The sequence below is a fragment of the Clytia hemisphaerica genome, unplaced genomic scaffold, assembly GCF_902728285.1.
Source record: "Clytia hemisphaerica strain Z4C2 unplaced genomic scaffold, Clytia hemisphaerica genome assembly, whole genome shotgun sequence".
In the NCBI taxonomy this organism is placed as follows: domain Eukaryota; kingdom Metazoa; phylum Cnidaria; class Hydrozoa; order Leptothecata; family Clytiidae; genus Clytia; species Clytia hemisphaerica.
In genome coordinates, this window is record NW_027104500.1 from 164,868 (window position 1) to 309,046 (window position 144,179).

The 144,179-nt window shown below is 35.0% G+C and overlaps 9 protein-coding genes and 2 long non-coding RNA genes across 16 annotated transcripts in view; 9 read left to right on the plus strand and 2 right to left on the minus strand.

Annotated features, from left to right (window-relative positions):
• The first annotated feature begins 4,970 nt into the window (after positions 1-4,970).
• Positions 4,971-16,998, plus strand: LOC136821767 (uncharacterized). The gene is made up of 3 exons (XM_067077982.1): positions 4,971-5,098; positions 15,505-15,632; positions 16,834-16,998. Exons 1-3 carry the CDS (start codon positions 5,017-5,019, stop codon positions 16,996-16,998), a joined length of 375 nt encoding a protein of 124 aa, XP_066934083.1. The 5' UTR covers positions 4,971-5,016.
• A 23-nt stretch (positions 16,999-17,021) lies between these two features.
• LOC136821726 (uncharacterized) lies at positions 17,022-17,866 on the plus strand. The gene is made up of 3 exons (XR_010848797.1): positions 17,022-17,108; positions 17,234-17,318; positions 17,756-17,866. It is a non-coding gene; the product is annotated as an uncharacterized lncRNA (long non-coding RNA).
• Positions 17,867-18,904: 1,038 nt separating this feature from the next.
• On the plus strand, positions 18,905-19,857 carry LOC136821790 (uncharacterized). The gene is made up of 3 exons (XR_010848802.1): positions 18,905-18,925; positions 19,102-19,238; positions 19,748-19,857. It is a non-coding gene; the product is annotated as an uncharacterized lncRNA (long non-coding RNA).
• A 726-nt stretch (positions 19,858-20,583) lies between these two features.
• On the plus strand, positions 20,584-31,864 carry LOC136821793 (DNA excision repair protein ERCC-5-like). Its single transcript, XM_067078010.1, has 7 exons — positions 20,584-20,673; positions 21,419-21,487; positions 22,199-22,277; positions 22,583-22,643; positions 28,616-28,740; positions 30,759-30,846; positions 31,092-31,864. Exons 2-7 carry the CDS (start codon positions 21,454-21,456, stop codon positions 31,770-31,772), a joined length of 1,068 nt encoding a protein of 355 aa, XP_066934111.1. The 5' UTR covers positions 20,584-20,673; positions 21,419-21,453; the 3' UTR covers positions 31,773-31,864.
• LOC136821792 (cytochrome P450 3A6-like) lies at positions 29,027-48,823 on the plus strand. Of its 6 annotated transcripts, XM_067078003.1 has the most exons (8): positions 29,027-29,757; positions 32,404-32,443; positions 41,393-41,810; positions 42,420-42,625; positions 44,088-44,358; positions 45,007-45,295; positions 45,883-46,033; positions 47,839-48,823. In XM_067078003.1, the coding sequence occupies exons 3-8, from the start codon at positions 41,394-41,396 to the stop codon at positions 48,068-48,070; spliced, it is 1,566 nt and encodes a 521-aa protein (XP_066934104.1). In that variant the 5' UTR covers positions 29,027-29,757; positions 32,404-32,443; position 41,393; the 3' UTR covers positions 48,071-48,823. The 6 variants fall into 6 exon arrangements, with proteins under 6 accessions (XP_066934104.1, XP_066934105.1, XP_066934109.1 ...); XM_067078004.1 differs by lacking the exon at positions 29,027-29,757 and having other exon boundaries at positions 32,061-32,443; XM_067078008.1 differs by lacking the exons at positions 29,027-29,757; positions 32,404-32,443 and adding an exon at positions 33,418-33,499.
• Positions 48,824-49,490: 667 nt separating this feature from the next.
• LOC136821746 (beta-secretase 1-like) lies at positions 49,491-56,634 on the plus strand. Its single transcript, XM_067077957.1, has 9 exons — positions 49,491-49,954; positions 50,354-50,442; positions 51,251-51,467; positions 51,838-51,969; positions 53,340-53,457; positions 53,772-53,890; positions 54,336-54,485; positions 56,093-56,267; positions 56,516-56,634. The coding sequence occupies exons 1-9, from the start codon at positions 49,736-49,738 to the stop codon at positions 56,617-56,619; spliced, it is 1,323 nt and encodes a 440-aa protein (XP_066934058.1). The 5' UTR covers positions 49,491-49,735; the 3' UTR covers positions 56,620-56,634.
• A 4,428-nt stretch (positions 56,635-61,062) lies between these two features.
• Positions 61,063-91,395, plus strand: LOC136821768 (endosome-associated-trafficking regulator 1-like). The gene is made up of 9 exons (XM_067077983.1): positions 61,063-61,099; positions 61,525-61,652; positions 62,868-63,146; positions 63,272-63,357; positions 63,798-63,909; positions 64,921-64,983; positions 65,164-65,300; positions 65,813-65,933; positions 91,236-91,395. Exons 1-8 carry the CDS (start codon positions 61,063-61,065, stop codon positions 65,916-65,918), a joined length of 948 nt encoding a protein of 315 aa, XP_066934084.1. The 3' UTR covers positions 65,919-65,933; positions 91,236-91,395.
• On the minus strand, positions 81,411-82,352 carry LOC136821769 (uncharacterized). Its single transcript, XM_067077984.1, has one exon. It carries the CDS (start codon positions 82,350-82,352, stop codon positions 81,411-81,413), a length of 942 nt encoding a protein of 313 aa, XP_066934085.1.
• A 20,470-nt stretch (positions 91,396-111,865) lies between the features above and the next one.
• On the minus strand, positions 111,866-141,259 carry LOC136821747 (kinesin-like protein KIF28P). Its single transcript, XM_067077958.1, has 27 exons — positions 141,087-141,259; positions 140,022-140,060; positions 137,557-137,633; positions 137,301-137,317; positions 137,100-137,122; positions 136,750-136,871; positions 136,437-136,515; positions 136,171-136,234; positions 135,509-135,598; positions 135,058-135,154; positions 134,041-134,193; positions 133,477-133,741; positions 132,880-133,088; positions 131,898-131,986; positions 131,502-131,622; positions 131,192-131,249; positions 129,990-130,132; positions 129,198-129,344; positions 128,502-128,589; positions 127,968-128,033; positions 127,524-127,611; positions 118,156-118,326; positions 117,283-117,405; positions 116,013-116,282; positions 115,436-115,594; positions 113,295-113,423; positions 111,866-112,959 (listed from the first exon to the last, which is right to left on the minus strand). The coding sequence occupies exons 1-27, from the start codon at positions 141,095-141,097 to the stop codon at positions 112,858-112,860; spliced, it is 3,000 nt and encodes a 999-aa protein (XP_066934059.1). The 5' UTR covers positions 141,098-141,259; the 3' UTR covers positions 111,866-112,857.
• On the plus strand, positions 120,962-123,569 carry LOC136821748 (carboxylesterase 1C-like). The gene is made up of 2 exons (XM_067077959.1): positions 120,962-121,137; positions 121,731-123,569. Exons 1-2 carry the CDS (start codon positions 121,125-121,127, stop codon positions 123,431-123,433), a joined length of 1,716 nt encoding a protein of 571 aa, XP_066934060.1. The 5' UTR covers positions 120,962-121,124; the 3' UTR covers positions 123,434-123,569.
• Positions 141,260-141,441: 182 nt separating the features above from the next.
• The window catches only part of LOC136821749 (inositol monophosphatase 1-like), a 13,463-nt gene continuing 10,725 nt past the window's right edge, over positions 141,442-144,179 (plus strand). Inside the window, exon 1 of the mRNA XM_067077960.1 lies at positions 141,442-141,695. Coding sequence (XP_066934061.1) covers positions 141,582-141,695 — 114 coding nt within the window. The 5' untranslated portion in view covers positions 141,442-141,581. The remainder of the gene's footprint in view (positions 141,696-144,179) is intronic.

A 144,179-nucleotide genomic window follows, 5' to 3' on the forward strand; every position in this document is an offset into this window, starting at 1 on the left:
GGAAATAATTGCTAGTTTGATTATTCTTCAATGAGTTTGACTAATCGAAGATTAATCGCTTTGATTAGTTTCGAACTAAATTTGATGATTTCGAATTTTTGCGAAGCGAATTTATGAGCGAAGCAGTTTTGCTACATTGTGTGCACATACCTTTAACTTCTATTTCAAGCGAAAAATTTGCTATATAAATCACATCTTCAAACCGATGATTTTGTCAAAATGACCTTGAAGGGTTTGGCTTAAAGCCACGAAAATCTTCTTGGTTTGGTAGCTAGGACTGCGAAAAATGCCGTTTTAAAATGGTGTACCCTAGTAATTAGTAGCAAAAAAATTACCGGAAGCCAAAAAACGAACTTAAAATCTGAAGTTGATCAAATTGCCGCGCGGCCGGCACGCATATAAGCAATCTAAGCAGTGGCTCTTCGATTTTAAATGTTTATTTTGCTGTTAAATGGAGAAAAAAAATTATAGTTTGAAAGGTGACAGAAAGGATCTTCATCATTCATTGACTTTTAAAAATAACTATCAAGTATCAAATAAGGTCAATAAATGAGAAGTTTTTGCAGGTCGCGCTGGCGGGAGGAGTGCTCTTTTAAGCGAACTAACTTACTTTGCAAAACCAAGTGGATATTCAATGATAAAAGAGGTACGGAGGTAATCAAATTTGTCGAATTTGTCAAGAAAACAAATCAAAACTGGCCAAGAACCAACAACAAGCCATCTTTGTAGATTTTTACTTTTGTTTACTTTTGATGATTTCGACAGACGATTGGAATAAAAATGTTTGAACGTTCGACGAATATCGATTGATTTTTTAAGGCACCATTTACATTAGAAGAACTAGAATGAATGAAACAAAGATCGTTGTGCGGGGGCGGCGGGTGTTGTGTGCCACCGTGGTTTGTGTGGTGTGTTTGGGGTATTATAAGGATTAAGACCCTGTTTCTTTTGGCATTTTATCAGAGTGGCTCTTATTTTGCTAGCAACTTGCGAATTGAGGTGGAGCCATAGAGACGGGGGTCACTATACCATTAAACTTCCCTTACAATGGAGCAGATATAGATACACAAAAGATAATTGCACAGCATGAAAGAGGAAGGGCTAAGCTCTCTGCTGTTACCTTTCGCAACATAAAAATTCAACGGATTCTTCGAAAAATTTTGGATTTAATTCTTTGATTTACATTTGCTGGAAGACAATGCACGACCCCACAGAACGAACGGTTTCAAAAGAAAGCTTGATCTACCATCTTTCAAACACAAAAAACCATTTGTTACGGGACCGATGTGCTCCTTCGTGATCTTAAAAAAAAGTAACCATGGTTTTTCAATAATTCACGGTGCCGTAATCTTGTTCACAACAAATAATAGGGCAACCGAAGCTCTGAAAATCGAAGATTACATATGAATGAAGAACGTTAAAGACTTCTGGTTTTTTAAATCATGCAGTTATCTTTCTTTATCATTTAGATATTTAATTCTGAATTTTATTTTTATCCTTTTTTTGTTGCCGCGTCTTTTTTTTTTCACGCGGGAAAATACGCGACTTCCGACCGCCCTAGTTTTGGACAAGTATTTTTTGGAGTGGGAGTTGAAGCGTTTTTTCTTTTACGAAGCTTTTTTGTCCACAGGTAGCCATTTTTTATTTTTTTCGAAAAATCGGGCTTTTTCCGTGTGCTTCCGTGCAAAGTTGGATCTTTCGGATTCTACTCTTTTTTTTTTAGAATTTTTTCTACACAGTACGGGAAATAGGTCAAGGCAGATTACTACCAAAAGAAATTCTCCAGAGGTTTGTTTTTGTACAACTTTTCTGGATTCAAAGACGTTCGGTCGCCAACTAGACCGGTCGCCAACTGGACAGGGGACTCTATTGCCACCAGAATAGTTTCAATTTGATTGACGACCCTGGAATGGCTACCCTTATCCAGACGTCCGCACTCGATAGGATCGATCATCAGAACGGCTCGATGACGGATCGATATGTGATCGATGGATTACTTAACGATCCGGATGGGAGATCGATGGAAGATTCAAGCCATTGAAAAGTCTTGAGTATCGATCCTTTGTTGATCCATTATCGAGCTAGTATTTCAATCGAGTATACCGATTCGTCATCGATCGTTAATCGATTCGTCATCGGACTGTCCGGTGTATTTGCCCGGTGGCAATAAGTATCCTTGCGCTACACCGGACGCAATAAGTCCGGTGTCAGTCCGGTGTTGCATACAGGGAATTTTGGACGCCGGACATTTATGAAACAAAAAATTTAGAAACACCGGGGGCGGCGCACCGGACTGGTCATGTCTGGTGTTTTGATTGTCCGGTGGGAAAAATATCCTTCTCCGACACCGGACTTCCGACTTCCTTAAGTCCGGTGTGATCATGTTCAAAAATAGTGTGACATTTAGTGAACTCAAAAATATAGTATTTCTTGAATAACTTGAAAAATATTTCAAATATAACGTTGAAATTTTATATGATGATCGGTATTTACACAAAGAACATATTTTGATGAAAAAAATGGTAAAATGAGTAAAATGTGTGGTTCCAGGTCCAAATATGTCCAAATATGTATTTTGTCAGCCACCTCAAAGGAGGAAATGGTTTGTTTGAAAATGACACTTGAATCGGTAACTAGAGGTATCATATTATCTCAAAACAGATAAAAGTGCAACATTTTGAAACTGGTTGGTTTCAAAAAGCCACCAGTGTCAGCCACATAAACGACTCATAGCTTATCTTGAAATATCTTGTAACCTAGTAAGCCACTTAATTTCGCTCCAAAACAATTGGAAAGGTTAATCATTCTACTTATCCTTGGTGAAAAAATAAACGGTTAGCCACCAAAAATACTCATTTTATTAACATAATTGTCATTTAGCTAAAACTGATTGTACCATCAGATAGAGCTTGAAGAGTAGATTTCCAAAATGGGGTCATTTGTCTCATTTAGCGGACTTAGTCCCCCGGAATTGGCTGATACGTCTTCAAAAATGCAATATTTTATGCTGACGTCAGCATTTTTGAGAGGATTTCCAGCGAAAGATACCACTTTTAACAGATGCGTCTTGAAGTGTACTATCGATTAGAGGGTTCATTTATAGGGTTTCCTAGGCTAGATCATGAGATATTAGAGTTTGAAATTTTGCTGACTCAGCAGGAAAGGGCCAAAAACGTTGAAAAACGCTGAGTCAGCAAAATTTCAAACTCAAATATCTCATGATCTAGCCTAGGAAACCCTATAAATGACCCCTCTAATCGATAGTACACTTCGAGACGCATCTGTTAAAAGTGGTATCTTTCGCTGGAAATTCTCTCAAAAATGCTGACGTCAGCATAAAATATTGCATTTTTGAAGACGTATCAGCCAATTCCGGGGGACTAAGTCCGCTAAATGAGACAAATGACCCCATTCTGGAGATCTACTCTTCAAGCTCTATCTGATGGCTCAATCAGTTTTAGCTAAATAACAACTTCAAAAATCGACTTTCTAAGGACCCCCAGGCTAAAATGACCCTACCCCCTTCAAGCCCCCATAAAAAAATTTCCCCGGCTTTGTCAGCTTGGCAAAAACTGGTTTTGGGGTCCCAAGGGACCATATGATGGGAAAATAAAATAAAAACCCATATTTACTAATTGTAAGGCTGATCCTGGATCGCCGCCGGACTACAGCCAACTTTGAAAATGTCACAAAACAGGCCTTTATTTTTGAACACGATCGTGTAGAAATTGTCCGGTGGTAAAAAAATTCTCATTTCACACCAAACTTTCGCGTGTCCGGTGTTTGTTAAGTCCGGTGCGTCGGCAGGGTCCTATCGTAAGGGGACCCGTCCATATTCATTTGACAACGCAAAACGTCAAATTGACGTTATCCTCTGAACCCCCCACCCCCCACAGATAACGTCAAGCGATGTACTGATGTATACCAAAAGTTGTAGCCATTTTTCATCAAAGTTTACCCGTTCCGTCGCAAAGTCCGTACTTGGTTGTATCCGTGCGTGTATGTGTTCTTTTAACTAATGACCTTTATTTAAAAAGAAATTAAAAGCTCCACTTTGCGCTAGGTCGGTGCCGTGCTTTAGGCGTACCACCTTCTTTGCCCACTTGTGCGATGTGGTTCGCTCGATCGCGCAAACAATGAAAATATGATGTAATGATATCATAGCGCAAACCAATGGGATTATGCGAGCAGCAAATTTTCATGTACTTCATACACGAATATGTTTTCGAAAATTTATAAAGTATAGTGTGGTTGGTGGTTACAAATATCCGCGATTTTCACAAAAAGGTATACCTTTGATTTCTTATAACGTCAAACCTAACTTTTGAAAACCCCCCACCCCCTCATAACGTCAATTTGACGTCTTGCGTTGTCAAATGAATATGGACGGCTCCCCTAAATCGAGTATGAGTCGATAGGGTCGATAAGATCGATAAATAATCGAAAACTAATCATAAGCTTAAAAAAATCTTGAGTATCGATCCTCTATCGATCTCCTATCCGGATCGTTAAGTAATCCATCGATCACATATCGATCCGTCATCGAGCCGTTCCGATGATCGATCCTATCGAGCGCGGACGCCTGGCCTTATACAATACGGCTAGTAGTTATGCCTGGGCTTTTAGCAAGGTATGGTAAACAGATTACCAATACTAAATCTTGAAACTGGAAAACACACCATGACTGTGGACAACTATGACAGTATGAAAACGCTAATCAAGAAATAAAAACAGTTGTAGAATGTAGAAAAACCTTGTGAACGTTTGAAGTCACAGCAAGCGCCGCCATCTTGAACAGTATGGTTTGTGAAAAGCTTGGTACCTGATATTGATGTACTAGGGAGCTAAAAGGTAGAGAAATCTTAGTATAGGATTATCCCCATCATATGCAATCTTTTTCGGAACTTAGAATCGGGGATAATTCGGAATCTTTTTGTTCCGAAAACAGTCACGTGGAGACCACGTGAATTTAGAATTCGAATTTCTTCAACAAACGTTCCATTTCTCCCATGAGGCATGGCTGGAAGAAACGAAGAATCCAATCCTTTCTCTTTTTCAAACTTTGTCCATAAGCCAGATGAAACTAACACTGACGAAAGTGAGTATTCGAATTTCTGATTGTCGTTTAGATTAAGTTTTGTATAAATATTATACTAGCTATTTTTTATAATAAGAACAATTAAATTTTGAATGATGTTACAAGTTCCTAAAGAGATTGTGTATGTTCTTATCTTTGATGATTTTCAAGCTCGGTTGTTCTTAATATTTTACTATTTTCACTTAACCAAACAGGGGCTTGAAATCTGCATTTTCTTCTTTTTCGCTGGTTTGAAACTCCTTACTACTCCAATATACCAGTCCTTTTGCCAGTCAGGGATAACACACAGGCAAAAATATTTTTTTAATAAAGACAAACTCTCTTCTTGCATGAATTTTTACAGCCGATGTTTGTTTATCTTTGTCGACCAGCACTATATGTAGCCGTTATAAGCCTTTGTAGGCTAATCACAAATGAAAACTACTGCAATTGCAGTATACCGCAATTGAGGACAGTTTGCTAATCCAGAGTCCAGACCTGCCAACTTGAGATGTTCATAGGGGGTAGGGGCGTACAGGGTTTGCTATTTTCGAAATACGGAATAATTTTGCTAAAATTTCTGAGATTCCATAAAAAAATACTTGCAATTCTGATACCAATTTTTTGGGTATTTTTCCTCGTTTTGACAATATAATTTTTCATCAAATTTGATTTTTCACGTATGAATTCCGAAAAAGGAGGATAAAAGCTTTATATATAATATCGAAATTCCCAAACAAAAATTCATGGATTTCCGATACTGAAACTATTTCAGCATTCCGAAATACTGAAGGAATTTTGCCTGATTTCCGAAATTCCTTAGAAAAAAGGGTTGATTTCCGCAATTCCGAAATCGACAGGTACATAATGCATAAAACATAATGCATATTGCATAATGCATAATAGTATTGTGTAATTTAGAGAATCATTTTATATTTTCTAAAACTCTCCTTTGTAGAGGCTAAAACCGCGAAAACCTCTTTAAAGAGTTTCTTAAGTAAACATTGCAATCAGAGGGATTTCCCCAGACATGATATTTACTTTTCGAATCCGAACAAAAGAGAAAACATTCGAATCATAACAACAAAGGGTTTTCCGTCAGCATAAATAATAAAAAAATGCAACAGATTAGATTTATCAGAAAGGTTTCCTCCTTCTTCTTTCTAAAACAAAAGTAAACACACTAAACACATAAACATTGTCATTCGAATGTAAAAAGATTCAAAGTTTATTTTCTTTGATCTAGCTTTTGCATGAAGCTCTTTAATTTATATTGGCTTATTCTAACAAAAAGCATTCACATGGTTAATGCTTTGTAAGAGGGAAAACCTGTTGAACTTTATTAGCAATTTTTCGAAAAGATCTCTGAGAAAACCCAGAATAAAGATCTTGCTATAAAATTAACGTTTTCGAGTAAAGTAATATACGGAGGAGATATTTTTGTGTTTTTTTCTACACTATACTACGTTCTGTAAAATACAACTATAACGTAGTGGTCTAAAGAAACGGCTATTCTTTTTTAGAATCAACCTTACAATCTAGTTTTTATATTTATAAAAACTAGATTGTGGACGTGTGGAAAGGAATGTCGGCGTGACTGATCCTTTTGTTTCGATAATAACATCAAAGCGGGACCTAATTTTCTTCTCGTTTCTTTCTTTCCTTTTTCTTTCTCATAACTTCAAGCTTTCCCTCATACTCTCCCAAGCGTGGTTAGCTCAAGTGGTTAGAGCGTTTGTAATCATGGGTTTCCGAGTTCGATCCCTCTGGGTGTTAAACTTTTCAATTCTTCAAATTTCTTATTTTAATTCTCTTTCTATTAAAATGAAGGTCTATCAAACAAGTAAGTAGCATATATTACCTCCGCTCTCTGTGTAAGGTTTAGATAAGCTATGATAGCATCACTTAATAAGAACTTTTTTAAGTTTTTTTTTCTTCAATCTTTTTTTTACCACAAGCGATTATTCAAGGCTGAGATATAGAAGAACAGGTATAGGCATTTGCGCCTGCGTTTGGTGACTGACAGTTTCAGTTTCACTACTTTCACTTTCACTTTCAGCCAGCAAGTGAGCGAGCGTGATAATTGATTTCCGGGTCAAAATGTTTGACACTTGATCCAATCGTTTGCTTATCTTTCTTGCGTGGTCGTCATTTGAATTTCAGTATTCAATGCTTATAAAATACGGTTGTTATAACAGGGTATCAAACTCCTCACTAAGAGTAGGGACCGCGAAAGACGGGGGTAAAATGGTTGGAATCGACCAAAATGTTGTTTTTAGGTTTTAGACCACCTATAACCATGGGATAAGTTTTAGAAACATTCTTATCATTAAATAAATGTCCTGTAAAAGTTTGGTGGCCATAACTTTATTTTTTATGAAAATATGAGCAATTTTGTAAAATTTTGAATGGCAGACGACCTACCAACAGAAAATTGGATTTAGACAGGTGAGCGCGTCCTCAAACCCCCATGATGTTATACATTTTTGGAACTGGAAGAGATCAGCGCTGTTTGTTTTTTTTGTCTCATTGACCCAATCAAATCCTACAAAAAATTATTCAGTTTTTTGTGGGAAAAAGCCACTTTTGAGGGCTTTAGCTGTCCTCCCCGGTATTAAGACAAAGATAATATGAAATTTCAACCTTTTTTACATATTGTTTGTTAATAAAAATTAACATTTTCAACCGCGCTCTGCTGTCTTTTTTGGCTCAAAGTTTATTGGTATTCGAGAAATTCTACAAAATTGTCGAGCGCGTGTTTGTTTACAATTCGAAAGTTCAAAGTCCACGGAGAGTGACAATCTGCCAACTCTCCGACATACAGGATATTTTCGATTCATTCGTACGGCAAACGAAAAATTTGAAAAAAAAAATTGATAAAAAATTAAAACTTTGTCTTGAGAACCTTCGTGCCAAGTTTCAATGCTATAGCATTAATAGAAGTAAAGTTATTGTAAAAAATGTATTTTTTGACATAACCCCCGGATTTTCACTTTTAAACCTATTTAACCATGATTTTTACAAAAATCCTCGAAAATCGTTCCATAAAAAGGGTCATTTTCAGGAGATAGAAAATTTCATATCTCGAGAACGGCTTGGCCGATTTTGATGAATGACCCCTCATTTTTTTTCTTTTTTCATGCTCTTTCCAATGAGCATGGTTTCAATGCGCTAAAAACAATTTGAAAAAATCATTGCGGTCCCTACTAAGAGGGAACAGATCATAGATTCGAATTGAACGCGTAATTACTAATAGCAATTAACATTACATAATGCGTCGATATCTCTTCACTCCCATGAAATGTGGTTCAAAATTAAAGTGATGAGCACGAAAACAAAATCAAGAATTGAAAAGTTTGACACCCAGAGGGATCGAACTCGGAAACCCATGATTATGAGGCAAACGTTCTAACCACTTGAGCTAACCACGCTTGGGAGAGTATGAGGGAAAGCTTGAACTTATGAGAAAGAAAAAGGAAAGAAAGAAACGAGAAGAAAATTAGTTCCCGCTTTGATGTTATTATCGAAACAAAAGGATCAGTCACGCCGACATTCCTTTCCACACGTCAGCAATCTAGTTTTTATAAATATAAAAACTAGATTGTAAGGTTGATTCTAAAAAAGAATAGCCGTTTCTTTAGACCACTACGTTCTATGAAAATCAAAATGGATCATGGATTTTCTTCATCATCCAAAATTCAAATTTACAGCTTTCTACCTTTGATTTTCTGGTAGAAAAACGACCCACGGCATGGCCCGAACAGTTTGGGCCTGTTCGGACCATGCTCGGGCCACAAAAAAGTATTATTGAATCGGCCCGAACATTTTGTTCGGACCATGTTCAGGCCATGTATTTACAATTAATACGGATTTGCTTGGGCCATGTTCGAGCCATATATAACGGCAACTTTGATCCCTCGATTTCACTTCCCTATCCGCCAGATTTACCGTTTAGTGAAGTAGTTTTTAACATTAGAACGAATAAAGTGCGACTGTTAAATCTTTTTTATAAAAACATAAGCTATACGAACAAAAGGCTTTGGTAACCAAAGTGACAAAAAAGCAGGTTAAGGACGTTCCCGTAAAGTTCTACTCTAAAACCCTCAAACAATTTGTGTTTTTTGTAAATATAATAAGTCTTATCACGATATCGCGCAAATTGTTTTCTTTAATTGCGATTGTCCGGGCCATGCCGTGGGTCGTGTAGAAAATGGTATATTTGTTTTGTTGAAAGTATTATCTTTCAAATTCTCCTTATTATAGCCTCTAAAATTGACATTTTCAAATATTATGCATTATGCAATATGCATTATGTATTATGCATTTTGTACTCGTCGATTCCGAAATACCGTACGCCCTCCACTTCATCTTGCGTGAGATTTTCAGAAATCAGAAATTGGGAAATTTTTTCAAAAAATCAGAAATCACGGAAAAAGATTTCTGAAAATCAAGAAATTGGGGCAACTTTTTTCCTAAAAACAGAAATCTTTCAAAGATTGCATGAGATGTTAACATTGTTATTGTGAGTGACAACCAATTTACATGAGGCAATGTGGAAATGCGTGAGTCTAAGGGATATTTTTCTCAAAAATCAAAAATGCGTGACAAATCGTAAATCTTTCAAAAATTGCATGAGGTGTTAACATTGTTCTTGTGAGTAACAACCAATTTACAGGAGGCAATGTGGAAATGTGGAAATGTGTGAGTCCAATGAGTGAGAGTTGGCACCTCTGCTTTAATCTGCATGCCAGAGAAGAAAATGTGTGAATTTCCAAGGCAATTGAATTAAAAACGGCATAAAGGAGTGGAATCCCCAACGCATTCTGTGTTTATGAGTTTGCTAAATGACGCGCCCGACGCGCCTTGAAAATTTGACGCGTCCTATGATTTCGATGCGCCTTGAAAATTTGACGCGCCTTAGGGTTTTGATGTGCCTTAAGTTTTCGACGGTTTTGACGGACGGAATAATGGGACCAGTCTAATCATACATGGTTGGTATATAAAAGAATGCCGGTGTTAGCAAAATGATCATTTCTTAAGAGATTAAAGTCGACCCGTTCCATTTATCGGCTGTACACTTTATGTACGCTTTATTAGTCTTATTTCATAGAATTTGTGCATGCTACACAGGGGGGGGGGCAAGCAGTTAGTACAGAACACTATGTGTACTAACTGATTCTTGGCAAAATCTTTAACCCACCACCACCCCCTGTCACTTAGTACACCGTGTACTAACTGTTTTTGACCTTGCTCAATATATATACCACCCCCAAAAATAAGAATACGTCTCTCTACGGTGCATTCCAGGTGAATTTCACACTCCAGAGAGGTTTTATGAGGTGTGTTTTTACCTGTTTTTACCACTAACTACTTTCAAACAAATGAAAATAATAACAAATTATGGAGGTCAATGATGAGAGTGACTACGAATTTACAAGGACTAGCTGGGACTAGGAAATTTTAGAGTATCTTTTTTATCCTTTTTCATGGTTCCGACTGGGGTTCTAGCCCCCCCCCCCCGCCAAATTTAGGTCCCCCTGAAAGCAAAGTCCCCCCAACATGATAAAAGTCCTAGGTCCCAGAATAGAATTTGATGAATAATTTTTTTTTCTAAGTGAATATTTACCAGTTTGTCAATGAAAACTGATGAAAACACTAGTAAATAAAAAATTAGTAGTAACACTAGGAGAAATAATACTTAGCAAAATTATACGACTTATGGACCCTTGCTGACCCTTGAGTTCTTAATTGCCCTCTGAAATAGTGCCAAGAGGCTTAACTTTTTCCAGGAAGCTTTTGCAAAGGACTAAGTTATGTGTAATACAATTTCAAGTACAAGCTGTTAAAAGGTATTCCTGACTGTCCTAGAAATAAGATCCATAAAAAAGATAGAATCATAAAAAAGATAGAATCGTAAACCTGTCATAAACTGATAACAGTAAAAATCTGAGAAATCTAGTTTAAAATTCTCAGTTATTACACCTTTTTACTTCCAAAATTCTGTATATACCACCCCTTATGGCAGTTAGTACAAAGGTGTACTAACTGTATTTGCAAATTTGCAAATATAAACCACCCCTTTTGGCAGTTAGTACACAGGTGTACTAATTGCATTTCGCAAATTTGAAAAATGGACCCACCACGGTACTAAGTGTCATAGGTGTCGTGTACTAACTGCTTGCCCCCCCCCTGTGCTACACGTTATTTCTATTCAATTTACAGGGGAAAATGCAGAAATTTGTCCCTTCACAGAAAACCCAACTTTTTGTAATCATCTTTGACTTGGGAATTTTTGAAAAGTTTTCCATTGTCGCTGTCTTTGTTAAATGTACATCTCAATTTGGAAAAGAGTGATTTAAAATAATAATTTGATTACTGCAGTGACATAGAAAAAAATCATGTACTGAAAACACGAATTATGGCTTGGTAATAAAATACTCGGGAAAAAGTTTTGTATCCTCAATCGCTCATAGAACGACACTGGGATAAGAACAACATTCTTTATGAGACATGGAGAAAACTCTGATCTTCAAATTACTGATCTCCATTACTAAGTAACTGAACTTAGGTAGTGTCAAATTATCAGGGCACGTCAAATTATCAGGGCGCGTCGATTTTTTAGGGCGCGTCAAATTATCAGGGCGCGTCGATATTTTAAGGCGCGTCAAATTACCAGGGCGCATTTTTAGGGCGCATTTTTAGGGCGCGTAGGCGCTTGGGCGCGTAACATTTTAGGGCGCATAACATTTTAGGGCGCATAGGCGCGAAGGCGCGTTAAAAATTTGAGGGCGCGTTAAAAATATGAGGGCGCGTGGGCGCGTAAGGCACGTCATTTAGCAGACTCCTGTGTATATACATGGATTTTCATCGGAATTTCCAACCACCACTGAAAAAAAACAATATTTGTGATATCATAATATTTTTGAGGCTGGAAAAATTTTTAAAATGTACGTCATCCGACAGGGGTAACGCAAGTTTTCTGGAATCGTCTATTAAAACAATGACACATTTTACGTTGTATTCAATTTAACTTGAGTCCTGTCAGTTTAGACTTAAACTCCTATATATTTCAGGATTAGAAACTAGACTAGTCTTACCTCTTTTATCTTTTCCTTTTCAACAATATATACAATGCTGACAAGTTGACACAACACGTTGACAAGTAATCCCTACGAGATGTTTATATCAAAATAGGGGGGGGGGTCCAAAATTACACTTTTTGAGTTTGACCATCTTTTTTAAATAAATTTTTCATGCTGATTCCGAATTTGAAATCCGTTTTTCCATATCTTTTACCCCTGAGCGGCTACCGGAGACCCTTTTTTCGGAAAACCGCCCAAAACCGCTAAAAGTCAATTTTTTTGAAATTTTCCATTTTGAATAGCTTTCTAGTGATGTGATATTTTTTTTAAATCAGTTTTTCATGCTGATTCCGAATCTTAAATTCATTTTGTCATAGCTCTCACCCTCGGCCTGGTATAGGAGGCTGTTTTTTTTACTAAAATCTTCGAATCAAAGGAAAATTGATAATTTGAAAATGTTTGAATTTGAATGAACTTCGAATGAAAAATTTAATGATAACAACTTGTTTTAGATCAGATTTTCATGCTGATTCCGAATTTCAAATCAGTTTTTTTGCATATCTCATACCCATGGCCTGCTACGGGGCCGGCTACATGAGGTTCCTTATTCAGAAAATATCGCAAAAATGTACTGAAATGAAAATTTTCTTAAGGAGATTCTTGTACTAGGATTCCATTTATCAAAACATCTGGTTATACATTCCTTGTTACAAAGAGTTTTGAGTACTTTATGCAATAATGCAACGATGCAACCCTATGAACTGAGCTGCTTTTAATTTATCTGCTTAGAATATAATCAAAGATGTAAAAATCAAATTGGTAAAAATATCTTGAGCTAGTACACTTCTTCCAAATGCAATGATTGACCGCATTGGACATTCAAAAGTTGATATTGGCTTTACCAAGCCGCGTATCATTGTTTGAAAGGTTAAGTTACAATGAAAGTCATAGGGATGTATAGACATTATACCGAATAGACAGAATCTAAAAATTCTACATTCGAATAGTTGTTTATTGAACCAATCAAAAGGCGCTATTTTTTTATCCATCACTTAAAATACTTGCTTGAATAGATTTGAAGAACTAAAACTTTTTTAAAATAAATCAGACCTTAAGCTGTTGATTTAATTACAATATCATTGGTGTCCATTATTAAGGACTTCCACAAATATGACTATCTGTTCAAACAAGGGTTCTTTGAAAAGTTAATTAGAAAAAAGTTTTGAGAAATTAAATTATCTTGTGAACTTCTAAGTAGTAAAACGTCCCTCCTTTCCAGGGAGACAACCATGTAAATGCTTTCATATTGGTCCATTTATTTGGAAGTTACTTTTTAGGAATAGGTTATATTTCTTAAACATTGGTATCTTTCAATAGATTCACTATAAACCTGTTCTTATATGCCTTGTTTGAATTAAAATTATTTGAAAAATTCCATATATTAGCTATCTGTATAGCCTAGTGATTTTAATTGATTTAACTAATTTAAGTGATTTAACTTACCCCTTAAATGCCCTTAAATTATTAAGGCTTTAACAATTATCAACTTTTCAATGTTCAATTAATTTAGGGAATCATTGTATTTGAAAGGAGTTCACTAGCTCAAGATAGTTTAAACGAGATTCTAAGCAGGATGAATTTTGCCTCATGACTAGTTGAGCAGATAAATTAATAGCAGCAATACAAAGGGTTAGCTCATTGGATAAAGATAAAGTACTCAAGACACCCTATGACGATGAATGTATAACATTAGCCAAGTGTCAAAACGCCACAGACAAACTAAAAGCTTAGAAATATCCTTTCAATAATATCGATTTTTGCACATTTTTTGCAATATTTTCTGAATAAGGAACCTCATGTAGCCGGCCCCATAGTAGGTCAGTGGCCGGAGATATGCAGAAACTAATTTTGAATTTGAAATCAGCATGAAAACTTGATCTAAAACAAGTAGTTATCATTAAATTTTTCATTCATAGTTCATTCAAAGTGAAACATTTTCAAATTATCAATTTTCCTTAGTTTCGAAGATTTTAGTAAAAAAAACAGCCTCCTATACCAGGCCGAGGGTGAGAGCTATGACAAAAAGAATTTCCGATTCGGAATCAGCATGAAAAACTGATTTAAAAAAGATATCACATCACTAGAAAGCTATTCATAATGGAAAATTTCAAAAAAATTGACTTTCAGCGGTTTTGGGCGGTTTTCCAAAAAAAGGGTCTGCGGTAGCCGCCCAGGAGTAAGAGATATGGAAAAATGGATTTCAAATTCGGAATCAGCATGAAAAATTAATTTAAAAAAGATGGTTAAACATCAAAATTTCCAAAAAAAGTCATTTTTGGACCCCCCCTAATCAAAATCTGCAACAAAAACAAAAGTGGTCTCTTTTACTGATTGCTTCCTCACACCTTTTGGGGGACTGTTTATTAAATTTCCATCAATGAGATTGCCACATTTCAAAAAACCCTTCTTTTTAGCACCTTTGGCCTCTCAGTGCCTTTCACAATGGGCGGCTGTAAAATCTTACCGTTCACAATATTTGTTTCAATCCGTTATCCTATAAGGCTTAGGCTTTTTTGCATCTTCCATTTTCTGAAGAAAGCGGGAATTTGATGCAAGAGTTAGATTGTCAATAAAGCTGAACAATGCCGTAAAAAGTTTAATGAAACAACTTGCAAAAAAGTGATACATGGGAAAGTTTCACTTTTAATTTGTTTTATTGAAATAGGGGATTTAGTCTTAACTCAAGGCTAAATGGAATCAAGTTTTAAAAAAGCCTGGCATTGAAAATCTCAATTGTGATACTGTGAACAACTTTTTGCACCGTTAGCACCAATTAAAACATGTCAATTTATGCCTGAAAAGAATTCTGCTTACATGTAGATTATGGCTGTTTTTCATTCAAAGAAGATTAAGGAAAACTGTAAGTTTTCTAATGTCAACATTGCTCATCTGATTCCGACACCCTTCTTGGGAGCTGGGAATAATCAGAAAACACAGGCACGCAAACAAAACTCCAGCTCAGTCAAAATAATCAGTTCAATTCAAGCTGTACCAGCCCCCAAAGATATACAAAATCGCCAAGTGTCTCGGAAGCTTAGCCCCGTACAACCCCCACCAGGGCCCCAGACCCTCCACTGTCCTTCTCACAACTTCAGCCTAATTGGCTACACTAGCAAAAAATGTGTCTTGTCTTTCAGCGTGAACACTACTAGCCAAATCTGGCCAAATCCATACTGGCCAACTTTGCTATTTGAAATCTTCAAATTTTTTGGTTTGGGATAATAAATTAGGCTGTTTGCCTGAGAACAAGACATGTTTTTCTTAAAAAAATATTTTTTTGACTAGGTCTTGTCGTTGTAACACAAGAGGGAGACAGCTGTGACGAAAATCCATTTAGATTCAAAAACTTTCAAAAGAAGACTGATAGTTTGGCATCAAACCACTCAAAGAATGGAAAAAGCAAGAAATTGCAGGTATTTTGAAAAGCTTTGTTAATTTTCTGTTACTTTATTTATTCTTATGTATAACTTAATTAAAACTACCAAGAAAAATAGGCTTCCAGAAATCCACCAGGTGAACTTTTGAGAGTCAGCTGGCTGCAAAACTTTTTTTATATATTGAAGGATAATCAAGGAAATAAGGAAATCTTAAAGTAAATATGACAAATTTTCCAGTTGGTAACTAATTTTATTTTGTACTTAACTTACTAAGCTCTTGTTAAGAACTCATGTTTGATTAGACAAACCAGCCTTCACAAGTATCAAACTGAACAAACTGGTCAAATATACATTATGGTTTGTAAAATACTAATCAGACAGTACCAAAATTTTTCTCAACTTCAGTTGAGCTATAATCTGAGAATGTCTGTATGTCTGTCTGTCTGTATGTATGTCTGTATGTCCGTCCGAAAACTTTAGGGCAGGCTGGACACTTCAAAAAAGGTCGGATTTGGCTGAAATTTGGCACACTTGTTCCTTGGGTGAATATCTGGGGTGTTTTTTTCATTTTTTGAAAATTTTGATTTTTGGGGCCTAGGGACGAGTTTTTCGCCAAAAACGAGGCTAAAACTTTGGGGCAGCCTGGACACTTCAAAAAAGGTCGGATTTGGCTGAAATTTGGCACACTTGTTCCTTGGGTGAATATCTGGGGTGTTTTTTTTCATTTTTTGAAAATTTTGATTTTTGGGGCCTGGGGACGAGTTTTTCACCAAAACGAGCTGGCAGCCTGGACACTTCAAAAAAGGTCGGATTTGGCTGAAATTTGGCACACATGTTCCTTGGGTGAATATCTGGGGGTTTTTTTCATTTTTGAAAATTTTGATTTTTGGGCCTGGGGGCGAGTTTCAGCCAAAACGGACAAAGTATATTTGCTACCTAATACTAAATATTTGAAAGTTACAATTGGGCCTCTAATAACGGGAAAATCTGAAGTTGAGCCCAGTGCGGTGCGCCCGTTCGACTATGCAAATCATATCCAATTATCCAGATCTACCATTGGTCAGAATTTTAAATTCTTAGTGCTTGTCAATTTTAAGATTTTAAGGGGCTCCCCCCAAGATGTTTCTAGCATAGGAAGATGCTTGAAGGGCTAAGACCCTACAATGTTTTGGACAAATTTCCTTTTTTTTAAATAGAAGCGAAAAAATGCTTTAACCATTTTTTTTTTTTTTTCAAGATTGTTGAAGATTTGGATAGTGTCACAGACATATTTGCCGACCTACCATCCCCTTCCGTTGATGACAAAAGCCTGAAAATTAAAGTCAAAGAGGAAGATGAAGATATTTTTGCAGAGGATGCAAATTTGGAAGGAATTACATTCACAAGTAAATTACGATGGTGACAACTTTCTGATGCCTCTGATGACTCCAGCTCTTCTCCTTTGACAGATTCATATTTGCTGTCTGATCCTGCACAAAACCGAACAAGAAAATTTTAGAAGAGCTAGACCAGGTGTGTAATTTCAATGTAATCTGCGACTGACTGTCTCTGTCCTTTATGTTAGCTGGTGACTTCAAAAAAGTGCTATCATTATTTGACATTTAAATAAAATATTTTATTGCTTATTGCTTATTCAGTTGAAACTTCAAAATGCAGAACTTATCCGAGAACTTGAAATGGTTAAGAAGAAACACAGAAAGAGAACCAAGCATCAAATCAAAAGTATGTTTCAAGAAAAACAATCCTTGTTCAAATAGCCTACATTGTTCCAAAAAAGTGTGTAACAGAATCAGTGTGAATAAAAACCCTCACAATTTATCGGTGTTGCTTAACTTACACAGAAATCCGCCCGCGGAGATACAAATACATTGTTTCTTTCCTATTAAAATTTGTTTACTTTACATCCCTAGTATTCTTGTATTGAAATCTCATTATCTCATTCATTTCATTCATTTCACTAAGACTGCTCAAAGTATTTATTTTCAGCCTTGAAATTGAAGCAGACTTCAAAAACAATGAGTCTCTGTTGGTTTTAGTGGTTTTAATTGCATAAAGGTCTGTGTGCACTGAATAATATCAAACTGGGCTTACAGGTTAACCTTGATCCTGTTAATCAAGTCTTGTGCAAAAATTAGATGTCGTTCATTTGTTATTTCAAGAATTTCTAATCTGGAGAAAGATTTAAAGAAAGCACGAAAAAAAGAAGCCGAAGATACGAAAGCCCTCGAGGATGCTGTCAAGATGGTAGAAGAAAACCTTAGAAAAACAACGGTAAGATGAAGAAAATGCAGATGACTTTAAATGTTTTCAAAATACCCAAACACACTAACAGGTGACTACTTGTAGATGTGATCCTGAAGTGTTACACCCTAACCAGGCTAAACATCTTCCACACACATCCAAAAAAATCACTGAAGAGTGGGATCAATCGCCTACTCTCCCAGTATGTAGCTCCCAAAAGGTATATCCAATTGAAATTTTTCTAGTGAATTAAGCTTCAAGTTTCTTTCCCCAAAAGATGATTTTCTTAGAATAAAGGCTTTTGTATGATTTCTTTTCAGTCAAAGTTGAGTCACGTTTTTCTAATGGCCCCTAAAACGGAGTTTTAGTTTTATTGAAATATCTTAATCAAAAAGCATAGCACCGACATCAAATTACTATGGATATGAAGGCAATCCTTTAAAACTTAAAAAAAGTCAAAATTTACTTTTTTCTTTATCTTCATACAATGGTTGTCAAACGGAAGTAGTGGCTCCAAAATGTCGATTCAATTAATTGAAATTGTTAAAAACCCATCACTAAAACATGTCTGTAATTAATGACACGATAAAATAATTAGTTTTGATAGTTTTGCAAAAAAAATTCATTCCAAAACAATAAGTTCAGGCCTTACTGAGTGCAAAATCCCGAGCAAATACTAGCAGCCTCTAATCTTAATTTTATCGTGAAATATTTCGAATTTTCTGAAAACTTTGAATTACTGAGTTAGGTATGTCGGTATATGTTTATACTTTCCAGAGTTACCCAGTTTTTTAGGGTTAATTTCCATCTTGTTTTGACTTTTGACGGTTTTAGTCCATAAAAAAGGAAGAGGAAAATTAGCCATGTTAAAAATGACATTTTTGGTATTTTCTTTTTTCGGATCAAGATAAATGTGTTAGGATTGAATCTATAAGCTTTTCCAGGTTTTAAGTACAACAAAATATTAAAACAAAGAATTAAAATATTGAAATAACATACTAACTATAAAATTCTTAATATTTTTTAAGGAAAGACAATAAAGCTGAAGCCAATGTTTCAAAGCTCAAGAAGAATTGCACGTTATAAAGGTAACGATACTTTCGTTAAAGATAGGCTTGTAAATAAGGATTTCAAGATCGGTTCAAAAATTTTAATAAGTAGAGTATATTTGGTAAGATGTGGAGGTTCATAATCAAATAAATAACTTTGGTTAGTTCTGTATCTCCCTACAACTTTTATACATTTTTGACCTGACTTGATTTAGGAAGGGAATGTCTCGTTAGCCGATTACAAGAACCTTCAAATGCAACACTTTCACCAACTCAACACAATAAAAGAAAAATCTCAAAATGCCGCTCGATTGATGAGAGCTGCTGCAGACAAAACAGAGCCACAAATCAGGTAAGACAGATGTGTCTCACAAAAGTTCCCCCTGCTTGATATTTTTCATTTTTCGAACCTCCTGGACCTTATTAGGAGGCCCTTGTTAATGATTTTATAAATAATAAATTTGAACATTCTTCAAAGCCATTTATTACACCCCCTCGTTTATTTGGCACCTTAAGCTGGGTTTCAACTGAAAAAAAATAAGTTTGTCGCAGATACCTGTTTAAAAAAGCAAAATCCAGACAATCCAGACAATCTGGAATCAAAATCTATCGTTCTTTTAATCCAAAATTTCCAAGATTGAGTAAAAATAATAAAGGCCTAAGCAATGTTAATTAAAACGTTATCTTTTTCATTGCTTATTTATTCTCACCCTAATAAAAAATAGAACAAAAGTTTTTTAATTCTAGACATATGTCTAGATTTTCTTTTTACTACATAAAAATTTGCGACAAATTTTATTTTTCCAATTGGTTAAAATCTTTGTTGGTTTTAAAAAGCTATTTCGATCCTTTTTTAAACAGGGAATTGCAATCTGGAATAACTTCGCTACGATTTCTGGCAGATACTTTTGATGATATTGGGATGGTTTCTGAACTTCCAAAGAAATCTGATACAAATGACAGGTGACATTGCAAGCAATGGTAGTTCGATTTTTTTTGTTCTAATTTATTTATTAAAAATTTGGGAAGACAGTTTCTGGTTGCACATTAGATCTTTCAGATTTTGGAATTGTTGGATGAAATAACTAGACAAAGTTTGGGACTTCTACAATCAGGCTTTTCCAGGACGAAGAAATAAGTAGGAGAGCGACGAATCACTCACGTAACAAAGACAACGAAATTTTTTACGAAATCGCGCACGTGAACCAGTTTTAGCGTGCGCGATTTCATGACGCGCGCAATTTTTCGCTCACCATACGATTGACGACCGTTTTACCAGCGCGAGCGCACGTCTTATTGAAAACATGACAATCTTTATTTGATAATATTTGATCATCTTTCCCCCCATTGTGACAATTATAAAAGGTTAACGCGTGAAACTCTGCTCACTATACAAGCACTTTTCCCTACCACCGTTTTGGTCTGAAAAATTGAGTTCGGGTGTACACGACGAAAGTTTTTCGTTGTGCTGTATTCAACATTTTCCTAGAAGTTCTTTGTATACTTGATAAGTTAAATCTCGAAATTTGCATATCCTCATACAATAGCTCGAAGTCTCTGCTGGGAGTTGTCTCCCATTTCGTGCATATTAGCACCAGTAACGGGAAAGTTCTCTGATTACCATTATCTCCTTAATCTTTATCGTTTATACGACAAGCCGTTTGTACTGAAGAATTTCTCTCAAAGGGGAGTCTTCTTGTTCGGTGGTCATCGGGTATACAAGAATATTTTTGATCAAAAAAAGTATGCCGAAGTGTACCTATTGGATGACCTCATCAAAAAGTTATGTAAGTTGCAAGCTTTCAATGAAATTGATTTTTCAACTGACGAATTACACTATTTTACACGAGGACAATTTTATAAGGGATCACGAGGTATGAAATCGTCAAAAAAAAATTGAATAAATTGCTTCTCAATACAAGTGATTTAAGGGTCAAAGTGCTACGAGTCAGATAGAAAACCTAAAATACCTTAATTTTGCCTTAGAAATAAGAACAACCGATCCTTCACTGATTCTTATTAAGAGTAGTGCTCAAAAGATAAAGTGCCAAAAAGTGATTTAAGGGTCAAAGTGCTACGAGTCAGATAGAAAACCTAAAATACCTTAATTTTGCCTTAGAAATAAGAACAACCGAGTCTTCACTGATTCTTATTAAGAGTGTAGTGTTTTATTGCACAAAAGATAAAGTGCCAAAAAGTGAAACAAATATAAAATCGCGAGACAGAAATAAGTTAAAAAAGGAATCATGTTAGTCTCATAAAAGTTATAAATCTTCTTTGTCTTTGACGAGACAAGGGCGTTGTTATTTTGGCACATCGAGTCGTCTTTCTTTCCATGTTCTTATTTTCAGCTCAAATTTGGCCATATTTTTAGGGATATATAGATCTTTTAATTTTCTAATTACAACTTACTTGATTCAGCTATTTCAAGGCTCGGGATGTTCTTATTGGCTTTTTTTGTGCCCCATTGAATATTATAAGAAGCCTTGTAAGAATCCAAAGCTGTTCTAATAAAAGCCGTTTCTGTTTCAGATTTGACGCGTGAAAAGTTAATTGCACTGGCGTTTATGACAGGAAGTGATTATACCGAGGGAATACGAGGTACCTTTTAATTTTCGATTCACGGGTTTCCAATCCGTGTTTTGTTTCGATTCCGTGTAATTTGTACGCAGAGAAAAATATCAACATCAAGTAAACAAACTCGCATCGGTTAAATTCTTAGTCTACACAATAGACAGATCCAGGCTTTTAGGCCTTACTCTTGGTCTATAGGCACTGCTATAGGTGTCCACTAGTGACCCCCATCGGTTAAATTCTGCGCTCATTCACATGATATTGTTTATTTACTTGATCTTTTTTTCATGTCGCTTACACGGAATCAAAAGATAGTGCTAATTGGAAATTAGTGTATTCTGTTTCTGTCGGATCTCATTATGTGACTCTCCAAGCGATTTTAAGCACTTTGACGGTACTTCTAAGAGTATGCAACATTTTATTGAAATCCCCCTACGAAATCGAATTCTACAAGGTCTGAAGGCCGATTTAAAACAAAAATGTTATCGCTATCAGACCGCTCGTAATACCGTACCGTACCAAAACCGACCCGATTTTTAGGTACGTTAAATCACTTGGGGAGTCTCATATTTTAATCATGCACAACATAATTTTTTTTAATTATTATATTATAAAAAAAACATATTTATAGTGGCTGGCCATGGAATAATTCTAAAAATGTATAAAGCTTACATTTTATTAATTTATTATTTATTTATTTATTTATTGACTCTTAAAAGTTGTCCATCTCTTCCGCAGGTATAGGTGCTGTAACTGGAATGGAAGTACTTCACGAATTCAACAAAAATAAGCCGAAAGAGACACTCAAGTTTTTCAGGTATCTAGGTCATTAATAACACATTTTTGAATTATCGAGGGTCGCTTGGAGTAAACAAACTAAATCTGTGTTCGAATCTTCAATCTATTCTTTCTCTTCATATTAGCGTATACCTTTGATTGTTAAAATCCCTTCCTTAGTGTCAGAAATCTATGTCGAGCCTGGAAAAATGACTTTTCTAATGACACTTCACAATTGGTGGATTTGGTGAGTGTTCAGGACACGACAAGAACCTGGTCTTTAATTATCCAAAGGTACAAACTTGTGAAAGTATCTCCAATATAAAATATCCGATTTTTATCTAGGGATTGGCTACGCGGGAAGATCAAAGATTTTAATCCTGGCTCGAATCTCAAGAATAAGTTGGTGAGTCTTGATCCATTGAGTTTAAAGCCCGAAAGTCTAGAGAGGAATTCCCATTTCCTCTAAAACAAGAAAACGAGTGATTGAATCTAGTGCGTTTTTTGTTTTCACACGGCATATTTAAAAAAATCTTGCTATTGATTTTACTTTCGATGCGGCATATATGTGAAAGCCACGCAGGTGAAACGTTTTGAATGGACAGTAAGGGGCATCATATCCCATCCAAAAGTTTCAACTATAGCCCCTTCAGGACTTTAAACTCGATGTCTTGAATTGTTTTTGGACCTACCCCGGTGGGGTGGAGGTCCTATAAATTAACCTTCGCTCGTTCGTTCGTTCGTTCGTTCGTTCGTTCGTTCGTTCGTTCGTTCGTTCGTTCGTTCGTTCGTTCGTTCGTTCGTTCGTCGTTCGTTCGTTCGTTCGTTCGTTCGTTCGTTCGTTCGTTCGTTCGTTCGTTCGTTCGTTCGTTCGTTTGTTTGTTATTTATTAGCTTTCCTCGTGATTGATTAGTTTTTTCCGATTTTTTACACAAAGATGCATAACTATAAACCCTCGAATGTGACGGAGTCCGATTTTCCGAGAAAAAAAATTAGGCAAATTTGGGCCAAAAAATAGTCTAGCAAGCTAGACGACTAATTCAGATATAGTAGAAATAAAACAAAAAGTAATGGAGGGAACAAATTTTAGTCGTCTAGAAACCTTTGTGCAAGCCAAAAGCTTCATATTAATATTGGTTTGCTATTGTTAATGAAAAAATATCTAAAGTCTGTCCAGATATAATTGGCAGTGGAAACAAGAATGCCTGTAACTTTTGATAGTCAAATATAATTATGGAATTTTTTTTTGCTTGTTTTAGAGAATCAAAAGCGCTATTTTTGAATGTATTTTTGGTTTTAAAATTCGCAATTTTTAGCGGTTAAATTTGCGATTGCAAAAATTGAGCTTTTTTTCTACTTATGCTATAACATTCATTTTTATACCAGTGATAGGTCGACCTTAGGTTAAGAAGTTTGTTAAATTTCAAGGCAAACAGAAAAGTCCTTCGGAAGATATGGGACCCGAAATACCCCTTTTTTTATCTATAGTATAGTAACACGAACAAATAGTACAAATCTAAAGGTTCTTATCCTCCCGCAAAAGGACCACCAGATCATACCGCCAGGAGGAAGGAACCCCAAATGAGCTTACAAAATGAGCAATAATGACTAAGAAATGAAAATATATATAAAAAGAAAAAAAAAACAAAAACTAACTACAGAAAATAATTGATAACAAAAAGAAAAATAAACAAAAAGAGCTAGGAGAGCACTTGGAGCTTAAGACTAGAATAACGGTCCCCCAAAACGTCCAGTATCGCAGATGAATTTTATCGTAGACTAGTAAACTAGTCGGTTATTACTTATAACCTTATAATACAACTGTCAATCAAATAATGTAAACACTAATTAAATATTCAGCGTGCGTGAGAGAAAAGGAAAATAACCGACTAGAAGCGGCATACCGGATAAGTGGGATGGGGGTACCCGGGAACCTAAAGTGGGAACCTAAATGAACACCTGAAAAGTGGGATGGGGGAACCTAAGTGGGAACCTAAATGAACACCTGAAAAGTGGGATGGGGGAACCTAAGTGGGAACCTAAATGAACACCTGAAAAGTGGGATGGGGGAACCTAAGTGGGAACCTAAATGAGCACCTGAAAAGTGGGATGGGGGAACCTAAGTGGGAACCTAAATGAACACCTGAAAAGTGGGATGGGGGAACCTAAGTGGGAACCTAAGTTGTTTAATTATTAATAGAATTGAAATATTTTTCTTTAAAAACAAATACATAAAGAGTGCGGTCACACCAAATGATTTACCTCCGCTTATATAGCTGTTGTCATAACAAAAATATTTTTATCTATTTTTTGATGTGACCACTCGAAAAAATGGAAGAAAAAATTATGTTTAAATAAATAGGTCTATTGAAAATGGCGATTTGTGTTTACTTTTCAAATTTTGAAAATTTTGAAAAGATGTGCACATATTTTTATCTGAAAAGTGGGATGGGGGAACCCGGGAACCTAAAGTGGGAACCTAAGTTGTTTAATTATTAATAGAATTGAAATATTTTTCTTTAAAAACAAATACATAAAGATACAGACACCAGTTATTTACTTTTTACATTACGGTTCGCAAACAATAATGTTGAAAATAAAACAAAGGGAATTTATTTATTCAATTAGCTCAAAAAAGCATGTTTATTTATCAGCAGTTTTATAGTGCATCTTTTTGAAAGGTTCTTTTTAGTAAATTGACTTAATTGACTTTAAAACTTTAAACTTTAAACCGTCATATCTTCAAATCTAGAAGGAATTAGAAGTTCGTTCATAGCTCGATGGATAACTTAGAGCCTCTTCTTTCTTTTGCACGGATCTAATTTGCTTGAATACAGAATCTAGTAAAACATTATTTACGATCTAGTTTTTGTTCACTCTTGATGCAATACACATTGATTTTTATTAGCAGCTCCAATTTTCGGGTCAGGGCTGGGGTCGCTTAGCATTTAACGGATTCTAGCTCGTTTTTCTTTCTGTACCAACCAAACAGTACAGCGTGTGAATACACTTCATTAATTAAAAATGTTTGATAGTAAAATAGAACATATTGCACGGCTTGCCACGTTTCAATACACATAGGCATAGATCCACGGGGGGGGGGGGGGGCACTCAAGGTAAACGACCTACCGTACGTTCGGCCCTTTTTTCCAAGCTTCCCAAAGTACACTGTAAGGGTGGAAATGAGCAAAAATGACAATAAGTTCACTCTAAGGGTTTAAAATTTGGTCAAAGGACTGGCTTTTAGAATTTCATCCGAACAAGTGTCATGTTTTAACACTGGGTAAATTTTGGAACATCAAATATGTCCATCCCTATACCATAGCAGGATCTGTTCTAGAACATGTTGACCAAGAAAAAGATCTAGGAGTGATAATCGATAGTGACCTGACCTTTGAAGCCCATATATTCAGTAAAATCAAGAAAGCTAACTCTATCGTTGGCTTGATTAGCAGGAGCTTCGAATTTCTCTCACCAGATATGTTTCGAACGCTTTTCATTGCATTTGTCAGACCCCATTTGGAATATGCACATGTAGTATGGTCTCCAAGGCTAATCAAACATATCAAAGCAATCGAGGGCGTCCAACGAAGAGCTACAAGGCTAGTTAGTTGCTATAGAAACTACTCATACGAAGATCGGCTACGACTCATCAATCTACCTAGCCTAAAGACCAGGCGGCAAGTTGGTGATATGGTGGAAGTTTTCAAGAACCTCCACATTTATGACGAGTCTATAAGATCAGAGAAATTTACTCCTCGAACACGACCACGACGTCAGCATGATTACGAGCTTCAAAGGAACTTTGCTAATGACGGTATGAGAGGCTACCAAAGCAACTCTCTTTTTCACAGAAGTGTGAAACCTTGGAATGATCTAGAAGAAGATATTGTTGAAGCACCATCCTTACAAGTTTTCAAAGAGCGTTTGATAAAAGAAAGGGAGAAAAAAGCTTTATAAAATGTAAAATCAAAAGTTCTGTTTCATAGAGGTCAATAGACCTGCTAAATATATTGCTATAAAAAAGAAATAAAATAAAAAAAAAAAAAATAATAATAAAAATAAAAATTTAGGTTCCCACTTTAGGTTCCCCCATCCCACTTTTCAGGTGTTCATTTAGGTTCCCACTTAGGTTCCCCCATCCCACTTTTCAGGTGTTCATTTAGGTTCCCACTTAGGTTCCCCCATCCCACTTTTCCGGTGTTCATTTAGGTTCCCACTTAGGTTCCCCCATCCCACTTTTCAGGTGTTCATTTAGGTTCCCACTTAGGTTCCCCCATCCCACTTTTCAGGTGTTCATTTAGGTTCCCACTTAGGTTCCCCCATCCCACTTTTCAGGTGTTCATTTAGGTTCCCACTTAGGTTCCCCCATCCCACTTTTCAGGTGTTCATTTAGGTTCCCACTTTAGGTTCCCAGGTTCCCCCATCCCACTTATCCGGTATGCCACTAGAAGCTACTTCCAACGCCTTTTTTTCTTCACCTAAAATCGTAAGGAGAGACATACAGATTTCTGTATGTCTGACCCGTGCGGAATTGCATTTATTTTTCTTTCTGTTTATTGCGTTTTTAGAAATGCTCATTTATTTATATGTTCCCATGTTCAATGTTACTATGAAATATCATTTAGTCAAAAAAGTTGGATGGATTCTCAAAAACTTAAAAAAAGTTGTAAAATTAAACAACGTTTTTTGAGGGAAGTAGCTTCTAGTCGTTGAAATTCAAAAAAGAAACGCAACTTCACCCCTTCGATTCTTTTTATTTGGAGCTTGATTTTTTGTATATGGGTCTGTTTTCAACGACTAGTTTACTAGTCTAATTTTATCGTTATGCTCAATATATCATGAATTTGGACAACACTAAATTCGGGGTCACCATAAAGAAGTATTCTACACAATGTTCTGGAATTAAATGGAAACAAAGTTATGTCAAGTTGAAGAATTACCCCTTGGTAGCACTTTTCTGTGAAATATCAAATCTCCAACTTATTACTAATTTTTTTCCCACTCAAAAAAAAACTTTTCTTGAAAAAAGAATGTGTGTTGATTTGTTGTGTGTTAAATTTTTTTTTTTCGTCTTTCATTTTGTTTTGAGAGTTTGTTATTGCTTGATCAAAATTAATTTCTCCTTACCTTTCGCGCGCCAAATTCTTACGGAAGCACCCCCTTCCGAGAAAAGCTTTCTTTTGTTTTCAGAAAAAACCCTTTGTTTTCTCGCTACGCAAGTTTCTGCGTAGCTAGCCGGGGATTCTATAAGGCCGGAACACCGGATTCTTCCAGTCGTTTATACAAACTAATATTATCCCGTAACAATTATCGTATTATCATATAACGCCTATACTACTGTATTACACGCATTATAAACGACTCCTGTCTAGCCAAAAAACGGCTAAAAAACGGGTTTTTTGGACTTTGTGAAAAATTGGATCATTAACTTTTTCGGATTTTTTGCATGAAAGTAGGGTACCATCATAGGAAAAAGATGGCAGATTTTTTCAAAAAAATTTTGTTGGCTCAAAAAACGCATGTTTATCTATAAGAATCACTATTAATAAGCATACATCATTGAATGTTCTTAGCCAAATTACTAAATTTTTCGATGAGATAGATGTTTTTTTTTGCTCACGAAGTCTTGAATATGAAAGAATATTTCAAGAGCATGAAATTAAGTTTCTAAACGTTTTTTTTTATAAGAAACAAACGACTAATTTTAATAGATCGTCACTATTTGTGTTCTGAATGATTGTTTAATGGTCACGCTCACGTAGATATCAATTATATATGTGTTAAATGCATGACCAGGTAGGTCCATAAAAGTTATTATTGGTGCCGCAACGAAAAATAAATAATCGTTACCAGCAGTTAATAGTTCCGTGATCACTGTTCGGACAAAACTAAATTACTTTTGTTTTATTTCTAATTTAAACATGTAATTAGAGGATGATTTTATAAAGGAATAAAATATTTGATGGTCTTATAGTATTTAATATTCATAGATAGCTAAGCCGGTGCGACGTGAATTCCATCAAAGTAATTGAATGACGGATAGTTCATAAAAGTCTATGGTCTATAGTATAGTATAGTGGGGTCGTTTAGCATAATTTACAGGAAAACAATTACATATAGCTGAAACTTTCTCCAGACTTTCTTTATAGGATGCTTATGCCTCAGGAAAAAATCCCCTAAAATCCGACTGGTGGAACATCCCTTTTTGGGGCAGGTTCTTTTTTCCCCAGGCAAAACCCTAAGGGCGAAATTTTTTGAAAATTTCAGCTAGATATAATTCTTTTTCCTACAAACAGCCTGTATTTTTGTAACACGACCACACTACACGATATGCTACGTAAAACATGTTTTGATTTTTGATCTTCTTCATTGCAGAGAGATGTAGACATGTCTCAAACATTCAACTCATCTTTAGTGTGGGACGCGTACCTTTCACCGACCGTGGAAACTTCAGAAGAACAGTTTGAATGGTCCAACCCCGATATTGACGCTCTCAAAGAATATCCTTTTCTGTTTATTACCTTACTGTACTAGATATTAACCCTTCAAACCTTAGTGACGTGTAAACACGTTCCAGATAAGCCAATTTACCAAGCTCCTGACCACTTGATGCTTTGTAAAAAAGTATAAGGTAAAAAAACCATTGTCTAACTCTTAAGTTACTTTTCACATTTTCAAGAAAAAGAATGGGCGCTGGAAAGGTTAAGACTGTAATTGTTTAACATCAATGGTAATTTTCGACTGCCATTAAGAATGGCATACTAATGGGTTTTCTGGTTTCCTGATTGTGCATGCAGTGCAGTGGTTAGGCTACGATCGAATTATCTCCTAAACAAGGCTGGAATGCTCTTGCTCATAATTAGATTTGAATTTTAAGCCTTATTATAAAGTGTACGCCTTTCTAATTGCTCATTTGCCTTAATAGCAACTTTGATTTTTTAACTTCTTGTTAATGATGGCTGGATATCCAGCCATATTTAAACACGGTTCATTAAAGGAGAACAAAGTACTTATCCAAAAGACCATCCAATAGTAGGAAAGTCTTTTCTACGAGTCACTTTTTCACTAGATTATGTCAAGGCCCGATTACTCCTGTCGGATATCCGCTATGAACAAACCCTCGTTTGAAATTGAGATATCAACCTCGTTCCCTTGTATTCCAGGCTTTATTTACGTTACTGTTGAACGCAAGAGAATATTATTATCAAGAGCCATCAGTGAGCATAATCAGTAAAGCTGATAATACACAAGGAACGAGGGATATTTAGTTGTTTTCCGATTTTTACGTAACTAATACAACGATTAGATTTGCGTATTTTAGCACAGTTTTATTCCATCGATAAAATCTCTTCTTATCGGATTCATAATCTAATTTAAATGATTCAAAGGATGCAAAAACCAAATGAATATTTTTAAAAACAGTCAATCATAAATGAACTCGCGTCACTAGTTGGAAACTTTAGATGGATCGAAGCTCTTTATAAGTTTTGAACATTGACCATTCGTTCTTTCATCAGGTAAATTTCTCTGATTTTGTCAGTTTGTTGGAACTTTTATTATCTTTGATCCTTAAAAATTGCCCGTTGTTTGTCGAATCATTAGTTTTCTGCCGATTTTTTTTTTTTTTTTTTTGGCAAAAAAATGCTAAATGTTTTTACCCAGAATGCAATGGCTTATTTAATGCTTTGTCACCCTAAAGTGTATTATCATTGAGATTGTTTATTTGCCCACCATAGGACCTCCCTTATCTCATAAAGGATTGCCTATTCTGTCAGCACCTCGTTTTGTTAGAGAAAAAAATAAACAAACTGCACCACAGCATTTGCCAGAACTAAAGTTCGATTGTTTTGATCATTCGCAAGATTATCTTGTGTTTGGATTGTTTCTTTGGTTTCCCAATCAATAAATTCATCCACATCTGGATAAAACTTGACCTTGGTATCGCAAGGCGAGAGATTGATTGTTTCTTGTTTCGTCTGCGTTGAAATGAATATTTTTGCCCTTAGTGGAGCGGATTTTGCTCAACCATAAGTAGTATAAAAAAGCTCTGAAATTTTGCTCACATACGCTCAATATAGCAAAGGGAACAAATTGGAAGAGACACCCTACCTTGTCTAAAACTAGACTTTATGAGAAAGAGAAGTGTTAAATGTTCTCAAACGATGGTCGTCTAAATTTGTCGATTTCTATACAGTCTTATTTTTTGAATTTCATCAAACACTTTAGCGAGTTGATGTATTTGCATTTTCGGGGACGGCGGAGTGACTGGGGCCATTTGGAACAACCCGCCTTTTTTGACCCGCAAAATCGAGGGCGGTTAGATGCTTGTTTAGGGTCGTCCTCAGTTCATCAGAGACCATAAAGAGAATTTTAGCCGTCACCGTTGCAGAAAAACAGACATACACAAGAATCCGCTACTTCTCTATCTCTTGACGGAAAGCGAGTGTAGGCTACACTCAATAGATTGAGCGATGGGCTTTAGTCTTAGTATTCTTTCCTTGACAATTTTGAATTAAACGTATGCGAGTGAAAAATTAGGTTGGTTGTACAATAAAACAGACGAATTATTGTTGCCTGTGCTTGAAAATATGAAGAAACGAAAAGAGGTACCAATCATTCTTACTTTCATCTCCAAATTTTTGAAATGACATTTTGAATACTTCAACATATATTTTATGGCCTTGTTGTTATGATCAGTCTGCAAAATTTGTCATTTTTTTGTAAACTTGCCTCGGCAATTTTCGTTCTTTTTCGGGCTTTTGCGGGTCTTTTTCGAATCACAGTGAGGTTTTTTATGAAAATTTATTTTAAGTTTTATAATATGTAATATTTGCTAATGAATTTATTCCAGCGGCAAAAGACTTTGATGGCATATTTCCAACCCAAAGTAGAAGATGATATTGAAACTAACATAAAAAGTAACCGTTTGAAGAAAGTTCTCAGTAAAATGTCTTCAAAAGATTACACGGAAAACGAGGCAGGACCCTCTGGACTATCATCCAAAAAATCTGAAAAACCTGAAATTTTCTTTGAAATGGATGATAATGACGTAGACTCGGATATTCTGAAGGTGTCGCTAAATGATATAAAACCTTCCGGAACAAGGTCTACAGCTTCAGCTAGTAGACCCTACAATTCTAAAAAATTGATAAGTACATCGCAGTCTAAAGTAGACCAATCTTTACCGTATATCGACGATTCAGATGTAGTTTCGAAGCGTCCACGAAGGTCTGTAAAGTCTAGTGAACCTTCAACGTCTTCGACAATCAGTAGTAACGAACATGTACAAGCAATGAAAGTTGCCAACCTTGTCAAAGCAGCTGGGGAAAGTTTAAAACCTACTACACCATACATCGCTATACAGAATGTTAATAACATGGTCTGGAATCGAATGCGCGGTAAAAACAAACAAATGAAACGAGGGCAGAGAGGTGGTAAAAGTCGACGTTCAAAGACAACGGCTGATTTATTAGAACAAGTTAATACTGCAAAATCTTCCGTTCAAAGCAGTGACTCAGAATCGGACCATTAAAATATTTATTGTTCAGTTTCTACCGTTGTTTAACAATGGGCTCTTCCAGGAAATGTTCGTACATGGGGGTTGGAGGATATTGATCGAAGGGGGGGGGGGGTTAATGAAAATCTTAAAAAGCTGACTTGCTCGGTGGTAAACTTGCCGTCCGGAGGGTCAAAAGTCACAATGTCCAAGGGCGGTAAATTTCCACATGTCCAAGGGCGGTAAATTTCTAAAAAATGTTTTATTCTCCATCCCCATATTTAATCTTTTTCTGGAAGAGCATGATGATATATATGAAATACATGAATATTTTGTAAAATTATTTATTTATTAATTCATTCATAATTGTATGGAGAAGACGGAGCATCGAGCTGCTATGTCAAAATACACAAGTAAATTCCACAAACAGAACCCAACTTAAAAACGGGGCGGGAATAGCGTTTTTAAATCCACTGAATACTCACACAATTGAAAGATTTCTCTTCAATCTTTAAAAATAATCCCTGGAATTGGCAAAAATGACAAATAGCTTTGAAAGGTTGAATCAAAATATTTATCACCGATGAGCCACTGATAAGCCTCGTATTGGAACGTTCGTACTGCAACCAACTTTTTTTCTCTCAATCATTTTCTGTTTTTTTTTCAGGTTGGTTCAACACAACAACTCCGTGAGAAATCTGTTAAAGGTATGAGTGGTGTTCCTTATTCATTATCCTTCGATCTTTAGGTGGTGCTACATCCGGGCGGGGGTCACCTTTTCAGCAAAAATCAGTCTCTCCAAGGTCTCTCTTAGGGTCGGTTTTGGGAGGTCTCATTCGCATATACCCCTTATAAACATTCATCTGTTTATTTTGTATCAGGCAACCTTCATGCACTTTTCATACGTGAGATATCGCACTTCAAATCACACATATATTTTTCAGATAACATCATTTTATAAGCGTCTATTTATTCAGATGAAGATTAAGTGGTATCAGGCCGATCCGTAGTCAATTTGTCTAAAGATTGGTACCTTTATCTTTTGAAAAAAATTCCAAAATTTGCAGTAAATAACAATTCAAATTTTCTATCAATTCAGTGGATGTCAAAAAGTGTGTCAAAATCTAGCTAAAATATTGCACAAAATGGTAGTTAAATTCGGACGGAAATACCAGAGAGAAGTATTTTGCAATTATTGCAAATACTTTTTGATTATGCTAATTCATCATGAATATCTTAATTAATAAGGAGAGTGCTTCATGAATTTCTATATAGGTATTCCTTCAAAAATATTTCCAAGAACCTAAAGCTTGAATCAAAGTCTGCGAATTTTCTGATTTATGAAAGTAGGAATTTATGATTTTTGTTAAGGTTTTATTAAAAGAATTATAAAGATTTTAAACCAAAGAGCGCTACCATATGCTGATATCAAAGCATTCTTTTTTTCAGATCGTTTATCATCAGTAGTGTTTTAAAAGTCGATTTCGAAATATTGCAGTTATTTATCTGTCATTACTCTGTTTTTAATGATCTTTCTTGAAATATGCTTATGTCATCAAATGGAATGACGTTTTTCGTACACTCCACTTGATAAACACATGTTAAGCTAAAAATTTCAGACCCCCGGAAATAAGATTTGTATAAATTAAAGTTTTGACTGGTTTGGATGCACTAATGTACTCAATTATTTGATTTGATTCAAAGAACACTTCACAAGGAAGATAGGGACGAAATTCGTTGTTTTCGATCAACTTACTAGGAAGGTAAACTCTTATTCTTGGGTACCTAATAGCTGGGCTGGGGGGGGTGTCTTGGAATAAGCTGGGTTGGAATAAAAATGTCTTGGGTGGAAAATTTTGAAAAAGAGTCTGATACAGCAGAATTAGGACAAAGAGGGAACCTCCAAAAATTAATAAGCGGGAGGGGGGGAGGTTGGAATAAGAATGTCCTGAGTGGAAAAAATTAATAAAGAGGGGGGCGGCCATTAGGTACCCGAGAGTATGAAATCTCTTTGCGCTATTGATGGATAGTGTCGATATTTTGCATAGAAAGTCAAGTAATGAAGGACTTTCATAATTATAGACTATATGCTATAGTCTAAGACGAGAATTTTTTTCGGGGGTAGCTGTTGTCTTACACTATATCAACTCGGCAAAAACCGGAAATTTTGGATTTTGGTTATCGGTGTCATCGGCCGGTCCGGTTCGAACAAATGTAAACAAACAGTCGGGTCTGATTGGTAAACTCCCCCCCCCCGCAATTCCTGCTGCTAATACAGATGGACCCGACTAGAATAATGATTCCAAAACATGAAGACAGAAAGTTAATCTGTATGTGTGAAAATGTTTTGTGCAATTCTTTACCATTTGAGTCTCTTAGCCTCCTATTTGTTAGTACTTTAGTTTGTAACTTCTTTGCAACAAGTAGTTTTATGTAAATTGTTTGTTTTGAATTTATTTTTAATAAGCAGAACTCAGTTCAGATTCAACTCGTAGAGGTAAGCAGTAAGGCTTTTTCTCTTTTATTTTTATTCTGAAAGACTCATATTTTTGTAATACAAGCTTGTATTCGCCAGGTTTATCTTCAGTGTACGTGGTATGTTTTGTCTGATTGCTCTAGGAAAATTTTATTAGAGTGGGGGGCATTTTTCAATCACAGCTTTTTTACAAGTTTTTACAAGAAAATCTTTTAATTTTTATAACAGGCATAGTTGTTGGTTTTGGTTTTTAGTCTACATATATTTGCTCAGGCAAGACCAATATAATTTGTGGTTTTTTTTATAGGCAGTCTAACAGCAAAAATCAGTAATTATACCAAACTTGTGAAATCAAAGATTATAAAGGTACAGAATGGTGAAATGCAGTTTTATTGAAAAATTGAGCATAAAATTCTGAAAAACTTGAGGAAGCATTTAAATTTTTGAATAAAGCAGTAGTCTACTAGTGACTACTAACACACAGCAATTCTTTTAAATCACCATAATATTTTGGGTTAATTTACCAGATTTCATTTTCACAATTGCAACTTTTTATGAAAGTGAATTCTGTGGTGTCGTGATATAGACATTGATTTTGATTTTTTAAATTTTAGCTTCAATCGGGCCCGTAAAACAACAAATCAAATTGGTCCCCAAGTATTGTCATATACTTATTACAATTTCGATAGTTATTAAAAATATAAAAGTTTCAAAATAGTGAAAAATTATACAAGTAGCGATCTAAAAATTTTAAGTTGCTATTTTGCCCTACTGTATTCAAGATGGGCATGATATAAAGACATTATATTTCATATTTACTTATGTTTATCATATTGAATCAAATGAATATTTCATTTTTGGACCATATTTTATTAGACCTTGCGTTATTAATTTTTGGTAACGAAAGTCTTAAACACAATGCATACCAATGCAAAATCTCTCACTCTTTAAAAAAAATATTGAAAGGAATTCTTCAAGGGTGATGGCAGATTTGTCATGCTAAAATCAATGTTGTATGGAATTTCTATCATATTTTTGGTTATCTATTTTTTTAATTTTGAATAAAACAATTCATTTTTAAATGGGATTTTATGGGCTTGTCACTTGGATCATTTAAAAAAGAATATTTGAGTAAAGAAATTTAAAAAGTGGTTTTTACTTTGAGTATTTTTTGGAAATCATCCGGTTCGGTCAAAAACGCAAATTGCAGCATTTCACCTTGAATTACCCTAAAGTCAGGGGAAATTTTTATATCTTGCATTCTGTGTATGGTGTGATTGGGTAGCAGATAATTTTGCATTTCTCCAGAAGAATGTGGAAATTTGAAGTGTACAATTTTTTCTAATGTCGTAGAAATGTGTCCTAAAAGAATTTTTGGTTCAAATTTTCAATAGACCTGAGGCTTAGAAAAGCTGTTTTAGAATGAACCAGCTGCTTGCTAAAAATATAGTCAAAATGAAACTTTTTGTTCAGATGTTATGCAGATGCTTGAGATGTTGTGGAAATGTTGTTCAGATATCGCGGAGGGTATCTTTCAGTCATAATGTAAAGTGTTGTTCAGTTATCGTGGAAAGAGTTGTTTAGATATATCGCAGAAAGTGTTGTTTAGACAAGGTGGAGGGTGTCGGTCTGATATCGTGAAAGATGTTGGTTGAATTTTGTAGAAATGCATTGGTCGAAATATGCCACATAACCATATATGGTTTTGCTGGTGGTATATACCACTGTACTGTCAACTGCTACCCCGTTCCTTCCTTGGATGTTTTTTTGTTTTGGTTTTCTTTCCCAAGTTCGGCAATAAATCTACGGGATTTTTTTCGCAAAAATCACCGACCCTTCTACAAGGTCGGTCAGGGCAAAGTAAAATCAAGAAAAACGCCGAGTTGATATCGTCCGTAAACACAGACTCTATCCGCCGCGCATCATATTATGTTTTATAATATACAAACTATGTTATGTTATATCATAATAATATATTATACGGCCGATAGCATCGTCTACCATAATTATTGAGGAGGAAAACTTGATTTGTGATACTTTTTTATAAGAACAGCTAAAATCTTTGAAGCCTTTGGATGTGTTTTAAACTTTTCGAGTTTTAATGTTCTCAACATGTTCTTAATTTCGCCATTTTTTGAGTATTTTTGTTTAATTTTCTTAAGAATCGGGTGTTTATCGGGTCTTAAAACTTTATTAATTTGTTCTTTAAATTTTGGCCATCGAAGCCTTATCCTTTTTAGTTTTAAAAAAGTGGAAAATTGATGAGCATGTAGTATGTTATTTGATCACTAGAATTCCATGTAGGAATTCATGTTTCATCATAAAATTTGATATCTTGATGATGATGTTGTAAAATGATCACCCTACATTACTCTATGTACATTACTCTACACAAACAAGCGATTAAATTGTCTTGTGCAAAAAAAAGGCTTTTGAGACTTCTTCGACAATCTTTGCTTCAGGTACTTGCATATTGTTGTTCTTTTTAGCGTATGTATAGAATGGCGTAATTTGGGCACTGGCATTTGTATATAAAGGTCAGTCTTTCCATGATGGCGTAATGACGTTATAAAGATATTGGCGTGATATCTGAATCGGGAAAGATTTGATGGGTGATGCCTGATTTGGGTTATAATCGATATTCTTGCACAGTAAACAAATTTTTGTAAATTTTTATGAGGTCAAAATATTTGGGCGCGCTAATTTTCTTCTAATTATTACGCTTAGTCATGAAAAGTTAGACTAGGAGCAATATTTTTATATTAAGGATGGAATCCTTGTCAAAATGAAAGAGTATTGAACATTGAGGAATGGAGCTGCCAGTACTGCGGGGACGTGTAGAAATACAAGCTCAAGGTTACACAAAAGATTGGTTAGCAGTTTCGGATAAATCAATAAAGTTCACTTGCACAGTAAATACATTTTCCTCTAATTATCTTATAAGAACATAAGGCTTCGATGGCCAAAATGTTGAGAACGAGTTAAGAACATTTTAAAGCTTTGCGAACTCTAAAACACCCGATTTCTTAGGAAAACAGACAACAATGCCCACAAAATGGTTAAAACTAGAACATATCAAGAACACTTTTAGGCTATTTCATCGTCCTTAAGAATTATACTATTATACATTATTGATAACAGCGCCCGCCATCAAGCATGCTTCAATTGTCAATAAAACTGATTCTGAAGCCGGAACTTAAAAATCGCTGGAACAGCCGAGAATCGCCGGAAAACGGGTTCTCTTGAATTTCTAGAGTTTTTTTATGAAATTTTGCACACTGATGCAAAATGGCAATACCTAAAATATGACGGCGCCTGATTTTTAAAAGAAAAAAAATTCCGGCCAAAAATGCCTGAAATATGCCGGAAAAACCGGTTATTGGCATTTTCTCGAGATTTCATCATTAGTATTTTCTGATTTTTTGCTCAAAGATGCGTAATAGCAATGTCGGATTTTTGAGAACAATTTTTTCGGCCGAAAATGTCGGAAATATGCTGAAAATCACCGTTTTTGCAGATTTTCACTGGGCTTTTTTCCTAATATTTCTATATTTTTATTTTCACACAAACGTTGAACTGGAAGTAAAATCTCCAGCTTAATTTGAAAAGTGAAAAACCTGAAAACAAAAAAGTGTTAAGAGACTTGTTAACCCTATTATTATCAGGCTTTTTCGGATTTTGTATTCTCAAGGGGGGGTGTTTTCCACCAGCCTTGCATAACTTTTGATCTAGAAAAGATATGGACTTGAAATTTGGCAGAAATGTTCTCTACCATGAAAGGAGTTCATAGAAAAAAATTTGGGTTGATGACGTCATCATAAAGGTGATGACGTCATCACAAACTTTCACACTTATCGCTGACCAATAAAAAAGTACTATTCAATAAAATAGCAATTAAAGTTGAACGAATGGAGATTTTTCAATTGTGTTTTGAATTTCTAAAAGGCAAAATATATATCTTTAACATATTTGCCGGTTTTTAACATACTGATAAAATTGACGTTTAAAATTCATGCAGAAAATGAGTAAATTTTTTCAAAAAACAATGACGTCATTTTTGATGACGTCAGCAGTTTTTGAAAATTTTTTAAATATTTTTTAAAATTTATTATTGATACCTAAAACCTGTCAAAATTTGAAGTCAATTGGATGCCTAGATCAAAAGTTATGCTACATTTAAGCTTTTGGGATTTTACAGGGTTTTAGCTGGATTTTATGATACGCCTGCACAAAAAAGTCATAAAACCTGATCTGGTCGGTGTATAATTGTAAAATTTGGTATACATGCTGCTAATAGGATTATATTAAAAGTCAAAAACTTTCAGAGTGTTAAAAAAAAATTTCAGTGAGCTATTAGCAAAATAGTGCCAGCCTGGTGGAAAACACCCCCCCTGATAAAAAGGGTTGGTGTAATTTAAGATGCACGATCTAACGATTTACGATTCACGATGTGCGATCCATGCATAAAGTATGCTGATTATTCCTAATAATTATCATAAAACTTAAATTATATTGTATAATTCTAAAACAGTGGCATAATCTTTTCTCGCTTTTGTTTACCACGGTAAATTCAAGTAAATTTATGCAAAAAAAACGAAATATGTAAGCAATGAAAGTACGAATAATTACGACCGTAAAATTATGAAAAAACTTACATAATGTTGATAATAAAAACTACCAGACTACCTTGTGAACATAAACAATGCACAAGAAATATTTTTGCTCTCAGTTTTAACAATCATAATCGAATATAGGAATTTCTTTCTTAAAAGCAAAGAAAAGAATATATTGGCGAACAATATGTTTTGCGGACCGTAATGTACGAAGCAAAAAACGGGTGCTCTATTATGAGAAAGAATTTTCTTTTGGTAAACAATTCCCCTATATTGATTCAAGTTTATGAAAAAGAGAGAGAGGAGAGTACAGAAAGTGAATACACGTGGCTTTCACTTTCTTTTAATCTATGACTGAATTGAAATTGAAAAGAGAAAGGGATTATGGCATAATCAGGAAAACGCACTGAAAGCTTCTTTAAATATAATTTGTATAATTTTACATGAATGATGTTTTTAAAAATAATTGAGTTTCAGCGAATGAAAGTTTGTAAATTGCCTAAATATTTTATCATGATTAGCATAATTACGCATGAATTAACATATTTTATGCATGGATCGCGAATCGTGCATCGTAAATCGTTAGATCGTGCATCTTAAATTACACCAACCCTGATAAAAATAGGGTTAAGTCTCAAGAATTACTAATAACTACTATTTGTCGAATTTTGATGACCATTTGTTTATTTTTTTTCAGTCCCCGTACGTTTCTTATTTTACTTCCTTCTCTATTTTCATTCTATATTTATCATTAGGTAGGTCCAATATGCATTGAGCTTGTCTTCCTTCATTGAATTGTCGTTATCTCATTCGAAATATATTCTCAGAAAATAGAGCTCTGTTTAAGTGTTTGTTAATTTGATTCTTTTTATACGTTTTGTTGATGTTATTTGTGTTGTTCGAGTTTGAAATTTGATTCGTAAAAATCGTTCATTTTGGTTCATTTTCAGCGATACATCATATTTGATTATGTGTATTTCAAAACTAACTGCAAGTAAACTATTAAGTTCGACTTATATTACTTGATTTCATGTACGTAGTAAAGATAATTCCGAGTTTTATTGTTAATTGAAGGGACCATAACGCTTGTTCGAGTAAAGGAGACATTCGATTTTTAGTGAATAAACTTCTTTACACATCTTCATATAGTCATGCTGTGACGTCATTAGTGTCCAGGTCTTGCTGCGAATTAATACGCTATCACTTCAATTCATGGTGTTCTAATTATATAAGTATACTTGCCGGTATCTTAAACATCTGTTAAAATAGGCGATTGAAATTTATGTACCTTTTTTATAAGAATCAATAAATTTTGGCTTAGGCTTATAGCTGATCTTATTTTTTTCGTGATTTTCAGGCGTAAAATTTTCTTACTTAAAAAAAGAGACATAAGATCTAGCATTTCTATAATCTGGGAGGCCTGGAATGTTCATAGCTTGGTCTTACGGTATTGTTCTTATTGAAGAATTTGATTGATAGAAGGTCGGTCTTTTACTGGGGTATGGTTTTGAAATTTGCTACGACTTTCCGAGTGAGTGTTTTATTTTGTCGATGATGCCAATCAGCGTGTATTTAAAAACCTACTAGCTTATTGAAACTAATTTTCGCAGGAACTAATATTCATGGTCGAAAAAAAATCGGAAAAATTGCATTTCGCGGGTTTTAATTTTCGTGGTTTTGCCCTTTTTTTGGACAAATTTCTTTCATTTTCCTAGGGATTTTTCAAATTTTTCGATAAAATTGGAAAAATTGTATTTTGTGGCTTCAGATTTTGGCGGTTTTACAAAAAAACCGTGAAAAACGCTAAACTTAATTCCCGCGAAAATTAGTTCTAATAAAGTAATACTTGTTACCACTTCCGAAATCTCTCTTGAGATATTTAGAGTATAGTATTTGCTTTTTTAAAAGGTTCGGCTTTTTAAAAGCCAGTTTGACTTCGGTTTAAAGCCATGCTCATATTTTAAAGGATTTTCTTGACTGGTCAGCACGATCATTTCATTGTAAAGAAAATTTGAAATAATCCAAATTGTTTGAACGATCAAGCTAATTGCATAACAGACCCCCCAGAGCGACTCAAACGAGCCGAAAAACTTTTTGCTGTCTTATTTTAGTTTTTTTTGTTTAGACTCTGGCCATATTTCTAAACTTTTAGTATTGCTGAAATTTTGTGATGTTACGGGAAAGTTGATAAGTTTGCGCGATTGGATTTTGAGGAAATCCACTTAAAAGAGACAAGTTTTATTCTGTTTTTGTAATCAACCCAGATACATAAAAACGCCTTCGTCATCAGGAGATTGCTATTTGTGTGACAGCTCTTGTGATGAAATTGCCAGCCATGAGATTTGATGTGAATTTAGTTCGAATGGTTGAATCAAAGAGACTTCTATTAGTAACTCTTAAAAAGCTAATAAAATTTAAAGATTCTAAAATTAAATGGAGTTTTGTTGGTATTTTTGGGCTTTTTAAGATGAGTATCATGGATCTATTAGATATATTTTGGATTTTTGGAGTAAAGCTGAGTAACTTAGTAGTTGAATAAAGCTTAGTTTTTTCTTTTTTATCTATAGAATGAACGTGTTCAGCAAATTTGGAGAAACACTCCACTCAGTCGATGCGCATGCGCTATTGAAATCAATCGGTCTTGAACAAATGATGTCAGATGCGCCAACAGACCATAAATATCTAGCCTACCTTAGTGGCGGAATCCTAGCTTCGGCTGCAGTATTATTTGTCGGTAACCGTTTGTTTCATGATCGTCTTTCCAGTTGGAACCTACCAGGACCGAAAAGTTCACTCCTGCCGATAGACCTGTTCAAAGGTCACAAAAACCAACACCAACTACACTTATTGTTAGACGACTATGTGAAAACTTACGGCGAAACTTTCGCTTTTAATTACAAAGGACAGCCTGTTGTCGCAACGACAGACGAGGATATCATACATAAAATATTATGGAAAGAATTCCCAAACTTTGAAAACAGAAAGGTTTGTTTCTTTACGTGAAAAATTTACCTATTCACAACTATTCGACCTCTTTTGAGTAAAGTGCAAATAATTGGATGAAGGCCAAGAATGGACCATTCAAATGACATCGAGGGCTTCGTTTATGTAAGGTGGTTGCCCTGTATTTTTAAATATTTGACCCACTTCCTTGGCTTTTAATGAGAAAAATCCCTTTCACAATTTCCAGCTTAGTGATCTTTTGGTATTGATACGCAATACGCCTTTTCTACTAAAGATCCCCTAATTTTCTTTACCACATTTACAAGCTTAGACCATAGTCATTATAAAAAACACCGGTCTGGCAATGTATTGTTATAGCTTTTTGTTCAATTTTCTTTTTTTACAAATAAAAGACAAGTTGCGATCTGCATACTTTTTGATCACGTTACCAAAGTCTCCTCTTGGGATTGGTCTATTTTCTAATCACATGATCAAAAAGTTTGCAAAATAAATCGATTTTGGTAAGCTCTATCTTTTAACAATAAGAAGAGACAAAAGCCTTCCAGACCAGTATTTTTATAATGACTATGCTTAGACGGCCCGACACGTTTTCAATTGGGCCCTTTAATATGTATTTTGTTCACCTTACAGTTCTTTGTCGAGATGCCGTGGCCTTGTCAACACATGGTAACCATGGCAAAAGGAGCAAAGGCCAAAATGATCAGAAACCTTTTGAAAGCTGTATTAGACGCCAAAAGTATCAAAAATAATTGGGCTCATTTTCAAGAAGCGAACCAGGACGTGGAAGAGCTCTTGAGGGACGCCGCGTTAAACTTGCTAGAAGTTGATTCGACAAGGTAAAGGCTTTTAATTTTTTTTTTTTTTTTTTTTTTTTTTATCTATAGTATATGTAACACGAACAAATAGTACAAAACTAAGGGTTCCTAACCTCCCGCAAAAGGACCACCAGATCATACCGCCAGGAGGAAGGAACCCAAACTAAGCTAACAATAGATTAATAAATCAATTGAGAAATGCATGGAAAAAAAATATTACTACAGAGGATAAATACTAACAAAAAATAAAAAACAAAAACAAAAAGAGCTTGGAGAGCAGTTAAAGTAAAAGACTAAAATAACGGTCCCCCAAAACGGCCTGTATTACAGATAAATTTTATTGTTATACTCAATATATCGTGATTTTGGACAATGCTAAAATCGGGGTCGCCATAAAGAAGTATTCTACACAATGTTTTGGGATTAAATGGAAACAAGGTTATGTCAAGTTGAAGAAGGCTGTCAAACATTACAAGTCTGTCATTAGAGTAATCAGAGCAATGCATCAAAAAATGCTGTGTTGTTTCTACTGAATTTTGTCGACAGTTGCAGAAGGGGTCAACTGTGTCTGCAAAATTATGCCTGAACTTATGCTCACGAAGATGACTGAAACCAACCCTTAATCGGTTAAGGAGAACAACACCATCGTTGTCACTAGCTCTGAAAATTGAGTTAGCACTGGGTCTGAGAAATCGGAGAATTGCTTGCTTGAAAGACTTAATAGTGGGAAGATTTCGTATATGATCTCCGAGGTTATTCCATTCATTTATGCAAAAAGGAAAGAAAGAGGCACGATAACGCTCGGTTCTACAAAAAGGTGCCTCGAGTGGTGGTTTTATCCTTCGCCCTGCATTGCGTTCTTCCTCTCCTCTCTGGGGAGGAAGAATATTCTTTAAGGCTTTTAAAGGCTTTTAATGAGACGTTCATTTCTTGAATACTTTTAGAAGTCTTAGCCCGGGGTCTACCTTAAGGGAAGAAATTTTCGCGGGAATGAACTTTTGCGGAACGAATTTTTGTGGAAATAAACTTTTGCGGAACGAATTTTCGCGGAATTTAATTTCGCGGTTTTTTGACAAATCTGCGAAATTAAATTTCGCGAAACACGAATATTTTTAGGATTTAAAGTTTAGCTTAAGGTAGTTGGTTTGGATTTTTAAAATAGAATGAAGCAAGGCATTTATTTGAAAAAAGGGTATTGAAAAGATGTGTTTCATGTTGGCGACTTCGTCAAATTCTCCTAATCTACTTCACTGAACCCAAGGGCATCAAAAATCATTAAAAAAGTAGAAATTAGCCAGAATTAGACTTTAGTCTGGAAGGGTTCTAGGTTCGTTGATAAACAGCCTATAAAATCTACCGCACGAAGAATAGTCAATCTGTCGTAAAAATGCGGCGCGAAAATTAAGTTTTTTGTATCTAAAAACAAGCTTAACTTTTATCGATTTATCTATCGATGTCTATAGTCATTTCTAAATATGTTTAGTTTAGCAAATGGATATATCATGCAGATCATCACCAAGATGGCATTTTCGCTTGATTGCTCCAACCAATCAGATCTCAACAAACAATTGGTCCAACTATCACACCTCTTTACTAGACCTCCAACATGGCTTCAAAGCTGTTCCAGTCTCCCAATCATTGGAAACTTGTTGAAACTTTCCCCATGGGGATTTAACTCAAGTTTGCATCAGTTCATAAAGATTGCAACAGACATTGTTGTGGAAAGACGCAAAGAAAAGAATCGCGAACCACAGGTAAGCGCCTGAGTAACTAGCATGCTGGCATCCACTAACGGATTCTTCTTCCTCATACTAACTGCAGTTTGGTAGAGGTCTGAGATTTAGATTACTGAGCAACCTCATCCCTAAGCATGGAGTGATTCACCTTCAAGAAAAACTTTGTCCAAACAAATAACTTTGTGAGAGAATCACTACAGATTATGATTTTTCACGAAAAATAGTTTTCTACCGAGTACGAGTAATGACTAATAGTCTCTATAAAATTGATTACAATTCAGTTGTTTTTATTGATGATGCAACGTTGGCTCGAAAGTATATGTTTAGACAAACGTGTAGTATACTCTTCGCAATTTCATATTTTGCCTGTTTGTCTGTCAAATAATTTTTTTCTATTTGGAAAACTACATACTTACAATCTGGCTCTCCCAGTGTCGTTCGAGTGTCATGGTATACGCCATGGCTTGGCAGCTCGCGTCTGTCTAGTTGCAGTGTCTGTCAGCGCCGTGATTCCTACTCTTTCGTGGGTAGGACCCATCCCAAATGCATTCGGAGGGCTATCTATCTATATCTATATATCTATCTATTATACTTACAATCAACCTACTTCCAAGACTATTAATATAAATATTTGTCAACAATCAATACTTTTGCTTCTCTTTCTAGGATGTATTGGACGTTCTGTTAGCAGCACAATCCAAAGACTCCAACATCAGCACTGAAATTCTATTAGCTCAGGCTATTGTTCTCCTCACTGTCGTCCACGCTTCAACCGCCACGACGATCTCCATAGCAACCTATTATATCGCCAAACACAAAGATGTACAAAGGAGACTACAACAAGAGATTGACAGTATCTCAATGGAAGATGGATTTCCATCTTGGGAACATCTACATAAACAGTTGCCATACCTTGGACAAGTTGTCAATGAAACTTTACGCCTCTACCCGTCAGGTAAATATTCTATGTTTCTTTCATAGACGAGACAATATTAATTTAACTTTTTTTTGTTTTACGGGACGAGATGGAGTTTTTACTAGCTCCTATTTGATTTGAAATTAATAAGTTAATAAGTACAAACAATTACTAGACATAGGAAGGCGGAATTCAAGGATAAATCAGGGAAGTCAGCGCTTATACTTACGTGTTTGAAATACAGGTGACGCTCTCTTATTCGGTTTCAAGGGTTTGGATTTTTATCGAATAAAGGGAGCTTATTGAATGGGAGAACGTCGTTTATGAAACTTTGTTGTTGGCAGTGACTTTCAATATAATCAAACAATGGAGCGTATCTACAGAAGAACCTTAGAATTAGGGGACAAGCTGGAGTTTTTTACAAGCTCTTATTTGATTTGGTTGGTCGTTAACCAGTAATAAAACAATTCTGTTACTTTTTTCTAAAGAACGCGTCATCTCTATCACTTCAAATGACCAATTAGTGAAGTATCTTGTAAAAACTCAACTCATCACAGAATTAGAGAGCGTAACGACCTCGTACAAGTTCGAATTAGAGATAGCCAACTGTACTTTCTTTTATTCAGCCTTTATGTTGATGCGTGAATGTACAAAGCCAACAACAGTCAATGGCATCTCCTTTGAAAAAGGTGACGGAGTTCTCATCCCAACCTATTCGATGCATCGAGATCCTAAAGTTTTCACTGATCCTGAACAATTCAATCCAGACCGGTTCGAGTAAGTCCATCAAAGCTCATTTTGAACTTGAAAAACCCAGTGGAATACCAAAGTGTTGTCAGCCAATATTTCACTGTACCCTAAGCTCCCAAATAAATGTCTCCCCCGCTTATTAAGTCGAAAAGTTTTTGCCTATCTATCTAAGGTGAAGTCGTCCTTCAGGTTTTTTTATAAAATATCCCATCATGGACCATCACTTCAGGATTGCTCCCAAAGGGATAGAGAATGGTGTGATATTTCGGGAAATTTGCGATCGTTATCCTAATGCTGCTTGTGGATGTGAATATGGAAAGATGGAAAGATGGGTACCCTCCCTAGGTAGTGACATTCGGAGAAGGGATAAAATTAAAAAGGTTTTTTGAAATTTAGGTGCAAATACGGAAAATAATTGAAACTTGAAAGGAATATATGAATCATAATTTTGTCCTTATATTTTATGCAGTTTTCCTTTTCCCTGTGAGAAAATTTTCTTGCGCCTATTGTGAAAAATCACATCATCCAGTATCCAACCAGGATTACTCTGGGTGGGATAATGTTGGTGGGATATTTCTGGACATTTGCGGTCGTATCCTAAAACAGCTATGTAATTTATAAAATATCAGTGGATGAAATTGATAGACCCCTCAAAGTGTTCGAAATTATGTACAGTTCCAGAATTGTTGAGGTTTCAGAGTTTGTTGAATATAATATGTTTCAAAGTTATATCAATGAGGATGTTTTGTAAGTGAAGTATTTTGTGGAGTATGTAAAATTGTTTATTTTTGATCAGCTTTTGGAAAAAATCCCAAGGCCAAGAGAGTTAAAGGTGAGAATATGTAGAGTCTGTGTGAAAAATTGAAAATTAAAATAAGAAAAGAACTTTCTATGCTCTGGAGGTGGAGTATGCACAATATTTGCATATTTATTTGGTAGACTTGAGCGCCCCAAGACTGTGCAATTGAATAGAGCTGTGGGAGAAAAATTCTGGTAGAATGTCTTTGGGGTGATAATAGACTAGAATTGCAGATTTTATGCAATGAAGACTGCTGTAGCAGAAGATCTTAATGTTAAAATGTGAAATTAAAATGAACAACAGATGAGATGGAGACACCCCCACCAAGGGGGTGCCTGGAGACAGGTGCGGATCCTGGAGTAAGCTCTCCTTGCCACTCTAGAGTCACCCACCACTCCAACGCCCCCTTTCCTATTAGAACCACTAGTTTAGCTAACACAAGCTGAATTGCTTTTAGGCTGCGCGCATCTCCGGTTTTGATTTTGATATAGTGGATGCTGCGTATCATGTATAAAATTTCCGTCCGAGATTTACCCTAATATTTACCCTGTTTCAATTTCATTTAAAAAGTTATAAAAATTAGTGATTGTATTAACATCTAATCATTCAAATTTTTAATTGAAATTTGATGAAATTTAAAGATCTATCATATTACATATTACTTTATCAAGCTAATCAATTTTCAAAAATTCAAAAACAGAAAGACGGACGGGAATTTTATACACGATATGCTGCTCCGAGATCTAATAATTTCCAAAGGATCAAACTATTTCTATAATAAAGAGGAAAGATAAACATTTATCAAATTTGGCCAAATTTGACGTAGATTTAAAAAATCAAATGCAAAAACAAAGGTTTTTGTCGTATTAAAAGTTAAGGCCCTTTGGAGAACTACCGGTATCTCGACCACGCTACTATAAGTATACTATCGTAGTCGGCAGAGAACGTGTTCAAGATTCCCCATCTTTTGTAGAGTAAAAACTATTTTTACACTTAGTTGTAAATGTAGTTTCAAAATAATTAACTATTTTAGGACCAAACCATCAAGACATTATTATCCGTTCGGTGACGGCTACCGTATGTGTCCGGGAAAAGAAATGGCTTTGTCCGAAATTAAAACCTACTTAGCTTCGATGTTGAAAAACTTTGATTTGTCACTTGTTGACGAGAACCAAGAATTATGCGTCAAATCATACATTTCAGCTCAAACCACAATGGCGGTGGATGAACCAATCCAAATTCGTGTACAAAAAAGACGTCATTAGATGTAATTTATAATGTAACCAAGGATGTCCTATATCTACCATCGGTTAAATTTTGCAGATTTTTCGAATCCATGGAAACAATTGATGATCTGTTTTCTGGATGTTATATCTCTGATCAACCTCTACACCAATACTTCATGACAAAGAGTACGAGTTTACTTGTGTCTAATGACGGATGTTTGAAGTCATTGATGTGTTTTAATAGATACACTCTCTTGGACCCCCCTCCCCCTGACCCACTGGAAAGTTTTTCCAAATTTTCGTCCCCGGTAGAAAAAAATACCCTAAAATTTCAGGCCTATTTGCTTTTTTGACCGCTAAAAACAAAAGAATTTTATTCCCCATTGGCGGGAGTTCGATAGAGATTTTATCCCCACTGTGGGAAGAATTTCTAACGGGGCTTAGTGACAGAGGTGTAGATACAGATATTTGACTCCGATAAGTCCGAACACAACCTTCTTGTGAATTTCGGGTTAACTGGTATATTCGGTTAATGAAAGACTGTATTATAGTATGGCGCGCCAAAAGGCTATTTAATACTAACTTTTTTTATAATACCAACTTTTTTTTATAATATCAACTTTTTTTATAATATCAACTTTTTTTTTTATAATACCAACTTTTTTTTTTATAAAACCAACTTTTTTTTTATAGTACCAACTTTTTTTTTAGTTCAAAGTTTTTTCATAACACCAATTTTTGTCTCGCTTACTATGCGTGTATAATCGATCAAGTGTATTAAAATGAAAGTTGGTATTATAAAAAAAAAGTTGATATTATAAAAAAAGTTGGTATTATAAAAAAAAGCTGGTATTATAAAAAAAAGTTAGTATTAAAAAGCCTTTTTGGCGCGCCATATTATAGCCTCACATTCGTAACAAAAGTTGTGCAGGTATCATAACATATCCACATTAAAACGGAGTATGGGAGGTGTTGAAGAACCAAGAACTTTTGTATATGGTTCATTGCAGAAGAAAAAGTTGGTAATATTTTGTTTGGTTAAATTCAAGAAGGAATAAATTTATTTTAAAAAGACAATTATTTCTTCATTATGTTAATTGTAAATAATCATGCATATATATAATCTTTAATATGGTGCTTATTAAAAAAACACATGAATCTTAAAATAGCAGTTATCTTTTAAAAATACAGATCCGCAGATTTTACGGCTTCAAAACATAAAATACATAAAACTTCATGAATTTCATCATAAAGCTGATGCTAACACATATTGAGTATGGAAAACAAAAACCTTTATAGCAGCTGTTAAATGGTAATTAAAATGCACTAAAATGAAGATTGTCTTACTTTGATTTCAATGATATTCCATTTTGAATGGCTCTATAAAACATTTTTTTTTATGATTGATTGATTGATTGATTGAAATTGCTTTGCTAATAATATGGTTGCTAAGTATAATCGCAAATATTTCTCAACTATCATGTTATCACGGATTTTTGAAAAAGAAGAAGTTTTTGTGCTTTATAGATCTTCTTTCGAACGTATGGAGCGTTAAGTAAAAAATCTGAACGATTTATAAATTGGACATTAAGCATGTAGACTTTACTAAAATTTCGAACTCGAAGAACGAAAAAAAGAAGAAAAACCTCAATTTGGTTGTGGATAAAGCAACTCAGGGAAAGTTTGAGTGTTTTAAGGCACTCAATGATAATACGAGATGGAGTTTTTACAAGAAGTTTATACGTTTTAGTATTAACAATAGTGTTTTTGATATCAACCTGTAGTTGTGGTGGTTCAAAGAAATTTCCTCTTATGAAGAGGAGGAACCAAGCGACTAAGGATGTTGTTACAACAGAGAATTTGAAAGGAAGACCTGGTCAAGGGTATTACATTGCCATTTTATTTGGTACACCACCTCAAAGGGTATGTTTTTTCTACAAATTTTAAAGGTTTAGAATATCTTCTCTATTTGATCTTCTCTCCTCAAGCAGGGACTTCAAGCATGAACTTCTACTGTTTTACCATCTTCACATTTTACATACAAAGACAATTTCATAAGAATATGAACCTGAAAAATCTAAGCAGAAACAATTTTTAATGAATTGCTTAAAGAATGCTCTTTTAAGTTTCTTTGAAGCCAGAAAAGCTGATCTAGCTAGGATTTTAAGAAAATCACGGAGAAAAATAACTATCAATCCCTGGTCAAATTTGATTGGCTCCTATAAAATTATTATACAAACATTCAAGATAAGCAATATTTATCTAGAAGTTCAGTTTATAACTCACTTTCCAGTTCATATCTAATTATTTTCCATTCTTCAGATCAATGTATTGGTCGACACAGGGAGCAGCAACTTTGCCATCGCCTCAAGACCACACCCATATCTACCACTATATTTCCACGCCGACCAGTAAGACGGCTATCGTTCTTCGCCTTTCAATTTATCGTTCACGAAACATACAATTTCATTTTCCTATATGTTTCACTTAATATCAGGTTTCAATATGCACGCTTTTTTGTAAGAACAATTCTATAAGAACACGAGGCTCAATTTTTGTCAAAAATAAGAACATATTGCATTTTCATAAATCATATTGAGTGCAACGGCTTTCTCGTCTTGATACCATTTAAATGGTGATTAAAGTGTTACTTTAATGAATAAAGTAGAATTCTCATGAACTCCTCTGGGAATCAATTATCATAGAAATAGTTTTTTAAAAAATGGGGTAGGCGTTGCTGGTGAAGTAAGTTATGAAAATTACGAAAACCCCAGCTTCAGATAATTTAAGCTTATGCGCTCTCCTTTAAGAAACGTAATTGGTTTGGAATTGGCTTTACAGAACCCGATTTATGATTACATATTCATTCATCCTTACCATCCTAAACGATACTATCGTCCGTTACAGCGATAGTAAAGGAAGGAAAATATAAAACGCGTGGAGTTTACAGCCGTTATGGCGGTAGACGGAAAAAAATCGGCAGTGTAGAGTTTCGAAGAAACAAAAGACTAGCAAACTCTACCCGCCGTAAAAAACCCCGTTTTCGAATTTTCTTCAGCTTTGGGCTTATTTCTTAGATAGTGATTTGTCATAGACTTTAGCATAGTCCATCCTTACACTCACCTCTCAAATTTATTACATTGTGAAGCAGTTTTCAAAGTAAGTGGAAAATCGACTTTCGAAATTAGAACTAAACTAACCTTTCAATACTTATTGTAGATCAAAAACATTTGTTCCACTCAACCGTCCAGTTGCAGTACCTTACACACAAGGAAATTGGCAAGGTGAACTCGGCACTGATTTCATCCAATTCATTGACGCTTTGAATGTCACTGTCAATGTAAATGTAGCTTTAATCAAAAGCTCTGAAAACTTCTTTATCAATGGATCGAATTGGGAAGGCATTTTAGGCCTGGGTTACACTCATCTTTCAAAGGTAAAAAACAAAGTTTTTATACGGGATTAGAGAAAATTTACTCATATTTATCTTTCCAACGGTTACAAACTATTCATATACTACAAACTATTCATATACTCACTCAAAGTATAAGGAAAGTCTTTTTAGTAAAACGTTTTCCTCTAAGTTTGAAAAAAGCAACTCAATGGCGGATATCGTTATTAAGTTTATAGAAGGGCGGGGTCCTACCTTGCCGCCCAGTTGGAGTTTCAGGTCCAATCTGCAGATATCATCTTACTTTTGTAGCTTGAAAAAAAAACTTTCAAGTTTCAGTGGAAGCGCTGAAATTTGATTAGAACTTTGTCTTTTTTGCTTAACTCTGATTAATACTTCAGTATATTTTTCTTAGCCTGATAGCAGTGTTATTCCAGTGTTCGATCAATTTGTGATTGACAATGTGGTCGATGATACCTTCTCAATGCAATTGTGCAGTAGCAGTGAACTTGATCCTTCTGCTGAACCTACGGTAGCCGGTACTTTGGTAAGTGAGTTGAATGTTTTTATTGCCGCAGTGTTTGTTTAAGGGCTCTGACCATAGTGAATTTTTAATATATGCCACTTACAAAATAAAAATTTCTACTTGATATAGCACACAAAACTATGGCATGTTATACATATTTTGTTAGGCCAACTATTCCTGAATCTGAAAATTTAATAATTGCAATGAGAAAATTTGATGAAGAAGAAGATGAAGACTTTTGCGAAGAAGAGTTTTTTAACTTAGAAGAGCTTAATTTCGGCGAAGAAAAAACGCTTTGAAAAAAATTTGCGGTAAATGATGTATGTTTTATCGAACTAAAATTATTTTTCCGGAAAGTTTTTCTAAAAAAGCTTATTTCCTTCAAAATCTTGAAAATAGTGCTTTTTGACCAGTTTTCCATCCCAATTTTTCATAGAAAAACAGCCATAACTTTTGATGCATTAATTTAGACAAATTTTCTGAAACAGTTCAATTCTTTCATGGGCCCCGCCATGGCATGGCGTTTTTTAAAGTTACTAATTTTAAGCTGGTTTGAGACCAAATCAAACCACAAAAACTATTGTTCTCCCCAATTAGATATCGTTTTAAGGTGTTTTGAGGGTGTAAATAGTGAAAAGTTTTCTTCGCCCAACCACGGTGCGCGACATTTTTTTCCAAAACGTTGGCCCCCTCACTCAAAATGGCTCGCCGGGGCCCATGTCTTTGCGGACAGTTTGAAAAAACTTCGAAACGAAAAGGTTAATTACCAATTGAAACTTAGCAATTTTTCTAAAAGAAGGTGATGCCACATATTATTAACGTCTTTTTCAAGTTCATAGCGTCCTTTTTGCAATTAAATTCTCAATTACACGTTTTTTTTTTATAAGAACGTCAAAGATTTTCGAAGCCTTCGGATGTTCTTAGTTTTTTGGATTTGAAGCCTAAAAACGTTCTTAAAATGTTCTCATTTTCAGCATTTTTTGAGCATTTTGATGTAATTTCTTAAGAAAATGCATGTTTTTAAGTCTCCAAAGCCTTAGAATGTTCTTAGAATGTTCTTAAATTTTTGGGCCTCGAAGCCTTATGTTCTTATATAGTTTGTTCTTATACAAAAAAACGTGTACTCTTAAGGGATTTGATTCAAAATCGATTTATAAGGCAATTCTTTGTTAAAAGTGTTAAAGAACCTAAAACATAACTTTTATGTTCAAATACTAAAATCAATTTTCCGACAATGTCAGAGCCCTTAAGGACACAATTTGACATAAATAATTGGTGATGATAAGAACATTTTAAAGACATTTTCAGGCTTAAAACTCAAAAAGTTAAAAAACATCCGCAGGCTTCAAAAAATTTGAACCTTCTTACAAAAGACGTGTATTGTATTTTAGGTATTTGGTGAGACAGACGAAGACCTTTACAAAGGAGATTTATTTTACACACCTATTGTCAAGAAGTGGTATTATGAAGTCATCATCACTGATTTCGCTGTCAATGGAGTGAGCTTAGGTAAATCATCATAGTATTACCAAAAAAAGAAAGCATAGAAGAAGTTGACTTCAATTTGGGGTCTGGGCATGACATCTGACATATCTGTAAGAAGAGCAAAATATATAAGAACGATGGCCAAAGTATTAAGAATTTTTAAAGGCTTTGCGGACTGTTGCGATATCTTAGGAAAATTAACAAAAATACTCAGAAAATGGTGAAAATAAGAACATGTTGAGATCAATTTTATGCTTAAAACTCAAAAGATAAAGAACGTCAGAAGGCCTTAAAAATTTTGGTTGTTCTTATAAAAAGAGGAATATATATTATTTCAGGGTTGAATTGTAAGAAGTACAATTATGACAAAACGATTGTTGACAGTGGTACAACCAACCTTCGTGTTCCTGAAGACGTTTTCAATGCTATTCTCGTGCATCTCAAAAAATATGACAGGGTAAGCAAAATTCTTTTGGTATAGTATTATTCCTTTGTGCAAAATCGAAAGCCAATTCTATTATAGTAATTGCCTTATTGATCATTATTAAATAAGGGCCGGGCTAAAAATGGATGAAATTTAGCTTTGGTGCAATAAGTGCCGGTGTAAAAGGGTCCGGCGCTAAATCAGGGGTCGACGTAAAAAAGCAAGGTAAGGTAAATAAATTTATACTAAATGCGATATTTGTAAGTATGTTTTGAGAAATATGGTAAGTTTTAAATGATAATATATATTGTATTATACATACTGTCAGATTGAATTATGTTTGTGACTTGCAGTAGTCTTTTCTACGCAACATATTTTAACAAAACCCAAACCATTCTTAATTTTCAAGCTACTCAATATTCTTTCACCTAAATGAACTGGGTTTGGAAATTGCATGTCTTGTTTCTTTTTACACTAGCTTGGTGTACCAGACGAATTTTGGATTGGGCGTCAAATGATGTGTTGGAATTATGATAAAACACCTTGGGAAGAATTCCCTGACATGTCAATTTCACTTTTATCTTCTGTTAGCAGTTCAAAAGAATTCATACTCAAAATCACACCACAGGTAGGGAGATACCTTACACAACATCTTTTGTTTGCCATGTTGTTTAACCTTTCAAAGCCGCTTACTTTTTTGAAAAATGCCAAAAAGTTCATAATTTTTTTCTGGAAATTTATTCTTTCAAAGGCAATTTCTCGACCAGGAAAAACGATTCAGGTATCAACTTTGGTATCGTTGGAAAGCTCTTTCTCTCAGCTACAAAAAATAGCAGATTTTTTTCTCTGAATCTCGAGTGGTCAGGAGTTATGACCAAAAGACTGTGTATCGGTAAAATGGCCTTTTTAAAACGTATATATACGTATTTTGGCTTCTAAGGGTTAATACATCAGCCATTTTTGCATAAGTTTTTCTCTTAAGAGATTATTTTGGCCCATTCGGAACACTTTCCCGGTCTCAAGGAAATAAATGACCACATAAGTTGAATGATATCTTCCGAAAATGAATGAAAATGAAACAAAAATATATTCAGTTAAAAATCAATGCCTCGATAGCCACAATTTTAATCGATATTTGTTTCTCGGGGTCATTTGTCTCTTACTGTCTAGTATAATTGTTATATCGTGAGGGAAGGCTGTGAAAATTGTCTACGGTTCACCTATTGTCTATTTTACTCTGTAGCAGAGCGTAACTTGCGTTTATTGTAGCGTAGCACATTGCTTTTATTGCGGCTATAAATTTTTTGAAATTTCCGGAGATATCGGGTCTGTTTTCAGACTATCGTTGACTTGTGCAGATTTAGACCATGTTCGCAGCAAACTTTTTAAATTTTAAATTTCCCGAGCAAATTCTTTTGGATTTAATTTCGCAATTCAGGGTTTTGAAAAATTTCTCGTAAATTTAATTTCGCGAATATGCCTGAAAACAGCTGATAAATATCATTTTTGGCAAAAAATGAAGTTTTCTCCGCCGAAAATGTTTGAAAAATTTTGTTGTTGATTTAATTTTGCAAGTCAAGAATTTCGTAGGTTTTCGCGAGTTTTAATTTCGCGAAAATGGCAAAAAATCGCGACATCGCGAAATTTAATTTCGCGAAAGTTACTCGATTAATTTCACTCCAAAACGAAATGAAGCTATTCTATCTCGGGTAAGTTATGGCATGTCTTAAAATTACCATAATTTATAGATCGCATTAGCCGACAGAAAAGGACCGAACAAATGACTGAACATGAAGAGTACTATGATGAAGTTTCTAACCTGATGTGTAACCTAGTTGTTTTTTCGATAATTTTTGCGAAAAACCGCAAAAACCGATTATATCGTCATAATCAATGACGTCATAAAAACTAAAAATTGAATTTCTCAAGAATGGTTTATCCAATCGTTTTCAAACTTTCACCAAAGATGTATCATTAGTTTTTGATTAGGTTACACATCAGGTTAGAAACGACATCATAGTATGTTCAGTCATTTGTTTGGTCGTTTTCTGTCAGGTGTCGGCTAATGCGATCTAAAAATTATGGTAATTTTAAGACATGCCATAACTTACCCGAGATTTGTTAAAAGTGAATTCAAATTGAATTTGACCAATAAAATGGCTTCATCTCGTTTTGAAGCGAAATGGAACGGTAGTGTGTGAACGTGATGTTAGGTTTCAAATTCTTCTTCTTCAGCTTTATCTTCGTGAGACGATCGAGCGTGGACCATTACCCGGTCAACATTGCTATAAGTTTGCCATCACCAAAGCAGAAAGAGGGACAGTGATTGGAGCGGTCATTATGGAAGGTTTTTATGTTGTATTTGATCGTGAAAATGTTCAAGTAGGATTCGCTGCTACCACGTGTGGAGGTATGGGTTCAACATTTAAAGAACTATTTGAAGTTTGATTCTACTCTACTTTTGTTTTCGCAAGCAAATCTTAAAACTAGAGAATCTAGGAAAACTTTATAAATATTGATCGCTAATTTAGAAATCTTGGATTTTCCAAAAAATTTCATTTTCAAAAAATTTAAAAGTTTAAATCTTTTGCAAATGAGTTGCACGACATCCTGATTAAATTTCTTTAATCAATTTGTGATCTTTTTTTTCCTTTTCAGCTGAAGGCAGGTTGAATCCAAGGTCTAGTGTTTCTGGTCCATTTAATAGAGGTAATAAAAAGAGAAGTCTTTATAGGGTATCCTTTTGTAAATTTCAAAGTTAAATTATGAAATGCCAGACGATGTGAGAAACCTTTAAATTGCCCTATACAAGCGTATTTCCTCGAATACTTATAATAAAAACATGAAACTTAATTTTGGTCTAAATCTGAGAAGAAATTAAGAACAGGGAGCCCTCATAAGAGGCCCCCCCCCCAGCGGACCCTAAATTCACGCATTCACGCAAAAAAATTTCGCAATTCACGCATTCAAGCAAGTTTTTCTCGAAATTCACGCAAACCCGATTTTTTGGGAAATCGGGGAAATTTTCGGAAAAATCGGGGAAATTGTCAAACATTTCTACAAATTTGGGTGTAAAGCCAGTTTGCAGAGTCTGAATTATCAGAGAAGTCGTTTGTTTTTGTTAAGTAGTCGAGAGTGGGGTAGACGTTAGACATTACAATCTACTATAAATGGTAGAATGCCCTCGTATACGAGGCCCCCGGCGGAACCAAAATGGCAAGGCTGCTACACTCGAGATATTTTTCGACCGGATCTGGTCATGCACTTGAGAAAAACTTTACTCAGTAGTGATTTTTTTCCTGTGCACCTGATTATAAGCACATTAGCTTAAAGCGCTACGTAAGTTTTTAACTTTAATCACATGCCATATCACGCAAAATATTTGATTCTTCTAACATGGTGACATGGTCGTTTAGAAAAGGTGAAACTTCTCCAGTTAAGGTATCTCGATAGTAAGTGAAAAGATATGAGGTAAAAGGATGAACATTTGTTGCGAGCGAAGCGAGCAAACAAAAATTTAAAAAGAATAGTTTTAATCAGGGCTCGTGTCTTGATTTCCTAACGTGGGGGCCGAAAACATAGTTACTAAGGGAGGCGCAACCATGGTTTGCGCCGACAGGGGAAAATTTCTATTTTCACACTCTGATGTGCTTAAATACGACTCCATTTCAGACTGATTTTGCCAAGAAATGAGGTTCTCCAAAGTCTGCATCATGGGTATCAAATATTTCTTTGAATTAAAAATTTGTGGTGAGGCCTGACTAAACTATACTTGCACTCGACTTTTGGCGAGTGCTGCACTCAAAATCTCGAACAAACGTGCCACGTTCTGCAAACTGGGTGAAAAGGGAAATTCCCCGAGTTCACGTAAAAAACAGGGCAGATTCACGCATTAACGCAACCAAAAAAGCCCATTCACGCATTTACGCAAACCGCTGGGGGGCCCCTCATAACAATCAAAGAATGGACACGAGAGAATACTGAGTTTTAGCGCCTTTTAAGTTAAGGGCTCATAGTGAAAAATCAATTTCAGAATTTGAAGATAATGTTTTCGCTTCTTTGACATATTTAAGAACAAACTGCTTTTGAAAAAATGAATTTAAGTAATTACATCATAAGTAATTAAGTATTAAGTGTGGCATGGATCTTAATAAAACGTCATAACGATGCTATTCATATACTTTTCACAAAAAAGCCTAATCTCCTTTAGGAAATCATTTTATGGTTTCAAACCTTTTTTTTTAAGTTAATGACAAATGATTTTTTTATTTAGATTTTTTCGGAAAATTTTTCTATTTGGCTACATCACAAGTTATAGCTGCTCTTGTATGGAAATTTAGTGGAGAAAATTGCCAAAAATGAAGTTTTTTGGAGATTTTGAAAGAAAGATACTTCCCCAAAATTTTTCCGAAATTGCATTTTTAGATACTAATAGGGGGGGTCCAAAATTACACTTTTTGAGTTTAACCATCTTTTTTAAATTAATTTTTCATGCTGATTCCGAATTTGAAATCCGTTTTTCCATATCTCTTACCCCTGAGCGGCTACCGGAGACCCTTTTTTCGGAAAACCGCCCAAAACCGCTAAAAGTCAATTTTTTTGAAATTTTTCATTTTGAATAGCTTTCTAGTGATGTGATATCTTTTTTAAATCAGTTTTTCATGCTGATTCCGAATCTGAAATTCATTTTGTCATAGCTCTCACCCTTGGCCTGGTATAGGAGGCTGTTTTTTTACTAAAATCTTCGAATCAAAGGAAAATTGATAATTTGAAAATGTTTGAATTTGAATGAACTTTGAATGAAAAATTTAATGATAACAACTTGTTTTAGATCAGATTTTCATGCTGATTCCGAATTTCAAATCAGTTTTTGCATATCTCATACCCATGGCCTGCTACGGGGCCGGCTACATGAGGTTCCTTATTCAGAAAATATCGCAAAAATGTACTGAAATGAAAATTTTCTTAAGGAGATTCTTGTACTAGGATTCCATTTATCAAAACATCTGGTTATACATTCCTTGTTACAAAGAGTTTTGAGTACTTTATGCAATGATGCAACGATGCAACCCTATGAACTGAGCTGCTTTTAATTTGTCTGCTTAGAATATAATCAAAGATGTAAAAATAAAAATCAAATTGGTAAAAATATCTTGAGCTAGTAAACTTCTTCCAAATGCAATGATTGACCGCATTGGACATTCAAAAGTTGATATTGGCTCTAACAAGCCGTATATCATTGTTTGAAAGGTTAAGTTAAAATGAAAATCATAGGGATGTACAGACATTATACCGAATAGACAGAATCTAAAAATTCTACATTCGAAAAGTTGTTTATTGAACCAATCAAAAGGCGCTATATTGTTTTTTGCTATTGTTCCATCCCTTAAATACTTGCTTGAATAGATTTGAAGAACTAGCGCTTTTTAAAAATAAATCAGACCTTAAGCTGTTGATTTAATTACAATATCATTGGTGTCCATTATTAAGGACTTCCACAAATATGACTATCTGTTCAAACAAGGGTTCTTTGAAAAGTTAATTAGAAAAAAGTTTTGAGAAATTAAATTATCTTGTGAACTTCTAAGTAGTAAAACGTCCCTCCTTTCCAGGGAGACAACCATGTAAATGCTTTCATATTGGTCCATTTATTTGGAAGTTACTTTTTAGGAATAGGTTATATTTCTTAAATATTGGTATCTTTCAATAGATTCACTATAAACCTGTTCTTATATGCCTTGTTTGAATTAAAATTATTTGAAAAATTCCATATATTAGCTATCTGTATAGCCTAGTGATTTTAATTGATTTAACTAATTTAAGTGATTTAACTTACCCCTTAAATGATTAAGGCTTTAACAATTATCAACTTTTCAATGTTCAATTAATTTAGGGAATCATTGTATTTGAAAGGAGTTCACTAGCTCAAGATAGTTTAAACGAGATTCTAAGCAGGATGAATTTTGCCTCATGACTAGTTGAGCAGATAAATTAATAGCAGCAATACAAAGGGTTAGCTCATTGGATAAAGATAAAGTACTCAAGACACCCTATGACGATGAATGTATAACATTAGCCAAGTGTCAAAAAGCCACAGACAAACTAAAAGCTTAGAAATATCCTTTCAATAATATCGATTTTTGCACATTTTTTGCAATATTTTCTGAATAAGGAACCTCATGTAGCCGGCCCCATAGTAGGTCAGTGGCCGGAGATATGCAGAAACTAATTTTAAATTTGAAATCAGCATGAAAACTTGATCTAAAACAAGTAGTTATCATTAAATTTTTCATTCATAGTTCATTCAAAGTGAAACATTTTCAAATTATCAATTTTCCTTAGTTTCGAAGATTTTAGTAAAAAAACAGCCTCCTATACCAGGCCGAGGGTGAGAGCTATGACAAAAAGAATTTCAGATTCGGAATCAGCATGAAAAACTGATTTAAAAAAGATATCACATCACTAGAAAGCTATTCATAATGGAAAATTTCAAAAAAATTGACTTTTAGCGGTTTTGGGCGGTTTTCCAAAAAAAGGGTCTCCGGTAGCCGCCCAGGGGTAAGAGATATGGATAATGGATTTCAAATTCGGAATCAGTATGAAAAATTAATTTAAAAAAGATGGTTAAACATCAAAATTTCCAAAAAAAGTCATTTTTGGACCCCCCCCCTAATCAAAATCTGCAACAAAAACAAAAGTGGTCTCTTTTACTGATTGCTTCCTCACACCTTTTGGGGGACTGTTTATTAAATTTCCATCAATGAGATTGCCACATTTCAAAAACCCTTCTTTTTAGCACCTTTGGCCTCTCAGTGCCTTTCACAATGGGCGGCTGTAAAATCTTACCGTTCACAATATTTGTTTCAATCCGTTATCCTATAAGGCTTAGGCTTTTTTGCATCTTCCATTTTCTGAAGAAAGCGGGAATTTGATGCAAGAGTTAGATTGTCAATAAAGCTGAACAATGCCGTAAAAAGTTTAATGAAACAACTTGCAAAAAAGTGATACATGGGAAAGTTTCACTTTTAATTTGTTTTATTGAAATAGGGGATTTAGTCTTAACTCAAGGCTAAATGGAATCAAGTTTTAAAAAAGCCTGGCATTGAAAATCTCAATTGTGATACTGTGAACAACTTTTTGCACCGTTAGCACCAATTAAAACATGTCAATTTATGCCTGAAAAGAATTCTGCTTACATGTAGATTATGGCTGTTTTTCATTCAAAGAAGATTAAGGAAAACTGTAAGTTTTCTAATGTCAACATTGCTCATCTGATTCCGACACCCTTCTTGGGAGCTGGGAATAATCAGAAAACACAGGCACGCAAACAAAACTCCAGCTCAGTCAAAATAATCAGTTCAATTCAAGCTGTACCAGCCCCCAAAGATATACAAAATCGCCAAGTGTCTCGGAAGCTTAGCCCCGTACAACCCCCACCAGGGCCCCAGACCCTCCACTGTCCTTCTCACAACTTCAGCCTAATTGGCTACACTAGCAAAAAATGTGTCTTGTCTTTCAGCGTGAACACTACTAGCCAAATCTGGCCAAATCCATACTGGCCAACTTTGCTATTTGAAATCTTCAAATTTTTTGGTTTGGGATAATAAATTAGGCTGTTTGCCTGAGAACAAGACATGTTTTTCTTAAAAAAATATTTTTTTGACTAGGTCTTGTCGTTGTAACACAAGAGGGAGACAGCTGTGACGAAAATCCATTTAGATTCAAAAACTTTCAAAAGAAGACTGATAGTTTGGCATCAAACCACTCAAAGAATGGAAAAAGCAAGAAATTGCAGGTATTTTTGAAAAGCTTTGTTAATTTTTCTGTTACTTTATTTTATTCTTATGTATAACTTAATTAAAACTACCAAGAAAAATAGGCTTCCAGAAATCCACCAGGTGAACTTTTGAGAGTCAGCTGGCTGCAAAACTTTTTTTATATATTGAAGGATAATCAAGGAAATAAGGAAATCTTAAAGTAAATATGACAAATTTTCCAGTTGGTAACTAATTTTATTTTGTACTTAACTTACTAAGCTCTTGTTAAGAACTCATGTTTGATTAGACAAACCAGCCTTCACAAGTATCAAACTGAACAAACTGGTCAAATATACATTATGGTTTGTAAAATACTAATCAGACAGTACCAAAATTTTTCTCAACTTCAGTTGAGCTATAATCTGAGAATGTCTGTATGTCTGTCTGTCTGTATGTATGTCTGTATGTCCGTCCGAAAACTTTAGGGCAGGCTGGACACTTCAAAAAAGGTCGGATTTGGCTGAAATTTGGCACACTTGTTCCTTGGGTGAATATCTGGGGGTGTTTTTTTCATTTTTTGAAAATTTTGATTTTTGGGGCCTAGGGACGAGTTTTTCGCCAAAACGAGGCTAAAACTTTGGGGCAGCCTGGACACTTCAAAAAAGGTCGGATTTGGCTGAAATTTGGCACACTTGTTCCTTGGGTGAATATCTGGGGGTGTTTTTTTCATTTTTTGAAAATTTTGATTTTTGGGGCCTGGGGACGAGTTTTTCACCAAAACGAGGCTGGCAGCCTGGACACTTCAAAAAAGGTCGGATTTGGCTGAAATTTGGCACACATGTTCCTTGGGTGAATATCTGGGGGTGGTTTTTCATTTTTTGAAAATTTTGATTTTTGGGGCCTGGGGGCGAGTTTCAGCCAAAACGGACAAAGTATATTTGCTACCTAATACTAAATATTTGAAATGTTACAATTGGGCCTTCTAATAACGGGAAAATCTGAAGTTGAGCCCAGTGCGGTGCGCACGTTCGACTATGCAAATCATATCCAATTATCCAGATCTACCATTGGTCAGAATTTTAAATTCTTAGTGCTTGTCAATTTTAAGATTTTAAGGGGGCTCCCCCCAAGATGTTTCTAGCATAGGAAGATGCTTGAAGGGCTAAGACCCTACAATGTTTTGGACAAATTCCTTTTTTTTTTAAATAGAAGCGAAAAAATGCTTTAACCATTTTTTTTTTAATATTTTCAAGATTGTTGAAGATTTGGATAGTGTCACAGACATATTTGCGGACCTACCATCCCCTTCCGTTGATGACAAAAGCCTGAAAATTAAAGTCAAAGAGGAAGATGAAGATATTTTTGCAGAGGATGCAAATTTGGAAGGAATTACATTCACAAGTAAAATTACAGATGGTGACAACCTTTCTGATGCCTCTGATGACTCCAGCTCTTCTCCTTTGACAGATTCATATTTGCTGTCTGATCCTGCACAAGAACCGAACAAGAAAATTTTAGAAGAGCTAGACCAGGTGTGTAATTTCAAATGTAATCTGCGACTGACTGTCTCTGTCCTTTATGTTAGCTGGTGACTTCAAAAAAGTGCTATCATTATTGGACATTTAAATAAAATATTTATTGCTTATTGCTTATTCAGTTGAAACTTCAAAATGCAGAACTTATCCGAGAACTTGAAATGGTTAAGAAGAAACACAGGAAAGAGAACCAAGCATCAAATCAAAAGTATGTTCAAGAAAAACAATCCTTGTTCAAAATAGCCTACATTGTTTCCAAAAAAGTGTGTAACAGAATCAGTGTGAATAAAAACCCTCACAATTTATCGGTGTTGCTTAACTTACACAGAAATCCGCCCGGCGGAGATACAAATACATTGTTTCTTTCCTATTAAAATTTGTTTACTTTACATCCCTAGTATTCTTGTATTGAAATCTCATTATTTCATTCATTTCACTAAGACTGCTCAAAATATTTATTTTCAGCCTTTTGAATCTAAATTGAAGCAGACTTCAAAAACAAAGAGTCTCTGTTGGTTTTAGTGATTTTAATTGCATAAAGGTCTCTGTGTGCACTGAATAATATCAAACTGGGCTTACAGGTTAACCTTGATCCTGTTAATCAAGTCTTGTGCAAAAATTAGATGTCGTTCATTTGTTTATTTCAAGAATTTCTAATCTGGAGAAAGATTTAAAGAAAGCACGAAAAAAAGAAGCCGAAGATACGAAAGCCCTCGAGGATGCTGTCAAGATGGTAGAAGAAAACCTTAGAAAAACAACGGTAAGAGATGAAGAAAATGCAGATGACTTTAAATGTTTTCAAAAATACCCAAACACACTAACAGGTGACTACTTGTAGATGTGATCCTGAATTTGTTACACCCTAACCAGGCTAAATCATCTTCCACACACATCCAAAATCACTGAAGAGTGGGATCAATCGCCTACTCTCCCAGTATGTAGCTCCCAAAAGGTATATCCAAATTGAAATTTTTCTAGTGAATTAAGCTTCAAAGTTTCTTTCCCAAAAGATGATTTTCTTAGAATAAAGGCTTTTGTATGATTTCTTTTCAGTCAAAGTTGAGTCACGTTTTTCTAATGGCCCCTAAAACGGAGGTTTAGTTTTATTGAAATATCTTAATCAAAAAGCATAGCACCGACATCAAATTACTATGGATATGAAGGCAATCCTTTAAAACTTAAAAAAGTCAAAATTTACTTTTTTCTTTATCTTCATACAAATGGTTGTCAAAACGGAAGTAGTGGCTCCCAAAATGTCGATTCAATTAATTGAAATTGTTAAAAACCCATCACTAAAACATGTCTGTAATTAATGACACGATAAAATAATTAGTTTTTGATAGTTTTGCAAAAAAAATTCATTCCAAAACAATAAGTTTCAGGCCTTACTGAGTGCAAAATCCCGAGCAAAATACTAGCAGCCTCTAATCTTAATTTTATCGTGAAATATTTCGAATTTTCTGAAAAACTTTGAATTACTGAGTTAGGTATGTCGGTATATGTTTATACTTTCCAGAGTTACCCAGTTTTTAGGGGTTAATTTCCAATCTTGTTTGACTTTTGACGGTTTTAGTCCATAAAAAAAGGAAGAGGAAAATTAGCCATGTTAAAAATGACATTTTTGGTATTTTTCTTTTTTCGGAATCAAGATAAATGTGTTAGGATTGAATCTTAAGCTTTTCCAGGTTTTAAAGTACAACAAAATATTAAAACAAAGAATTAAAATATTGAAATAACATACTAACTATTAAAATTCTTAATATTTTTTAAGGAAAGAGCAATAAAAGCTGAAGCCAATGTTTCAAAGCTCAAGGAAGAATTGCACGTTATAAAGGTAACGATACTTTCGTTAAAGATGAGGCTTGTAAATAAGGATTTCAAGATCGGGTTCAAAAATTTTAATAAGTAGAGTTATATTTGGTAAGATGTGGAGGTTCATAATTCAAATAAATAACTTTGGTTAGTTCTGTATCTCCCTACAACTTTTATACATTTTTGACCTGACTTGATTTAGGAAGGGAATGTCTCGTTAGCCGATTACAAGAACCTTCAAATGCAACACTTTCACCAACTCAACACAATAAAAGAAAAATCTCAAAATGCCGCTCGATTGATGAGAGCTGCTGCAGACAAAACAGAGCCACAAATCAGGTAAGACAGATGTGTCTCACAAAAGTTCCCCCTGCTTGATATTTTTTCATTTTTCGAACCTCCTGGACCTTATTAGGAGGCCCTTGTTAATGAATTTTATAAATAATAAATTTGAACATTCTTCAAAGCCATTTATTACACCCCCTCGTTTATTTGGCACCTTAAGCTGGGTTTCAACTGAAAAAAATAAGTTTGTCGCAGATACCTGTTTAGAAAAAGCAAAATCCAGACAATCCAGACAATCTGGAATCAAAATCTATCGTTCTTTTAATCCAAAATTTCCAAGATTGAGTAAAAAATAATAAAGGCCTAAGCAATGTAGAATTAAAACGTTATCATTTTTCATTGCTTATTTATTCTCACCCTATAAAAAATAGAACAAAAGTTTTTAATTCTAGACATATGTCTAGATTTTCTTTTTACTACATAAAAATTTGCGACAAATTTTATTTTTCCAATTGGTTAAAATCTTTGTTGGTTTTAAAAAGCTATTTCGATCCTTTTTTAAACAGGGAATTGCAATCTGGAATAACTTCGCTACGATTTCTGGCAGATACTTTTGATGATATTGGGATGGTTTCTGAACTTCCAAAGAAATCTGATACAAATGACAGGTGACATTGCAAGCAAATGGTATTTCTGATTTTTTTTGTTCTAATTTATTTATTAAAAATTTGGGAAGCAGGTTTCTGGTTGCACATTAGATCTTTCAGATTTTGGAATTGTTGGATGGAAATAACTAGACAAAGTTTGGGGACTTCTACAATCAGGCTTTTCCAGGACGAAGAAATAAGTAGGAGAGCGACGAATCACTCACGTAACAAAGACAACGAAATTTTTACGAAATCGCGCACGTGAACCAGTTTTAGCGTGCGCGATTTCATGACGCGCGCAATTTTTCGCTCACCATACGAGATTGACGACCGTTTTACCAAGCGCGAGCGCACGTCTTATTGAAAAGCATGACAATCTTTATTTGATAATATTTGATCATCTTTCCCCCCAATTGTGACAATTATAAAAGGTTAACGCGTGAAACTCTGCTCACTATACAAGCACTTTTCCCTACCACCGTTTTGGTCTGAAAAATTGAGTTCGTGTGTACACGACGAAAGTTTTTCGTTGTGCTGTATTCAACCATTTTCCTAGAATTTCTTTGTATACTTGATAAGTTAAATCTCGAAATTTGCATATCCTCATACAATAGCTCGAAGTCTCTGCTGGGAGTTGTCTCCCAAGTTTCGTGCATATTAGCACCATTAACGTGAAAGTTCTCTGATTTACCATTATCTCCTTAATCTTTATCTTTTATACGACAAGCCTTTTGTACTGAAGAATTTTCTCTCAAAGGGGAGATGCTTCAAGCCCACGATAATGTGTTGTGACGAAATTTCTAAGCAGTTTTCACTCTTTCAAAACATCTTCTAAATCAAAACCTGCATGATCTAAAGGCTCTTTTAAAGTGTTTATAAAGCGCTCTGTTACATCTGGTCCATTCAGTAACTTCTGTTTTTAATCCAATTTTGTGGATTTATACCACTTCATATTCCGGTAAACTTCACCTTTCAGGTTGTTAAATGTTGTTTCTAGTAGCTGTTTCGGGTCTGACAGCTACTTTTCTTATTATTAGACTAAATTACATTCAATTCAATTTTCTTCGCCTTATTCATTCAAGTTCTTTTTATGAGTGAAATTGGACTTAAGATTTTGGCTTTTTCATCACCTTTGAACAAAGCCAACTGACTTGTCAGGTACTACTCATCCGTACCAGAGCACTCAATCTCATCTGATATATTTGTCATGGATACCTCGGCAATCTTTCCTTTTGATGCAGGGGTCAAAATTTCAAGAACATCTAAATAAGTGCAAATTTGACACAAAAAGTGCTGTGATCTGAAGTTATTTTTTCAGAAAGCCTTGCACCTTGGCTCTGGTTACCTGTTTGGTGGCTGGGTCAGACAAAAAATTTTCTAAAGTTATGTCGATTGCTGGCCAGACTGTGAGCTAGTTATTGCCTTTTAAAAAAGCGCAACATTTTAGCTTTTTTGCAGCCAGCAGCAGTATATTCAACACTTTTTCTGAAAATTCGAAGGTATCCTTTTTACTGGTAAAATCCATTGTGGGATATATCTCTCGTTTGTATTGTGTTGGAGGTAGCAGACGTCCTCATTTATGATACAGATTTTGCAATCATCATTACCGACCCAATCCTTCCATCGTTACGTTACCATACATAGGCCAATTTCACTCAGACCAGGAATATGATATAGCTGTAACTTCAACTGAAGTTTAAAGAATAATGCAAATTCTAATTACATTTATATTAGAATTCAACCAACTTTTACTATTATGGAAATTTTGTAGTGGGAGCAAACATAATTTTTCACAGCAATTTTCAACCTCTTCTACTTGAAGGAGATTTGGAAATCAGCATCCTATCTAGAAAACCATCATTGATTTCACCCAGCAATTTAAAGCTTTTCAAGAAGGAAAATGGTTAGGTGTAAGCCACAATTGCAAGCGTGTCGATAACAACTTTAGATTTGGCCTCATTTAAGCTAGATTTTGTCTTTGACCATAAACAAGGAAAACACGAATCGTATAGAGTATCGAATGTCTTGCGTTCGTTGTTGTTCCCCTCTGGGTGTCTTTTCAGCAAGGTATCAAGAAATCCCTGCATTTCCGCAGAATGTTTCGTCTTTCGTAACAAGTGGTCTTCTCTTTTTTTCTCTGATTCTGCCTTCGATCTTATTGGTCAGTTCAAAATATTCGAGTTCTTTCAGTCATGAAGCCGCGGGTGGTCTAATGATTTTGCATTTAACTAGTGTTGCAAGTTCGTTTAAACGGGATGAAAACAGTTCATTAAAAAACAGTGTAGTTTGTCTTCTGGCAACTCAAATCCCTGAAAGAATTTCTCAACATCAGGGACAAATTAAGCAGCGTTGAAATCAGTTTCCATTCGGATGTGTTTGTATCGTGGCTCGAAACGAGGTTTGTGGACGTCGAAAATAACATACGGACCGTCGTGATCACTGATTTCGTCACACGGAAGAACGTTTTCATGGTTCATTTGTGGAAGGTTTGATGCGATATGATATATCAGCGTACGGCCATGCCTGGTAGGTTTGGAGACACTCTAGGCCATGGTAGATTACCCTTAACGCAAATGCATTTCCTATCATCGCTATTTTTGTTTAATTCGCAAAATACATTAGCGAGGTTAAGCATGAAGCTATTAATGACGTACAGAATCTACGACGTAGGTTTTTAGACTGGATCTGAGGCGTTTTAGCCTAATTTCTAAAGCTTATAAACCAAAAATTAGTCTATATGACTTAATTTTCAATGAATTCATATAATATCATGACTTAACATTGCAATAAAGATATATAATTTCATTCCTAGTTTACATAGGTACCAATAAAAAAAACTGCTTTATTTATTTTTCCCATTTCAACTTCTACAATTAACAAAAAATAATCTATAAGAAACATGTGTACAACATGTCATCTTTATTTAGCTGATTCTCTATGAATGCTTCACCATCGCCAAAAAACATTCTTTCTGCTTCTTTTGATTTCATGTGAAGGTACCACAGGGGGGGGGGCAAGCAGTTAGTACAGAACACTATGTGTACTAACTGATTTTTGGAAAAATCTGTACCCCACCACCACCCCCTGTCACTTAGTACACCGTGTACTAACTGTCTTTGACCTTGCTCAATATATATACCCCCCCAAAAAAAATAAGGATCCGTCTCTCTACGGTACATTCCAGGTGAATTTCACACCCCAGGGAGGTTTTATGAGGTGTATTTTTACGTTTTTACCTGTCTTTACCAGGTTTTTACCACTAACTACTTTCAAACAAATAAAAATATAACAAATTATGGAGTAGGTTAACCGCAGTAGGGGGAAAAATTGATGAATAATTTTTTTGTTATGGAAGCTGATTGAATTTTTCTTTTACGGGTTGCACATGCCTCAACATGACGATTATAATTCTGGATATTGTGTCCTACAGATTTCAAATTATATATCTCACCACAGTGACGACATTTTCTGAAGCTTTCACAGTTTGTATTCTTATTTGATTTATCTCCCATATTTGCATTTCAGTATCTTAGGTTTTTTATTTCTAAACCGATCATGTAAAAAATTATTAAAATCATGTAAAAACAAATTACAGCAGATTATATACAGGTCACTCTAATCAGATATACAGTACACTATCAGGAAAAACGAGACAAAAACACACAAAAAGAGTCATTTTCCCAGTTTTTCCTTTTTTGTAAAAAGTATAATCATATCTCTCGATGAAACTGAGGAAAAAAGTAGTTTTAACTAGTTAAAGTGACAATAATGACTTTCCAGAAACATTTTTTAGACAGAAAACACAGCATGTTTGTTCAGCAACTTATCCACCATCTTTAGATAATTTTCTATTTTTCCCGATTATGGATCGGATGATCGGATTACCAAAACAAAACAGAAAACGTTCGAAAGTTCGAAATTTTCAAATTCGAATGTTTTATTTTGAATATTTCTAAGAGTTCCTAGAATTGTAATGTCATGTGTCAAGCTGTTAAAAGGTATTCCTGACTGTCCTAGAAAGAAGATACATAAAAAAGATAGAACCATAAACCTCTCATAAACTGATAACAGTAAAAATCTGAGAAATCTAGTTTAAAATTCTCGTTTTGAAAACAGTTAATACACCTTTTTTCTTCCAAAATTCTGTATACACCACCCCTTTCGGCAGATAGTACACAGGTGTACTAACTGCCGTATTTTGCAAATTTGAAAATATACACCACCCCTTTTGGCAGTTAGTACACTGGTGTCTATCCATTTTTACGAACAGAACAATAGGTAATGACGTAACCTGTAACTACCAACTGTGCCAGAAATTAGTTTCCTTCTTTGATTTGATATTGTACAGGGTGGCCAGCGATACTGGAAATACTTGAAAATACTTGAATAAACTGGGAAAAAAAATTGATACTTGATTATACTTGAAATTTTGATAAAAGTGTTATTTTTCAAGTATATACTGGAAATGAAAATCTTTAGTACTGGAATATACTTGATTTTATCATTCATGATGCCGCGGAGGTCAAATCATGGATTGGTGTCCAGCGCGGGATAACTCACCACCCTTTTTCTTTATATTGTTTGTGAAATTTTAGTCGAGTATGTACTTGAATATACTTATTTTTCTTAGTCCAAGATACTTGAAAATTTTGAAAATATACTTGAAAAATGGAAAAAATGTGTAAAAATGTACTTGATTATACTGGAAATTGGATTCCCGAAATCGCTGGCCACCCTGATTGTAGGCAGTAGAAAAGAGATTGTTTCGGAATCATTCAAAGAAAAGCCTAACTTAAAATTTGGTGTGCTACTTTTTAATTTTACTTCATTGGTTCGAAGGTTGTCAATTTTAATATGTCAATTTTTTACTGTTTTTTTTTTAGTCAAAATTTTCAACCCCTCTGGCAATTATGTCCCCACGTTTATTAAAATTTGAAGATTTTTCCATTCCCCGGTTATCAGGCATCTGAGAGTTGGCTACTGTTGGCATGCTCCAAGCAACTCCTGCTCCTTATACTGCCGTTTCATAGAATCAAAACGAAACTTCAGGAGTTATTTTTTTTAAATGTACAAGTAACTTTTTAGCACTCTGTACACGCTGAAGTCTGGCCTTAAACCTGATTTTTTAGCTGAGTCTAAATTAATTGGCTCTCATAAGAAGTGTGTAATGGAATTCTAGAATTAAATGTAGTCAAGGGCCAGACAAACCTTGAAACAGCTAAAAAAAGAATTCAGTAAAACCTTCAAAGCTCTTCTACTTATCCTTTTCGTATCAACTTCACTTACGACCAGAAAAGTGGTAAAAGTCTTAGTGGTAGAAAAAGACTTGGATTAGAATGACTTTTCTTTTAATTTCTATTCTACAAAAGTGGTATAGCTTCTACTTAAACAAAGGATCGTTTCACCGAGAAATCTTAATCCTTCTTTGTTTTTTCAAATTAATCGTTGTAAAAGATATTAGATGCTTGAAATATTTTAGGTATTTTTGAAAACTTATTTAAGGAAATGAATTTAAAAATGTATAAAATTTAAATCTGAAAATATAAAAATTGAAAGATATAATTGACAAAAACTACCAACGTGGACGTGGGAAAAACCAAATGCTCTCATCTTTGCAGCAGAATTTTGCGATGAGGCTTTTTCGAATCGAGTGTGTTTTTTCTCCTTTTCTGATTTTGTAATCTGGAGGTGATTTCTTAAAATGATCTCTTTCGATCCTTGTAAATTCACATTTACTTTTAAAGTGAGTCAATTCTTGTCTACTCTTCGTCTTCCTTATGATTGTTTCCCGAAAGCCAAAGTCCAATCTCATTTTAACTAACTCGGATGTTAACGTTTCGTTTGAGTTGGATAGGGCGTTCTTCTCGTCACTGAATCGGATGTTCAACTTCTTTAATTCTTGATTTTCTTCATTGAACTTGTGAAGTTTGTCTTCCAAACTCGATTTAACGGAAGCAAGCTCTTTGTTGCTTTTGCTTAAACTCTCTAGTTCAATCCTCGCTGTTTTTACAACACTACTCAGCTTTACATTTTCGATTTTTGACTTGTGAAATTTCTCCTCTGAGTTCAATTTAGCGGACTCAAGGTCTTGGTTTCTTTTATTCAAACTCTCTATCTCGATTCTCGCCAATTTCAATGCGTCTCTAAGTACTCCATTATTGTCTTTGAAGGATCTCCTCCAGTTGATTATTATCTGAAACCAGTTCTTGGTTATTTTTCTAAAGGCTATCTATCTTATGTAGCTGATTCCAAAGTTTTCTTAAGTTCTTCATTTTCCGCCTTTCCTTGTTTCACTAAATTCTTAGATCCCGATATTTGCCACTCGTAGTCCGTACACGCCTTTTTCATCTCTTTTATACGCATTCTCAGATCAGTGATTTTCAAATTCTTTTCATCAGACTGCTTTTTGACTGCTCTAACTTCTGCTCGGTATTTAGATATTTCGTTAGCATGCTTTCAAGCATTATCATCTTGTCTAGTCTAAAAAGATTTGAATTCAAATGATCCAGACGACAGTGTTTGTAACAAATAATGAGTGGTGTTCAAACTAAAAATTAAAATATATGACTAATAAATATTTTAATTGAACAAAATGTACAAGATAGATATGTTGGACAATTAATAGCTCAATTAAAATAATAAATGAAAAAATGTTTGGTTTTAAAATATAAGTCCACATGACCTGACCTAAGTATGCATAAAAAACAAAATGGCCACCTGGAGCATGCTGCTAAAACAAAATGGCAGCCAGCTGGAAAGAGTGAAAGGCGAAAATGAAAAGCAAGAAAGCAAAACCTATTAGCCTGCCAGCATTATGAAAAATGTCTGAAAAGTCTGAACTTGACTTGAATGATGACCATTGAAAAAATTAAAGTTTGATTTGATTAGTCTTGATCTGATTTGAGCGCCTTATCCTTGAGAGCTTAAGATTGTAACTGAGTATGCAAGCAAGCATGTAAGAACCTAGCCTAGTGGTCTCATGTAGCCTGGACACCAAAATATGATGATGTCGTCAAAAATCAAAATGGTAAATTAGCGCTTGGTATTTAATGGTAGTTGGACTAGCAATGAAAATCAAAATGTAAACAATGATTGAAATTTCCCTAAAGTAAATCCTGATGAAAATGAAAATTTGAGTAATCCTAATAAATAATTTTTTTGGTGTTTGCTCACGAATTTTTGCCTGCAATCCGATGAAGAACCTATAAAAAATAATATAATTTTATATTTTGCAGATTTAATGATTTTTTAAATTAATTTTAAATTATTCATCCAAAATAAACTATTATACTTACAGTGTGTACAACCAATTCGTTGCCCTGGTCCGCAACCACAATCATAGTCTGGTTCACAACTTTTATCAACTTTTAAATCAACTTGCGAGCTTTCAATATTATTTTCTGACATTTTTTTTTTTCAGTTATTCTAAAGAGAGAAAAAAATATATAAAATATTTGTTCAAAGAATAATTTGTAAAAAAAAGTCTTTTTTTATTAATGAATTTTAATATAATATTTCATATTTCAAGTTTTAAATTTAATACAAAATTTTAACAATGTAAATTTTTAAATTCAAACAAATATTTTATGCAATTAATTTAGAAATATTATCATCTTCTTCAGCGCGAAGTGGAGATCGTGATCTATCTCTCAAGGTAGATGCTTCGTCAGCAACAGCGGCGGCGGCAGCGACAGCGGCTTTAGCTTTTTTTGCATTTCGAGGTCGACCTTCTCTTTTTGATGCTGACGTTCCGAGACCGTTAACATCCATGTATGATGGGATAGGAATCTTAAACTTGGTGGAATCTTTAGACGCTCCTCTGTCGAAATTTTCTTTCAACTGATATTCTGAACATTTTAATACATACATAAGAGCTAATGTAATAGCATCACAGGCATTTTGATTACCTTTTAGATACATGGGGTTGTCGTAAGAATGGCCATAGGTATCTTTGATCTTGGTTTTGTCGTTTCCTCGAACTTGAACTTTTTCGTACAAACCAAATTTCAAGCAATCTTCGTGCGACAGTGCCCAATATCCGACGACAATGTTGTTGTTTCTAGCCAAGTTGTGCGAATGAACAGGATCAGTGACGGTGGTACGTACGAAATAGATTGAATGATCATCATCTCTTCGTGCATTCATTAACAAATTGACTTGAGCTGTGTTAAGATACACTAGAATACGTTGAGGCATAACTGTACGCTCATGACGACCAAAATCTGATCTTATCTGCTTGGCTTCCAATTTTTCACATCCGAAATCCAAAAACATGCGGCTTTACTCGTCAGCAATTGTTGAAAACACAGCGGTATCGGAAGCAGCATTCAAAGTGAATTTGCGCTTATCTTCATCATCTAAATAATAAGTAGGATTGGAAATTTTGTGCTTCAGCTCTTTTTGTTTCTCAGCATTATATACCTGACTCTAACTGATATTTTCAGCTGTGGCTTTGTCATTTCCAGGTGTGATTTGGCCAACAATTTCGACTTCTGCCAGAAAGGTACCAACTGTTTTGTTAGCTTGATCTCTTGGAAGATTGACATTTTGAGCATAGATATATTTTCCTTGTATCAATTTATACAAGGTATTTTCAGGTAATTCTTGTGGTCGGTATCGTTCATAATTTTGCAAATCACGACGGCCCTCAAAATACAGCGTATTTTTTGGAAACAAAAATGGTTTGCCATAAGCATCGACTTCTTGAGGGGTTTCAACAAACATACGTTCTTCATCGCTGCTTTCAGGATCAGAAAATAATTGGTCTTCTTTAGCAGTACACTTTTCAATGTATTGCGTAATTTTTTTATGCAATTTTTCAGGAGTCATTCTGCTAACATCAGTCTTGCTCACTCGCATCATTTCGTAGAAATTATATGATTTCTTGAACTTTACAAACAAAGCTTTTTGTTCCTCTGTCAGTTGCACTATAAAAAGAAAAAAAATTATTTTTATTTCATTTCAGATAATTCAAAGTTAAAAAATGGCTGTTAACAAAATTAAAAAATTTTTAAAGATCGAAAATAAACCAAACTATGATAATGCTGTATCACTTCTTAAGGAGGAAAAAAGATTGATTAATATTTCAATTTTGAAAATGATTATTTTGTTGTTTTGGCAATTATGGATATATGTAATAAATCAGAAGATTTTGCATTTATTTACAACAATCGTAATAATAATGTCAGTCCTAGGACTTATGGAATTTTTGCAGATATTGAAGATGAAATCTATAAATTGTTTAAAGAAACTTTAATAAATAAAACCAAAAACCTTATTGTGCCAATTATTAGAACTTTATTTTATTTTAACGACTTGTTTGAAAGTATATTTAATTCACCTTGCTGTGATTGGCAACGTCTGGAAAATGTAAAAAATCTTAAAAAAGACTTTTATTATATGTATGACGAAAAGATTGGAAAAATTATAATGAATTTCATTTACGATAAAGAAAGTTTCATACCTACAAGAATTATTGAAGAATATAAATCAGTTATGAAATCATTCTTTTTATATAACTCAAGTTGCATCCACCAACAGGATAAATATCATTTACCAGCTCTTCTTTTTCCCTTAGGCCATCGAAGCTTATGTTCTTATATAGTTTGTTTTTATTAACAAAATAGTATTCATTAAAATAAAATTACATTAAGGAGTTCTTTTATTGGTATAGTTCCGGCACTTATGATTTACAATATTTCTGATCTCATTATTCGTTCTCAAATCCCGGCATTCTTCTGGGTGGTGGATTGGGCAGCCTGGGTGGCGGCTCTGGGTGGCAGATTTTGGAGCCGTGTGGGTGACAGTCGACCACACAAGATGGTTTTGCCCTTATATTTTTGCTCAACCTCCCTGAATCTTTGAGTCTTCATTTCCTCTATGGTAAAAACACTCTTTTTTTCTTTTTTTATCATTGATACTGCAGGGTTTTTTTCCTTTTCTTTGCCACTGGTGTCGATGTGGATGATGTTTCTTGCTCTTCTTCTGGTACGAACCAGACCTCCATCTCGTCCGCCTCTAGTATTGGTGCCTCTTCTAGTTCATGAATCTAAAGACGAACATCAGGTGTTAATTAAAAAGAGGCTTTTTGTCACGTCGGAGTTTATATATTCTCAACTTCAGTTGAGTTAGAATCTGAGAATGTCTGTCTGTCTGTGTGTATGTCCCAAAACTTTGGGGCAGCCTGGAGACTTCAAAAATTGTTCGATTTGGCTGAAATTTGGCACACTTGTTCCGTGGGTGAATATCTGGGTTTGTTCAACTTCTCTATACCTCTGGCTTTTCATTTCATCCACCCTGAAAATACTTTCCATCTTTATCAATTTCAATAAGCCATACCAGCATATCTACATTTTAAAACACAACAAAGCATTTCGTAAGACAAACTTACATTATCAAGTATAAAATTAAACTAAAGATAGAAAACATCTTTCCATCTCCTTTTTTATCATCGACACTGCTGGGTTTTTTTCTTCTTTTTGCCACAGGGTGTCGATGTTTCTTCAGCTGTTAATGTTGTGGTCATATTCTGATTCGGTATAAATTGGAATTCTACCTCTATACTTTTTTTGAAAATCTTCATCGAACAAATCAATCTTCAAGTGAACACAGTTAATGTGTTCTTGTTTGCCATTTGCGTTTGTCCGTCCGGTTAATATTTTTTTCCTTGTGCAACCCAAATTTTGGCTTGTGATGATTTTTCCAAGCCAAAATAAAAAAATAAAGATTTTTAAAGAAGAAAGAAAAAACAAACCTCTGACAGGAAGATGAAACCACGGGATTTGAAAAAGCACTGGTTTTGAATGAGAAAAACAACACAAGTGTACAGACCATAGCTAGCACACCATCATGAAAAATCGTATTGGACAAAAGTGCTTAGCAACTGATTTGTTATGAAAAAATTGTAAACAAATATGGTGGAGCAGTAAGTAAATTGTTCGAAGACCCGAAGATATGCGAGAAATGTGAAATAAGCTACTCAGTAGTTTCAATGTTATTATCTGGGTTGAAAAAATTTTTTGTAATACTTTAGAAGATGGTCCTTATGTGAAACTTTGATTTTTGCATTGCTGTTTTCCTTGGCTGTGACAACCAAGGATTCATTTTGAAACTTGTTAGAGTAAATCAGGTTTTCTCTTTTTAATGAAAACGAAAACCTGTATAAATACTATATTATCAAACGCCGCTCTTTGCACGTCACTCAAACATGCATCGACGTCAAGATCTCCGTCAATTTCGGATCCTTCAATGCAACCTGCTCTGGGGTAAACGAACGACTCGAACGTTCACCTCTCAGACAGGCCACTACTACTGAACAGATCAGAAATCTTGCGTCGAATCCGTTTACAATCTCACTCTTTTGGAATTTTTGCTTTGTTGATATTTTTCCAGCAAGTTTGCTGATAAAAATAGAGCATTCTCGGGCTACACCTCCTGTGGTTTTCTCTTGTTTAGTTTCACACGGACATGTTCTTATAATAGTTTGTTCTTATAAAAAATCGTATTTATTAGAATAGAATTAAATTAAGGTGTTCTTCTATTGGTATAGTGGATTTACAACATTTCTTATACTTTAAGTGGATGAATTTTGGCGGGGATTAAATTTGGCGAATTTGGCAATTCGCCAAATTAAATCCCCGCCAAATTTAACAAACATAGAATTGCGGCCCTGGACTCCTAGCAGATGATTCGGTATAAATTGGAATTCTACCTCTCTACTCTTTTTGAAAATCTTCATCGAACAAATCAATCTTCAAAGTGAACACAGTTAATGTGTTCTTGTTTACCATTTTTATTCGCTTTTTCTTTAAGCTTTTTAAGTTTTTTTTTCTCGAAACGATGCAGTTCTGTGATGTCTTCTTCGTCGTTTTCGCTCTCGCTATCATCCACGTCATCATCGTTCTCCTTATCAAAGTAAACCACAACGGTTCTTCCAAGTACCACTTAACCTGTTAACCGTGTGTTCTTCTATCCATTCGATGAGATATTTCTATTCGAATACACCAAGAAATTAATTCTGCACAAAGATGATCGCCATCTTGTTTGCCATTTGTCCGTCCAGTTAACATTTTTTTACCTGTGCATCCCAAATTTTGACTTGTTATGATTTTTCCAAGCCTTTTCACCTCAGAGTCCGCAAAATCGGAATTCGTCGATCTGGGAACCAGTATTGAAGTAGACCTCCATCTCGTCCGCCTGTAAAACTGGTTCCTTTTCTAGTTCTTGAATCTAAAGACGAACATTAGGTGTTAATTAAAAAGAGGCTTTTTGTCACGTCGGGGTTTATAATTATGTATAATAGTTTTGATATCTGGGATTGATATTGTAGTCAAACAGACCACCTTTCTCATCAAAAGATAATCATAGTGTGTGCAAGGGGGTTCCAGGTCCCACCTGAAAATTCAGGTCCCACCTTATCCTAAAATTCCCACCTTCAGCCCAGACTCCCAGATCCCAGCTAAAAACAAAAAAAAATATACTAATTCGAGGAACAAAACAAAATTTCTTTACCGTAATATGAAGATGCAATATATTACATATGTTTAACTTTCCATTTGCCTATGACCTACATTATGGGTAGAAACCAATCAAGTAGTCAGACGGCTTAGAACTAAGTGTGAGTCGTTAGATATAAGTTTGGCATGAAATTATGGCTAATCCTCGAATAAGAAGTATTGGGGAAAATTTGTCCCGATAACTACAATATTAGTATAAATAAGTGAGGGTCGCCTACAACCATAACTGCAGGGAGGGAGGGAGGTAAAATATTTCATCCTGTCAGCTTTCAGTTGGAGCGTCGACTTGAACAGGGAGATGTGATGGCCATTTTGAACATGACGTCGCATGGCTATTAGTAAAGTAGACTCAGTTGGCGGAGGGCGGCCACCCAGCCATTCGAATACTGTATATAGCGCTTATCAAATAAAAGTTAAGCCGCAATTTAACCTGTGTTAAATCCAAAATATATTATGTCTATTATATACATTTATGAAGTATATAAAAAAAATATACCATAAAATCTGAAAATCTGAAAATAAGAAATTTTACTTTAACTTTTTCCAAAACACCCAAAGTCCCACCTAAAGAAATTAACTCCCACCTTAACTTGTTTCTCCCACCTAAAACCTGGAAAACCCCAAATCCCACCTGAAAATTTTCGACCCAAATCAGCAACACCCCCCCCTACACTATTCTGGGGGGGGTGCACACTATGAAATATTGCCTCTGCTCACTAGATTAATGAAAGAAGTAACTAAATAACTCGAATAAGTAAATTCATTCCCTGTTCCCTAAATCTAAGTTAATGCGAAGTAAATTTTCTTAGAAATCTTTCCCATTAAAATCCATTCGTTGCGTATGTTGAACCGTTTGTGACGAACGGTTTTTTGAATAATTCTTTAAAAGCATTCGCGGCAAACGGAAAAGCACTCTTCGCGTACGGTTTCATTTCTCAAAATTTTCGTAAGCGTTCTTCACGAACGCTTTTCTTTTTAAGCCGTTCGTCACAAACGGGTTAAAAAGCAAAAGCGGTCGTCGCGAACGGTTGCAATCAAACTAGTAACTTAGTAACTTAGATTAACCAATATTTTTCTTTCTCCTCCTTCGTAGCTCATTCTTGAATGTAACGCTAATAGATTATCGAGTGATAAAACATCTCCAGGTTGTAATTTCAACGACATTGCATTTGACCACGTGGCCGAACGAATTTCATCCACCTCTTCGTCGGTTATTTCTTCACCATCACCGTAACAAGTATGTAATGGAAATTGATTGGCCGGTAAATGTTGGTTACTTACATTCTGGAAAGAGAAAAGGATTACTCTAAGGTCGCGAATAAATGTCTCCCCCGCTTATTAATTTTCTTCAGAAATTTTCGGAACCCCCCCCCCCCCCCTTCTTATTGAGACCCCCGAATAATTCTTTTAAAACTGTGGGAAACTTAAATTTAAGAATTTCTTAAGTAGCAAATCAAGGCACGTGAAAAATCAAGACACGTGAAAAATTAGAGCGCGTAAAAATTTTAGGGTGCATGTGAAAAAAAATTAAAAGCGCCTGGAAAATATGGGCGGGCGAAAAAAATTAAGGCGCGTAGAAAATATGGGCGCGTGAAAATTCAAGGGCGCATGAAAATAATCAAGGCGCGTGAAAACTAAAGACGCGTGAAGAATATAAGGTACGTCAAAAAATTCAAGGCGCATGAAAAAATGGCGCTGGCGCGTGAGGCGCTTGATTTAGCAGACTTTACAACTTTCTGATGAAATATTGTTTTGAACGATAACTTACAATTGACATGTCTTTGTAGTAAGATGAATGTGCAGCCGTGACTTGATTAAACCATATTTCTTCTTTTGTTACAGGGTGTTGTGTAGTTGCACTCGCTGTGTTCCATAATGAAAGATCTCCGTTGGATTGCCACTCCCAATCCATGTTCTCACGCAGCATGACTTTCTCTGCTTTCTATGCATAGTGAATTAATGAAATCCTCTCATTAGTGTCTCTATCAAAGGTTTATTTACAATTCCACCTATGGGAGACACTTTGGCAAAATTGGGTATGGGATCGCTGGTCAGGGTTCCTTTTTGGGCTCTGAAGATACCTGAAAGGGTTCGAATTTACTAATTTTCAATATGTTTTCAAGATGTATATCTGTATATCTGAGAGGGTCGACTTTTGCTTATTTTGGACAATTTTCAGGGTCAAAATTAGAAAAATTTTCAACTTTAGTGGCAGCAGTCCCCGTTGGTCGTCAAAGTCAGTGCTCCTGGATAACCAAATTACCTCTTCACTTTTCGTCTTGAATGTCTCCTGCCATGTTAAATATGGTGAGTTTTTCTCATGTGATAAATTACGAATGTATCTGATCTTCTTCTTTTTCATTTTTTCATATACGTCACTCGTATCCAGACTTTTTTTGATTTTGCTTGCAGGCCATTGTACTTTCCCGACATATTAGAAGCACCGTCGTACGTTTGCGCTACGACATTTTCGAAGGATATCTGTAAAGTTTTCATTTCTTTCGACACCTGGTTAATCAACATTTCAGCGGTAGTACCACCAACTCGAGTACAAAATAATAAATGTTCACTTACGTATCCAGTTTTCTCAACAACACGAACACACAAACTGAACTGTTCGTGCTTAGCAACGTCTGGGGTTGTGTCTGCAATTATAGCCCAAGCTACACTATCTTTAATGAGATTTGCCACTTCTTTTGCAATTTCTTTGCTAATTATTTCGATGAGCTTATTCTGTGTGTCATTGCTTAAGAAAGTCAACTTGTTACCTCTACCAAACCTACGTGCCTTATCGCCTTTCTTGGTTCCCTTTTTTTTCTCCTCTAATTCAAAATGGGACTTTTCCACGTTTGCTAAATGGGCAGCTATCACATCATCGTAGCTGGCAAGGTACTTTAATATTTCTAGGAAGTTTCCCTTGTTTACCGATTCATCAGATGCCAGCGACTCTCGATGTCCTCGAAAAGCAAGCTCCTGTTTCCCTAAGAGAACTATAGTGTCTATCACTCGCTCAATATTTTTCGGTTCGATTCAACCTCCAGCTTTCTCAATTCCTCCTGCTTTTTATCCTGGGCATCCAAAATATCTCTCATCGATTTCTTTTGTTGAAACATAACCTGGGCAAGCTTTGAGTTGATGTGGGTAGTTGATGCCTCGTGATCTGGTACTGATGTGTACTGCTTACACCAATTTGTGAATCCTTCTTTGACAAATGCGCTTCCCTGATTTTTACGTTGACTTTCACCTCGGGAAGTTTCGTCAGAGAATAAAAGGCAAGGGATACAATACAACGCGTTACTTTCAAGCGAGTAAGTAAGCCATGATCGATTCGACCCGTCTTTTCGAAAAAATACAGTTTCAGAACAGTGTCTATTAACGTTTTTTATCATTTTCTGTCTTTTGCTTAATTCAGTTTTTGAAGGCTGACAAGGGGTTTGATTGAGGTAGGCTAGTTTTTCCTCGTGGCTTAGGCTTTTTCCAAGAACGGAAGACACATTAAAAACCTTTTCGATGTCATCAGATTTGGTTTCATCATGTTGATCATCCTCCGAAGATTCTGATTGATGGTCGTAGTGTTCTAATTGAGGGTCAAGGTCACGATGTTCTATCATAAACGTGTCTTCTATTTCCATTGAAGATATGTCATCAGAAAAGTTTACGCTTGCATTACGAGGTTCAAAATCAGTACAATTTTCAATCATTTGTGGTTCAAGATCAACTCCAGGTCCAGACGAGCACTCTAGCTGTTCTGAAAAGGACTGTGAAGAAGACTCTTGATTTTGAATTAATGTCTCGCTTATGTTGTTATTTACGGTACTTTCATGAGATTTTGGTTTGAAATAATTGTCCATCTGAACTTTATACTTCGCTTCCTCGTCTAATCGCATTTTTTTAAATTTTCGGTTTTGACATCCACTTTTCTTTTTCTTGTTTGAAGTACTCATCTTTATGTTGCTTTCTTTCTTTGTCTGTCTTGTTGTTATACTACTTCTGTACATTCGTGCTATCTCTCAATATATCTTTTTAAAACATACTCGCACACATACAAGTCATGTGCACATCTCTCGAGCTCAATTTGGAGGACATCTGTTCTATTGTTGTTCCTTTTAAGACCCACAATGTATTTAGAGGTGGTAAACGGAGAGAAAATTGTGTGTCAATAAAGAGAAACACCTAAATCAAACAGAATATCGAACAAAGTAAATGAAATTATCTCTTTCACTTCTGGGCCCACTTAAATTATTGTTTTTAAACGTTTCTTAGCAACGAGAAAGGGCGCCACAGTAAAAAAGTATCATTTCAGTCTAAGTTAGTTAGGAAGTTAGTAGTTACTCGAGTTTTAGAAAGGGCTAATGAGCGTTTTTTCAAAGGGGCGCCGAAAGTGGAAGGGCGCCCGACCAAGGATAATGCATTATATAAAAATTTGGTGTTTTTTAAATTTCCGCTACGACCCGCTGGTGCCAATTCAAATTTATTTTTCGGTGTATGCCCAAATATGGTAATACTATTCGCTTTGAGCTAGAGCCTTGAAATTTTGTATGTTGACCAAGGATAATGCATTACATAAAAATTTGGTGTTTTCGAAATTTCCGCTACGACCCGCTGGTGCCAATTTAAGTCTATTCTTTGGCGTATGCCCAAATATGGTAACGCTATTCGCTTCAAGCTAGAGCCATTAAAATTTTGTATGTTTATCGAGTCTGATATAGAATTGAGAAATCTGATGCTTTCAAAAATATGGAACATTCAAACCACGAATTAAGTAACAATGGTCCATTTTAAAGACAATCAATTGACCATATATCTTATCCAAAATGGACGACTTATTGTCCATTTTTTGACTATTTTAATCAGTTGATCGCAACATCTCAGCAATAGCAATCTACAAGAACTTTTTTATCTCAAATAAACATAACTTGATCAAAAAACACTGATTTCACCTTTCAGGGTCACATTAAGAAATACTATTAATAAATAATTTTCTGATTGGAATGTGATTGACAGATAGATTTTGAAACTTGTAAGAGTAGATGAGGTTTTCTCTTTTTAACGAGCGACACATCCAAGAAAGTTCTCTAAAGTGGTCGTTGAGATTTTCACTGATATAGATTGGCAAGTCCGGTAGTTCAAGTTCAGTAAAGTTGACGTTTCCAAGTTTCTTTTTATTTTTTAAACATTTTTCTGAGTTTTTTTCTGTGCACAAACCTGAGAATTGTTCTTTTTGTTTTGTTGTTTCTTGTTGGTGGAGGTCTGTGGCATGCCTCTATTCCATATTAATTTTGCTTTTCTATGTTTATTGTTTGTTCCTTCTCACGTTGTTCTAGCTTGTTCACTTTATTTTTAAGATTTTCAACAGTTTTTTGCAATTTTTTGTTTGACTCGACCAAGTTTTTTATGATTACATTTTTTATTTCAATTATATCCTTTTGGACTCCGATGAGCTAAAATTTCTACGATTAAAGTAGCTTTTTCGTGGCTCTCAAGGCTGCCCTACATTTTTGGTTTACGGTTTCGCCCAATTCATTTCTTGCGCGAATGTCAGCCATATCCAAAGGGTGTTTTTGGTCGACTTTGGCAATTGCCCTGTTCAGCCGAGTTTGCGACAGCGCATCGCAAATGATTTCTTGACCTTTGAACGTACGATTCACCGCTGTGAAACGGTGTGTCGCCAACTCGTGCTGGGAGAAGGAATTATGGAGCTCCCTTTTTAGCATCCGCTTCGCTTGGTTGACTGTTCTTCTCTTTTTTGTTGGGGGGGGGGCACCAGGCAAAGAACTTTTTTCATTGTCCGTTTTCACTTCTTCTTCCACCACTTCCTCTTGTTGTAAGCTGGGAAACAGATCATCGTCTGTCATCAGTGATATGTAGCTGATGTTTTCCTCGAAAAAACTGTCGATCTCGCTCTCTTGACTTGGTTGAATTTCTTTTTGTTGTTGTGGTTGTGGGTTTGGGTTTGGGTTTGGGTTTGCATTTGGGTGGTGGTGGTTGGATGTGGCCTTGTTTCAAATAAATTTTTTGATCATGTCCACTTCATTTTTGAGATGTAGCACCATATCTTTGATTTCTTCATTCGATTTCTTAAAAAGAGTTGTAATTGGATTGATTTTAGTGTGACATGAAAAAATTGTACCGCTTATTCTCATAATAAGGTGAATCTCGGCAAATGCCGACTGTCTTTGAAGCTTTGTTAGGAAAAGTCGCAAAATGATGAGGATTTAATATTGATATTTATGAAGATATAAAACAAAAGTCTTCAGCTGGTACGGTATAAAAAAGCCCCCTCCTTAGAGCAAATAGGGTTGATAAAGTGATTGGAAAACAGTATCCCTTTTTTGTAAAGCTTTTTTCACATACACGTAAAATTATACTTAAGGGCTCTGACCATAGTGAATTTTTCATAATTGCTGTGTTTAAAATGTGTTTCTGACTGATGTAACTAACAAAACTATGGCATGTGATACATTTTCTGTTAGATAAACTATTCCCGAATCTGAAAATTCAAAAATTGCATTGAAAAAATTTGATGAAGAAGAAAATGAAGACTTTTGCGAGGAAGAGTATTTCAACTTTGAAGAGCTTAGTTTCAGCGAAGAAAGAACATTTTGAAAAATTTTTCGCAGTAGATGGTGTATCTTTTACCGAACAATAAAAATTTTTGCGGAAAATTTTTGTAAATGCTTCTTGTCTCGAAATCTTCAAAATAGTGGTTTTCCATCAATTTTTCATCTGGATTTTGCTTAAAAAAACAGTCATAACTTTTGACAACTCTTTTTAGAAAAATTTTCTGCAAAATTTAAAATAGTTCAATTCTTTGCGGTCAGTTTGAAAAAAGTTCGAAACAAAAAGGTTAATTACCCATTAAAACTTAGCACTTTTTAGAAAAGAAGGCGATGCAACATATTATTAACGTCTTTTTAAAGTTCATAACGTCATTTTTGCAATTAAGTGTTTAATTACTCTTAAGGGGTTTAATTCAAAAGCAATTTATAAGGCAATTCTTTGTTAAAAGTGTTAAAGAATCTAAAACATAACTTTTATGTTCAGATACTAAAATTAATTTTCTGACTATGGTCAGAGCCCTTAAGACCTTAAAAATTCTAAGTATATGTAAATTCCCGGGGGGGGGGTTACTTAGGCTAAATGGGTGCCGGGTATGTGCGAGCCATAAGGGTACCTTTTCTCATTCCTCAAAAGTCTCTCAAAGGGGTACAAATTCAAAAGTTAGTCTCTGAAAGGGTCCCAAAATCACAAAAATCAAAAATTTCTCTCTCAAAGGGTCACGATTTCCAAGAATTTTGACCAAAATTTGGTGAAAATCAAACCAGAATTTGGAAAAAATGGACCAAAATTTAGGAAAAAGTCTCTCAAAGGGTCCCAAAATCACCAAAATTTTGTCTCTCAAAGGGTCAATTTTCGATTTTCGGCTCGGACATACCCGTCACCTCGCAAACCTAGTACCCCCGGGTGTAAATTAAAATTACCAGGACTTGATGTAATAATTCGTTCGTATCATTTTTGTTCGTGTCATTTACGTTTTCAGTGTGAATAGTTGTCTGTACACAAACCCAATATCTACGGTTAATTTCAAAATTCATTACCGTAGAGGGTCTGTTGTCATTGTCTTTTCTGGTTTGAGATTTTTCAAACCAACCGCTACGATGGAGTGCTGTTGGAGTTTGGCGAGAAATCGGAGGCGATAAGACAAAATGGCCGTCAGAGTTGTCAGAAAAGTATAGAAGTTTGTCGAAGAAAAGTGTTTTCATAACAAAACTGACTTCTTTATTTTTTAATAAATGGAATAAAAGAGAGCTGTAAATGAAGACATTCTATTGCAAAATAACTCTTTTTGCACAAATCGAATGTTTTTTGTTTACATTTTGGATCTTTGAATTAACGAACATGAGAGAGAAGTTGTTTGATTGGAATCTTGTTTTTATTTTAAAGTGGTTTTAACTTCAGTTCTTTGCAATAGAATATACTCAGAGTATCTCTGCATGTTTTTATGTTCAAATTCAATTCAGTATTACTTTTACGGCATTTGATCTATGTAGAGTGGCTATAGTTTGTTTTGTTGGCATAACTTTTGTAATCAAAATGTTTATATTTTTATTTGGCGGACTACATGGAAAAATAGGGTAATTGGAAAATAATTTTCTGTTAGACAATTTTGAATACTGTATGTCTTCGTTACTTTTCAGCTTTTAGTTTGGCTCAAAAAACATTAAAAAAGCAGTCAAAACATGCTTAGAAAGTGACCCTCAATCATGGACCCCATCCCTTTGTTTACAATTGTCGTACTTTGGCGGCCATTTTATTTTAAAATCATACTTCATCGCAGAGGTCTCCGTACGGAAAAATTTTTATCAAACAGACAATGCGCACAGAGTGAACTACGCTACGATAATCGTGAGATACACTCTGGTACAGAGTATGTGAATAGCAACTGGAAAAAAAAGAAGAAAAAAATGACGTCATTCGAAATTCGATCTCAAATAAAATACATACATTATAAAGGCATACTGGAGAAGTGGGACGTGGGACGGTGGGACGCTCAGGTGGGACGCTCGAGTGGGACGCTCAGGTGGGACGCTCAAGTGGGACGGTAGTGGGACGCTAAGGTGGGACGCTAAAGTGGGACGGTAGTGGGACGCTAAGGTGGGACGGTAGTGGGACGCTAAAGTGGGACGCTAAGGTGGGACGGTAGTGGGACGCTAAGGTGGGACGGTAGTGGGACGCTCTTTTATATGTATTTTGTCTTTTTCTTTTTATAATACAGTGAAGAGGGACAGGTCAAGTACTTATAAACAATACACAGACCGATCGAAATGTTTTTGACTTTTTTCATAGTGAATGGATTATAAAATAATAACATAATCAATTTGATCGAAGCTACAAAGACACAAAAAGCTAGTCAGTCAGATAAATCAATTTCTGGCTCCTCCTCTTGGCTCTTTTTGTGTAATTCAATTGTGTAATTTACAGAGCAATTTCAACAATTCTAACGCTCTTTTTAGCCTAGAGGCTAAATGTCTAAATCTGCGAGAACTGATTTTAAAGAGTATCATATAAAAAATGAACATTCCAATCACAGGGATTTCCCCAGAGACAAGATGTTTACTTTTCGAATTCAAAATTCGAATGAAAGGAAAACATTCGAATCGACAACAAAGGGTTACACCATCATCATGAATAATAAAAGTATCCACATTGTTCACGTGAAAGGGAAAACCCGTGAGGTGAAACATACACGTGGCGCCCAAAAACTATAGACAGTATTCTAATAAAAGAGCGTCCCACTTGAACGTCCCACTACCGTCCCACTCATGCTGAGGGGAAAGCCCTTTATTACAATTAGAATGTTTTCTTTTCATTCGAATTCAAAATCGTGTTTCTGGGGAAACCCCTCTGATTCGAATGATTACTTTGTTATTCTCAATAAATATAAACTCTTCGAAATATAGTCAGGCTGCTGCTGGACCACTTTTGTAAAAACCTTAGTGTGAAGAATCTAAAACCTATTGAAACCTGTTATATATGATTAAAGGGGGTAAAAAAGTTTTACTGGCCATTAGGTTTTCCCAGATTTAGCCTAGACAAAGTTGCAAAGGATTGAAAGTGTTGGAAAATAATAAAATTGTTCTATAAATTAGACAATATGAGCCTGAAGATAAGGAGCCAGCCACATTGATGACACATTTTCCGGTGTTTATTTCTGACTCGCACGCATATTGCTTGGTAGCTTTTCGATCAAACATCCAATTTGAATATTATTATTATTCGTTTATCATCCACTATATGATAAAAAAAATCAATATATACATATTTTGGCCGAAATCCTGTGTAGGTTGAAAACTGAAGAACAGATCATGTATATGTGTTTTGTGAAAGTATTCATTTACTCATATTGAGTTCTTTTTTACTCGTACATAATTATCAGAGAAGCAAAAATACAAAAGCCTTACGAGAGAGCGTCCCACTACCGTCCCACCTTAGCGTCCCACTACAGTCCCACCTGAGCGTCCCACTACCGTCCCACCTTAGCGTCCCACTACCGTCCCACCTTAGCGTCCCACTACCGTCCCACCTTAGCGTCCCACTACCGTCCCACCTCAGCGTCCCACTTTAGCGTCCCACCTTAGCGTCCCACCTGAGCGTCCCACCGTCCCACGTCCCACTTCTCCAGTATGCCCATTATAAAGGGACAAAACAGTACTTGCGAAATTTTAAACAAACTGTATGCGGATACAAAATCAAAACAAATGTCACATGTCAAAATAAAAAATCAAACCAAATATGGCTACTTTTGATTGTTTTACAAGTTTGTTGCACTTTTTATAACTAGCTACCTGTAGGTCATGTAGCCCTTGATTTTTGACACTCATAAAGCGGTCTTATAACTAAGCGAAAATATATACCGGTTTTGGTGGTAACTACAGTTTCCTCTATCCTCTGTTTAACGATTGCCTCTTCGTCTAAAAAAAGGTTTGGTTTAATTAGTTTAATTAAAAGCATAAATTTTTTATAAAAACCGGGAAGATTATCCTAAAATATTTTTACAGCATTCTGAGGCTAGGATCCTAATAGACGATATCGCGTTTAGATAAATGCAATGCATTCTGGTTTCTCGGGACCCTCAAGGGAATTATAATCTATTCCAGATCAGTATATAATCGACATTATAGTTCCTTTGAGAGTCCCCGAGAAACCAGAATGCATTTCATTTATCTAAATGCGATATCGTCTATTCAGACTAGATCTTTTTTAAAAAAGCGTATAAAGTAAAATTAAAGCGGGTCGCATAATAAATCAAAAGCTTAAAAATCATTCCGTGGCCAGACTCTATGAACATTCTTTATTATGGGGGTTCGGAGGATATATACACTGATCAACAATATTTTTTACCTAATGTTGGAAGGACGATTTCTTCATTCGGAAGATTCTGAACCCTTTGACTCGTTTCGCCTGAAGTGTGAGGAATATTTTTGTATATTAATTAATTGAATTAAGTTTTCCTCATCTAGACCTGATGTATTAGATTAACCCTTTAACTGCCGTTCGTATTTTTTAAGGTTCGACCTATTTGCCACGGGAAAAAAAAAGGTTCGACCTATTTGCCAATGTCGGCATATGCCGACATGGGCAAAAAGTAGCGATTTTGACTTCATTTTCTGAATAATATATGAAGTATTAGCCCAACCTCGTCCCCGTGTATCCCAGGTTTATTTACGTTACTGATTGACGCCAGAGAATAAGAATCAAAAAGCTGATAATACGCAGGGATCGAGGTTGGTATTAGCCAAGTTATTCATTTTATTATTTCATCACATGATCGCAAAGACAATTAATTCACAGTATTTTAGCTTTATAACATACCGTTTTTGGGATCGTCTGGTGTCTTCATGGACTGAGACTTTTTCCCTTTAGTTTTCCCTTTTGCGTTCTGGATGAATTCTAAAACACAATTGGATATAATTGACTTTAATAACCAGACAGATTATAGTAGGGGGAAATTTGTTCGTTTTTTTGAGGTTGCTCGATTTTTTTAGTTAATCCCCTTAAGGTATTTTTAATTCCCCTACCCCTTAGCTTTCCAAAAATGTATAACAAGTGCTTTTACTAAAAAAATCGAGCGATTTTACAATTTCCCCCTAGTGCATACTTTCCTACGGGGTTGATGGAAAATACGAAGTGTGTTTTTAATAAGTTTGTATTTCAAATTTCAAATGCTCAAATATTTCATCCTCTCATATTTAAGTATGTTCTTTCTACTTATGATATTATATCACCCTGAATTTTTAAAGACATTTACTTTCGCGAAAAGAGCCAAAATTCGTGAAAATCATGAAAATTTGAATTACGGGAAAGGTGTATTATTGTAAAATTCATTTCATTATATCTTTTTAATTTTCGCTACAATTATTGATACGGTGTAAATAAAGCCTAAACAGTTTTCGAATCTTTCACAAATTCGAACATCTTGAAATTTGAACATTTTGAAATTCGAACATTTTGAAATTCGAACATTTTGAAATTCGAACATTTTGAAATTCGAACATATTGAATTTGAATGTTTCAATAAAAACACAAATATTCATCGGCGAAAGTTAAAAAATAAAATTAAAAGCTCTCAATGAAACCCTTATTTTAATTCTGAACTGATGAAACCCATAAAATATTTCTACTTAACACTAGGCAAGAAAACGGAGAAGAAATCTTCTTTGTCTTAACTTTGCGAATCAAGTATTATGCTTCAGCCTTCGACACAGTGGCATTTATTTGTTTTATACAAAGCCTGATGTCTGGATTTTAAGAAACTGCATTCACAATATATAAATCTTAACAGAGCTCTCAAAAACAAGACCTGATACTCTAGTCACAATATATTACAAAATACCTGTTATCTCCTGTACGGTGCCAAATGCCACCACTTCCACCTCCACCTCCTTCCTCTTCCAAGTCACCTTTATCATATCGCAGACGACAGCCCCTTGATAATAGGATGCCCAATCTGACTTGTAGTTGTTTTCGCCTTGAAACTTATAACAAAGCACTTGATTACTCATGATTTTTGATTTTTAAAAAATTCGATTAAAAAATTACAAAGTTGTAGTAGTAACCAACGAAACACTCAATAAGCGATTCAGAGTGAGCAGTTTCCCGCCAAAATTCTTTCTTTTATACATACCGACCTATACAGTTATGTGCCTGATATGACATTTTTCGAAGGGGGGTAGTTGTTATAAGTAATAAGTACGCAGTCATATCCTACTATTTAACAGGAGCAACCAGCGGCGGAATTTTTCAAAATACTTGTTCTTTTTTTCCAGGAGAGGGAATTTCGGAGTAAAATCCAGGAGCCAGCTATTTCCCAAGCACTTCAAAAAATCTAGGAAGGAGTATAAAACATCTGTTCCGAAAACCCACGAGCAATAAATTTGGAAAAATTGTAATTTTTTCCAGCAAACCTTAGATTGGTGAAAAACTAGACAAATTAACACTAGATGAATTTAATCGAAAATAATCGATAATCAATAATCAATAATCGAATTATTTCGCTTAACTTATCGAATTTTATGTAGAAAATAAGCGAATATTTCGATTAAATTCGATTAAATAATCGGTTTTATTTTTGAGAAGATCCCTAATAGAAAAACTGGCCAAATTCGATATTTTTTATAAGCACATTATCAATTACTTAGGTATTGGCTTTTCTCGAGATTGGCTCTTTCATTCTTTATGATTTTTCACAAAGATGAATAACTATAAACACTCGAATGTGACGGAGCCCGATTTTCGAAATAAAATGTTTTTGGGCAAATTTGGGCCAAAAAACGGCTAAAAAAAGGTTTTTTGGACTCAGTGAAATATTGGATCGTTGTTTTTTTTCTGATTTTTCGCATGAGAGTAGGTAAAAGATGGGTCAAGCAGATTTTTGTAAAACAACATTTCAGCTCAAAAAACGCATCTTTATCTATAAGAATCACTATTAATAAGCATACATCAATGTTCTTAGTCAAATTACTCAATTTTTTTTATGAGATAGATGTCTTTTTATGCTCACGAAGGCTTGAATATGAAAGAATATTTCAAGAGCATGAAATTTTGGTTTCTAAACGTTTTTTTATAAGAAACAAACGACTAATATTAATAGATCGTCACTATTTGTTTTGCTCACTTAGATATCAATTATATATGTATTAAATGCATAACCAGGTAGGTCCATGAAATTACTTGTTTCATTTTGTGTTTGCCTCGTGTTTTTCATCTAGTACGTACCTTGCATCGTTTTCTACCACTTCAACTTCAAAGGCATCATCTTTGTAAAATATTTCAATTATTTTAACTTTTTTTTAAAAACGGAAATACGCCTAGAGATACGCTCATATTTACATTCGCTTTTTTAACTCCAGGGGGTTAAAAATCAAGAAGTCGTCAAAAAACGGTTTTAAACGAAAAAATGTACGTTTCTTTTCGTTTTAATTCGTTTTTTGTATACGAAAAAAGCCTAACCATAAAACTATTTTTTAGTTGGAATGATATTTTCTCTTTTGAAAAGACCTAGGGGTTTGTAGGCCCAGGTTACGGACCCAGTTCTCTAAGGCCTGGTCTGTGGTATCATTTGTTGGGCCATCCTTCACCGCCAGGAGAAACTCTTTGTACGTTCGTTCTACAATGAAAATAGAGTAAAATCTTATTGAGAAAATAAAAGCAAAAATTCGGAACAATTTTGGATTTGGAGTCTAAATCCAACTTCATTGGAGATGGCAGTGGGCCAATCCTTATGTTCCGTAGCATCTTTCGTGGGACTCAACTGCATGTGATTGGTTCGAAAGTATTTTTTAGGATTTTGAAGCTTTTTTGAGAGGAATTAGGCCTGGCAAAATTTTTATGGTAGAAAAACTGCTGACGTTACAGGCGAAACTCCTATAACCCCCAATATAATTTTAAAACAATTTAAAAAGTCAAATCCAACAAAAATGATTGCTATCATTGGACGATGGAACATGAAATTCTAAGAAAAAAGTATATACTAAAAAAGATTGAAGAAGTTACGTTTTAGACGAAATTTGACGTCAATCGTACTCTAACTGACAAAATTTTTAACTTTGAAAGCCTGTTTTTCTTTATATGTTTGAGTACAAAAATTGTTACAATATACTATGTATATTTCGACATAAATATGATACACTTTGCAAGTGTTATACCACGATACGGGGTTGTGTGGAAAATAATAATACCGCAAATAACATGAATTTCATTACCTGTTGCTTCTTTTGTGCTTTCAAACCAATCAATTAAAAAGTAGCTTGATATTCTTTTCCTTTGAAATCGGCTGCGATGGTATCACTTAAGGGCGGGTTTAAAGGCTTTCGTTGATGAAACTGCCTTGATCTATTTGGCTGAGGCTGACGTCTTCTAGAACCCCACTTTGGTCACCAAACAAAGTGGGTATCTCTTCATCTACCGGTTGCTGGGAAAAGTTCAAATCAAAATCAATGTTGCTATTGGTGTTTTCGGATGGGGGGGGGGGGTTATGATATTTTGAGGGACCTCTATCAGTACCTCTACGTTTTCCGTTGGCTCCTCTTTTCGTTCACACGCTAATGGTGATGGTGATGCCTTCAGCTTTTCCATCATTATAGATTTTTTTTAATTCCGTCAGCTCCTAGTGAATATTCGTCAACTTGGTTTCGGCGGAACTCGTCAACAATTCTAGTGCCCGCTTCATTGTATCCACATCTTTCTGCAGATTTTCCTGATAAAATAGAACGAACAAGTTGATTTTTGTCCGAACTCCTATTCCCATTTAGTTTAATGTTAAAAAATTTCATTTCGGAGCTTTGGTTGAATTTAATTTTGAATCAGGAAGATTTATTTCAAGGCAGTGGTGTTTCTCTGTAGAATGCGGTGTCTTTAGTTTTTATGACCTTTTTCATAGAGTATCCAATTAAATTATCTTTTCATTGAGTCTCATATTGATGTTCGAAAAACATATTTTACAAAAAATTTCCGATAACCTATTTCTAACCTACTCTGTTCGATAAACAATGCTACTGCGGGTACAGTTTCTGGATGGTGTTCTACATAGCTCGGTCGACCACATTTTTGTTTTTCTAAAACATAATGAAATTAAAGTAGAATATACAGAATGTACAATGCCTACAGTTTTTGAGGTTAAAAGTGATGTTTTTAGTTTTGGAAGGCTTACATATATGAAATATTTGGTTCTACCCTTTCTTTACACTATGTACTAAAAGAAAAAAAAGAAAAAATAATGTGGAACTCGAGATCTTACTGATGAAGATGAAGATGCAATGTTCTTTTGGTGGCATTGCTGCACACCAAGAATGATCAGTCTGAACATTTCTTTGTTTTGTTCACACCTTTGTTTTTAAACACGAGATGTGCAAGGTCTCCACCACTGCAAAACTCCATCACAAAATATACGTGTTCTTTTCCTTGGAAAAACTTCAGGAGTTGAGCCTGTTCTAAGATATTTTGTACTCCTATAAATATTCTGCGACAGCTTCCTTCTTTGTTAAAAACAAAATGTGGCAAATCTGCACTGCTACAAAATTCTAGGACGAAGTAGAGGTGTGTTCTGCCCTGGTAGAATCTTAACAGATGGCAGCGTTTTAAACTCCAGTAAAGTCAAGGTAAGCATGTAATGCAGTTGGGTTCTGTCTTGACGTTTTCCATGCCGAGACTTTTGGCCGCAATTTATATACAGTTATATTATCAAAAACAGTTATATAAAGAGATAATAGATAAATAATTAAATATAATAATAATATAAATCTCTTGATGTTTGTTCTACGAGTGTGCTAACATCGACGCCATGGTTGATTAGTTTTTGTTTAAGCAACAAAATTCTTGTCTTAGCGTTAAGCTTGATCCCCAACCCCTTGCATTTTTCTTTGATATACATTTATTTATAAGCTTGCAAGTATTCATTAAAAAAAGTCAATAATTTTCAAAATAAAGTACTTACTTGTTGCATTGATAGCCAATGGTTGAGCTAATAAGAAAAAAGTCGTGGTTAGACATTTGCAATCCTAATTTCAAGAATTGAAAATTATGATTTAATGTGCTGTCCACATCGCTAATCGTCGAGGAGCTGATGAGAGAGAAAATTATTTTTTTTTATTTGAAAGAAAATTCAATACTAGAATCAAGAATGTAAAAAAGAAATCCACTTTTTTCAAATTACCTGTTGCATTTTTAGCCAATGGTCGAGCTGGTTGTTGTGTTGACTGCATCCCTAATGACCGAGGAGCTGATGAGAAAAAATTAATTTTTTATTGGAAAGACAATACGTAATGAAAACCAAAAACTACACCTAAAAACTTATCTTAAGAAAACTCTGAGGAGTCTTGATATAAGTGATGTCTATTTGTTTTTCAAGTGTTCTTGTGAGAGATTAAATAGATCTTTTATTTTACAGTTACTGTAACTTCCTGTTGGATGGTAAGCCAACTTGCTGAAGTGATAGTCTGGGTAGTTGATGAGCTATCAAAAGAAAATTAAAACAACTCTTATTTTGAGGAAATATGATATGGTTATAACTTTTTAACCCTTTGAGTGCCAGGGTCCTTTTTTCTAAGTTTTTTTTAAAAAATCGCTAGTTCAAACTTTAAGGGCTTATATCTCCTGATCTAGAAGGAATTAGAAGCTCGTATATAGCTCGTTGGATAGCTTAGAGTCTCTTCTTTCTTTTGGGCGCCTTCGGCGCCGCCCGATTTAGGAAGGGCGTGGTGGGCGGCGGCCAAGGGGGGGGGTAGGTTAGGGAATTAAAGCAACTGAACTGATGAAAAGGTGCCCAGTGGTAAAATTTCAAATCAATTCACTAGAAGACAGAATAAAGTAAAACAGGGCCAAATTTGGAGGTTCTTGGATCACTCGTTGACCAAAAATAGTCAAAAAACGGTCAGAATCTCAAAAAAGTGAATTTTTGTCCATTTTTTGCATTTTTTTGACTTTTTTGCTTAAAATTTCGCTGGAAAGACTCACTTTTGAATTTTTTTTTGCTTGACCATAAAGGACAATCTAATTCCTACGAGTTCGACCAAAAATAACGATTTCTAACTCAAACTGGGCATTACAGGAGGGCTTCGCCCTCCTATATAGCCCATGTCGTATATATACGACATCGGCACTTAAAGGGTTAAAGTGCTTCAAATAAAAACTGAAGTCCACAAGGCGATGGAAAAATTCAGCACAGATCTTCACAGGCCACAAGGAAAACATAGTGTCCATAGTCTTGAATAGATTCACGCCATCGCTGAAAAAGTTAAGGGCACAACCGTTATCACCAACAAATTCTCCAGTGTCACTGATCCAATCCCATCTTCGAGCATCCCAAACTTTCCTCAAATAACCGTCCTCTGGACACTCGATACGAATAAAATTCTCTTGTTGATATAATATGGCGATTCTTGGCCTTATCGGAAAGTATTTGAAAGTTTACAATTTTCAACGATCTGTTTTACACATAGGACAGTGGGTAGCCAACGATAGCTCGTTTCTAAAAACAACTCATTTTCAAAGATGTTCATTCTGCCAACTACCTCTTAAATTAGTTAATCAGAATCTTCATTGTTATTCGGTGAAAAATAATACATGTGAAATGATGTGAAATATGAAACAAAAAGTATGATATTATTTTAGTGACATTGCTGCATACCATGAAAATGGTTGAAAGTAAAAAATGAAAGCAGTCACATCTCCAATTTTAATATAATTTTCGGAAATTAATCTAGCAGTTGAAAACTAAAGCCGTTTATTTTAGGGTAGCTGCTTTTTAAAGTAAATTAAACAAATTAAAATCAATAACAAAATTGTCAAAGCTTCCCTCCACTTTCAGATGAAAACAGAACAACTGTTAACCGCTTCTTGCAGACTTATCTGGAAGACACGTCGCACGGTTGGCCTTCATCTCACCGTTTATTCTGTTTTTCCAGTCCTAATTTCTCTTCGACTCTTCCGTCGCTGTGAAATGTTATTATAACGAGGATCTGTGTTCTCTTTCACAGCAAACGCATGAACCGTGTAGTTGGAATGTGATTCCATGAGACCAAATTTCTAGAAAAATGATAAGTTTTTGCTTTTTGGTAATTTAGCACAGTTTGAATTTTTTCTCTAGTTAATATAACCAACGATCTATATTTGGACAATATATTTCGATAATTTTATAATCATTTTAAGTCTAAAAAATAAAAAAGCAAGATAAAATATCTACAACTCTAACATCCTCACAACTCTCTGTCAAAACATTAATGTAACAATTTAAAAAATTGAACATTCAAGCTAGGACTACAAAAATCATATTATTAAGTAGACCAAAGAGATAAACAATTGATCAATAATCGAAACGTGATCTATTGTTAATTCATCACAAACAGGATTTTGCAAAGTAAGGATCTTTCTGGCAGTCCACCATATGTTTTTGGTCCGATGCTTTTCCTTTAGCAGCACCTTTCCACAAAAGGTGTGTCCATTTTTAATTGTGTCTATCCAATTTTGAGTGTGTTCATTGAGTTTTTTTTCCAAGATTTCAGGAAAAAGGTGGGAGTGGAAAACGCTTACACTCTTTAAATTCCGACTCGAACAAGTCTTTGATCGGATCACCGAATATCTGGCTTTGGAGAAATTGATTTTCGCGAAACTTTAAATTTACTTTGCCGAGAAATCTTGAAGTAATGAACAAAAGGAGAATAAATGATATAGTAATAAAATCATGCTTGACATCCGTTATTGGAGCCATTCCCGACGGTACATAATCAATTGGTCGCTTCTTTTTCTTGAGGAACCGGTGATGACCATTCTTACACACCCTATGGTTGTTGGATGTGGCCGATACGTCGTACGTAGGGCATTTCTAAGAGTATGAACGGGAAGTTTTAGAGAAAAAAAAATTTAAACTAAATATTTGTATGCAGCTATTTTCAAAACTTATTGGTATTCATTTTCATATTTCATTTAATTTTCGAGAAAAAGAGGCCCCACAGAGTACAAAATGAAAAATTATCAATGTAATTGTAAAAATATTCAAACATTTTCATCTTCATTCTCATTCAGCATGTTTCCTACTATCTATATCAGGTAGGTCCATTCAACATGTTGCTTGTTGATATTTATTGTATTTCCCTTTTAGAGAATTGTGTAAAACTTACTACTGTGTCGGAGGAGGTACGTCGGTGTTTGAATGTATTTCTCACTTTTTTGCCCTTTTTGTTGAGATAGTCTTGAACAAAGTATCTTAGATCCGTCCTGTTCACGAGTACCTGTTACTCACATGTTAGCTCTACCAACGAAGCCAGTCCAGTGCCGGTCGGACGTCCAACGTCTTCTGAAACTGTTGCGGTGAGCTCGCCTTTCGTGTTTGATTTTTCGGTCATTGTACCGACTTTCCTGCTTCTAAAAATTAATTGACAATTTTGACATACCGATGCAATCATCAAAGACTCTGCGTGTAAATGCATGGAATGATCTCATACCATTCAAGGTTACCATTCAATCTTCTGACGATTGGTTGATTGAATTGGATCAGGTTGAACGTTGAAAAATGATTTTAGTATATTAGTTTCTTTAGCTTTGTCTATAAAAGCTTTTAACATAAAGATTTAGTCTTTGCATTGATAGCTTACAGTACCTCGTCCGTAAAAGTAATGACGAAAAAACTAAATTTGTTGCATCCTCTGGCATTTTAACTAGAAATCCTGTCATGAAAAGTTATCCCATCAGGTTCCTTTATCAACGACAGGGGCATTTTTTGCTGATTTTCTACATTGTTGTTAGTTTCCAATTGCTGGTCCTCAAAATCAAGATGTTCTCCATCATTTAAATAACATCTAAAGCTTCCTCATCTTTATCAACTATCTCCTCATCGACATCTAAGTTTATTCCTTCTAATATATCATGTGTTTCATTTTATTTTAAGAGAGGGTTAACAGTTTTTTTTTTGCTCATCTATTCTCGACTATTCTTCCTTTCCGAAATGAATACTCTTAGGTGCCAAATAAACGGGGGGATTGGAAAATTTTCGAAATTTCAATAGACGGGGGGGACCTAATTGCCGGGGGGGTTGGAAATTGTACTTATGAAAACCCAAGAATAAGGTAAATATAGGCTAAAATCAGGCTTTTTGGAGCAAATTAAGGGGACTTCTTTTAGCCAACTGAAAATATTCTTTAAAATTAATAAACGGGGGGGTCCTAATAAGGTCCGGGGGGGTTGGAAAATTTTCGAAAAATTAACAAGCGGGGGGGGCGTTTATTTGGCACCTTAGAGTACATGATGACATGGCTTGATGTATTGAGATAAATTTTTTGTGTCTGCTGTCTTGTGTTGCTACAAATGAGATTGTAATCGTGGAAAGATAATGCGTGGAACAACAATCTTCTGCAAAATATCATGAGGCACCTTGCAAATATAGAAAATTTAAGATTCCTCCTTCCCTAAAAACAATGTTGAGTGCAGTTCGTTACACTCAACGGTGTAACAGCTTGATTCCATAAACAACATTGACTGACTTTCCTCCAGATACCAGACTCTCTTTCTTTGGTTGTGCAGTCAATATCAAGGCCCTCAGACCGCATTCTCCAGTTTCTTGCCCGGGGTGCACGGGCTTGGTCATGTGGATTTGTTTTAAAAACAAACGATGTTCCATCAATAAACATACCTATCTATTCTCTTAAAAATTCTTTGCTTTTGCACGTGTTCTCACGAGCAAACTTGAGACATTTGCGCAAGTCCGTGGCCTTTTTTCCGCAACTGTGAATACTTATAACCGGCTTTGTTCAGCCAGGACTCTTCTAACAGTATCAGGCGACAAATACATCCTCCGGCCTCCACTTGTAGTCACTTTACAGTGAATGTTTCAATATCTCGTCAAAGCTGGGGCACCTTCCGGAGAATCTGACGTCTATCATGGGCGGTAACTTTGGACGGTCTTCCTTTATTTTCATGGCGCTTGTCGGTTTGGACCTCCAACGAGCGATTAACATGGCGATATATTGTAGCGCGGTTATACTTGGGGAATTGTTTTCTGGTCTGCGGTATTAAAAGTTTTGGCTCTTGGTATAAAAGTCTCATATAAAGTGATTCCCTTTCAGTTACTTTGTTAGTTGTGTTGATACTCTTTTTTTTCTTTTTTTTCTTTTTTTGTGAAAAAAATAAAACATTATAACAAATGAATTATTTTAACAAACATTATACCTTATCGGGGAAAAAATGTCGGAGTTTTATTTAGTCGGGTTTTTTTTTCGTCGGGGAAAGATTTCGTCACCTAGAGGCATTTTGGTCACTTTTCCCCTACCAAAATTTCAAATTCGTCACTTTCACCGGACTAAATTGTCCAAAAGAAATGGTTTCCTTCACTGCTAGAATTCGATTAAGGCAACAATTAAAGCGTGTATAATATTTTGAAAAATAGAGTAATTGAACACGGTTATCGCAACCATATATCTTAAAGTTACCCAATCACGTAAGAATACAAAGATCTATTTTGCAACCAGAAACTCTGTTTATTTTGTTGATTTGAATTATTTTTCAGATAGTTTTTGCAATTATTTTAGTTATTGCTGCATGCATACCAATATATTTGTTTTGTATAATTTCAGAAATTTTATAAATAAATTATTTGTATATTTTGAAATATTTTTGTATAATGATGACATAAAAAATTGTAAACTTCTCATTAAATTCAAAATTCTTTTCAAATTACTTTTGAAATCAATTATTGTACCTTAAAGTCGAGATTGTATCACCTTTTAAAGCTAAACATGTAGATGTTCCAGATGGTAATAAAGTTAACGTCTCAAAAGTATGTGGACACTTCACTTTTTTGACAATTTCTTAGCATCATTGCGTTCTAAATTCGTGTATTTCTTTTGCTCTAAAAGAGTTGACAATTTGAGAGAAATGCACTGTATAGTAATGAATTTCACCAATTTTTCGTTGCACTGTAAGGGTGCAATTTTAAAAGTCATTTCGCCGCACATTCCATCATTTATATTAGTAAACCCCCGGGATTCCAGCACGAAATCTAACACAAAACAATAAATACACCGACCTGATATAAGGATATAAGACATGTTTCTGATATCATGGAGGTATAAAGAAAGACAGGAGAAGTATGCTATTGTAACCAAGCTCGCCCTACGATTAAAAAAGTTACGATGTATGCATGCTCATAATCTCATATATCGTGCATTTTTAATGAGCTCTTTTATCCATAGGTTAAATCTTATTGGCTCATTTAAGCTTTAGAAATTAGATGAGACGAGATTCATTGTTTCTGACATCAGTGTAAGAAAATATTTGGACTAAAAAAAGGCCTGTAAACTTGGCAATCCTTCATCAAATGATAAGATTTTTCGATCAATGTTTTCTTTCAGGTGAACTCTATTGCTTGATACTTTCCTCCAAAATTCTCCAGCGACTGTATGTCTACAAATTGAGTCTGAAATCGTGTGTGCTTATAAAGAACTTTTCATTTTCTGGCTTGAGAAAATATCTTTTCAAAACAAAATTGAACGGATAGCGAAATGGAACATAAATTTGTTTCGTGGACGAAGTTTTATCTTATTTTCGTATATTAAAAGGCTAGAATCTTCAATACTGATTATTAGAATGTTCAGAGCAAACTTGAGTTCTACTAAAAAGTCTTATTTCATCGGGCGAGCTTAGAATTTCTTTTGATACATTTTATAAAAGAAATCAAAAGACTTTAACGACCAATTACCGACACATTCAACTCCTGTTTTCTTTATACCTCTATGCTGATATGAAACGGAGATACAGCACCTGACCCCGAGAATGTAGTAAACCCCGAGAATGTAGGTTTCTCATTTTTTAGCATTGTAGCCCTAACGATAGTTCAACTTCATAAAAATTTGTTTCAGAGCATACTGTTACATCTTACTGATTATTTCTGGACAGAAAATTTTAACTTGAATTAATTTTTTCCAGCCAAAATCTGAATGGAAGTTGATTGGATATTACCCGAACTGAGACATTTTTTAAATAAATCCTCTCTAAATCGAAATCTATTGGAATTAAGTTATGATGATAGGGTATTTTCTTAGTTCTGATGAACTAAGGAAATGGGGAAAATAGTCCATTTCAATATTTACTGTTCTGAGTTAGATATTTTGACGAAAATGTTTGACCTAACTTTTGGGGTTAGTTGACCTACAATTTGGGGGCCTTTATAACCCGATATAAAAAGTCTGTCAAATTATATAAAACTTGTTTGTTGTACTTTTATAACATGAAAGTACTACCTGAGACATGATTAATATTGAAATTTTGAGCTTTTACGACGTGTCCCAGACCCGTTGGGGCCCCAGCCCAATCAGAAAATTTGCCTAAGTTTGGAGCAATAGAATTTCTATTCCAATTTGGACTTAAGTAGAAATTTTTGGACCCGATGTGGGAAAAAGTTCCACCGGGGCTGTGAGGCAGGGGTGTTGTTACATTATTCACATATTTCAACACAAAATTTTCAACCTACAAAATAAAAACAACTTTCTTGTCTCTTCTTTTCGTCCTTCCTTTTACTTTTCCTCATTTGTAGTACGATGAAATTAATATATTTGTTAATTTTTTGTCAGCGTATATTTCTAAGTATGAATTTCACTTATAGAACAATAATTTCCGATGAATACCGAAATTCCATTCTCAACAACCGAATCTTTTCACCTACATTCTGGGGGTTAAAAAGTGAAAAAATCCAATTTTCAGAATAACAAAATGCTCTTTAGAATATTGTTTTCGCATAAAACATTTCTAAAATTTGCTGTTAGAATTAATCCAATTGAAAAAATATCAACATTTTACTATTACTAGATTTAAAGCCATAAAACCAAACCTACATTCTGGGGGTTATAACGAAAATGGGAGTCAATTTCAAGGACCAAAAAAATTGGTCTATCTATCAAAAGTAATGAAACTAACCCCTGGGAAAGGATTTTGGGAGTTCAAAATTTCGTTGAAAATATTTAATATCTTTTAAATAAAATGCAAATCTACATCTTTCAGGTCTGATTCAAATTTCACCTACATTCTCGGGGTCAGGTGCTGTACTTATGTAAAACTAACTAACGCTTCCTCGGGGATTTGGAAAATCTCTACCCCCGTGCTTTAGAAAGTGGGGTAATATGATATGATTTATAGACCAGGCGATGACTCACGGTCGCGCCACCTTTCGATAGAAAAATTCTCTCGTTGATTTTTGAGGACTCCAACATGTAGTATTAACGAATCCGAGGGGTTTACGGGCCAAATCGGTCTCGTTTGGGTTCCTCAAAGGGTCCTTTGAAGGGGAGTGACAGTTCAAAAAGAAATTTTTGTGCCTGGGGTAGGTCACTGAAAACTTTAATATCTTTTGAACTATTTACTCAATGGTGCTGAAATTTTACAATTATCTTGGTATATACCTATTTATTTTATATGCAAATTTTCAACAAAAAAAATTGACTACAGTACATTTTACAGACCAGAATTTCGAATTTTTCAATTTTTTTGGAGAATTTTTTAGAAAAATCACCAAAACGTTTTTTTACAGACTTCAAAACTTTAAACCAACTTATGATTTGAGGTTTTTTAGGAGCCCTAGGCTATAAACATCAGATTCAGACACCTAAGTTGAAGATGAAGTCCTTCAATGTCTCGTATAGAGGCATATTTTATCAAATTAGGTTCTCCGGGCAAGTCCGGGCAACTTTTGAATTCTCCATGAAATTCCAATAATATCGTCTAGAGAATTCATTCGTCTCCAAGACTGACGAAGATTTCGGTCCAATCGTTGTTCACGTCATTCATTTTGTCCCAACATATTTGCTTGCTCTTTCGAAAGAAGGCTGACACATGATCATTCCCAGTGAAAGCATGGAAACCGATCAAAGCATTCTGCTGCTCTGGTGTTAAAGTGATTGAGTCTAGCCAGACCTTCTTTCTCCCATCACCGTTCCCTGTATCTATCAAAACACGAGAATTTCCACCCAGGAAACCAACAGCAATCACAAGGATATCTGTAACTCCTGATGGAGAACGAATGCAGACATTTCCTTCGCATTCCAGGGCGTCCATTGCATGTAGAACGACTTTGGTATCTGCTTCTTCTTGGTTAGATACAAGGTTTTCCACATTCAACACGTTTTCAATCGTTACTTTTTCACAATATTTATTTTCAGACATAGTGATGGCGTTGCAGTTTAATATGCCCAGGCATTTCTTTGCGTTGGCTTTGATGAACTCGAATGTGAGCTTGATAAGTTGTGTTTTGTTCTCACCATTCGAGTAGAATCCATTCAAGTCACTCGGTATCAATGTGTTGAAAGACTTGATCAAGATTCTCTGGAATTCCGATGCTCCACATTTCTCTCTCTCCCCAGCTTTGATGCTGAATTCTCGGTAACAATCCGCAACAAGGTCAACCCGATTGTGACCTTTCGGTAGAGAGGAGAGAAGTTTCGTGATAAGGCTTTTTGTATTTCCTCTTTTCGTTCCATCTGGAAAAGCTAGGCTTAACCCTATTGGCCCCAAGCTTTTTTGACTTTGGTATCCCCAGGGGGGGGGGTAAAATCTACCACCCTCGATTATTTTTGATCTAGAAGAGCTATGGTCATGAAATTTGGTACAGATGTTCTTCATCATTAAACAAATTTCCAGGAAGGAAAAAAAAATTGATTACGTCATTCAAAAACCGATGACGTCATCACAAAATTTCCACCTGTCGGAAAAAAGCCCAAATATATGGTTTACAAAAATGGCTATTACAATCGAACCAAAAAAGATAATTAGATTCTGTTTAAAGATTCAGAAAGATAAGAGGTTGTTCTTTAACATAATTGCCGGTTTTGAAATTTCAATAAATATTTTTTCTTAAAATTTATGCTGAAGATGAGTAAAATTTTCAAAATTTGATGACGTCATAAATGATGACTTCATCATTTTCAAATTTTTTTTTCAATTTATCAAATTTATATTGTCAATGCCTATCACGTGTGAAAATTTGAAAATGATTGAATAAATAGTTCAGAAGTTATCAGCACTTTTAAATTTTGAGTTTTAAGCGATTTTAGCTGGGTTTTATGTCATGTTTCACAATAAAGTCATAAAACCTGATCTGAACAACCTATGACCCTAAAATTTTGCACAAGTACTCTTAATTAGATTTTGTCAAAAGTCAGAAAGTTTCAAGTCGTTTGAAAAAAATTTTCTCAGAGATATTCACAAAAGAACTCCAGCGTGGTAGATTCTACCCCCCCCCCCTGGGGCTAATAGGGTTAATGGAACAGGACACAACGGGTAACATAAAACGCTTCGGAAATCGATAGGGCTCTGGAGCTTTGAGGAAATGGAAAGAAGTTTTCCAAGAATGTCTCGATTGACTCTAATGACATCTTTCGCATGGTCTTTCTTCTTCCGCTTCACTTGTTGCTGTTTGAATAGTGTTGGTGTTTGTTTGTGGATTGGTGCATGAAATGGTGTTTTGCCGGATTGAATTCTTTCATTCCAGAATGTATCCATTAGTAGCTGTCCTTGATTCTTAATGTCGATCAATTTGCTCAGAACAGCTCCATTATACTTCTTCCCTGAACTGAGGTTGTAAACTTCTTCCTCCTCAAGGAACACACTGAAAGGACTCCAATAATCATTTTCAAGAACATCGATGATTTTGGTGACGTGGACCTCCGATTTCTGGATTTCCTTCTGACGAAGAGGCTTATAATCATTTTTTCCGGACAAACCTGCCATATCCAAAAGATTTCTAGTGATTAGAGCCATATTCGGTCGATTCAAACACCATTTGGTGACATTGTTGTGATCACTCGAGTAGCCTTTGACTCAACCTGAAAATTTGAATTTTGGGAATCTTAGAAGAATTTGCACAGTCATTGTTCAAGTGCTTACACGGGCGTTTCTGTAGAAAAATTTCTAAATGAATTAGCATTGTGACAAACTCTCCTTATTACCTAACAAATATAAATGAAACTAAATCTTTCAGTAGTTTCGTAAGACAATGTTAGCACGAACCATAAAAAGTTTTGACATACCAGCAGTTTTTGCATCTCTGTTGATGGTTTGTTCGCCTCGTTGATCACAAGCAGTGGCCAATGGATACTGATCTTGAGCTTGAATAGACAATCCATTCTTCACTAATTCATTGTACTCAGTTGGTTGTGTCTGTTTAAGGTGTTCCATTTGAGAAACGTAATAAGAACCATACCTAGCAGAAACGAAAAGATAAAATGACGTGGCTGGTCCGGTAATAAGGTTGAAGTAGAGAATAATTTGTTTCTTACATACTCTTAGTGATAGTTGAAAATCGTTTTCAAAGGGAAACACCAAAATCTAGTTCATTACGAATAAGCAACTAAGTGAAATAAAGGAAAGTAGTTCAAAAGTACTGTAGCAATAAATAAACAAACGAAGATGCACACCTAGCATAGTTTCGTTTATTCATGATGAAGTACATCGGGATGAACAATACATCAACGTTTCAATATCATTCTCTTGGATAGCGGTGTGGGCCATGACTTGATATCTCATCAGATCCATGTATAGAAGCCAAAACTAGGCTGTTTTGCCAAGTGCTCCTTCCCTTGCAGATTCACGAAACAGTTCATATTTAGTACTGAAGCTATCGTCAATTGTGAGATTTTCTGGTAGTTCTGTCATCGTGATCTCGTCCAAAATGGCCGGGATTTTAGGTTTCTTCGTTCTATGGAATCTTGTTAAGACATTCAAGTGCTTCAGAGAATGTACTTTGCATGCTCTATTATAGTGCAATCCTGCAAGTGCACCGTGCAAACTACCAGATGTACAGAGACCAGATTCATATACAAGCGATCCAATGATCTGAATCAAAGGAAATTAGAGCTCAATATTACTATCCTGGATTATTTAATGTATGTTCGTTTATTTTCTAAGAAAAAGGCTTACTGTATTTTAAGAAATAAAATATTTCTAATTTGTAACTTAAGAAATATTTTATTTCTTAAAATACGAAAATGAGAAATACCCTTATAACTTATCAATGGATGATCCAAATGACATAACACTCCACTGATGTAAGGCACAGGTATTGACAGTTTAGAACACAAAAAATTGACTTCATATGCTGACGTCAGCAAATTCTGCTAGAATATTACTTAAATTACGAAAATGAGAAATATAATGAACCCAAATGGTATCTGCACGAAATTTTGCTCACAAACTTGTATTGGTAGGAGGAGGGCTTCTGAAAAATTTCATCTCGTTTTGCTGACGTTAGCACTTTTTATAAGAATATTTCTTAAATTCGTAATTTGAGAAATAAAATATTTCTCAAAATACTAATTTAAGAAATATGCTCGTAACTTTTGATTGGAAGATGACAGCAAATTCAAATTTTGCAGTCTTGTACCACATCATACTCCAGAGTCTCGGTCCAAATTTGAAATCAATCCAATGACGTCATCGATTTATATGGCAAAATCATCATTTTCGACTTATGCAGCCAAACGTGTAAGCTTGGCCAAAAGCTAGAACGGCCATAAATTCTGAACTAGGAATAGCCAGTCGCCAAAATTTTGCTCACAAACTTGTATTAGTAGGAGGAGGGCTTCTGAAAAATTTCATCTCGTTTTGCTGACGTTAGCACTTTTTATAAGAATATTTCTTAAAGTCGTAATTTGAGAAATAAAATATTTCTCAAAATACTAATTTAAGAAATATGCTCGTAACTTTTGATTGGAAGATGACAGCAAATTCAAATTTTGCAGTCTTGTACCACATCATACTCCGGAGTCTCGGTCCAAATTTGAAATTAATTTTTCAACCTATGATTTTTGCCTGCGACCGTCGTATTTATCCGAAAATCACACCAAAGTGTCCGAAAAAAAATTGGCACCTAAGTTATTTTGATTCCCCTACCCCTTAGCTTTCCAAAAATGTATAACAAGTGCTTTGACTAAAAAAATCGAGCGACCTCAAAAAAACAAACAAAGGTTCCCCCCTACTAGTGGTTCGGAAATTAGTTCTCGTAGTTAATTAGCTTCGTAGAGCCCAAAGGAAGGCCAAAAACCGAAATATGCTGATATAAATGGATATATTCTTATAAAGAGTGCTAGCGTGTCAGCAACACGAGATGAAATTATTCAGAAGCCCTTCCCATACCAATACGAGTTTGTGAGCAAAATTTGGGCGACTGGCTATTCGTAGCTCAGAATTTATGGCCATTTTTAGCTTTTAGCCAAGCTGACGCGTTAGGCTGCATAAGTCAAAAATAATGATTTTACCATACAAATCGATAACGTCATTGAATTGATTTCAAATTTGGACCCAAACTCCGGTGTGTGGTGTGGTACCAGACTGCAAAATTTGAATTTTCTACCATCCTCCAATGAAAAGTTACAAGCATATTTCTTAAATTAGTAGTTTGAGAAATAAAATATTTCTCAAATTACGAATTTAAGAAATATTCTTATAAAAAGTGCTTACGTTATCAAAACGAAATGAAATTTTTCAGAATCCCTCCTCCTACCAATACGAGCTTGTGAGCAAAATTTTGGCGACTGGCTATTCCTAGTTCAGAATTTATGCCCATTTCTAGCTTTTGGCCAAGTTTACACGTTTGGCTGCATAAATCGAAAATGATGATTTTGCCATATAAATCGATGACGTCATCGGATTGATTTCAAATTCGGACCGAGACTCCGGAGTATGATGTGGTACAAGACTGCAAAATTTGAAAATGCTGCCATCTTCCAATCAAAAGGTACGAGCATATTTCTTAAATTAGTATTTTGAGAAATATTTTATTTCTCAAATTACGAATTTAAGAAATATTCTTATAAAAAGTGCTAACGTCAGCAAAACGAGATGAAATTTTTCAGAAGCCCTCCTCCTACTAATACAAGTTTGTGAGCAAAATTTTGGCGACTGGCTATTCCTAGTTCAGAATTTATGGCCGTTCTAGCTTTTGGCCAAGCTTACACGTTTGGCTGCATAAGTCGAAAATGATGATTTTGCCATATAAATCGATGACGTCATTGGATTGATTTCAAATTTGGACCGATACTCCGGAGTATGATGTGGTACAAGACTGCAAAATTTGAATTTGCTCTCATCTTCCAATCAAAAGTTACGAGCATATTTCTTAAATTAGTAGTTTGAGAAATATTTTATTTCTCAAATTACGAATTTAAGAAATATTCTTATAAAAAGTGCTAACGTCAGCAAAACGAGAAGAAATTTTTCAGAAGCCCTCCTCCTACTAATACAAGTTTGTGAGCAAAATTTTGGCGACTGGCTATTCATAGTTCAGAATTTATGGCCGTTCTAGCTTTTGGCCAAGCTTACACGTTTGGCTGCATAAGTCGAAAATGATGATTTTGCCATATAAATCGATGACGTCATCGGATTGATTTCAAATTTGGACCGAGACTCCGGAGTATGATGTGGTACAAGACTGCAAAATTTGAATTTGCTGTCATCTTCCAATCAAAAGTTACGAGCATATTTCTTAAATTAGTATTTTGAGAAATATTTTATTTCTCAAATTACGAATTTAAGAAATATTCTTATAAAAAGTGCTTACGTTATCAAAACGAAATGAAATTTTGCAGGAGCTCTCCTCCTACCAATACGAGCTTGTGAGCAAAATTTTGGCGACTGGCTATTCCTAGTTCAGAATTTATGGCCATTTCTAGCTTTTGGCCAAGTTTACACGTTTGGCTGCATAAGTCGAAAATGATGATTTTGCCATATAAATCGATGACGTCATTGGATTGATTTCAAATTTGGACCGAGACTCCGGAGTATGATGTGGTACAAGACTGCAAAATTTGAATTTGCTGTCATCTTCCAATCAAAAGTTACGAGCATATTTCTTAAATTAGTATTTTGAGAAATATTTTATTTCTCAAATTACGACTTTAAGAAATATTCTTATAAAAAGTGCTAACGTCAGCAAAACGAGATGAAATTTTTCAGAAGCCCTCCTCCTACTAATACAAGTTTGTGAGCAAAATTTTGGCGACTGGCTATTCCTAGTTCAGAATTTATGGCCGTTCTAGCTTTTGGCCAAGCTTACACGTTTGGCTGCATAAGTCGAAAATGATGATTTTGCCATATAAATCGATGACGTCATTGGATTGATTTCAAATTTGGACCGAGACTCTGGAGTATATCAGATACTTTTGTGGTTCGTTTTATCGCGTTTTGATTTGGTCGCTGAAAAGCAACCATGTGGGTAGTGTTAATGGAGCCTCCTCCTGACTGCTTGTCAATTAGAACGTCAAAGTTGTCCACCCAAAAGTGAGAGAAAATTATGAGTTTTCGAAGAATTGGCTGCAAGGGTAAACCGAAGCCCAGTTTTGCTTTCTCTTGTGCAGCTTCTGCGTATTCTGTTTATATTTGGTGTACGTTCACCAGATGGTTGAAGCAAAGACTCGACAAAGAGTACTACAGATTCAGGTGGCTCGAGCTCAGTTGAATCAAGCTTATTAGGGTCAGGTGGCCACTCTTCCATTGTAAAAGAGCTGAACTTTTCAAAAATGTTCTTTCTCAGTACTTTGGCTGACATTATCACATGCAAATCTTGGTAGTAAAATAACGCCAGATTGAATTACTTTTTTTTCAAAATAAGCCTCCATTACAACCCAACTACACGTTTAATACTTGGATAGCACTAAAAGATTTCAAAGGCTTTGAAAAATATCAAGTGAATGATATCTTAGACGATATTCTTGGAATTTCATGGAGAATTCAAAAGTTGCCCGGACTTGCCCGGATAACCTAATTTGATTAAATAGACCTCTATACGAGACATTGAAGGACTTCATCTTCAACTTAGGTGTCGGAATCTGATGTTTATAGCCTAGGGCTCCTAAAAAACCTCAAATCATAAGTTGGTTTAAAGTTTTGAAGTCTGTAAAAAAACTTTTTGGTGATTTTTCTAAAAAATTCTTTGAAAGTAAGTATTCTAATGAAAGTCCAGAAAAGTCCATACAAATCGGACGGTTTCTACATGATTTGACAATAAAAATGAAAATTTGTTTTTCCTTTTTTGCCGATTACTAGTTCAATTTTTAAGAATAAGGAGCAATATTTTTACCAATGTATAGGAAAAGAAATTCTTAACGCAATGATATTAAATTGGTTCTTGTAAAACTGTCAGTAGTCGAGTAAAATCAAGATGAAGTTATAATTTTCTCGAGCTCTAGCTTTCCATATTATGGGGCGGTCATGATGCGGTTATTTCAGTAGAATCGCTAGGAAATTCTGAGCAAGAAGATATAGGTACCTTTTCGTATAGGAGAGGCGTACCCAAAATATAAGCCCTAAAAGTTTGCGCATAATCAGGCTTGAAACAAAAGAATTTAGGTGCCAAATAAACGGGGGGGTTCGAATAAACGGGAGGGTTGGAAAAATTTTTCAAATCAAATAAACGGGGGGGTTGGAAAATGGACTTTTAAAAACCCTAAAAAGGGTCTAAATAGATTATAAATTTAGGCTTTTTAGAGTAAAACAAGAAACTTTCCATTTGGGAGCTGGGAATTTTTTCAAAAATTAATAAACGGGGGGTCATAATAACGTCCGGGGGGTTGGAAAAAAATCGAAAAATTAACAAGCGGGGGGGGGGCGTTTATTTGGCACTTAAGAGTATGCAGATTTTTTATAGCGACAACAAAAGAAACCTATTTACTCGACATAAACTCCCTTAAGGGCAAGAGACCTGGTATATGACGAGCCGTTTTTCCATTGTTTTCAAGAAGCTGTTTTTCCATCTCTTTACATTCCTCTGCCTTAAGACAGTGACAAACTTTTCGATTAGCTTGCGGGGTTTTCTGGTAGTTTTCACCATAGTCCGTATAAAAAAACACAGTCTTTCAGTGTTGTATTTTACGTTTCTAAAAATCTTGTTCAGGGTCTAAAAAAGGGAAAATGTCTTAACAAATTACTGATATATCAAAATAATTTATTTATTCTTAATGTTGACACAATCTATCACAAATATCAAAACATAACAAATATTAATGTTTATAAAAAAAACTCTGCATTACCTATCATATGGACATGTTATAGCCATTATTTTCAGTCATTTTAGGGATGAACATACCCTTATCAAGATGCCACCACTGGCCTCATTTAAGAAGCCCAAGACATTTAAAAATTTTCTATAATTACAGTTCATTGAGTTTTTTGAAAATTTTGTATTTTTTAAGAATCTATTCAAATTCAAAATTTCTGCATTTCTTTCTGGCACGTGCATTTTCACATCTTGTTAAAAACCATCCATCCAGTTAAATTAAGAATATATAACAAAATAGAATTATTTACATTTCTTTTAATATATTAAAAACTTTCTTTTTCTTTAACCTCGACACTTGGGAATGCGGACACTCAATATACCTTCAGTACCTTCCTTCCTTCCTACCTACCTCGCAAGCTTGTAATTTATTCCTTGTGCCTAATATCGTTTTTCGTTGATTTCAAGCAAAAAAACAATTTACTGTATCGTCTTATCTTTCCTTATTCGTGATATTTATGACGTAATATTTTATACGGAAGCACTCAAAAATGACCGGGCGTTTTAACAAAATTAGTTGCAACGCCCATGGTATTTTGGTGGCTTTCTTATAAAACATTACGTCATGAATATCAAGAATGCGGTACTTACCTACAATTCAAAAGCGCCAAAATCGTAAAAAAGGAGTTTTACAGCAGCAATATCCGAATTTTTGCGATTTGGGCGTATTTGATCGATGATCTTTTTATCTTGAGTACCCTTCCCTACATTAGACGGGATCTAAAAAATCGTCATTCGGCTTTGAAAGTCGATTCTTTGTCGCATTCTCTCTCTAAAAACCTCTTTCGTTATTAAGTTAATTATTAATAGGCTTCAATATGGCCATTCCACCACAGAGCATTAACGTTAAAAACCAGGACCAGAATTTACATGACGCTACAAGCTTTACTACCAGCAGGGACCTTGACATCGCCGTCGGTCTTGATTTTACCACCATTGGCAACGGCATCTGGTTGGTTTTTCAGATACTGAAGAAAGAAGAAAGAATCAAATGTTAAACTTTAAATCTTTTTCAACTATCCGTAAAACTTATAAATCTTCATAACTGAAGCATACCCTCATTTCTACAAGAAATAAAAAAGTCTACTTTAAACACCAAATAAAATCAGTTACGCTGTCTTCGAGGGGTAGATTTATCCCACTGAATTCCGCTTTATGAGAGCCTTTATCAATATGAAAGGTGGGAATGGCGAATATGGTACATACATAACCTGCCTCCACAATACAAATTTATTTTTGCCAATGAAATTCTTACTAATACGTGATAGTGAGTAATTATTTCATAATAGGAAATTTTTTTTACCGATTGTAATAGGTTGACTTTATATTTCAATTTTCCTCGTTCGTGAAAAGCTGCAGCATGCATTGCACGATGGAAGGCGTCGAAATTCTTATCCTTTTCATCTTTCTTGCCCCATTCTTCGACCACATTCTGAACAAATGAGATTAAACAAATAGAAATTGTTTGCGTATTTTTGGGCTTAGAAGTTTTGCCGATAACGTCAGCTTTTTGGCAATAAAAACTTTTGTCAGTCCTAATTCGAACCTCCCTCAAGGAAATCTCAAAATTCTATCTATTTTCGAACCAATCGCAGTTGCGTCCCATAAGGGTTTGCCCCTTCTAATACCATAAAAAATCCAAATAAAATATACACAAACATCATAACAATAGGAATTCCCAAAAAGGATTGTTGTGGATTGATTGATTCGATTGATTTTTTTAAAAATACATGCAAATTCCAAACTTGACATTGACAGTAAGACCCAGCTTGCACACAACGTTGTTTCAACGTTCATCTAATGTTCACAACGTCCACATAACGTTAGATGAACGTTGAAACAACAATGTGTATCGCTTATGTAGTATGTCCTTTCTACGCCAAGAAAGTCTGTGCTTACGTCCAGAGCATTGAGTTTAAAGCCCGAAGGGCTAGAGTTCAATCTCTAACCTTTCTCAGGCAAGAAAATGTGAAGCCTTAAAAAATGCGCCGCAATTTTGACGACAGATTGAATCAAGCAATTCCTTTGTTTACGATTGATATTGTTTAGTTTCAATCTATCATTTGTGTAAAAACCAGGCGAGCCGCTCAAGGCCGCGCAACTTTGGTAGGATTTGTTGGCTTCAAATCCTACCAAGGAGATTGACTTCTAGCCCTTCGGGCTTATACTTCATTGGTCCAGAGGGCTTGATAATTAGCGTAAATATTTCCGCCAATGACGGTTTTCTCTTGGTCAATAGATCGAGCTAAAATGTCATATCGGTTGTACAAGATGCGAAGTTTCCAGCGATTGAAAAAAGCTGGAAAAGCAGATTCTCGTGCATTTTCGCACGCTAATTACATTTGCATGCGTATCATTACGTCATAATGAGAAGCATGCGCTGTGAAAACGTTTTAAATAGGGCGTTTGAATTACAAACATCCTCGCTGCATTCACTCATCAAACTAAGCGTACTTAGTCGAAAAGGAGAAATAGTGGAGAAACGAAGTATCCAGCGATTGAAAAAAGCTGGAAAAGCAGGTTCTCAACAATTTCGCACGGAAAATTAATTATGCATGCGCATCATTAAGTGATAATTATGATTGGTATGTCTTTAAATACAATTCAAAATTCTAAATCATCCTCGCTATTGCATTCACTCAAAATCATTTAACATACAATAGCAAACTTCTCCGAAATTTCCAGATTTTCGCGTACTATATTTAACCATAAGCCCCTGTATACTCCGGTCAACCTTTCTTTACTTTTATGACATTGGAACAATCGGACGAGCGCTTATTCCTGGACTTCAAACAGATGATCAATCAATGGCTCAGACGATCAACCACCAAGGAATACAATAGAATATACTAAAAGACGACCGATTACCAAAACAAACGCCGGTCATTAGAGATTGACGATCTTATCATCATTCACCACCGAAAACTTATCAAACACGGAATCAAGGATGTGTTTTATCAAGTTGATGAATTTGGTATTCCTTAAACAAAAATTACAAATAGATTGATAACATTTTGAAGCTATGAAGCTCATACCTCGTAAAAATCTATTATAATAATTATAATTTAAATTTATGATCTCTTACATTTTGACGGTCAAACACTTGCAGATGGAATAATTTCGTTAGTAAAAAATTTGTACATAAAGGGGGGAAGACCTTTAACCTCCGAAGGTCAGGGTGACGGATGCCATTGGTTCGGAGATAATGTTTCCTCCAGAATAAACAGCCACTGGAGGTTTTACGCTACACGCTTCGTCACAAAAATTCAGTTGTATTTTATTTGAGTTTATCCAACTTGTAATTTTACTACTAATTGTTAAACATTTTTTTACCACGAGTGTTATTGCAGACAAATACCAAACAAAAAGTAGCTATTATTGTGATTTATTGTTTGTTCATTCGAAAAGGAGAAATAGCCGAGAAGTATATTTTCACATAAATACCTTTATTCTCTTTTCTTTCTCGATAGCTCGATTGTATCTCGTCTTGTAAAGGATGAGTTCTGATTTCAATTGCGAGATGATACCGGCGTTATTTTCGCGGAAAGTTGCGTTCTTCTTGTCCGCTTTCTTGTTTTGAATGGTATCTTTGGCTCGCAACTCCTGCAACAAACGAAATAAAAAATTCTTGTTGATAAAAAAACAAAAAAACCAAGAGAGAACAAATTCTCTCATTGCATTACAGTCAAGAAGCCTTTTAAGTCAGCCTCCAAAACTAGAAATTTCAATTACTTAAACAAAAATCTGCGTTCCCTAGATTTACAACATTTTCAGTTTTCTCATAACCTTAATTCAAACTTGTAGACTTTTTTTGAAATACCCGGAAAAAAAAGCCAAGCTTGCTTCGTCGAATGTTTCCGATTTACCCTAACTCAACTGATCTAACCAAAGTGTAACGTGTTCAATATACTTCTTCGACTTCAAACAAGGTCTCGTATAAATATAATCTTATAAGTGTTCGATCCTTTAAACATACATTTATTTTCAGAAAAAAAATCAAAATTATCAAAAAATCGCTTACCTTAGTAGTTAGCTTAGCAAGCTTAGCATCGAAAATTTGATCATTTTGTTTAGCGTAAAGAGAGAAAGACAAACTTCCAGCCTCGAACCAATTTAAATGTTCCTCAGCAACAGCAGGGAAAGAATAAATCTTGCTGTGGTTGAATACTGGAGATAAAGTATCTTTCTTGATTTCAGTCAGGCAAGCATTTTCTTCACCATAGCTTGTATACTTCATATAAAGACCATGACAGTATCGAGCTTTTTGAACTTCGCAGTTGATCACTTTGACCTAGAATTGAAAATAAAAAGCAATAAAATGAATGCGTTTTCGGTGCAACATTATAATGTCTTCTGACATTACATCACGGACCCAACAGCTGATTGGTTGTAAGTGACATAAAATCAGTCAATACGTCACTTGCCACCAATCAGCTATTGGGTCCGATGAAGACATTGCAATGGTGCATATGTATCATGAATTCGGTGCATTGAGCTGACGCCATTTTTTTTTTTTACGTTAGACGGAAAGTGGATCTTAAGTCTTCATTTTCCAAACCCCTACATGTTTTTTTTATAAGCAAGTGTCTTCCCCTATATCAGGCTCGCATTATGCTTCACATTCTATTGTTCTTAAAAACAATAGAGCTATTGTTTAGGTACCAAAAACTGAGAACTGAGCCTACATATGCTTATAAACGTTATGCTTATGGAAAAAAAAACATGTATCGCCCCTCTGTTGCTCGGCGGGGGTGAGATAAAAATTTTTAATCATAATTACAATGGAGATTAAATAAACTGTTAAACCCAAAGGCCGGTTGGGGTGGTTTTGGAATACAACATTTCTAGATTTGATTCAAATGAGGATAAAAATGTATTCTTGTTAAATTTCTGAATAGGGATGACAGTTTAGAGTATTTTCCACGAGGTTAATCTTTTGGCAAAATTTGGGGGAAGGGTTCTGTTAAACGAGGGTGTATCTCTTACTATACTACTAAACATGAATCAAATTCAACAATGATTGATGTTCAAAGTACTGTAAGCATAAAACATAAGTAAATATTCCATATTACCTACTCTAAGGTCCCAAATAGTAGGGGGGTACGAATAAAAGGGGGGCCGAAATAAAGTAATTATAAGCTAATATAAGGCTATTTAGAGCAATTTAGCTTTCGTTAGCTGAAAATATTCTCAGAAATAAATGAACGGGGGGGGGAGTCATCCTAATAAGAACGGAGGAAAAGGGGGTCCGAAAATTTCCCGAAACCTTAGAATAGCTTGTTTTATCTTACCATAAAATGATACGGCTTTCCGATCAATTCTTTGGGATTTTCAACAAAGTAATCTTCATCCAATGGCTTGCCATCTTGAGTACACGGCGCGACTTCGATCACTGCACTACCTTCTTCTGAGCCCTGTACATAATGTTATCAAAACGTAAATTAAAACGGAAGGAAAGATAGCCTAGAAGTCTAAGCTACTTTGATTCAGTCACTAGGATAAATCTAATGGTAAGTTGTGACTGAATAACTATACAGTATTCCAAGGCAAACTTAAAATGCGTAAATATAAAAAATCTTCAGATGCTTTATTGCCAAAAGCCGTGTGTCCTAGCCTTGTGAATACGGGCTTAGTTAACTAGGCTAGATCAAAGACTCTGGAAGGATATAAAACATGTGCGGTTGAAATGCACTAGAGAGGTAACTACAATACATTATAACATATCTCAATTATTATCTTAACAAAACAACTTTAAGATCCGATGATTCAATTGTACACAATAAATAGTCATAGGCTTTTAGGTTATAGGAGCCAAGAACCTAAGGGGATTACAACGTAGTACCTTAAGGGAACTAATTTTCGCTATTTTCGCTTTTTTTCAGCAAAACCGCGAAAATCAGAACCCACGAATTACAAATTTGGCCATTTTTCATCCAAAAAACTACCTAGGAAAATGAAAGAAATGTGTCCAAAATAGAGAAAACACGAAATTTAGTTCCCGTGAAATGATATTTATTCGAATTCTTTTCAACCGCAAAAATTAGCTCCCGTTAAAATTAGTTCCCTAAAGTATATCGATGTCCGGATTATATTATAATACAACCGAAGCTAAATTCTGCGAAACTACTAATCAAGAAATGAAGGAATGATCGATAAATTTGTACCTTGTAATCAGTAATGGATAATTTATCATTGAAGTCAAGAGCGTATGCTAAACTCTGTAAGAAGACATTAGCGGTTCCAACTAAGACATCTTCAGGTGGCTCCCAGAAGGGATCTTCTTCCTTTGGAACTTTTGAAATATCTTCCCCTTCCATCCATCGTTGGTATAAGTCCTATAAAAAAAGATTGAAAAATGGGTTGACACAGTTGATTCTCGCTAATTGGGACGAGATGGAGTTTTTACAAGCTCTTTCTTGATTTGGTTGGTCGTTAGCCTGTAATAAAACAATTTTTTTACTTTTTCTAAAGAACGCGTCATCTCTATTACTTTAAATGACCAATTAGTGAAGTATCTTATAAAAACTCCAGAACATCTCCGCTAGTTTGAACTCGAACGGGAAGTTTTTTTAAATTATTAGGATTCGTGCGTCTGTTACTTGCTATTTAAAGGGACTTAGAAAGACGTTGAAATGATTTTCTGTCATCATTCAATTGACTTGGGAATTTAAGGATTCTTTTCAATTGTTGTTGCCTTTGTAAGACTTATAATCTCTAATTCGCAAAAGAGTGTTCAACCATAAAAAATTGATTTCTGCAATGACGTAGAAAAGCATCATGTACTAAAAACACGAATCCTATGGCTTCTGGAGAGATTCGAATTAAAGAAAGCATTTTACGAAGGTTTCTCCTTGACGGGACGGTGACTGAAAATAAGTTCGAACTATTATAAAGATTCGAATACTGTACTCATCAAAGCATAATGAACATCAAACAGTTTATTGAATTAAATTTTTTTCTCAAAAAATTGGTACAGCTAGCCTGGATATTCAGGCTGTAAACCGTAAACTTTTCTATCTCTTCTTAAAGTGATTTTTATTTCAATATCAAAAGGCATCGTCGATTTAAATATTGCGCAAAGCTAAAAAGCTTGCTGACCCTGGGTTTAACTGTAAATTGTAGAAAAATCAAAATAAAAAAATAATGCATCTAGACTAAGAAAATATTTTGATGACCAGAGAAAAAGGAAGGGTAGATTTCTGCGCTCGTATTATCATCGGTTCAGAAATTTCGAAATAAGATTGATTTATTTGACGAAGACTTTTGTATGGAGATACTTTAAGCGTAAAAACTTTTGCGATCAGAAACTTTCACGATTTTTCACATTTTCGCGAAAGTAAATGTCTTTGAAAATTCTTGAAAGGGCCATTCGCGAAAGTTTAAGCGAAAAATTCTTGACAAAATAAAAAATCTGTAAAATTTCTAACTTAAAATAAAACGTAAGATTTATGGCACTTTTTAGCCTGTTAAAGCCTCTTTTAGCCCCTTTAAGCTTTTGTGAAAACCTTCATTTTTATGTCTTGATTCGCGAAAGTTTATGTTCATAAAAGTTTGTACGCCTAAAGTAACAGATAAAATTTTATCTTCAGAATGCTGGAATAACATGGACAGGGTTCGAATGAAAAACTGAAGATCTTTTAAACGTAGACTTATAATGAAAATATTTATTATGAGTGGCCGATATTGGTCCTTCAATTTGACTTCAAATCTTAAGATGCATAGGAAATTGAAATGACATTTTGAATTATTGGAGACATGATCAAAAAGTATATCAAGTTATATTTACACCTAGCCTGAGGTGCGTAGGATGCAAGAAGGATGTTTGTTTTAAGATTTTTGTTTTCCTGTCTGTCTGCCTAAGTCTTCACAATCGCGTATAATTGTACATGAGATCTATGAGATCTGATAGTACAAACAAGTTTATCAAAGGTATTTGGCTTTTCCAGAAATAGTCTGTTCGAGTGTAAAAATCCAGGGTCTGTAAAATGAGGTGGAAAATCCAGGATGGTCAGTAAAACGGGGTCAGTAAAATCCGAGGGGTCTTGAAAAATTAAAAAGAAAATCCAGGTGGTCACCTCTCCCAAAAACGACCTCAACATACGGAATTTTTTTCTGGAATAGCCCATTTCACCACCACATAAAAATAAAGAGCTTGAATTGAATCTAAGAGTCTCATAAATTCTGTTAAAGGATCAACTCGAGACAGTGTTTGTAGCGTCAGTGAAGAAAATGTCATTCAAGGTAACGATAACTGTCCGCCAACGCAGTGGAAAGGATACACTAATCTAATAATCTTTTAACCCGATTAATTATGTCCAAAATATATAAGAAACGACGATCCTAAAAAGTATTGACTAAAAAATGGAGTTTAATACTTCAGTGTTCGTAGGGAGCTGGTTGCCTAGGCAATAAAGAGTAAGGGAAAGCATGTCACTAATCAAGGCATCTTTTCAAGATCGATTTCAGATACTCATATTTTTGCGTCAAAAAGGGTCATAAAGTGAAGTGAACCTAGCTAACGGCCCCCTTATCTGTGATTTTTGCTCAACAAGCTGAATCCGATGGAAATTGATGATGTATTTTGGAGCATTTGTCCCCAAAATTGGCCCATTCCATGCGAATACAAAAATCTATAACAGATTTAGAAACTTTAGGGGTAAAATATCCGCAGTAAGCTATTTTAGTCCATTTCAAAACAGCTCATATTATGATATTTAGTCAAATTTATTAAATATCGACAAGTTAATTTAAAAAGTCGTTTTAATTTCTCAAGAGAAAACAGAGGTGATTTCCTTAGCAAAACAAGTCACTTTAACGAAATAGAGACAACATTTAGCCCACCAACGCATCAGTGTAGGAAGATCTGGCTGACATTTCCGTGTTTATTCTACCGAAAAATTCACCACAAAAAATGGAGGAGTACAAAAAATGATACAAGTAGCTTTACTTTGACTATGGCACTCTCTCCACCTGAGATCTTTTATAGAAAATAAGCCATAAAAAGTTTTGGCATCGTCTTTCCGGTCGGTTCGGCTATAAAGGTGAGATAGATTTTAAATCTAATTAATCAATCGATTAGAACCAATCGTCACTGCAACAGGAAGAAAGAAAGAAAAAGGATTTTAAGGGAACCATGAATTTTAAACGTAAGTCTATATAAGCATTAATTGCATATTTTCATGTATTTGCGCTTTTGAGGACGGGGGAGTGACTGAAGGGATTTGAAATAACCCGCAGTTTTGACCCGCAAAATCGAGCACGGTAAAAGTGCAACTTCCGAAAGTATTAATTTTCACAATTTTATAATGACATATACTGACAATAATATTTATTTCAAATTTTATGTGGCGATTATTGGCTCACTCCTTATGCAACTTAATAAATAGATAGATAGATATCGTTGAAAAATTCTTTTTTAAAGGCCGAAAATCCCGAAAATCTCGAAGATCGCAAAAGGGTAGGTTCACGACAGTTTGCACGCCTAAGACCATGTTCGCACGTGACGGTTCCGTTTCACCCTGAAACGAAATGAAGCCATTCTATTGGTTATATTCAAGTGTTACGTCACTTCTAACCAATAGGATGGCTTCATTCCGTTTCGGAGCGACATTTTAACTCGCCCAGAATATCATACAATGAACATGACGAATAAAACCTTTCAGGATTGGGGGAACGAATAAACATTAATCTAAAAGCCTGCTGAAGCAATAGCAACGTAATCTATATATCCATTTTTCAGGATCAATCTTCATCCTACTGTTGGTTGCCATTGTCACGTCGAGCGCCAAAACAACAAAAACAGATTCATTCATTACTACACAAACACCAAAAGGCGCCATTCAAGGTAAAATTCACCAAATTATAAAAGACGACAGATCACCTGACAAAGTGTATGAATACCGAAACATACCATACGCCCAACCACCCGTTGGTAATTTAAGATGGAAACCACCCGTACCCGCCATAAAATGGAATAGCGTTTTCAAATACGACAACAAGGAAGTCTGGTGTAAGCAGTTTTTCCATGGATACGAACTTGGGACAGAGGATTGCCTCACTCTAACGGTTCGGCAACCGAGCAAAGCTACCCCGAATAACAGCCTACCCGTATTAGTGTGGATACACGGAGGTGCTTTAGGATACGGTTCAAACAATTGGTATTATCCGGACGAGCAGTGTTCCGCATCGCTAAACGTAGTTTCTGTATCAATAAACTACCGGTTAAATTTATTCGGTTTTTTATCGATCAAGGAATTATGGGAAACAAAACCAAATGTAGCAAAGGAGTATGGGAATTTTGGCATCATTGATATCATACAGGCTTTGAGATGGGTTCAAGAGAACATCTCATCATTCGGAGGGGATCCTAAGAGAGTAACACTGTTAGGGCAATCAGCTGGAGGAGCCGCTATATACTCACTTATCGGATCACCTCATACTTCAAGACTATTTCATAAAGCGATACCAGCTTCCGGTTATCCCGTAGATGCGAAGAGTGACTATCTCCGCGCTGAGAAGCGGTATGGAAATTACTTACGTAAAGATAGCGGTTGTGCTAATTCGACAGACATTATGAAGTGTTTACGTGCGTTACCTGCAGAACAGCTTCTCCGTACTCATCCCGCTATTCGGCATCCAATAAAACCTAGTTTGAACCCTTGGTTTTTCCCGTATAACGAGCCAGCGGATATCTACCCTATGCAGGTTATCGATAAGAAAACTATTTTCCAACCTATAGGCCTCTTAAAGAAAATCAAGGATTCGGGAATAAAAGTTTTAATTGGGAATACAGCGCACGAGGGCCACCCAGTAGCTCAAGCAGAAACACGAAGTGGGATGAAGCGATACTTAAAACCAAAAATCGACAGTTTCGAACCAGGACTATTACCCATGATTTTGAGCAAATATCAGCCAAAAAACTATAGAAAAATCAACAAGACAACGACACCACAGAGAGTTCTATTAAGTATGGCGAGCGATGTTCTTTTGGGGTGCCAGACCAATGAAATTGCAGCAAACTTGTCACGCGTTCAAGGGTTAACCGTCTATCGATACGTACATAGCCAACCGTTTTCGTTCAACCCTTGGGACAAAACCGAACCTTACGCATACCATGGCATAGACACTGATTCTTTATTTGGATTCACGCATGCGCTATACAAACCTACGCGCATGCGTCCGAAACCAACAACAGCAGACTGGAAACTAGTATCAAATTTCCGGCGTTTAATCAAGCGGTTTATACATGACGATCAAGGCTTTCATGATGATTTTCATAAAAAGACAATTGAGATAAAAAATGGGAAAGTCACAGCTTCTGATCAAATTTATCACGAGGATAAATGTAAATTATGGAAAGATTTTGGATTTTTGAAGAGATCTTGGGGACAATTAAATTTACATAAACAACAGCCACCAAAAAAACTTATTCATTCTCTTTAAGTCAAAGCTTTGTTGTTTTTAGAGTTTCTAAATTTGTTCTTAAATATACACATATATAAACCCTTCTTGTCCATTGTAATTCGAATTTATGACGAAAATACATGCATAATTCTTGTGAAATGCCATTAGAATAAATCAAATTATCCTCCTTTCGTTTTGATTTCCCTATTTTGTTAACGAGCCTCAAAGCAACTGTTAAAAGCTTCTAATTATTTCTTGACAAAATCTCTAAAGGAATTATGAAAAAGCGAACTCTCGCTAATTCGAACTTCTTTATAGCATCAGCCCCCCCTTATTTTTTTTTGGGGGGGGGGGCTAAGAAATATTTTGGCCTTTAAAGAGCCTGGGGGCTAAAATTACCAAAATATTTGGGGGGACCTAGATTGTTGGGGGGGACCTAGTTGATCTGACTGAGACTCAGGGGGCTGTTCAGCTAATTTCAAAAGATCTCTTATCTTACTATTAAATCAAATATAACAAGCTAGATGCTGAATGGACCTACCTGATGATGAAAGTTAGATAGCAATGTGAGGAGAAAAAAAATCAGTCAGAAAATATAGCGTTTAGCGAAAATGCATAACGCAATAAATTCATCATTGATTGGTGATAAGGGGAGAGGGAAGGGTTGTAGGGAAAAAATAAATATAAAGTTCTGGTCGCAAAAATCAGTTTTATTGACAATTGAATCATGCTTGATGGTGAACATTGTTATCAATAATGTTTTTGTGTCAAAAACATAGAAATATAAGGAAAAAAATCTAATGAAAATCTGCAAAAACGGCGATTTCCTGCATTTTCAACCGGAAAAAAAAATTCTCAAAAATCGATCTCAGCCATGTTTTGAGCATTGCGAATACGTATCTTTCTGCAAAAAATTCAGAAAAAACTGATGAAAACGATGAAAATTCATGAAAAAAATGTTTTTCGAAAATCGGGCTCCGTCACTTTTTAGGTATTGTTATTTTACATCAGTGTGCAAAATTTCATAAAATAATATAAAGTACAGCTCGAGAAATTCAAGAAATACCGTTTTTCCGGCGAAAATCGGCTGTTCCGGCGATTTTTAGAAAGTTCCCACGGTGGTCAAAATAGGCTTTTTTATTACCACTTACTTAATGACTTAAATCCATTATCCTGTTCTTTATCATTCTTATAGCCTTAGAATAATTTTTTTTGCCCTAAATATTTTTCAAACTATTTTCCAAAAAAAATCAAAAAGTTTTTTGAAAAAAAAGTCATCACGTGACCGAAAAATACGTCATCAAAATTTAAACGAAAATTTGAAGTTGGTATCATGCTTAAAGCAACATTTCCAAACGATAGATCTCGACGAGTAGTGCTTAAAAATGGGGTCACTTTTAATTTCAGCTTTTGTTTAACTCAAGAAATTTAGAATTAAAGGTATGACCTTATATGGTAAAAAAACGAATTGCAGAGTTTAAACTGTATGTTCCCGATATACTTAAAAGCTGAAAACTGACATGAAGGAAGGTATGGTTAAAAGGAAAGTTTCTATCTTGAGACTTACTGAATTAGGGCCTTTAATTTTCTGCTAGGTCTGATTTTTTACCAAAGACGGGGGTAAAAATGAGGGTTTCCCGTTTTAGAAAATCGGGAAATCGGGAAATCTAAAAATCTTCAAGACAAAAATTTTTATTTTATTATTTTGAATTTACTTACCAAGTTTGAAGGCATTTTGATGATTCTACAAGGCTCTGTAAACCTAAACATAATTTGCTGTGTGACGTCACAGGCTTAGTCTATGTGGGCAAAATACAGCTACTTTTTACCACCGTGTCCGGCTTCAAAAATCAGTTTTATCGACAATTGAACCATGCTTGATCGTGGACATTGCTATTAATAATGTTTTTGTGTGAAAAAACAACGAAATATAAGGAAAAAGTCCGATGAAAATCTGCAAAAACGGCGATTTCCGGCATATTTCCGGCATTTTCGGCCGGAAGAGAATTTTTCTCAAAAATCGGACTCTGCCATGTTTTGGGCATTGCTAATACGCATCTTTCTGCAAAAAATCTGAAAAAAACTAATGATGAAATCTCGAGAAAATGCCAAAAAACCGGTTTTTCCGGCATATTCGGCCGGAAATGATTTTTTTTTCGAAAATCGGGCTCCGTCACATTTTGGGCATTACCATTTTGCATCATTGTGCCAAAAATCAGAAAAAACTAATGAGCCAATCTCGAGAAAAGCTGGTAACAGATGGACGGACGGACGGACGGACAAAGGTTAATTTATAGGACCTCCAAGTAGGTCCAAAAATACATCTACTAAGTAAAAAGCGCGCGAAAATGGTTCTGTCTGTAGTAATTTTTTGGATGGAGAAGTAATCAAAAATCTATTCATGAACCTTTTGATAAGCTAGGCTAAAAAACGCATAGTCTGGAAATCTGGCTCTGACAAACTGTTAACGCTGAAACTTAATTGTGCAAAAAATCGTGAAATCCGTCAAGTATTTAGCCTGAGAAAGTGACGAGAACCTGTTTTATGCCGGTTTTCGGCTATTCCGGCGAATTTTAACGAGATCCGCATGCAAAAAATTTTTTTTTTGGAAATCAGACCATGCTATAGTTTGAGCATTACTATTAAGAACCTTTTTCTGTAAATAAACAATTGAATAAGTTAGAAAAATGTCACAAAAATCCATAAAAACGGCGATTTCCGGAACATTTCCGGTTCTACAGACTGAAAAAAAAAAATTTCTCCACAAACGGTTTTCGGCGCATTTTCGACAGCACTAATACACATCTACTTGCAAAAAATCAGAAAAAAATAATGATACAATTTCCAGAAAATACCAAAAAACCGGTTTTTCCGGAATATTTCCGACATTTTCGGCCGGAAAAAAATGTTTTTCGAAAATCAGGCTCCGTCACATTTTAGGTATTGTCATTTTGCATCAGTGTGCAAAATTTCATAAAAAAATATAAAGTAGAGCTCGAGAAATTCAAGAAATACTGTCTTTCCGGCGAAAATAGGTTGTTCCGGCGATTTTTAAATAGTTCCGGCTTCAAAAATCAATTTTATTGAAAATTGAAACATGCTTGATGGTGGGCATTGCTATTAATAATGTTGTTGAATGAAAAAACAACCAATTATAAGGAAAAAGTCCAACGGCCATGTTTTGAGCATTGTTAATACGCATCATTGAGCAAAAAATCAGAAAAAACTAATGATAAAATCTCGAGAAAATGCCAAAAAACCAGTTTTTCCGGCATATTTCCGGCATTTTCGGCCGGAAAAAATTTTTATTCGAAAATCGGGCTCCGTCACATTTTGGGCATTGCCATTTTGCATCATTATGCTAAAAATCAGAAAAAACTAATGAGCCAATCCTGAGAAAAGCTGGTAACAGACGGACAGACGAACGAACAGACGGACGGACGGACGGACATCGGTTAATTTATAGGACCTCCGAGGTAGGTCCAAAAAGCAAAAGATTTGTGAACATAAATATTAATACAAGTAAAATTGAGTTTTCATTTATCAGTACTGTACTCGCATATATTTTTTATTGACTTCTCTACAGGGGCGGGAGAACAATGTTTTTGTTTTTTTCCCCAAGTGTTTAAGGGGACCTAGCACAAGGCAATTTTTTGGGGGGAGCTAAATTATTGGGGGGGGGGACCTTACTTTGTTGGTGGGACCTAGAAACCTGGCTGAAGCTATGTTCTTTTATTCGAATCTTTCTCTTATTCGAACTAATTCTCAGTCCCCGCCAAAGGGAAACCCTCGTACAATGCTTTCAATATTCCGAATCCCCTCGACTGAGATTTAGCAAAATTTATCATGCCTGGATGTGTACTTCATTTTTGTCAGGTGCGAAATCTTTTGAATTGAAAAAAAAACAGCGGACAAATCCCGAAAATGAGCAAGGAATATTTCCCCAGAATCCATCCCTACGGTACGCAATAAACGTATATTCCCAACGCCCGCAAAAACTAATTATGCCTGATAACGTTGACCTATCTTGGCAACAATGCTTTGAAAACGAGGCCCATATCAAAAGAATGTATAAGAAGAGGCCATTGGTCCTAATTACCTATGATTCATTGCAAACAAAGTTTCTCACCTGCATCAGAAAGCGACGATTGGTGAATTTTCCACGCTCCCATAACCAAACATTTTCGTTGACCAAATTCTTCATTTTAACACACACTCTGTAAGTGAAAAAAGGGAATGAGGAATCCGTTAGTGGATGCCAACAGCCTAACTTGAATACATATCTGATATTCAGCTGGCACATTGGCAGCGGCTCATGCTAAACCTCTAAAGGGTCTAACTTCCAAACAAAGAGGGATGGTAGTCGCCAAGGTCGGGATCAACTGTCCTTACTGTGTAAAGCTGAAAACAACAACAACAACAACAAAAAAAACAGACAAAGCATTGTCTCGAAAACAAATCTTCTGGATGTAGATAAATTTTCCGATCTTTAGGACTTTCGCATGTAGGAAGTAAATTTCTACATCGGGCGCCATTCGACTCAAAAATATATCAATAATTCATTTGTACTTACTTTGTTCCGCCCTTGTCACCGCCTGACCCTTGGGCGGCTGCTGAAATCAGCACAACTTCAAATCCCCTGTGAATAAAAGAAATTAGGTGAATTATCACGTGACAAAATGAAATAAATTCCATGGTCGATACAAGTTTACTAGTTGACAAGACGAGTTCAAATCTAGCTCTGTACACAGTAACAACTTCTCCTTCCTAAAAACTATACTTAGACTATGAACAAACTAAGAAAATTCCTAATATATACCAATAAACTTCATAACCTACTCAATTCTTAGAACTTTAAAACCAACTGGAATGTCTTACTGGAATATCTAAGCTTTCTTCATCTGCCGAAAATCCTGCGTATGAAAAAGAATAAAAACAAGGGTTAAAAATAACACTAAGTAGCAATTATGGAAAAAACTTAATAAGAAAAATGACTAAATTTGGGGCAAAATTGTAGACTAGAGAAGACAAGGATAAGCAAAAGTACGAACTAAAGACAGGACCTGTTCTCAAGAATCTAAGATTTAAAAATGAATTGTTTTCTTACATTTTCTTATCAAGCTCTTCACTGACAGCGTTAGCTTCACCAACCATGGGAAGAAGTTCAAGAACTTGCTCTTGTGCCAGAATTTGATCTGAAAAATAAAAGTTTATAAATAAAAACTCGGGGGACCAGAAAAACCGTTCAACTTAACAAATAAAACAACTCTTTTAATATGCTGGAATGATTGTTAAAGCTATAAGTACAATGGCAGGGCCCACACCACCGGGGGAGCCAGGGAAACCATGCCCCCCCACATTAAATTTCATGGCATGGGCCCTGAATGGGAGTTATTGAGAAATTGGTACTAACCGAAAACATTCGAACTCAATAGTGAGTTTATGTATTTACTTTAGCGGACGGTGGAGTGACCGAAAGCGGTTTGACCCGCAAAAAAAATGCAGGACAGTAAAAGTGCTGATTTATGGTCGTCCTCAGTTAACCCAGATGAGATGGAGTTTTTAAAAAATACTTTAATAATTGATCATTTGAAGTAATAAAAATGACGTGTTCTTTAGAAAAAGTAACAAAATTGTTTTATTACTGGTTAACGACCAACCAAATCAAATAAGAGCTTGTAAAAACTCCATCTCGTCCCAGTTAACCCGGATCTAAGTTGCAGAAAAGCACACATTCATAAACTCTTTAAATAATACGAAAATGTTGGAAAAAGGATATGACGATAGCCAATACAGTACAAACCTTTGTTCATTCCTTTAGCATCAGCAGCAAAACCTTTGGTTTGAGCGATTTCTTTATTCATGAAATCCCAATCCACCTCAGCTGGTGAGCCTTCATTCATTTCTTGGTCATTTGGGTTGACAAAGAAATACCAATGATGACTGCTCCCTGTAAAAGTGAAGAAAATAAAGAAAGTAAGAAAATTACCTTCAGGACCTTTGATTTGAATTCAAAATACACTAAACCTCAGAGGAAGATATTTAAGAACGATTTTCGGCCAAAAATATCCTGCAACTGCCAAACTAAATTCCCGTCTAATTGATTTTTTTCTGGCCATCTTGGTGATGCACCGAATGAAGTTTCCTCTAAAATAACTAATGCCATCTATCATCAACGAATTACAAGCCACAGCAGAGCACTGGACCTGGTCAAACGGTCAATATTGGTTGGATCTAGAGATTGAGCTTTCAGAGCTGGCTGAAAGTACGGTGAGTGTATTAATTTCTTCCAATGTTTCAATGTTTACTTTCTTGAGGAGATCGAATATTGGCTAAAGAAAACTAGTCGTATTTTTTTTTAAAGGCAACTTTATCCAATGCTTACCTCACAAATTTGAGCAGAGCTTATTCACGATAACTGTAACGGAAAGATCCTAGTAAGCAAAAAGTGGCCAATTTTTCTTCTAAAATGGCTAAATTTTGCTACTACAGCCAGTGCTGACGTAGAAAACATTTCGTTAGGAATATCATGAATTCCGTATCTAAGGAGTAGCCCATTTTTTATTGATTTTGCATTAAGTATGAAGAAACCTACCAAAGACAATACGATCGTGGTGCTTTAGCGTTATTTCATCTGTTAACGCTAGTCCATTGACCTTGGTTTTCGCACCCGGTGAACCGGGTTTCAAACTAACTCGTCCTTCTTGGTGAGTTACAATAGCATGCTCAGTTGCCATACTATAATAGAAAAAAAAGGAAACGGTTAGATTGAGGTAAACCAGACGGCACACAACGTCAAAAAAACGTCCATGTGACATTCATAACGTCCAAATAATATTATTTGAAACAACGTTTAGTGCCAGCTGGGAAAAGAGAAGTTCTTTTGAAAAGAATGAAGGATTTAGCGACACAAAAAATAAATTTTGGAAATTTAATTCTGACCAATAAATAAGTACACGATTTTAACGAGAAGACATTTTGGCGAATCATTGAGAGGTAATTAGCCAAATTCGCTAGAGAAACAAAACCAAGATATTGCAATAAAAAGGCTACAAGTTTTTTCGATAATAATATCGTTTAATTTATAGAGCAAAATAAGTTATTTCAAGGCTAAAATATTAATACTTAAACATAAACAAATCATAAAAACAAAATGAATATATTGCAATACTTCAACTGACCTTATTATTAATATTCATCTAATGTAACGAAAATTTGATGGAAAGCTTTTTTGTTCGTTGAATTTTCTGGATTTCCTTTTTCGTTATTTAGGCTATTAATTTTAACAGTGAAATTTTGAGATCTCAAAATCTGACCCGGTGGATTTCAAAATTTTACCGGATCACTGAGACAGGGGTGTTATTAAACTTAAAGGAATAACCAGATAAAAAGTAAAACTTAGCACAATGATTCCTTGTATTCCATGGTCCTTAGTATTCTATTCTCAGATTTTGGAGCCTCGCACGTACCTCACGTTGAATTTCTATTGTTTTCAAGCAGAAACTAAAACTTACAAACCTAAATATCTCGACTTTAAAAACGAATAGCCAGTAAAGTTTGGAGGTTCTGCTAAGGACTATGAAAAGAATCTTTTAGTTGATTTTCAACTTTCATCTGGTTACCCAGTAGCGTAGACAGGAGGGGCGCAAAATTTGTGTAGGAGAGCAGATTTTTGTGACACTGTGATTATCTATTTATCAGATAATTACTGTGTCATTAAAAACAGCTCTCCTACACAAATTTTGCGCCCCTCTTTCTTGTCTACGCTACTGTTACCCTTTTAGCTTTATCACTCACCCTAAACCGTTCATGGCAATGTCAGGACTTCCATCTTTCTTACCAATACGTATGATTCCTAAATGACGAAAAGAAAATAATGTATATTATTAGGTTCAAACTTAGTAAACAACTTTCACAAAAGATGTTTATCAATAGAGATTTCAAATAAAAGAATGTTTAAAACACAGCTGATTGGCTTAGGTTTAGAAACTCTATTGCTTCATTAAAACCTCAGTGCGCATGCGATGTATCCGAAGAGCAGTGCTCATATCCTGAAGAGGAGGAGCTTTACGCTCGAAACGAAGGTTAAGATATGGCGTAGACGAACCTTCTTTGAGTTTATATCTGACTTTTCCTGTCAGCATATTATCTTCATTGATATTACTGAAGAATGGAATTTTTGTGTCCTCTTCAGATTCTGTGACCACTTCTTTGCGAGAGGCTTCAAGCTGAAATTGAAAGATTGTTGAGCTAGATTTTAGATTCGGGCTTCGTGCACACGTTGGGACCTTGCACACCATAGCGGAATGCTGTTCCCTTTTTACGACCAATATTTAAAGGTTTTGTTTTTAAAATGAGTTAAGACATCGTTTGCTTACTCATCAATTTTAATTTACAAGCTTTTTTACATTCAATTTATTTATTCAGCACGAAATCGAACACAATATAACAATAGGAGACACCGGCTTGATATAAAACTAAAACCTTTAAAGGAGAAGTTTACCTTATCATCCCAAGACATCATTGCACTTGCGTTAGCTTCTAATTGCGCACGGATTTCGTCTTCCATTTGTTTACGCATGGCTGCTTTCTCTGTAGAATAATGAAAAAGAAGGGAAGAATTGTACATTCATGATGTAAGCACTCAAAACGTCAGCCCCCCCCCTGCTGGTTGGGGGGTTACACCCTAAAGTTTTCCCAAAAAAGGAGGGGGCTGGAAGTAAACCACTTTTTGGGGGTCCTATGTACTTGGGGAGGAGCTAAATTCTCATCACTTAACGTGGGGGCTAAAATAATTCAGCTTAATAGTTGGCTTCAATTACTCAAATTGAAGCTCATGAATCTGAAAATTTTCACCTGCAGCGCAATATTTTTATAGAAAGTGTGCAAAATATTTTATCTTAAACTTAGAACTGAATACAATTTACATTGGAAAACCTTTTTTTACTGGATCAATTTTTTGAAAGTGTCTAGGGTCAAAAGTCCTGGGGGCTAACAAAAAATTCATAAATCTTTGGGGGGAATTAAAACTCAGGGGGGACCTAATTTTTGCCTGGGACCTAATCTCAGGCTGACGCTATGCACATGATAATTGAAATAATTATAACCCCGTAAAGTACTTAAAAATCGACGTAATTTTACGAGAATTAACTTAATCGCCAGCTAAAGTAATGGTAAAGTAATATTCAGGATTTAATCTCACGAGAATTAATTTGATTAATAAAGTACTTCATATGTGTGCTATACGAACTTTAAAATTAAAGATCTCTGGCAGCTTACCCACAGATATTATACCTAAAAATCCCGCGAGCGCATTTCGTTTATTTATAACTAAACTCTGCAAATGATTTAAGACTTCCATAAAATTCTTAAATGTGAACATTCGAAAACTATAGCTATAAAATCTAAACGAGAAAACAATATGGCGGATCAACTGTCATTAAAACAAGACACTTCGTTTATGGGATAATCAACATATCAGTTACCTTCTTCGGTCATTACAGCACCACCAGCAGCTCCTCCGCCTCCGCCACCACCTTCAGCTGGATCGGCCGCCAGTAATGCACTCATATCACCGCCTGCCATTAATTTCTTTAACTTCTCATTCTCTTCTTTTAGTTCACGAATCAATTTGTCCATTGGATTTTCATTCACAACGGCTTTATTTTTAATCTTCTTCGCACGATCAGCATACCTTTAGAAAATCAAAAAAGGTGTAGAAACATACTTTTGGCCTTCCAAAGTCAATGCATTTATCTTAACGTCAATGCAAAGATTTTAATTGCCAACTTTCTGCCAACTTTCTATCTACTCTAACAATGCCTTCTTTCAATATTTTTCAAGCAAAAATTTTAACTACCAAACAAACAGGACAGAAAGTCGGCCGTCTAAGTTAGTCAACTATTTGAAGTCATTTTCATAATATATAGTGTGCTAGTATGTTAGATGACCAATTTGTATAAAGTAAAAGTATAAAATTTCAGGAAGTTCTACAGGTGCAAGATCTACATCAATAGCCAACCTCGTTTGCAGTGTATTATCAATTTACCTACTTACTAATAGTGTCACATGCATTTACTTACCTAAGTGTACCCAGGGTTTCATCATAATTGATATCAGCTGGTGATAAAGCAGCAATCATAATAGTTTTACTGTTTCCACCCAAAGCATTTTGTAACAACTTGGTCAAAACGGAATCACGATAAGGAACAAGGACTTTCTTCTTTCCCATAGAGAGATCAGCCAGAGCTGAGATGACATTACCAAGAGATGATAGCGAACGATTGATGTTGGCACCTTCTTTAAGACGATCACCTGTTGCACCAGTAGAACCAGCACGCTCAGATCCTTTGAGAGGGAGGAAAGTAATAAGAAATTAGCTTTTGGATGAACACTAGTTGTATTAGTGGAACCAGCATACTCAGGTGCTATGCTGTAATTCTGAACCGGGTCAAATTCTTAATCTGGCTACTTTCAGGAAATGGACAAACTTGCTTATTTGAACTTCCATCATTATATTACTCCTAGATACTTCCCAAATTTACTAAAGAAACTGTCAAAATATTGCTGTCAATTTAAAATTAAAAGAACAGACCATTGATGAGAATAGATAACAACTGACCCGACCAACTAGTAGACATTCTTACCAGCTAAATCGACCAAATTGACGACAGAGCTTTTCTTGGTCTCTTCCCCAGCAGCATTCTTTTCAATCTGGTCAAACTGAATGGTGACAACAGTATGTGCACGTGAACTAGTAGCATTCATCTGTGTTGAAGCAACCGTTCTGTTAGCAGTTCCTATGATTGGTGAAAAGATATTATTTAATGTTAAAATCTATAGAACTTGAACATTTTCTTTAAATCAGTAAATTTTCTCTATTTTGAAAGTTCAATCATCCAGTGAGGTCCTAAAAAATTGTAGCTAACGTAGTTTCAAGTTTAGGGCAATGAATGATATTCTCAATTCATAAAGAAGCATCGTTTATAAATGTTTAAAAGGACTTGGCCCCGAAAAGACAAAATTTGTCCTAAGAAAACAAGAATAGGTCCCGAAAGGGTGGTCAAAATGTCCCCAAAAATTAAACAAACAGAAACCAAAGCAAAGGTTAGTTTTTACTTAAACTTTCCTTAACGGTTGAAGATATAGTCTACACAATAGACGGCTCCAGGCATTTAGGCCTTACTCTTGGTCTATAGGCACTGCTATAGACGGCCGCTTGTAGCCCCCCCCCACCGGGAATTGCTTATAAATAGGTTTAAACATAATAGACAACTTTCACAAAAGATTTTTATCAATAGAGATTTCAAATAAAAGAATATTTAAAACCCAGCTGATTGGCTTAGATTTCGAAACTCTCTATTGTTTTATTAAAACCTCAGTGCGCATGCGATGTATCCGGAGAATTTCAATATTCAAAACAAGAGCAGTGAGTAGGAGTAGGAGTTTTACGCTCGAAACAAAGGAAGATAGGACGTAGCCTAGTGAAGATTATTTTGTTTATGACTCAAAAATGAAATGTGTGATTCTAATAGTGTAGTCTTAAAATTTTCCAACAGAAAAGACTTTTCAACAGAATTCAACAGGGAGAGAACCTCACAAGGTTTGTGACAGTACACAAGGATTACGCTGATAATCAGAAGTTTTAAATAATGTGTGTTTACCTTCTTCTGTCCTGGCTTCGATTTCTTTATAAGATCCTACAGCAACAAACTTTAAACCTTGCACATAAAAAGCACCAATTTTGGGATTTTGACGGACCTAAAAAAATAGGATTTCGAATAATTTGTAATTTAATAGATAATTTTACCCAAAGAAAAAACTTAAGATCCTTGAATTTTTGGATGAGATTGCTAAAGTAGCAGAAATAATTTCAGATATTTCATATATATCTAAGCTAATATTAAAAAAACTAACTGACGAATGCTTGAAAGAGCAGGAAACTTTATTAAGTAAAATAGGAAAAAAAGTTTCTCCGTTCATTTCTGAACTAGGCAAATATTCACGTGGTTACAATACATGAAAGCAATTTTACAGACTATTTATTCTCAAAATATGTATAAAAAATATATAAAAATTAATTAATTCTAATATAAATCTAATATAAAAACTTACAGGTAGACCACCTTTAGGATTATCTTTAGTCAATAAATCACGGACTTGTTCATTGTAAATTTCCAACATAGAAAATGTGACTTGATATTTCTAAATGCAAAATAAAATATATCATGACAAGTTGTTGACTAGCTTTGTATAGCAGAATGAAAATCTAACATTTTTTTCCATGTCAGTAGTATTTATTTTCATTCTTCTGCAAGCATTGATAAGCAATCACACTAAAAAATGGAATGAAATGCGATATTCATCATACGCACCATTGCAATGTCTTCTGACATTACATCACGGACCTAGCAGCTGATTGTTTACAAATGATGTAAAATTAGTCAATACGTCACTTGCAACCAATGAACTGTAAGGTCCAAAGAAGACATTGCAATGATGCATATCATGAATAAAGCAAAATCCAAATTATTATTTTTTTTACGATTTAACTCTTCATGACTCCTTTTCATTAATAAGACAACAATCAAACTGCTTTGGAAGATGGACAATTTTTGTAATGTCCACTCATATTAGAAACAATTTTATTTCAGATTTATTTGTATCAAACTCCATTTCAACTTTTACGGACATAACAGAATAAAACAAACAAAAATCTACCAGAACTTAAAAAGATGCAAAGAAAAAGAAGCAAGAACAAAAAAAACTTGATTTACTGTTTCTGTTGTACTGCCCTCAATCAATTTGAACAATTCATCACAAGTGATTGGGACGATACCTCTGTAAAACAAAAAATAAACATTATAGATTATTAATCCGAATGTATCACATAATTGATTGTAGCACTCAGCTATACAGTGTTTATTTTTCTATAAATTCAAGAATAAAATATTTAAACATTGCATCCTTATGAAGCATAGGTATTATGTTAAATACTATCACTAGTTCATGTTTTTTAATAATAATTTAATATGAATCTTACTTGTTTGGACCATAACCGACCATAGAATAACTTTTTCCTGCTCCTGTCTGACCATAAGCAAACAATGAGCAATTGAAACCTGGTAATAAAAGATGATTGATGTATTTCTTCAGTGTTAGACTTTTGACTAGTGAACTTATACCACATGACAGGCAAAATTAGTTTAACAAATACTGAAATTGAAAACGTATCATTTTTATTATTAGAAATGTATTTTAAAAATGCATTTTATAAAAGTACAAAATCTGTCTGAAATAGAAAATCACAACACTGTTCATAGTCAATGAACCATAGAAATCCTTGTAATATATACCTTTTACAGCATTATCCAAGACACCTTGGCCCAAGTCATTGAATACAGTACGTTGATCAGCATATTTATCAGAAGTGCCACGCAAAACTCCAGCATCGTCAGCTTCAAACTCATCATGAGACCTATAGAAAGAATATAAGATTTTTTTGTAGAAACTGTTTTTGTGGAAACATACATAACACATAGAACAATATTAATAAAACAGCCTATAGAAACTTTATATTAAGCTACATGGCTGAATATTTGCAGTGAAAATATTTTATTGATAGCTTCTATTCTGTGTGGAAAGCATGATTTTTAAATCTTATTTTAAAATGTTTATGAAGTGAGAAACAAAACTAAATTCTTACCAATAAGAAAAATCAAAGGCAAACTAAAAGAGAAAGGATAAGGTAATATTATTATAACATACGTCAAGTTTTCAAATCTACAGACAGGGTCCAATAAAAAATTAACAAAATTTTTAGATATTGTCCACATTGTCCAAATATTAATAACAATAAAATCCTAGTGACCTAGTTCTTAAGTATAAAATTAAAATTAAATCTTACATCTTTTCCTGGAGCATCTAGAATGTAATAGAAAAAAGAAATTAAAATAACAGACCTAAAAAAGAGAGCTTTTATCACTTTTATACTAAAATGACAATGATCTGAATTAACAAAGAAATAAAAAGGAAAATGTTGAGCATATATATCATGACACAATCTTTACAAAATAGTTTTTGATTGAAATAAACATACAATAGATGTTTTAGATACAGCCTTTCATAAAGATAAAGAAAATCAAAAAATTCTTAAAACATACCCATATTTTCAGGATCTTTGATAGTTGTTTGTGCTTTATTCATTTCAATAACATTTGTTGCATTGCGTTCTTTTTCCCTATAAGTAATAATTCACAAAATGAATTTGTCATCAAATTTAACAAACCAGGGATCCTTCTAAAATCTTACCATCTGCCAGATATTTTAATAACAAATTTAAAAGATTAAAACAAATAAGCTTGTTTTCTTGATTTTGACACTTCAGATAGAATAAGTGATACTTTCATAGACCTACCTGGTTAATCTATGATTAACTAAAGAACAAATGAGCAAATGGAGAAACAGAGGTTAATCTATAGGACCTCTAGGTAGGTCCCAAAAATAGTGATGGTGAATTCTTAATTTTTCGACTTGTCAAAATCTGATGTATTATTCAGAATTTACCATTTCTTTTTTTTTTTAATTTCAAAATTAAGAAGATGAGCCCTACTTATTGGGTTTAAGTGTTGTTTTATTTGTATACTTTACATTGAGTATTTAGTACATTGAGTTGAACTCTGAAATACCTTAAAGTAGATTAACTTTTGCGATAACATTTTTTTATAAATCTATATATTATTAAGCTAAAACGTGTGTGTTTACAACGTTCTGTAAAAGGTTTTCAAAAATCTAACAAAGCTCAACAAAGCCTCCTCTTCACAGCGTTGAACCATCGTCTTTTTGCATCTCATGCAGATTCCCTACCACTAGACTAACCTTGAGACGCCAAGACACTATTTTCTATAAAGGAACATAGGAGCTGGATGGGTTATAAAATTAACCTTCTTCCCAAATATAATTTTTGCTTTCGAAGAATTCTTATTCAGAAGCTCTTTAAAACTTTCTGTTTACAATAGCGGCTCCTTATCACTTTCAAAACTTTTCTTTCAAAGTCACCCTCGAATGTCCAGCCACAATTGCTAAAAATATCTAAAATATAATTCTAAGCTATTTACTTATTTGTGGTTAAAAATTGCAATGCAATGCCATCTTTTTTCTCCTTTCTTTCATAAAATGAAAATTGTATCATTATTTCGGCAACTATCTTTCTTCCTTTAAAGTTTTTTCTATGTATAGTGATTTGCTGAATTGGGACACGCAGCGTCTGACGCTGCGCATATGACTAGTTTTTAATTAAGAATCTAAAACTTTCGAGAATCAACTTGTTTTCCATCCAATTTATTTTATTTCCCTAGAGGTTTTGGCCAAAACGTAGATTTTAAATTTTTCACAAGGACTAATTTTTGTAAAAAGAGCCAAAATTTATAAAAAATTACTCCATATTTATGAAACATTACTCCATATTTATTACGTACGACAACTTTATCCTGATAAAATGGACCATTTTTTGATATTTCAAGTTATGATTCAACCTGTACACAAATTGATGATTAGTGTGTATTGGATACTGTCAACTGCTCTAACTTGGGACTATCTGACAAAATATGGGACGGCAATTTGGCCACCATTTCACCAAACCTCCAAAGTCATTTGATTTGAGTTAATGAACAGTGTATTAAAAAATATGCTATTTCTCTTTCGCACCTAGTAGGCTTTTAAATTGAAATATGAAAAAAATCCGTAGTGGAACACAGGCAAATGTTTGGAACGAAGAAGACCAAATTATTGGCAAAACGATGGAGCGTTTGACGTCACTTGCGCGGCAAGTTACACACTCGTTATTTGTTAATTCAATTGGGCAATAGGCGCCAGGTGTTCTCTAATTCTTCAATCGGCGTCCGGTCATTTTGAATGAAAACAAAAAAGTTAAAAGGGCACGCTATCAATGAAAGTTATCGTGACAGATAGTATGATTGATAAACTTGGTGGAGTTATCAAAACAAATTTGTTGTCAAAGGAATTTAACAGTAAGTGAAAATACAGGCCAGGTATCAACAGTCCCATGTTTCAACCAATCGTTCCAAGTTAGAGCAGTTGACGGTAAAGGTTTAAATCCATATTCGACTTTGGCTTGGCTTAATGATCTTTACTAGTAGAACTCAATTTAAGCAGGACTCCCTAGCTCTCTAGGGGAGTCTATCTATTCTACAGTCATACAGTAAGGTGTCATTTGCAATTAAGTGATATTTATTTATAATTTGTTTTATTAAGTAAGACTCAATTGTCTGGTTACACTACTAACTGAAATAAAAAGGGCAATCTTGTTCCTACCACAAATAACCTAGGAGATATCTATTTTAAGAACTTTTATATTGAATATAACAAGTGAAGTAAATGAAAAAGTGTGAATTTATATTCTTAAAAGTGTAATGAACTATGAATTGAAATTTGAAAAATAGTTGAAATTCAATTGGATTGGATGTTTCATATCTACTTTTTAACACATTTCTATTTAAATCAGTCCCCTTTCCTCCCCTGTCTAAAGCTTTATGAGGAATTGTACAAACCTTTCCCTCATTACATCCTACACAGCAGCCCTCAAACAGTATGAAAATCGTGTTCTTACCTGCTATTGAATGGACGTACCCGCACAGCTACTTTAACTCTAAAAATGAAAAAAAGTTGTTATGAAAATGCTAGAAAATATAAGCTAAAAACAGATTTCTAGCAAACCTATGCAGTAACTAGCTTATCTTAGCTATTGAAGTTACCTGAAAGTTATAAAAAGTTTTCTGGGCTTAGTAAACAATAAGGTCTTTCTTTAAGGGCAGTCACGAACCTACCAATTTCCCCTTCCTAAGGTTGTAATTAATACTTCTAATTTTTTTTCATTATACTTTGGACGAACCAAACAAGTCATTTGATGCCACCACTAATTAAACCATGCAAACAATAAACATTTCAATAATAATTGATTATTTTTGGTTTTGTATGATTGAATAATACTCAAAAATAGATCAGGTTGACCTTAACTTATCCAAGTGCACACAGAGATTGTGTCATTGCTCATCATAGCTGTCAACTCTAGAGAGCCAAACTTAGTGGGATATTTACACAACACATTTTCATTACATTTTGGAATTGTTCTTTAAATTTTAAGTTTTATGACATCATTAACTAGCAGACCTGCAAACTTGAGATGTAAACCAAAATTATAACTAGCCAAATTTTCTGATTTTGGCAAATCCAGAAATTGGGGTAACCTTAACACAGGAAACTTTTCTAAATGATGGGGAAAATGCTTAAGAAATCAAATTATTCAAAAATTGTACAAGATGATGGGGAAATGTGTGAGTCTCAAGCTTGAATGAGTGAGAGTTGGCACAGGTTGGAATCTCTATCATTGTCTCTCTTCCATAATTCCTCAAAAAGTTCCTAGTGTACTTGCCCAGCACTGAAAGCTTTCTTTTTCAATAGAGCAGACCGGCTGTTTTGTTATGACATCACTCACTAATAAAAGGACTCCCAGTCTAAGGTCTTAATTTTAAGATAAATAAAAATATTGTATTCTATCTTTCTCTTTTATTCAGATAAATAATCTATATGTGGTGTATCAAACTTTAAAAAAATAAAGGCAGATAAAAAATATATATCCTATAATATTTTTTTAAATAAAGTTGAAAAGACTTACGCTTCGGCCATCTTTGAGCTTTACTGTTGTTATCTTAATTCGTGTAAAATGGTGAATAAAGTTTGACTCTTCAAGTGCAAGAAAATTGAAGCTTTTCTTGCTTTTAGTAAGTGGAAATGTGATAGCCAAAGAGAGTGATTTTGATTTCTCATTCCAAAAATTACTTGCGGAATGGTTGCCATCAAAATAATTCTTTATTTACATCTCGGCCAACCAGCCCAGCATTCATACGCAAAATACATTTTGCTTCAAAACTTCAAATCAATTCGGTTTAGCTTACGAGACAACTCGAATTTACTTTCGTTTTCACATGTAATAAGATTGCGACATGTGGAGCAAGAAGAGTTGTTTACATATTCGACAAAAGGGATAATAATCAAAAGTAGTAAAAAATTCCTTCTTATCCCCTAACAACTATCCCAAGCTAGAAGGTTTCTAAGAAAGTGAAATATTCAATTCATTAATTGTTTTACAGAGTTTTTATATCACCTAAAAATGGCAAACAAAAGTCAAGAGGAAGGAAAGTTGTTGGATAGTTTGGAAACCGAAGGAGATTCTCGAGTAAATTTTCTCAAAGAGGCTCTTCACATTGCAAGAGAAGCTGGCAGTGTAAGAAATTATCTCTTTGCTTTTTATTCTAGAAACCCATTTTGGAAATTACTTAAATGCTGTATTTCGTGTGAAGGAATAGAATTTAGTCGCCCGCTCCTCCCTTTTTTGCGGGGTCTAGCTAGCTAACACTTAGGAACAATCGCCTTAGGAGACGCCTCCTGATCAGGAGACATGTAGGTCGCTTGGGGTCGCTCGATTAGGAGACGCGTCTCCTAATAAGGAGACATAAAACTTTGATCTCAATTTTAAGGGCTTTAGGCTTTTCCGTGCATTTTGAAACTAGTTTTAATGGAAAGAGCAGTCTCGAATTGGTAAAGTTTTAAAAAAATCATCAAAATTTCTCGGTGCAATCGATCACAATCCTAATTAGTCTGGACCCATATACAAATTTTTACTCCATTTCACAAAGCTCACGTGAGATAAAAATTAGTAGTATGATAGAACTGGAGATTTTGAATTTGCCTCCAGAAAAAAACCGTTTGACAGTTACATCAATATGCCTTCTTACCTGTCTTTAAAAATATAAATAAAAGTAATCACGGAAAAGGACGCGAAAAAAAAAAGACATAAGTGTGAGAACAGAGTAATCAAACTCGTTAGAAAAAGTACCATTAGAAGTCATAAAAAATCAACCTGAATAAATGCAATCGAAATGCCAGAGAACTTCATAATTCCCCAAACAACATTACATTACTATGTCAAACTCCCATTACATAAATTTTACAATTACGTCAGAGTAGACTACGCTCGCCACCGAAGAGGTTTATTTGGAAAGGGTAATTACATTTTATAGTTCGCTTCTTTTTTAAAGATTGGCCGGGTTGGAAAAGTATGAATTTCTTTGTACATATTTTACCTACCCCAAATATTTAGGAGGCTGAGTTTTAAACAAATGGTCAAGTTGAAACGAACGATAAATGTATCAAGGTCTGTTTTATTTACCCCCTGGTGACTTAACAAAAGAGACTTAACTCGATGTTACAATCCAATTATTGAAAGTTTGTCTCGGCCTTTTTAAAATGAGCGAGACATACGTTCTCTGATTACGCAATTTTCATATTGACATTTTCGAGGCATTTTGATGTAACTGTTTGAAAACATGCCAATCAGAATTTTGTCGCATAATTTTTTTGGGAGAACAATAGACATAATCGGCCAATCAGAAGCGTTTCTACAAAAAAATGTAGAAATTTTTGTCCAAAACTACCCGTCTACTATCGAGTTCAGCAAAAATCGTGAGTAGACGGGGCCCCATCTAAATCCTAATATAAAGCACTACAAGGAAGCCCCTCTTGATTTTTTTCATGTCCGCCAATTTTCTTTTTGAGACGCTTTTGTTCAGAAGACAGATTCTTACTTCTGATTGGTTCTTATGGATTATTAGAATTGTGATTGATTCCACCGGTGGATTTTTCTGAAAATCACCATATGGAATCAATTTTTTGTGCTCTTTCCAATGGGAGCAACCAAATTAATTACGTCTGACATAGAAGGGTAAAAAGTCACAACTTTTCTATCAAAAATGTTGAAAGAATTGCCTAATCTAGAAAAGTTTATTCATAAAAGCGCTATACAATAAATCGATAAAAACGTAAATGCATATAAAATTATTCTTTAGGATGTATTCAAGTAATGCCATTTCTGAAAAGTTGTATTTGTTTTGCTTCTAGTTGATTATTAAGTGACAGTCCCATGGTAGCCATAAGCGAAACTTTTTAAGTGCAATGCCCAAAAATGTCAAAAACTTCAAATTGGCCTAGATCCGCCATTATGGATTTTCAGACCAAAATATTTTGGGATTTTACTCAGTTCATTGTACTTAACAACATATCCAAAAATGAAAAAAATCTAAGTTTGAAACTATTGGACCTGCCCCGCTCTTAAAAAACCCGGCTCTTAAGGTCTTAAGATACTTATGGGTTTAATTTGTGGCTGCAGGGTTTTCAGGGTTTTCGATGGGCTTGAAATGTGGCTTCAATCAAAGCATATATGAAAAAAATCGTCAACTTTGAGCCGCAATCCTAGCCCAATGACCCAATAATTTTGGTTCCATTTTTGATATTTTGTGGATAAACCCTTTTGCTACGAGTTTCATCTGAAAAAAATGAATGATTTTTACTCATTGAACAAATTTGTGGCTGCTGTTTTATCAACATAGTGATTTTCTTGATTTGTGCCGCAATTTTGGCCGCCATTTTACAAAATCCTTTTTTTCAACCTGCTTCAACCTACTTTAGAACCAATACTGTGAAGTTTCGTTGGAAAAGAGTTATTTTTAAAAAGGATATTCGAATTTCTTTTTTTTTTGCTGTTTTTGAAAACCTCACACAATTTTTGAATGCCATCTCATCTATTTGCAACATTTCGTTCTGTTTGACCAGCATCATTTTCACCACATGAGCATACTCCTTTGTAAATTTGACATGCCATGTGTGGGTTCTTAATCCTTCAGAAAAAATAAATTTTTGATTTTCTTGGTTT

Excerpts from the sequence above, each read along its gene's own strand:
- LOC136821767 (XM_067077982.1), top strand. The coding sequence starts at position 5,017 with ATGGCTGGAAGAAACGAAGAATCCAATCCTTTCTCTTTTTCAAACTTT. Across the intron at positions 5,099-15,504 it reads TGAAACTAACACTGACGAAA|GTCTTGTCGTTGTAACACAA; the intron begins GTGAGTATTCGA and ends TTTTTTGACTAG. Across the intron at positions 15,633-16,833 it reads GAAAAAGCAAGAAATTGCAG|ATTGTTGAAGATTTGGATAG; the intron begins GTATTTTGAAAA and ends TTTTTTTTCAAG.
- LOC136821793 (XM_067078010.1), top strand. The coding sequence starts at position 21,454 with ATGACAGGAAGTGATTATACCGAGGGAATACGAG. Across the intron at positions 21,488-22,198 it reads TTATACCGAGGGAATACGAG|GTATAGGTGCTGTAACTGGA; the intron begins GTACCTTTTAAT and ends TCTCTTCCGCAG. Across the intron at positions 22,278-22,582 it reads GAGACACTCAAGTTTTTCAG|GGATTGGCTACGCGGGAAGA; the intron begins GTATCTAGGTCA and ends ATTTTTATCTAG.
- LOC136821792 (XM_067078003.1), top strand. The coding sequence starts at position 41,394 with ATGAACGTGTTCAGCAAATTTGGAGAAACACTCCACTCAGTCGATGCG. Across the intron at positions 44,359-45,006 it reads AAAAGAATCGCGAACCACAG|GATGTATTGGACGTTCTGTT; the intron begins GTAAGCGCCTGA and ends TTCTCTTTCTAG. Across the intron at positions 46,034-47,838 it reads TTCAATCCAGACCGGTTCGA|GACCAAACCATCAAGACATT; the intron begins GTAAGTCCATCA and ends TAACTATTTTAG.
- LOC136821746 (XM_067077957.1), top strand. The coding sequence starts at position 49,736 with ATGATAATACGAGATGGAGTTTTTACAAGAAGTTTATACGTTTTAGTA. Across the intron at positions 51,970-53,339 it reads CTACGGTAGCCGGTACTTTG|GTATTTGGTGAGACAGACGA; the intron begins GTAAGTGAGTTG and ends ATTGTATTTTAG. Across the intron at positions 53,891-54,335 it reads ATCTCAAAAAATATGACAGG|CTTGGTGTACCAGACGAATT; the intron begins GTAAGCAAAATT and ends TTTTTACACTAG.
- LOC136821768 (XM_067077983.1), top strand. The coding sequence starts at position 61,063 with ATGGCTGTTTTTCATTCAAAGAAGATTAAGGAAAACT. Across the intron at positions 63,358-63,797 it reads AACCAAGCATCAAATCAAAA|AATTTCTAATCTGGAGAAAG; the intron begins GTATGTTCAAGA and ends GTTTATTTCAAG. Across the intron at positions 64,984-65,163 it reads AAGAATTGCACGTTATAAAG|GAAGGGAATGTCTCGTTAGC; the intron begins GTAACGATACTT and ends GACTTGATTTAG.
- LOC136821769 (XM_067077984.1), bottom strand. The coding sequence starts at position 82,352 with ATGAGTACTTCAAACAAGAAAAAGAAAAGTGGATGTCAAAACCGAAAA.
- LOC136821747 (XM_067077958.1), bottom strand. Across the intron at positions 129,345-129,989 it reads CCACGATCGTATTGTCTTTG|GGAGCAGTCATCATTGGTAT; the intron begins GTAGGTTTCTTC and ends TCACTTTTACAG. Across the intron at positions 112,960-113,294 it reads AAGTCAACCTATTACAATCG|TATCTGAAAAACCAACCAGA; the intron begins GTAAAAAAAATT and ends TTCTTTCTTCAG.